The sequence below is a fragment of the Lynx canadensis genome, chromosome D1 (genome assembly GCF_007474595.2).
Source record: "Lynx canadensis isolate LIC74 chromosome D1, mLynCan4.pri.v2, whole genome shotgun sequence".
NCBI classification, from domain to species: domain Eukaryota; kingdom Metazoa; phylum Chordata; class Mammalia; order Carnivora; family Felidae; genus Lynx; species Lynx canadensis.
Genome location: NC_044312.2, coordinates 102,761,262 through 102,900,026, shown reverse-complemented (window position 1 = coordinate 102,900,026; position 138,765 = coordinate 102,761,262). Strand labels below are relative to the sequence as shown.

The 138,765-nt window shown below is 52.0% G+C and overlaps 5 protein-coding genes across 22 annotated transcripts; 3 read left to right on the top strand and 2 right to left on the bottom strand.

The window, feature by feature from the left end:
* The first annotated feature begins 27,338 nt into the window (after positions 1 to 27,338).
* On the top strand, positions 27,339 to 41,014 carry UBE2L6 (ubiquitin conjugating enzyme E2 L6). 2 transcript variants are annotated; one of them, XM_030331875.1, is made up of 5 exons: positions 27,339 to 27,460; positions 31,015 to 31,110; positions 38,307 to 38,493; positions 38,862 to 38,954; positions 40,293 to 41,014. In XM_030331875.1, the coding sequence occupies exons 1-5, from the start codon at positions 27,434 to 27,436 to the stop codon at positions 40,442 to 40,444; spliced, it is 555 nt and encodes a 184-aa protein (XP_030187735.1). In that variant the 5' UTR covers positions 27,339 to 27,433; the 3' UTR covers positions 40,445 to 41,014. The 2 variants fall into 2 exon arrangements, with proteins under 2 accessions (XP_030187735.1, XP_030187736.1); XM_030331876.1 differs by lacking the exon at positions 38,862 to 38,954 and having other exon boundaries at positions 27,341 to 27,460.
* A 1,798-nt stretch (positions 41,015 to 42,812) lies between these two features.
* On the bottom strand, positions 42,813 to 53,857 carry SMTNL1 (smoothelin like 1). The gene is made up of 8 exons (XM_030331874.1): positions 53,745 to 53,857; positions 49,902 to 50,581; positions 49,521 to 49,653; positions 49,318 to 49,372; positions 47,790 to 47,948; positions 47,512 to 47,626; positions 47,234 to 47,385; positions 42,813 to 42,959 (listed from the first exon to the last, which is right to left on the bottom strand). The coding sequence occupies exons 2-8, from the start codon at positions 50,577 to 50,579 to the stop codon at positions 42,815 to 42,817; spliced, it is 1,437 nt and encodes a 478-aa protein (XP_030187734.1). The 5' UTR covers positions 50,580 to 50,581; positions 53,745 to 53,857; the 3' UTR covers positions 42,813 to 42,814.
* Positions 53,858 to 58,681: 4,824 nt separating this feature from the next.
* On the top strand, positions 58,682 to 62,060 carry TIMM10 (translocase of inner mitochondrial membrane 10). Of its 2 annotated transcripts, none has more exons than XM_030331879.1 (3): positions 58,682 to 58,735; positions 59,236 to 59,351; positions 60,560 to 62,060. In XM_030331879.1, exons 2-3 carry the CDS (start codon positions 59,281 to 59,283, stop codon positions 60,759 to 60,761), a joined length of 273 nt encoding a protein of 90 aa, XP_030187739.1. In that variant the 5' UTR covers positions 58,682 to 58,735; positions 59,236 to 59,280; the 3' UTR covers positions 60,762 to 62,060. The 2 variants fall into 2 exon arrangements, with proteins under 2 accessions (XP_030187739.1, XP_030187737.1); XM_030331877.2 differs by having other exon boundaries at positions 58,698 to 58,800.
* An 8,184-nt stretch (positions 62,061 to 70,244) lies between these two features.
* SLC43A1 (solute carrier family 43 member 1) lies at positions 70,245 to 103,690 on the top strand. 16 transcript variants are annotated; one of them, XM_030330980.1, is made up of 16 exons: positions 71,973 to 72,056; positions 74,490 to 74,609; positions 75,748 to 75,898; positions 88,905 to 89,082; positions 89,181 to 89,236; positions 89,372 to 89,448; positions 91,723 to 91,815; positions 93,446 to 93,579; positions 95,170 to 95,348; positions 96,450 to 96,596; positions 96,692 to 96,727; positions 96,965 to 97,103; positions 99,285 to 99,426; positions 99,691 to 99,764; positions 102,216 to 102,339; positions 103,414 to 103,690. In XM_030330980.1, exons 3-16 carry the CDS (start codon positions 75,820 to 75,822, stop codon positions 103,558 to 103,560), a joined length of 1,605 nt encoding a protein of 534 aa, XP_030186840.1. In that variant the 5' UTR covers positions 71,973 to 72,056; positions 74,490 to 74,609; positions 75,748 to 75,819; the 3' UTR covers positions 103,561 to 103,690. The 16 variants fall into 16 exon arrangements, 15 of the variants coding, with proteins under 15 accessions (XP_030186836.1, XP_030186849.1, XP_030186848.1 ...); XM_030330979.1 differs by lacking the exon at positions 71,973 to 72,056 and adding an exon at positions 73,202 to 73,337; XM_030330978.1 differs by lacking the exon at positions 71,973 to 72,056 and adding an exon at positions 73,202 to 73,337 and having other exon boundaries at positions 74,412 to 74,609.
* Positions 103,691 to 112,403: 8,713 nt separating this feature from the next.
* On the bottom strand, positions 112,404 to 127,447 carry RTN4RL2 (reticulon 4 receptor like 2). The gene is made up of 4 exons (XM_032595089.1): positions 127,262 to 127,447; positions 122,594 to 122,642; positions 119,877 to 120,358; positions 112,404 to 113,226 (listed from the first exon to the last, which is right to left on the bottom strand). Exons 1-4 carry the CDS (start codon positions 127,445 to 127,447, stop codon positions 112,477 to 112,479), a joined length of 1,467 nt encoding a protein of 488 aa, XP_032450980.1. The 3' UTR covers positions 112,404 to 112,476.
* Positions 127,448 to 138,765: the final 11,318 nt, after the last annotated feature.

Below are 138,765 nucleotides of genomic sequence, written 5' to 3'. Positions count from 1 at the left end.
CTTCCCTGGCTGAGGACATTAGCATTTTTCCCCAAGACGAATGGCCTGCGGTTGACTTAATTAGGACATTTGCAGAATTTCTCACTAGTATGGGTGTTCAGATAGCCAATCAGCTCAGGGTTGTGAACTCAGACCAACCCTGGGGGGCAGGTCTAGGGTTTCTCTGCCTCGAGAACCTTCCCTTCTGGTGGGGACCTCTTCCCCCATATTGATATGCACATGGCTTCTCCCCACTTGGGTATCCTGGGTGAGGTTCAAGTTCTCATTAAAGCCCTTTCTCTAGAGAGAATTTTATCACGTTGGGCATTTTATCCGGTTTTGAATATTTTTCTTCCAGTTGGTCCTCAGATAGTAGAAGTACAAGTTACGTGGATGAACTCTTGCTCAAAATCTATGCACCTAGTTTCTCCTCTGAAGAAAAAAGAACCAAAATTTGGACCCGGGGCAGAGGAATCAGGGTCATCTTATTCTCAGAACACAGAGACTTGTTCAAGTGACTATTTTCTCCCATGGACAGTACACAACTGATACCACCTTAGATGCAGAGAGAAGTGTGTTGATTACATATGAAGAAGGCCTTGGGGGGCTCCTGGGTGGCTCAGTTGGTCGAGTGTCCGACTTCGGCTCAGGTCATGATCTCACCACTCCTGAGTTCAAGCCCCACGTCTGGCTCTGCGCTGACAGCTCAGAGCCTGGAGCCTGTTTCAGATTCCGTGTCTCCCTCTCTGTCTCTGCCCTTCCCCCTCTGTTTCTGCCCCTCCCCCACTTGTACACTGTCTCTCTGAAAAATAAATAAACATTAAAATAACTAAGGGGAAAAAGAAAAAGGAATGCCTTGGGCATTAGGGCACCAACCTCTCTTCAGAACCTGGCTGAGGAATACCATTCTAGGGGAAGAAAAATTTGCTTTGACTTCTTATTTACTATGGATCAGGGTCCAGAATCTTTCATGTGGGATATTGACCTGCCAAAATGGGTAAGATGCAAATGCTTTTCTCTGGTATTTTTTTTCAGTTAAAAAAAAATGTTTATTTTTGAGACAGAGCGCAAGTGGGGGAGGGGCAGAGAGAGAGGGCGACACAGAATCTGAAACAGGCTCTGAGCTGTCAGCACAGAGCCCGATGCGGGGCTCGAACCCACGAGCCGTGAGATCATGACCTGAGCCCAAGTCGGACGTTCAACCGACTGAGCCACCCAGGCGCCCCGCTTTTCTCTGGTATCGAAGAAGGTAAAATAGAAACATTTGGAAGAGACAGTAATGATAACCCCAAAGATTGTGGTCTTCTCGCATGGTAAGGCAGTAGCCACTTCCATCGTCGACTTAGACAGGTTCTTCGTCCAGAATTCTCTTTTTCATTGAGAGTGTGCGTGTGAGCTCGTGCATGTGCACACGCGCACAGACACGTAGTTTTTTGCATCCTTCTTTGAACCCGCTTTGTCATCCTGATGTTTGTCTCCTTAATATTCTCACTGTGTATCTGTGTGAGAACGATGGTGATGTTGCTACCATCTTGAAATGTGGGTGGTGGCTTCCCCTTTTGTGAAGCTATTGTTGCTCTGTAATTGAAGGTGGACCACTGATGGGCCCTTGTCTCGTATTTCCTGCAAACACAGTCCTCTCTGGGGGAAGGCACAGGTGTGGCAGCCATGAGTGAGGAGAGGTTCCTGCTGCCGGTGCTCCCCTGACATCTTCCCTCATTCCCTTTCTCAGTCAGCCCCACGCGGGCTCTTTCCTGCTCACCCTTCCAGAGACTGAGCCACCCTGGGAACCCCTCATTCACAGGACCTTTCTCCAAAAGACCCTCTTCTCAGATATTAGCACTCCTGTGATCACGGCAGCACTATTCGCAATAGCTAAGATGTGGGAACAACCTAAAATGTCCATCAACAGATGGCTGGATAAAGAAAATGGGATATGTACATGCAACCGATTACTATTCAGCCTTAAAAAAGAAGGGAATCTTGGGGCGCCTGGGTGGCTCAGTCAGTTAAGCGTCCGACTTGGGCTCAGGTCACGATCTCAAGGTTTGTGACTTTGAGCCCCGCATCGGGCTCTGTGCTGAGAGCTCGGAGCCTGGAGCCTGCTTTGGATTCTGTGTCTCCCTCTCTCTCTGCCCCTCCCCTGCTCATGCTCTGTCTCTCTCTGTCTCTCAAAAATAAATAAATGTTTTTTGTTTTTGTTTTTAAAAGAAGGGAATTCTGCTATTTGCCACAACACGGATGGGCCTTGGGGACATTATGCTGAGTGATAGAAGTCAAACAGAGAGGGACAAGTACCACATGATTCCACTTCTTTTTTTATTTTTTTTTAATTTTATTTAAATTCGTTAGTTAGCATACAGTGTAGTATTGGTTTCAGGAGTAGAATTTAGTGAATCATCATTTACATACAACACCCAGTGCTCTTAGTCACAAGTGCCCTCCTTAACGCCCATCACCCATTTAGCCCACCCCCCTCCCCTCCAGCAACCCTGTTTGTTCTCTGTATTTGAGAGTCTCTTATGGTTTGCTTCCCTCTCTGTCTTTTATTATTTTTTTTATGTTTATTTATTTTTGAGAGAGAGAGAGAGCGCGCAGGGGAGGGGCAGAGAGAGTGGGAGACACAGAATTCAAAGCAGGTTCCAGGTTCTGAGCTGTCAGCACAGAGCCTGACGCGGGGCTCAAACCCACGAACCGCGAGATCGTGAACTGTGTGAAAGTCAGACACCCAACTGACTGAGCCACGCAGGTGCCCCTGTTTTTATCTTATTTTAGTTTTCCTTCCCCTCCCCTATGTTCATGTGCTGTGTTTCTTAGTTTCCACATGTGAGTGAAATCATACGATATTTGTCTTTCTCTGATATATATATATATACATATATATATATATATATACACATATATATATATACATATATACACACACATATATATGTGTGTGTGTGTGTGTGTGTGTGTGTGTGTGTGTGTGTGTATATCCCACATCTTCTTTATCCATTCATCAGTTGATTGACATTTGGGCTCTTCCTAAAATTCGGCTATTGTTGATAGCGTTGCTATAAACATTGGGGTGCATGTGCCCCTTTGAATGAACATTTTTGCATCCTTTGGATAAATACCTAATACTACTTGGGGCACCTAGGTACTTCGGCTCAGGTCATGATCTTGTGGCCCATGGGTTTCAGCCCCGCATCAGGCTCTGTGCTGACAGCTGGGAGACTGAAGCCTGCCTCGGAATCTGTGACTCCTCTCTCTCTGCCCCTCCTTTGCTCATGCTCTGTCTCTCTCTGTCTCTCAAAAAATGAATAAACATTAAAATACATACATACATACATACATAGTACAATTGCTGTGTTATAGGGTAGTACTGTTTTTAATTTTTTGACGAACCTCCATACTGTTTTCCAGAGTGATCTTTCTTTAAAAGAATGGAATTTATTTATTTGTTTATTAAGTGTTTATTTATTTTTGAGAGAGAGAGAGAGAGCACGCGAGTGCACCCAAGTGGGGGAGGGGCAGAGAGAGAGGGGGACCAAGGATCCCAAGGCAGCTCGGTGCTGACAGCAGGAAGCCTGATGCAGGGCTCAAACCCCTGAACCCTGAGATCATGACCTGAGCTGAAGTCCAGTGCTCAACCACTGAACCCCGCAGGTGCCCCTAAGATTTTATTTTGAACGGGTCAGCCTGGGTGGCTCAGTAGGTTGAGAGTCTGGCTCTTGATTTAGACTCCGGTCATGATCTTGCAGTGCATGGGGTCAAGCCCCACATCAGGCTCTGTGCTGACACTGCGGAGCCTGCTTGGGATTCTGTCTTTCCCTCTGTCTCTGCCTCTCCCCTACTTGTGCTATAAACAAACAAACTAACAAACATTTTTTTTAATTAAAAAAAAAAGACTTTATTTTTAAGTAATCTCTACACCCAGTGTGGGGCTTGAACATACAATCCAGAGATCAAGAGTCACATGCTCCACCCACTGAGAGAGCCAGGCTCCCCTGGATGATTCCACTTTATGAGATATCTAAAAAAGATGAATTCAAAAAATCAGAATTTAAAATGGTAGTTACCAGGGTTTGGGGGATGGGGAATTGTTAGGAGGCATACAGGTTCAGTTAAGTAAGATAAGTTAGCTCTAGAGACCTACTGTACAATATTGTACTTATAGTCCAAAATAATGTGCACTCAACATTTATTAAGAGGATAGGTCTCATGTTAAGTGTTCTTACCACACACAAAAAATAATAAGTGAATAAAGAGCCTCTTTTCTTCACCTTCCCTTCAGACTTGTATAGGAGGCAGGTGGAAATGAGAAACAAAGACAGGAATTAGATCCAAACTGTTCAGACACAAATACCCCCAACCCCAGACCCCAGACCCACAACCTATTTGAAGCTCCTGGAAGGCCAAGGAATACAAAGCTTTTCCAGGTGGAACGGAAACATTTGAGGACTCCATGTGGGTGTTCTATATGGGCTAATTTCTTTCTTTCTAAGGACCTTTTATATTATTCTTTCAGTTATTACTGAATGTCATATATGTGCTTTGTAAAAATTTTCAAACAATCCAGACATGTATAAATGAAAAGTTGTTCCAGAAACCACTGCTGGTAATAGTTCCAAATGTGTAATTCCAGACTCTCCTCTCTAAAAAATACTATATATATTGGGGTGCCTGGGTGGCTCAGTCAGTTAAGTGTCTGACTTCACCTCAGGTCATAATCTCACAATTCACGAGTTTGAGCCCTGCACCAGGTTCTGTGTAGACCGCTCAGAGCCTGGAGGCTGCTTTGGATTCTGTGTCTCCCTCTCTCTCTGTCCCTCCTCTGCTTGTGCTCTGTCTCTCTCTCTCTCTCTCTCTCTCTCTCTCTCTCTCTCTCTCTCTCTAAAAGAAATACAACATAAAAATTTTTTAAAAAATACTATATCTAGTATATATATATATATAATTTTATATAGTATATAGTATATGTCTGATGCACATAATGATTACTTCTCCATGATTTCTTACTCAGTTAAATGTCATGGGCTTTGTTCCATACTTTATAGGCACCTCTAACGGCTGCGTGGTATTTCATTGTATGGATGTATCACACGCTATTTTTTGGATCTCACACTGAGACACAAATGGGTTGATTCCCATGTTGGTTCCAGAAAGCTCTCTCTTGCCTGCCCACATTTACACTTGTTACTCAGCAGCTTAACTAGTCTCTCTGCCAAATTTCTGTCTCTAACCTTTGACTCTAGCTCAAGGTTTGGACGATCTGCTCAGCTGTGATTCTGGTCCCCTTCCAATTGGGATTTCTCGTTTTGACCTGCTGCTTCTACTTTCACGCACTGCTCCCAAGTGTGCCCCCAGTCCCAGGGAAGCCAACCAGCCTTACCCAGCCCTCATGTGTTTATGTGTGGCAGAGGCTAGGAGCCGACACCCTAGCCCTGTCTAAGTTGAACACGGAGCCCATCACTTACCTAGGTAAAAACTGTTCTGGGGGGCGCCTGGGTGGCTCAGTCGGTTAAGCATCTGACTCTTGATTTCGGCTCAGGTCATGATCTCTCAATCTGTGAGATTGAGCCCCGTGTTGGGCTCAGCACAGAGTGCAGAGTCTGCTTGGGATTCTCTCTCTCTGCCTCTGACCCACTCACATTCTCTCTCTTTTTCAAAATAAATAAACATTAAAAAAAAAAACCGTTCTGGATGGGGTGCCTGGGTGGCTCAGTCAGTTGAGCATCTGACCCTTGATTTCCACTCAGGTCATGATCCCAGGGCCGTGGGATCGAGCCTTGCATCAGGCTCCACCCTGAGCATGGATCCTGTTTAAGATTCTCTCTCTCTCTCTCTCTCTCTCTCTCCCTCCCTCCCTCCCTCCTTCTGCACCTCCCTGTTTATGCTCTCTCTCTCTTAAAATAATAAAATAAAATAAAATAAAATAAAATAAAATAAAATAAAATAAAATAAAATAAAATAAACAAAAAAATGTTCTGGGGCGTCTGGCTGACTCAGTAGAGCATGCCAATCTTGATCTCAGGGTTGTGAGTGCAAGCCCCACGTTGGGTGTAAAGCTTACTTAAAAATAAACATACAAAGACACAAACAAATAAAAATTGTCCTTTGCTTCAGCCTCTACAATGCAATTACCATTGCCCTACCAGCCACGTAAATATCTCATCGTCCAAATTTGTATCTGCCACGAATGGTAACTTTTTTCAGATAGAAGAGTGTCATGTGTGACGAGATGCAGTGCAGAGAGGGGGAAGGGCCATGTGCTACTGAGTCACAAAGACTTGGATTTAAGTCCTGCTGCTCTAGTCACTAACTATCCAAGGGAACTTAATAGTTCCAAACCTTACATGGGAGTGGTACTATCTCTTCCACAGGGTCTTTTTTTTTTTTTTTAATGTTTATTCATTTTTGAGAGAGAGACCGTGGGAGAGAGGCAGAGAGAGAGAGAGGCAGAGAGAGAGGGGGACAGAGGATCTGAGGCAGGTTCCTCACTGACAGCAGAGAGCCTGATGCCGGGCCTGAACTCATGAACTTCGGAGCTGAAGTTGGATGCTTAACTGACTGAGCCACCCAGGTGCCCCCAGAGGGTCATTTGAGGATGAAGTAAGATAGGTTTGAAAAGCATCTCAAAGGTGTTTGAAATAGCCGTTGTGATTAGATCCTTACTAACAGCTTTTGAGTGGGGATGATTGATTTTCCATAATTCTCCAGAAAAAGCACTGTTTTTCTTTCCCATTAGAACGGTCATAAACTGGTTGGTCATGGATGGAATTTTACATGAAGGGTGGGTTTGTTTCTTGAACAGACGATGCCTGTGGATATCAAATTGTGAGTTTATAAGTTTTGTTATTTAGTAGACCACATCCCTCGACTTTTCTCTTTTTCAAAAATGTCTTTGTTCTTGATTCATGCCTTTTTTTAAAGAGTGTGTAAGTGGAGGAGAGAGGCAGGAAGAGAGAGAGTCCCAAGCAGGCTCCAGGCTCAGTGTGGAGCTCAACTCAGGGCTTGATCTCATGACCCTGGGATCATGACCTGAGCCAAAATCAAGAGTTGGACGCTCAAACGTCAAGTTGTATTACACAGCTGTAATCATCAAGACAGTATGGTACTGGCACAAGAACAGACACTCAGATCAATGGAACAGAATAGAGAATCCAGAAATGGACCTACAAACATATGGCCAACTAATCTTTGATAAAGCAGGAAGCCCATGATACTTAACTGAGTAAGAAATCATGGAGAAGTAATCATCATGTGTGTGGGATATATACTATATAATACATAAAATAATACATATATTATTATCCCTCTGGTTTTGTATATACATATATATGTATATATAATATAATATGTATAAAATGTATATATATATATATCCTTGAGGAGAAAGCAGGCAAAAACCTCTTTGATCTTGGCCGCAGCAACTTCTTACTAAACACGTCTCTGGAGGCAAGGGAAACAAAAGCACAAATGAACTACTGGGACCTCATCAAAATATAAACCTTCTGCACAGAGAAGGAAACAATCAGCAAAACTAAAAGGCAACCGACAGAATGGGAGAAGATATTTGCAAATGACATATCAGATAAAGGGTTAGTATCCAAAATCTATAAAGAACATATCAAACTCAACACCCAAAAAACAAAGAATCCAGTGAAGAAATGGCCAAAAGACATGAATAGACACTTCTCCAAAGAAGACATCCAGGTGGCCAACTGACACATGAAAAAGTGCTCCACATCACTCATCATCAGGGAAATACAAATCAAAACCACCATGAGATACCACCTTACACCTGTCAGAATGGCTAACATGAACAACTCAGTCAACAACAGATGTTGGTGAGGATTCAGAGAAAGAGGATCTCTTTTGCATTGTTGGAGGGAATGCAAGCTGGTGCAGCTACTCTGGAAAACAGGATGGAGGTTCCTCAAAAAACTAAAAATAGAACTACCCTACGACCCAGCAATTGCACTACTAGGTATTTATCCACGGGATACAGGTGTGCTGTTTCGAAGGGACACATGCACCCTAATGTTTATAGCAGCACTAACAACAATAGCCAAAGTATGGAAAGAGCCCAAATAGAAATTGATGGAAAGAGTCCATCGATGGATGAATGGATAAAGAAGATGTGGTATACACACACACACACACACACACACACACACACACACACACACAATGGAGTATTCCTCGGCAATCAAAAAGAATGAAATCTTGCCATTTGCAACTACGTGGATGCAACTAGAGGGTGTTATGCTAAGCGAAATCAGTCAGAGAAAGACAAATATATGACTTCACTCATATGAGGACCTTAAGACAGAGAACAGATGAACACAAGGGAGGGGAAGCAAAAATAATATAAAAACAGGGAGGGGGACAAAACATAAGAGACTCCTAAATATGGAGAACAAACAGAGGGTTACTGGAGGGGTTGTGGGAGGGGGGATGGGCTAAATGGGTAAAGGGGCATTAAGGAATCTACTCCTGAAATCACTGTTGCACTATATGCTAACTTGGATGTAAAGTAAAAAAATAAAATTAAAAAAAAAAAAAAAGAGTCGGACAGTCAACTGACTGAGCCACCCAGGTGCCCCTGATTCCTGCATTTCAATATATATTTTGGAATCAACTTGTCCGTTTCCACAAAATAAAACAAACCAAAAAACTTGTAGGGATTTTGACCAGTCATTACTTCTGTAGATTATTTGTGGGGCAGAATTGACAACTCTTCCAATTACTCAATATATTTCCAGTCATTTGTGTCTTTGTTTACATCTCTCAGTACAGTTTATAGTTTTCTCTGTAGATGTATCCCAGCTGTCTTTGCTCATTTTCTTCCTAACTACAGGATAAATTTTTTTTTAATGTTTTTATTTATTTCTGAGACAGAGAGAGACAGAGCATGAGCAGGGGAGGGGCGGAGAGGGGGAGACACAGAATCCAAAGCGGGCTCCAGGCTCTGAGCTGTCAGCACAGAGCCCGCCGCAGGGCTCGAACTCACAGACGCGAGATCATGACCTGAGCTTAACCGACTGAGCCACCCAGGCGCCCCAACTATTGGATACATTTTATGCTGTTAAAACACAGTTTATATTTTAGTTCAATCTGTTCCACTAAAAATAATTTTTGTGCCAGGGTGCCTGGTAGCTCAGTTGGTTAAGCACCTGACTTTGGCTCGGGTCATGATCTCACGAGTTGAGTTTGAGCCCCACGTGAGGCATAGAGTTTAATTAAAAATAAAATTAAAAAAAAAAGGCTTTCTTTCCACACTTTCAATAAAATCTAAACTCTTTAGTCTGCCTGACTTATGAGACTGGTCCAAGCAGACCCTGCCTTCTTTAACATTTTTTTAATGTTTATTTATTTTTGAGAGAGAGAGAGAGAGAGAGAGAGAGAGAGAGAGAGGCAGAGAGAGAGGGAGACACAGAATCACAAGCAGGCCCCAGGCTCTGAGCTGTCAGCACAGAGCCCGATGCGGGGCTCGAACCCACAGACCGCGAGTTCATGACCTGAGCCTAAGTTGGACGCTCAACCAACTGAGCCACCCAGGCGCCCCGAGAGAGGGCTTTCTGACCACACTATGGTCCCTCTGGTTTCTGTCTCTACCGCCGTGCCCCTCTCTCTGGTTTTCGTCATCACATTTACCACAACAGGGACAATAATTCTGTTTGCTCATTGCTCACTTGATGATTGGTCTTCCCCACCAGATTGTGAACCACATGAGGGCGGGAACCCTGCACATCTTGTTCATCATGTGTTCCCAGCCCATCATTCTGCGCTCACCATGGGGAGACACGTAATAAATGGTTGTTGAATAAATGGATCCATCTTGCCTAAGCTAAAGGTCAGTAGTTCCGAAGGCAGAGACTCCCCACAGGGGCTGGATGAACCACTGAGAGTCTCAAGTGATTGCGTGTAACATCTAATGACAAAATTGTGTGTGCCTGGGAGAGAAGATGGGTGAATCACGTGGAAATGAACTCAACGCAAGCTCTTCACCCAGTCAGAGGTAGTATGGGATTCCCATCTGTTGGTCCCTAACAATTGCTTCTTTCTGACCCCTCTCCATCCTTCGTCTGGGTAAGTGAAAAGAAAAGACGACCCACAGACAGGAAGAGCGGGTGTGGAGAGAAGCATACCAATTACACACCAGTGTCTCCTGCGGAGGCCGGGGGCTCATGCGGGGGGCGCTCATGGAGGTGTCCTTGTGGTTTGAAATCCTCGCCTGCCTTGTGAAAGGCTCAGATTCCATTTCTGGCCCACGCAGCTTCCTCTCAGCCCACCAGTTGCCACACAGCAGACACTCGATGGATAACCGTGGAATGACTGAATGACCAAGGTCCTTTGATATTGGCCATCAAGGACACAGATTAAATTGCCCCCCCTTGCCTTCTAGCAGCTATTTTCTCCTGCACACCCATCCCAACCATCACTTCTGGCAGCTGCGACCAGGAGACTGGTGGTGCCTGTTACCTCCTCTAAAGAACTGATAAGACTAAGAGAGGAGAGACACAGAGACAGCACATGGGGATGGGGAGGAGGGGAGAGCAAACCCTCCCCCAAATTCTAGAGAAACAGCTGCAGCCAGGAGTCCATTAACAATTCAAGGTCAAGGCATTTTCTTTATCTCCCCCCCCCCACCCCAATATATTCCAGTCCTGTTTTCCTTATGAATGCTAGCCCTGGGTTACTCTCATTTCCATACTAAAAACACCACTTGATTAAATAGATGGACATTTAAACATTAAAGTTAGTCGCGGACATTTACCTGTGGGATACACAAAAATGGTCTTTTGGTTAAAATTGCAAAATATCACAAATAGAGGGGGCACCTGGCTGGCTCAGTCAATAGCACATGTGACTCTTGGTCTCAGGGTTAAAAGTTCGAGCCCTATGTTAGGTGTAGAGATTACTTAAAAAAAATCTTGGGGCGCCTGGGTGGCTCAGTCGGTTGAACGTCCGACTTTGGCTCGGGTCATGATCTCAAGGTTTAAGAGTTCGAGCCCCGCATTGGGCTGTGTGCTGACAGGTCAGAGCCCTTCTGATTCTGAGTCTCCCTCTCTCTCTCCCCCTCCCCGACTCACGCTCTCTCTCTCTCTCTCTCTCTCTTTCAAAAATAACTAAAAATGTAAAACAAATTTTTTAAATAAAAATAAAAATAAAATCTTAAGGGGCGCCTGGGTGGCTCAGTCAGTTGGGCATCCAACTTCAGTTCAGGTCATGATCTCACGGTTCATGGGTTCAAGCCCCTGTCAGGCTCTGTGCTGACAGTGCAGAGTCTGCTTGGGATTTTCTCTCTCTCTCTCTCTCTCTCTGCCCCTCCCCTTCTCTCTTTCTCTCTCAAAATAAATAACTTAAAAATAAAAATAAAATAAAATCTTAAAAAAGAAAATTTCTTTAAAAATATAAAATGTTACAAATAGGGCCGTACGGTCGCTTTCTATCCAAACCAACCATATTCTACCATTGCTTAATTTCATCCCTGGGTCTACCTGCTCGATTTAGGATTCATTTGGTATTCAAACCCAGCCCAGGCTTTTCATTTACTCAGAAGCTCCCTAGGGGCCTTTCCGGGCCGAGCTTCCCGCTCACACAAGTAGCAAAAGCTCCCAGCTCCCAGATCTCTATCCCTGTCCGCATTTTCAAAAACTACACTTTCATCTCCCACGGCCGTCCAGAGAGCTGACCCAGAAAGCAGACCCATTGGTAGAGTTGGCTCTCCTGCTAGGCCTCCGGCCTTTCCCCTCAGCCTCTAGTCCAGGAGGCTAAAATGGACGTAAGAGGACAAGACCCTGGGGGAGGGGCGGCCAGGGTCCCTCCTCTCTGTCTCCGAGGCGTCCTCTGATGGGGATGTGGTTACCTGGGTGACAGGAGTCCGGTCCTCAGGCCTTGGCAGGAGCCTCCTAGTCAGAATGCTAATTTACTCTTCTTCAAAGCTCCTGCAATTCTTTATTATTATTATTTTTAACAAGGCGCTGCTGCCTGGATTTCAAGGGACTCTGTCTTTTGTTGGCCTTTCTGAATGGTTTTTAAACAGTGTTCTGATGGAGACGGAACCCTGATCTGAAGATCTGGAGTAGTTTCCTCACAGTCCTCTGGGAAGCCGACTCCCTAGGCCGTGGGCTTGGCCAGAGCAGGCTGTGGGGTTAGTCCTGCTGGAGAAGGCCTGCGGCCCGAAGGGTCTTCCCAATCTCGGGAGTGATCTGGAGGAACCCAGCTGCCTCATCATGAAGTGTCCTGAAGGATCCAGAAGGCTTAGGAATTCCAGTCCTGGCTCTGTGAGGCTTTGTTTTTCTAGACCCCCGTCTTCTTATCTCTAAAATGAAGACCTTTCGGGGTGCCTTGGTGGCTCAGTCACTTAAGCGTCAGACTTCGGCTCAGATCATTATCTCACGGTTTGTGAGTTCGAGCCCCGCGTCGGGCTCTGTGCTGACAGCTCAGAGCCTGGAGCCTGCTTCCAGATTCTGTGTCTCCCTCTCTCTCTGCCCCTCGCCTGCTTGTGCTGTCTCTCTTTCTCTCTCTCTCCCTCAAAAAATAAACATTAAAAAATTTTTGAAAATTAAAATGAAGAGCTTTTATTTTTGCCACATTCTTACACATCTGTGTACTTTCACATCAGCTCTGAACTGAACTGGGTCCCCCTGCCCCCCACAAGGTTCCTGTGTCGAAGTCCTTACCTCTAATGTGACCGTATCCATAGATGGAGTCTTTAGACTGGTAAAGTTAACGAGGTCACAAGGGTGGGACGTGAATCTAACATGACGGGAGCCTTCTAAGAAGGGGAAGAAAGACACACGTGCACCCCCTCGTCGTGAGGACAAGAAGTCTGTCCGCAGGCCAGGGGGAGGGCTCTCTCCAGAGGTCTACTCTGCCAGCATGAACTCAGACCTGCAGCCTCTAGAACTGACAGAAAATACATCCCAATTGTTTAAGCCACCCGGTCTGCGGTATTTTGTTACGGCCGCCAGAACCGACTAACACGATATTGTTTAAGACTCATTTGTTTACTTGAATACACTTAAATAAAAAGGAAACTTGACATCTCCTTTGTAATTAGAAAATTGGTAGCACTCACCATAAATAAAATCAATCAGGGCCAACCAGGCACAGAGCCTTGAGCCCAGGATACTTTTAGGGGTCTAGAAAATGCTTTAATGTAAATTTCTTTTAAAATCAGAAGGAAAAGGGGCTCCTGGGTGTCTCAGTCAGTTGAGGTCAGGTCATGATCTCACAGTTGGTGGGACTGAACCCTGAGTCATTCTCCAGGCAGATAGCACTGAGCCTGCTTGGGATTCTCTCTCTCCCTCTCTCTCTGCCCCTCTCCCCACTCTCTCCAAACAAACAAACAAACAAACAAACAAACTTTAAAATCAGAAGAGAAAAGACAATAATGAATCCAGCCTGGATTATATTCTTGTTTATACCAATGCAGTCATAAAATATAATTTTTAAACTCTACCTTCCCTCACTCCCTCCTTTCTTTTCTCTTCCTTCCTTCCTCCCTCACTCCCCCTTCTTTCCTTCTTTCTTCCTTTCTTTCTTTCCCTTCCTTCCTTCTTTTTCTTTCTCTTTCTTTCTTTCTTGCTTGCTTGCTTGCTTGCTTGCTTTCTTGCTTTCTTTCTCTCTCTCTCTCTCTCTCTCTCTCTCTCTCTCTTTTTCATTTAACATTAGAAGGTCCCACCAGGGCAAAAGTGCCTAGGGTCCATGAAAGTCAGAGTACAACCCTGGAATGAATGTACCTATAAAAGAAACACAATGAAAATAGAATCAAGTTACTAACTTCTAGCTGATTCTGCCTGCTGAAATTTTCTATACCTCCTTTATGTGCTTCCTTAGACCTTGTTTTGTTTTGTTTTTTTTTGTTTTTTGTTTTTAATTTTTTTAAATGTTTATTTATTTTGGGGACAGAGAGAGACAGAGCATGAACGGGGGAGGGGCAGAGAGAGAGGGAGACACAGAATCGGAAGCAGGCTCCAGGCTCTGAGCCATCAGCCCAGAGCCTGACGCGGGGCTCGAACTCACGGACCGCGAGATCGTGACCCGAGCTGAAGTCGGACGCTTAACCGACTGAGCCACCCAGGCGCCCCTGTTTTGTTTTGTTTTTAAGTTTATTTATTTTTCAGAGAGAGAGAGAGAGAGAGAGGGAGAGAGAGAGAGAATAAGCAGGGGAGGGCCAGAGAGAAAGAGAGGGAGACACAGAATCTGAAGCAGGCTCCTGGCTCTGAGCTGTCAGCACAGAGACTGACACAGGGCTTGAATCCATGAACCGTGAGATCATGACCTGAGCTGAAATTGGATGCTTAGCCAACTGAGCCACTTAGGTGCCCTGCTTTTCCACTTTTTTTTTTAAATTTCTTTATTTATTTTGTGTGTGTGTGTGTGTGTGTGAGAGAGAGAGAGAGAGAGAGAGAGAGAGAGAGAGAGAGAGAGAGAACGAACGAGTGGGGAAGGGGCAGAGAGAGAGGGAAAGACAGAAAATCCCAAGCAGGCTCTGTGCTGCCGGCACAGAGCCTGAAGTGGGGCTCGAACTCAGGACCCGCGCAATCATGACCTGAGCCCAAACCAAGAATCAGACCCTTAACTGACTCAGCCACCCAAGTGCCCCCCACCCAAGTCCTTCTTTAAAAAGGAGATTAACATGTGTTAGGTCTTTAAAGACCTACTGGCACCAAATTGATACTTTGTCCTGGAGAAATCAGGAAGGATCAGAAGAAATTGAAAAGGAAAAGCTTCCTCGGTCTGTGATTTTTTGTTAGCTTGTACGCCTAAAATTGCTTGACACCCCTCCCGTGGGTTCATCCCGTACTGGGGAGACACTGGATTTGATGATGACAATGATGAAGATGGTGATATTGGTTGTTAGATTCCTGTGGTCCAGGTTTGGTTTGAGTGCTTACTGTATTTCTGGCCCTGGGCTAGAAATTTTCATATTCAAATCTCACATAATCCTCACCAGGACATTGGGAACACGGTATTAATATTTCCATCTTATAGATAACTAAAGCTTAGGGAGGGTGAGTGACTTGCCCAGAATCACTTAGGAAATAGCAGAGCTTTAAATCCAGATCTGATTGGCTCTGAATTCCATGCTCTTAATCCCCAGGTTACACTTCCTATTTTTGTCTCCCCCTTTTCCATTGATTTTCTTTACAAACCACATTGTATGGGGTACCTGGGTGGCTCAGTAGGTTAAGCCTTTGACTCTTGATCTCAGCTCAGGTCGTGATCTCACGGTTTGAGTTCGAGCCCTGAGTCTGTCTCCATCTGTCAATGCCTGCTTGAGATTCTCTCTCCTCTCTGCTTCTCCCCCACTTGTGCTCTCCCCAAAATACATAAATAAAAATAATAAATTAATTAAAAATAAAATAAAAACCATATTATATTTATTTATTGTTTTGAATGGATAGTTATTCACATATGAAAAATTTTAAATACCAAACAGTGAAAAATAAGTCTCCTTCCCACTCCAAGATACCCAATTTCCCTCATGAAACTGATAACCCACTCATCAGTTTCTTTCTTTTCTATTTTTTTTTTTTTTTATTTGAGAGAAAGCATGAGCAGGGGAGGGGCAGAGGGAGAGAGAGAATCCCAAGTAGGTTCTGTGCTGTCAGTGTGGAGCCCAACATGGGGCTCAATCCCATGACCCTGGGATCGTGACCTGAGCAAAATCAAGAGTTGATGCTTAACCCATTAAGCCACCCATGCTCCCATCATCAGTTTCTTAAGCATCCTTCCAGCTTAATCTATGACTATTTATATATTTTTTAATTTTTTAAATGTTTTTATTTATTTTTGAGAGAAAGAGAGACAGAGCATGAGTGGGGGAGGGGCAGGGAGCGAGAGGGAGACACAGAATCCAAAGCAGGCTCCAGGCTCTGAGCTGTCAGCACAGAGTTCAACACGGGGTTTGAACTCATGAGCTGTGAGATCATGACCTGAGCCGAAGTCAGATGCTTAACCGACTGAGCCACCTAGGCGCCCCTGTTTACATTTTTTTAATGTTTATTTATTTTTGAGAGAGAGTGAGAGAGAGCAGGGGAGGGGCAGAGAGAGAGGGAGACACTGAATCCAAAGCAGACTCCAGGCTCTGAGCTGTCAGCACAGAGCCCAATGTCGGGCTCGAACTCAGGAACTGTGAGATCATGACCTGAGCTGAAGTCGGATGCTTAACCAACTGAGCCACCCAGGCGCCCCTATCTATAACTGTTTAAAGGTAGTTTCTAGAAAAAGGCAAAATCATGACTCATAGAGATATAAAATGGACACATGTTAAAGATTTCATTCTTCTCATTAATCAACGAGGGAACCAGGCAGATATTAGAATCACAGAATCTGAAAACAGACATGTTTATAGATCAAGAGTATTAAAATGAATATGTAAATAAAGACAAAACTGGTTTTTCCATGGGGTGGGGGAAAGGAAGTCAATTAAACCTCTATTGGACAGAAAGAATTTGCAGGTCTCTAAAAATATTTTGCATGCTATCAGCTACTACAACTTATAGAGTTGTATAATAACTCAAAGACTATGAAATGCGGATAGCTTGGAAAGGGTTTGCTGACTGTAGACACATTTTTTTTCCCCTCCCAAACTGGTAACTACTCTATTAGGTTCTTAAGTATCCTTTCTGGTTACTCTCTAACAAGCAACCATAAATGTATACTCCGTAGTCTTTAAACACAGGTTCGACCCCACACTGCCCACGGTGTCTGAAAAGTAATTTTTCCCAACTCCTTTTCAGGTGATCTCCTACACCCCCGTCAATGACGGAGCTGTCACAAAGGAAGATTCTGCTTATCGAAGGGTGGAAGGCGACAGTTCTCCACCCTGAAGACCCTGGAAGCATCCTGAGCCGGGCTGGGCACCATGCCATCTATGTACACATCTGGCTTTGCAAAGACCACAGCTATCAGGAAGCAAGAAAAACCCTGATGCTGGGGGAGAAAGAAGAGCTTGCAGATAGGAATATAGTACTGGGGAGGAGAAAATTTTATTTCACCTTTCAGGATTCTTCTGGTTGGTCATGAGACAGGGGCGCCCAGGTGGCTTAGTCTGCTAAGCATCTGACTCTTGATTTTGGCTCAGGTCATGATCTCTCAGTGTGTGGGATCGAGTCTCGTGTGGGGCAATGCACTGACAGCACAGAGCCTGCTTGGGATTCTCTGTCTCTGCCCCTCCCCTGCTCACTCTCTTTCTCTCTCAAAACAAATAAATATATTAAAAAAAAATCAATATGCCACATTTGGGTATCAAATGTGCTCCCGGCAGTAATAAGTACAAAGGGACTCCACAGTAGGGGTTCCAAGAAAGAATATTTTAAAGATTTTATTTTTAACTAATCTCTACACACAAGGAGAGGCTCAAACTCACAACCCCTGAGATCAAGAGTCACATGCTCCACTGACTGAGCCAGCCAGGTGCCCCTAAGGACAGAATATTTTAAAATCTAAATGTTATTCATTTTTGAAGAGGTTGGTGGGAGAAAAACTCTCTAAAGGCCTGATATACAAGGGAAACCATTTTAGATTTCTAAGTCCACGTGACTGTGTTTAAACTTTGTTCAAGCCAAAAGACTTATGGCCCATCACACATGCATTGTACATCTGCTTTGTGAATAAGCACCCTAAAGGAAAACCACCTTGTCCTTGAGATATCGCTCAGTGCTCCTGTCTCCTGCCTTCCTTTAGGACAAAACTCGCGATTCCTGCCTCTACGCTAATTCTATCATCTTTTGAGCCTTTACAAGATGTAAAACGTTTGTAACCCTGTAAAATCTATTTGTTCTCCAGAATGTTTTCTTCCCTGTGAAGAGCATGTTTCCCCAGGCAGCTGTCCTAACTTTGGCTCCACTAAAACTTTCTTTTCTGCTTTTAGAGATTCTAAAAGGTTGGTTCATTTGCATCGACAAGTAGTTCATTCGCGTTGTTCAAACATTTTAAAGGAAATGAGGTTTATGGCGAAAAGGTTTCCGCCTCCTCCACACCCAGTTACTTCGTGACCTTCGCTGGAGATAAGCACAGTATTTTGCATCCTTCCGGAGACGTTGTGCACGTATGGAGGCAAATATTATTTTTCCTTTACCTACACAGATTATAACATACTTTTCACGTTGTACCATATTCCGCTTTCTTCCCTTAAAATTTATCTTTAAGAGCCTTCTCTATCAATACACAAACAACTGCCTCATTCTTTTTCTTTGAATTATTTTTCTTTTCTTTGTGGGGGGTGCAAGTGGGGGAGAGGGGCAGAAGGAGGGAGAGAGTGGAAATCAAGAGTCAACAGACTGAGCCACCCAGGGGCCCTGCGATTTTATTTTTTAAAGTGATCTCCACATCCAATGTGGGGCTCAAACCCACATCCCTGAGACCCAGAGTTGCATGCTCACTGATTCAGCCAGCCAGCGCCCCTCACATGTTTAAGAACAATTTCTACATCCTTTTCATTGAATTATCTTTTCCCATCTCTTTCCATTTTCTACTAGAATCGTTGAATTTTTATTCATTCATAGGTACTCTTTATACAGGAGGGGAACTAACCCTTTGTCTGGAATAAATTGCAAATGAGTTTCCTAGTGTGGCACTTAGATCTTTCATTTCAAAAATGTTGCCTCATTAGAGGCGCCTGGATGGCTCACTCGGTTAAATGTCCGACTTTGGCTCAGGTCATGATCTGACACTTGGTGAGTTTGAGCCCCGCATCAGGCTCTGTGCTGACAGCTCAGACCCTGGAGCCTGCTTCAGATTCTATGCCTCCCTCTGTCTCTGCCCCTGCCCCCCCCCCCCCATCTCTCTCTCTCTCAAAAATAAACTAAAAAAATTTCTTAAAGAATAAAATAAAAAAAATAAAAATGTCGTATCATATTGAAAAAACAGGTACAAGCCACACAGAACACATCTGCCAAATTGATTGTTTCTGAGCCACCAGTCTGCCACTTCTATTTTTAGTCATAAGAAAATAGATGAGCAAACAAAGGGAGGGAGGCTGTAAATGGCACTGACCACAGTCCAGCAGCGATGAGCATGGAACCCGCCATACCCCAGTTCCGGACCAGGGGATGATTCCTGAATACCAGTTACCCCTGATGGCAAAACATCAGTGAAGGGTGATCCATTTGTTGCTATCAAATGGCCCAATTCAGAAAAAATCATGCATGAGGCTGAGGCAATCGGAGGAAGCCTGAAAGCCTAGACCAGGCATAGGAATATCTAGGTTCTAATACATGACCTGAACAAGCCATTTCCCTTGTCTGGGCCTGTTTTCTTATCCACACGGCGGGATGTGGCACAGAGTGAGGTGGTTAGACAACCCTAGATGACTGCAAGACTCCCTTCCAGCTCTGGTATCCGGGGGACCTGGGGCTAATTTGAATACCCTGGGACAGCTAAACTCTGGAAGCTGTTCCTTGTTAAGAATAAGAACTTATACGTGCACATCACTTTGTAAGAATCAAGGCCCTTTAAGTTAAACCACATGAAGCAGACAAGGCAAAATTTCTCTTCATCATCTTTAACAGGAGGAAATGGGGCCTAAGTAGATATACAGATAAGAAGCAGGAAATCAGCAGTCTGGGGTTAAGTTCCAGCTTGGGGACCACCTGGCTAGCTCAACTGGTGGAGCAGGTGACTCTTAGTCTCAGGGTCATGAGTTGGAGCCCCATGTTGGGTGTAGAGATTACTTAAAAAAAAAAAAAAAGAAAAGAAAAGAAAAGTTGCAACATAGAGACTGAATAGATGTGTGGCCTTTGGACAGTGACCTAGCTTCAGTTTCCTTACCTATAAAATGGAACAGATCAGGGGCACCTGGCTGGCTGAGTGTGTAGAGTATCCACTCTTGATCTTAAGGTCATGTGTTCAAGTCCCACACTGGGCATAGAGTCTACTTAAAAATAAACAGGGGAGGGGCGCCTGGGTGGCGCAGTCGGTTAAGTGTCCGACTTCAGCCAGGTCACGATCTCGCGGTCCGTGAGTTCGAGCCCCGCGTCAGGCTCTGGGCTGATGGCTCAGAGCCTGGAGCCTGTTTCCGATTCTGTGTCTCCCTCTCTCTCTGCCCCTCCCCCATTCATGCTCTGTCTCTCTCTGTCCCAAAAATAAATAAACGTTGAAAAAAAAAATTAAAAAAAATAAATAAATAAACAGGGGAGCCTGGGTGGCTCAGTTGGTTAAGCATCAGATTCTTGATTTTGGTTCAGGTCATGGTCTCATGGTTCTTGAGTTTGAGGCCCAGGTTGGGCACTGTGCTGATAGCACAGATTCTCTGTTTCCCCCCTGCCCCCCCACCCTCAAATAAATAAACATTTAAAAATAAATAAATAAAGGGAACAGATCAATTATGATAGTGCATGTCAAGCACTTAGCACAATGGCCGTGTTATAAAATGAATGATTATGTCTCCTTTGAATTCCTATGTTGAAGCCTTAACCCTTCTACGTGGCTGTATTTGGAGATGGGGCCTTCAAGGAAGTATTAAGATTTAATGAGATCATAAATGTGGGGCCCTGGTTGGATTAGGGTCCTTATAAAAAGAGACACCAGAGACCTAGAGCCCTCTGCTCTCCCTGAGCACACACACCAAGAAAAGGCCATATGAGGACTGAGAAGGCAGTTGTCTTGCAAGCCAGGAAGAGAGCTCTCACCAGAAATCAAATCCACTGGAACCTTGACCTTGGCCTTCTAGTCTCCAGAATTGTGAGAAAATAGGTTTTTTTTCTTTTTTTTTAAATGTTTATTTATTTTTGAGAGAGAGAGAGAGAGACAGAGACAGAGAGACAGAGAGACAGAGAGAGAGGGAGACACGGAATCTGAAGCAGGCTCCAGGCTCCGAGCTGTCAGCACAGAGCCTGATGCGGGGCTTGAACCCATGAACTGTGAGGCCATGACCTGAGCTGAAGTCAGACGCTTAACCGACTGAGTCACCCAGGCACCCCAGAAAATAAAAGTTTCTGTTGTTTAAACCACCCAGCCTGTGGTATTTGTTGTGGCAGCCCAAGCTGGCCAAGACAGCCTGGTACATTCAATATACTTCAGTTATTATCGTTGTCATTGTCATCACTATTACCTCTCTTGCTCAGAGTCCCCCTACCAGTGAGTGAGTGGGTGGCTGAGCCAGGCTGAGGAAGCAGGTTCCTTGGCTTGCAGACTGTCTCCTTGCTCTTGGGCAGGACCCCTCCAGCTCCTCTCCTGGGGCTCTTGCCTTCATGGCTGCCTCTACCCCGTGCCCTCCACCTCACCCACAAAGGCAGGATTCACTGGGGTGCAGCCTGGGAGAGAGGGGTGTGTGTGTGTGTGTGTGTGTGTGTGCACGTGTGCATGATTCACCCAGGAGAAGGAGGTGTGTGAGGTGATGGGAAGCGGGAATCTCCTCCTCCATCAAAACCGGGGCACCTGGGTGGCTCATTCGATTGAGTGTCCGACTCTGGATTTCAGCTCACATGCTTCCAGGGTTGTGGGATCGAGTCCCCCGAGTTGGGCTCTGTGCTGACAGCATGGAGCCTGCTTATGATTCTCTCTCTCTCTCTCTCTCTCTCTCTCTCCCTCCCTTCCCCCCACTTCCTCTGTCCCTCTCCCCCAGCTTGTGTGTTCTAGCATGTGCACATGCATGTACTCTCTCCCTCTCGCTCTCTCTCAAAAAAAAAAAAAAAAAGCAGGAAATTCTCTTCTGCCTTTGGTCCCCTGAGAACTCCTCTGGGCTGGAGGGAAGGCTAGGGGAGTTTCAGATTAACCCTCCCTGCCCCAGACCAGAACCAGCCCAGGCAGGGGGCCTAGAGGAAAACATCTGCTCCTTCCTAACCCACTCCTCCCCTCATAGATGCCCTGAAGGCTCGAAGAGGCTTCTGAACAACCTGAACCTTGCAATAGGAACAGATAAAGTGTGTTAGTACCTACAAGGTACCCGTCACCTAACAGTCTCACTTTGTTTCTCAACACACAGGCAAGTCTTACAGTTGGCAAAGTTTAGTCTTGAAAAGTCAGGCCTAGAGGCCCTTCTCCTGCAATCTTTTGCCATCCACACAGACGTGTGTCTCTTCTACTGATGGTAAGGACAGAGTCGGCCTCACCCTGCCCCCATCTCATAGTGCCCAACCCAGGGCCTTGCATGGTACATGCTCAATACATTTTGTAGAATGGAGGAATAAATGCCAATGATTAGATCAAAGAAAAGTAAAAAGGGTTCTCCTATTTGGGAAGATGGTGTGACCATTGCTCTAACAAACCCAAACATCTCTGTTCTTCCAACCCAGCACATTTGCTCCTGGGAAGGCACCCGACATCGTTTTAATATTTATTAGCATTATTTTTACTACTATTAACATTGGTTTATTTATTTATTTATTTATTTAATTTAGTTTAAGTAATCTCTACACCCCACGTGGGGCTCAAACTCATGACCCAGATCAAGAGTTGCATGCTCTTCTAGCTGAGCCAGCCAGGCGCCCCATACTATCAGCATTGTTATTTAATTATTACTTATTGTCCAAATATCAACTCATTACTTTTTAAAAACATTTTTTAATGTTTACTTTTGAGAGAGAGAGAGAGAGAGAGAGACACAAAGTGCGAGTGGGGGAAGGGCAGAGAGAGAGGGAGACATAGAATCCGAAACAGGCTCCAGGCTCTGAGTTGTCAGCACAGAGCCCAACGTGGGGCTCGAACTCATGAACCGCGAGATCATGACCTGAGCCGAAGGTGGTTGCTTAACTGACTAAGACACCCAGGTGCCCCTCATTACTCTCTTTTTAAGCTCATTTCTCTTCACATCCATTCTTATTAGCCCTATTTTATAGATGAGGAAATGGAGGCACAAACAGAGTCAGTAGTTAGCTGAAGCGGGGATTCAAACCTGATTGTTTATATCAGATTGTAATTGTCAAAGTTCTTCACTTCCGTGAACTCAGCCTCACAGTGATCCTGGGAAGCAGGTGCGGGTTTCTATGGCTCATCCAAAGCCATAGGGCACAACCCCAGGATCAAGATGTGGAACTAGAACCCAGGTCTCCTTGGGACTGGTTCTGACACACAAAGGCTTGCACTGTGTGAGGATGTGAAGCCCATGCACCATGTGGGTCTTTCTGCTGTTGGGGGTTTAGGCTCCATTCCTGAACAGGGAGCCTGGGCTAACTCATGACTGAATTCACCTGGGGGGTGCAGAAATTCTGTAACAGAGAGGAAGAACCAGTGGACAGAAACTTTCATTCCAGAATATGGGACTGTTTCCTATTGCCCAATGCACTGCCTCTGCCCCTTTGCTCATGCTGGTCCCTCTCCTTGGTACACCCTCATCCCACGTTCTCGCTCTAGCTAATGCCTCATACTTTGCAATTTACCTGGATATTTATATCTTCCAGGAAACCCCTGCCCCTCTCTGAAGCTGGATCAAAGGACAGTCCTCCAGGCTCCCACAGCACCTGATGATTCCTTACATCTTTATGCTTTCCACTGTGTATTAAAAGGGGCTGCATTCTTCCATGCTCCTGGAGAGGAAGAAAAAATATTGTTAAAATGTCGATACTACCCAAAGCAATCTACATATTCAATGCAATCCCTATCAAAATAACACCAGCATTCTTCACAGAGCTAGAACAAATAATCCTAAAATTTGTATGGAACCAGAAAAGACCCCAAATAGCCAAAGCAAGCTTGAAAAAGAAAACCAAAGCAGGAGGCATCACAATCCCAGACTTCAAGCTATACTACAAAGCTGTAATCATCAAGACAGTATGGTACTGGCACAAGAACAGACACTCAGATCAATGGAACAGAATAGAGAACCCAGAAATGGATCCACAAATGTATGGCCAACTAATAATCTTTGACAAAGCAGAACAGAATATCCAATGGAATAAAGACAGTCTCTTCAGCAAGGGGTGCTGGGAAAACTGGATAGCGACATGCAGAAGAATGAACCTGGACCAGTTTCTTACACCATATACAAAAATAAACTCAAAATGGATAAAAGACCTAAATGTAAGGTAGGAAGCTATCAAAATCCTCGAGGAGAAAGCAGGCAAAAACCTCTTTGATTTTGGCCGCAGCAACTTCTTACTAAACACGTCTCTGGAGGCAAGGGAAACAAAAGCACAAATGAACTACTGGGACCTCATCAAAATATAAACCTTCTGCACAGAGAAGGAAACAATCAGCAAAACTAAAAGGCAACCGACAGAATGGGAGAAGATATTTGCAAATGACATATCAGATAAAGGGTTAGTATCCAAAATCTATAAAGAACGTATCAAACTCAACACCCAAAAAACAAAGAATCCAGTGAAGAAATGGCCAAAAGACATGAATAGACACTTCTCCAAGGAAGACATCCAGGTGGCCAACTGACATATGAAAAAATGCTCAACTTCGCTCATCATCAGGGAAAGACAAGTCAAAACCACCATGAGATACCACCTCACACCTTTCAGAATGGCTAACATGAACAACTCAGTCAACAACAGATGTTGGTGAGGATGTGGAGAAAGAGGATCTCTTTTGCATTGTTGGAGGGAATGCAAGCTGGTGCAGCTACTCTGGAAAACAGGATGGAGGTTCCTCAAAAAACTAAAAATAGAACTACCCTATGACCCAGCAATTGCACTACTAGGTATTTATCCAAAGGATACAGGTGTGCTGTTTCGAAGGGACACATGCACCCCCATGTTTATAGCAGCACTATCAACAACAGCCAAAGTATGGAAAGAGCCCAAGTGTCCATCGATGGATGAATGGATAAAGAAGATGTGGTATACACACACACACACACACACACACACACACACACACACACACACACAATGGAGTATTCCTCGGCAATCAAAAAGAATGAAATCTTGCCATTTGCAACTACATGGATGGAACTGGAGGGTATTATGCTAAGTGAAATTAGAGAAAGACAAAAATCATATGACTTCACCCATATGAGGACTTTAAGAGACAAAACAGATGAACAGAAGGGAAGGGAAACAAAAATAATATAAAAATAGGGGCGCCTGGGTGGCTCAGTTGGTTGAGCATCCGACTTCAGCTCAGGTCACGATCTCGCGGTCCGTGAGTTCGAGCCCCGCGTCGGGCTCTGGGCTGATGGCTCAGAGCCTGGAGCCTGCTTCCGATTCTGTGTCTCCCTCTCTCTCTGCCCCTCCCCCATTCATGCTCTATCTCTCTCTGTCTCAAAAACAAATGTTAAAAAAAATTTTAATTAAAAAATAATATAAAAACAGGGAGGGGGACAAAACAGAAGAGACTCTTAAATATGAAGAACAAACAGAAGGTTACTAGAGGGATTTTGGGAGGGGGGATGGACTAAATGGGTAAGGGGCACTAAGGAATCTACTCCTGAAATCATTGTTGCACTATATACTAATTTGGATGTAAATTTTTTTTTTAATTTTTTATTTGACGCTTATTTATTTTTGAGACATAGAGAGACAGAGCATGAATGGGGGAGGGTCAGAGAGAGAGGGAGACACAGAATCTGAAACAGGCTCCAAGCTGTCAGCACAGAGCCCGATGCGGGGCTCGAACTCACGGAGTGTGAGATCATGACCTGAGCCGAAGTCGGTCGCCCAACCGACTGAGCCACCCAGGCGCCCCGGATGTAAATTTTAAAAAATAAAAAACAAAATTAGAATAAATAAAAATAAATAAATAAATAAAAGGGGCTGCATTCTTTCTCTCTAAATAGCCTGAGAGCTCCTCAAGGGCAGGAACCCCACTTTTTGAAGATTTTATTTATATTTATTTTATTTTAGAGGGAGAGCAGGGGAGAGGGGCAGAGGGAGAGAATCTTAAGCATGCTCCACGCTCAACATGGAGAACGATACGGGGCAGGATCCCATGACCCTGGGATCCTCACTTGAGCTGAAATCAAGAGTGGGAGCTCAACTGTCTGAGCCACCCAGGCGCCCCTTAAGATTTTGTTTCTAAGTAATCTCTATACCCAACATGGGGCTTGAACTCACAACTCCAGGATCAAGAGTCACATGCTTCATGGGAAGAGCCAGCCAGGCGGCCCAAGGACCTCACTTTCTCATCAGGGTATCTCCTGAAGGCTGTGCCTGGCACTCAGTAGTAAATGCTTATTAACAAAGATGAATGACCAGGGGTGGGTTCAAATACTTTTGTATTTGGAGGAAACTGAAACATCTTCCAGTTTCCTATTCATTTCTGGCACATAGAAGATGCCCGGTTAGTTTCTTGAATTGAATTAAACAGAATTAATCATTCTGCAAATACATCCCGCGTCTGAGCGGAGAAGTTACTTGGTGCTAACAGATTTGGATAAAAACCATGTGGGATACAGACCTCAGAACTCGAAATATGTGCTCAAAATACGCCGATTTCCTTCCTCATTTGGACTTTTGAAAAAAGTCGGTGGGCGTGAGGAATAGGTCCTCCTCCCAAGCAGTCCAAATTTACTAGGTGATTCTTCCCCAGATGCTGCTCCGTGCTTGAAGGCTGCTATTTCACGGTGGCCTCAGCCTCCGGCTAAGGGAAGGGTGTCTGCCCTGGCACCGAGGGGTGGAGACCCCAGGAGGAAGTGGGGGGAGGGCCTGTTTGTCACGGACCGGTGGTAGTATAGGGAGGCCGAGCGGCCTCCTACTGGAGGCTCGCTCTTGAAGTCCATCTTAGGGCTCCCTCCACCGAACTGTTCCCCAAATCAGCACAGAGTAGGCCCTCACTAAACATTAAACCTAATCAAGGGCCAAACGAATTGTGAACGGAACCCCAACAGCGCGAGGACTGGGTCCGCCAGCGCCCCCTTGCGGTGCTCTGCACCAAGCCGCCACCTGGGAGAAGCGTCCCCGCGGTCCCATCGGCGAACGCTGGACACCACAAAGGACCCGAGCTGCCAGGGAAGGGGGCCCCTGGAGGGGATGTCGTCCGCGCCACCCCCCACCCATTTTTAGAGACGGACACTGGGCCCAGGGCGGGGAAGTAGCTCGTCCAGAAGGCCCCGGGAATGCGCTCCAGCGGTTCAGGGCGGCGGTCTGACGGCGGAGGCCTCGGGCGACCCGCGACCGGGCTGCGGTGGCACCTCAAGCAGTCCGTGCTGACTCACGGAAAGGGTGTCCCGGCGGCGGCATGGAAGCGCCGGTGGGGATGCCGGGCCACGCGCGACCTCCGGCGGCGGAGCTGCATCTAGAACCCGGATGGACGCACCGGCGCCGCGCCCCCGGGGGCTCGCCGCCCGGTACATGGCGCCCCCCAGCGGGCGTGAGGGACAAGCAACGCCGCGCGCTCCCGGGCCCGCCGCGCCCCCGGCCGCGCGCGCGCGCGGGTCCCGGGAGCCCAGCCCTCCGCGCGGGCAGGCGGGAACCCCAGTCCTCTGCGCCGCGGGGGCGTGGCTGGGGGCGTGGCACTGGGGGCGTGGCTGGGGGAGGTGCGCTCCGAGTCGGCTAGCCGGCCGAGGTCTTATTGCTGCGCTCGGAAGCCCCCGCGCCCGGAAGCCCCCACGCTCGGTCCCGAGATGTCTGCCAGCAAGCGGGTGGCGAAGGTAAGGAGGTCGGGCGACCCCTCTCTCACGGCTCCTCTCGCCTCCCGTGACCTGCTCCTTGCATCCCTCCCCCGGCTTTCCGAGCGCGGTTATTTGTCCCTATTACCGCCGCTTGGCCCGGAGGAAGAGCAGGTCTTCGAGAGGGGCAGGAGATGGAGTCTGAGGAAGCGGGGGCGTATGGAGCGGAGCTGTCCCTGGCGCCCTGGGCTGCGCTGGGGATGCGGATGGTTCCTCCCGAATTGGTTTCGGTTTCTTTTCTCCTACAAGAAACTTGTGATAATAATTGCTTGCTTGTCACTGAGGTGCTGGAAAGGTTCCAGGAGCCAGGCGCTCTGCTGGAGTGGAGGGGTTTAGGGACAGAGATAACCAGAACAAGGTCTTTGCCTTGGTGTAGCTCATGCCCCGCCCTTAATTGGGTACCTGTGTTTCTAGAGTCCCGACCAGTATGGGGTGTTGAGTAGGAATCGGGAACAAAGTTCCCTGGGTATTCTCGGGGGGAAAAGATGCCAAGGCGCAGCTGGCAGGTGTCCCGGAGTAGGTGGTGCGCACTCATTCCTTCTACAAATGTTGTCGAATGCCTGTTATGTGCTGGCTCGTGTTCTAGGAAGTAGGGAAGCAGAGATGAGCAAAAATCCCCCCTCCCTTTGAGCTTTCTTTCCAGTTAGGGACACAATTTGAAATGAGGTCTGGAAGGATGGGAAGGGTCAAATTCCCTAGGATATGGGAAAACCCAGGGTGTTTGAAGGGGTGTAGCCGGGAGGTGGGCACAGGTGGGGAAGGAAGAGAGGTCAGGTGTAATGGGTCTGACATGCCCCAGACTTTGACTCTCTTGGAAGTGCCCTTCCAGTATGCAGAGTGGGAGCAGGGTTAAGGGGGTGAAGAGGGCTGCCTTCTCCTCTCCGCCTTTGAGAGTTAGAGAGTCTCAGGTTGGAACACAGAGCAGGCTCAATCCAGAAGAACTGAAATCCGGAGGTTGGCAACAAAGTGGGGCAAAGGGTCTTTCTAGCCAAGTGGGAAAGAACTAGGAGCCGGTATTTATCACACTGGCACCACTAAGTGCCTGGCCATTTACATTAGCTCGTCAGATTCTCACAGCAACCCTGTGAGAGAAGCCGTATACCCCCATTTTACAGATGAGGAAGTGGAGGCTCAGAGAGAATAACTCGATTGTCCAGGGTCACCCAGTAAGGAGTGATGGGACTGGGATAGGAGTCCAGGTTGGTAGGGCTCCAACCTGCACACCCTTCCAGTGGCCTCTTTACTTTTATTTTCTATTTCTCTGAGTCAGGTGATTTCCTAATAGGCCTCAAGAAAGAGCTGAGTGTCCTAGGTTGGGTTTCACATCCTCAGGCTTGCAGAATCTTTTGGCAGAACTCATTTATAACAGAAAAGTCCCAAGGGGCACCTGGGTGGCTCAATTGGTCGAGCATCCAACTTTGGCTCAGGTCATGATCTCGCGGTTCGTGAGTTTGAGCCTGATATCAAGCTCTGTGCTGACAGCTCAGAGCCTGGAGCCTGCTTCAGAGTCTGTATCTCCCTCTCTCTCTGCCCCTTCCCCTGCTTGCACTCTGTCTCACTCTCAAAAATAAGTAAACATTAAAAAAATTTTTTTAATATAATAAATGAGGGGTCAGAGCCTGTGCAGAAGGCACAAGAAGCAGTTTTTTGTTATGAATAGAGAGTATGGGCTAGCTAAGAGATAGGAGATGGGGCCAGGGTTGTGTTTCTATGTTGGGGGTTCAGAGAAAGTTCACGTGGTCCACAGTATGAAAAGCCCCTCCCAAACTGTGAACTGGTTTTGAGCCACCTTTGTTTATACCACAGTTTCCCAGCCTCATTACTGTTGACATCTGGGGCTGGCTAATTCTTTGTAAGATGTTTGTCGGCATCCCTGGCCTCAACCCACTAGATGCTGGCATCACTCCCCCAATGTGTGACAACCAGAAATGTTCTACGGGTGCCTGGTGGCTCAGTCGGTTAAGCATTCCAACTCTTGATCTCAGCTCAGGTCTTTTTTTTTTTTTTTATTTTTTTATTTTTAAGAGAGAGAGAGCACAAGTGCACATGTGCATGAGCGGGGGAGGGGCAGGAGAGGGGGAGAGAGAATCCCAAGCAGGCTCCGCGATGCCAACACAGAGCCTGACCAGGGGCTCCATCCCATGAACCATCAGATCATGGCCCCAACCAAAATCAAGAGTCAGGTGCTTAACTGACTGAGCCACCCAGGTGCCCCATCAGCTCAGGTCTTGAGCTCAGAGTCATGAGTTCAAGCCCTGCATTGGGCTCTGCACTGGCTGTGAAGCCTCCTTAAAAAAAAAAAAAAAAAGGCCTAGGCATTGCCTAGTGTCCGCTGGGGGTGTGGGGTCAAACTGCCCCCAGTTGACAACCAATGGTTTATACCCATTTGCTGTTCCAGAGGCATATGACCTTGCCCTTGAATGTCTTCTTATCTGTTATTGTTATTGTTATTGTTTTGTTTTCAAAGAAAAAAAAAAAGTCTGTTGACCCCCGAAGAGGAGACGGGTTCCTTGGTCGATGTGTTTGAGAAGTTCTGCATGCTGTGGGTGCACAGCTTGGAGATTTGTGATGCACAATAGCACATTGAAGGCTCTGGGAAGTCCTGCAGTAAAGGAATCTGTTTAGCTTTGTGCTTTCCGATGTACTTGACCGTGGATCCCTTTTCCATCAATAACTATTGAGCTTGCATGGAACACACTGTATCTTTGCTCTGACCCGGCCTCTGCCTTGGTGCCTGTCCCCTTCCCTGCATGGCCTGGCACAGTGGCGCCCTCTGCGAAACCTTCCCGCTCCCCTGTCCTCTTCCCTATTATGTGTCCGTACCCGTTATTCACATAGTCACATTCACCTTTCTGCCATCACTCCAGCAAAGTTCTTGAGGGCTGGGCCCTTCTTACTCAAGTGTCGCTAGAGGATGCTCCATAAAGGGCTGTAGGGAGAATCCGCTGATGTCCGGGTATCTGGGCTACCTCTCTAGGGGACGGGGTGAGTCACTCCTTGTCCCCTTGTTTCTCTGCATGATGTGTTTCTCTGCTGCAGTCTGTCTGAACCGTCTTCCTTCCCCAGGCCTGGTCTGGAGGACTTTGTCTTTGCTGTCCACTCTGAGCACTGTAAGGGCCTGTCGTCATGCTAGACACGCAGTGCATGCTGTAAGGAGGGAGGGAGGGAGGGAGAGAGTTAGGACCTTTCAGGAAGACAGCAAGATGACAGAGGTCAGGTGGTATCTTGGTTTCAGGAGGAAAGGCTCTGAAGAGAGTTTACTCCCAAGTGGTAACATCTGGAAGCAGCGATCTGCACCTTCCTCCCACCCAGTACCTCCAGAGCTTGGTGAGCCTGAAGTTGGATAAGTCACTTAAAGCACATAGCGCTGTGCCTGACACATTCTGAGAACTCAGTAGTTGAGGGCTCTGACTTCGCCGGCTTCTGCCCCTGAAGGTGTCCTTTTTGAAACTTGGGACAGCTCGCTGCTGGGACAGGGAGGTGGGGGGCTGAAGTAGGGGAGACCGGCAAGCTGCTCACTGATGCATCCCCTGCAGGAGCTGGAGAGTCTCCAGGCAAAGCTTCCCCGGTACCTACGGAACCTGTTCAGCCATGATGCCGATGTCCTGGTGTGGCACGCCCTCCTGCTACCTGTGAGTGTCGCCGGGGATCATGGCCTTTGATTAGGGTGACAGGCCAAAGCCGTGAGCAGGGAGGCTGAGGGCTGGGTGAGAACTTCCCCTGTCGTGGAGTCCTTTTTGTAACTGGAGGTTAGTCGTTGGTAGAGGAGGTCTCTGGACTGATTGCTTCTGAGGTCAGAGCAGACCGATGAAGAGGTTAACAGATTTTTGGATCTGGTAGGAGAGCCTGTCCTCAAACCCGTAGGACAAGCCCACCTGGTGACAACCCGTCACCGAGCCCACCAAGAAGCTACAACAGACAAACAGCATCAAAAGAAGAAAGAAAAGATCTCTTGGACCTTTGTCGGAGGCTGGGGATAAAGTTCCTGTTCGTAGTTGGTAGAATTTGCTCCTTCAAACCCAAAATGTATTTTGTTTTCTTTTAAAGGTCATATTCCTGGGGTGCCGGGGTGGCTCAGTTGGTTGTGTCCGACTCTTGATTTCGGCTCAGGACATGATCTCACAGTTTGTGGGTTTGAGCCTCACACAGGACTCTCTGCTGACAGTGCGGAGCCTGCTTGGGCTTCTCTATCTCTCCCTCTCTCTCTGCCCTTCCTCTACGCACACTCTCTACCTCCAAATAAATAAGTAAATTAAAAAAAAAATTAATGTTTTTTTTTAAATTGATAGTCTTTTTAAAAAATTTTGTTTAATGTGTATTTATTTTTGAGAGAGGGAGAGAGAGCATGAGTGGGGGAGGAGGAGAGAGAGACGGAGACACAGAATCCGAAGCAGCCTCCAGGCTCTGAGCTTCAGCACGGAGCCCGACGCGGGGCTCGAACTCACAAACCACGAGATCATGACCTGAGCCAAAGTTGGATGCTTAACCAACTGAGCCACCCAGGCGTCCCCCAGAAATAAATTTAAAGATCATATTTCAGACAACTATTTCTTTTTTATTCTAGCATAGTTAACCTACAGTGGTATATTAGTTCCAGGTGTACAATAATATAATGATAGGACAACTGTTGTTACATATGGCGACGTAGATAACTTATCTTTACCATTCTGATTTGTCTCCATTTATTAGATCTCTCTCAGTAAAATCTCCCCCTGAAAATAATATTCTAGTGGACCAATCTGAGTGCAGGATTTCTCTTTTATTATTAATAGACTGAAGATCTTTTCTATGGGAGAGTCATCTATACACGTTTAATTACATGGACATAAACATTAAAACAGTGAAACTTGTCATTAGCTCTTTGGAAGATAAAAAGAACCATTCATTTGATTATTTAGGATTTGGTCTTTTTACTGACAATGCAATGGCCTGGATTGTGCCCTCTTCTCTTTCAGCCGGCCTGGTAGTCCTGAAAAATAGGGAAAGGCTTGACTCGGGGCAACATAGGAACCTCGGTCGTGTCCAGTGGGCTGCTAGGTTGAAGCAATCCGTTTACCTGGCTTGGAGTGAGGACAGCTGCTCTGGGCCTCAGGGGCCAGAGGAAGAAGGTGCTAGAAGGTGCTCCAGGGACTGATTAGATGCCCCAGGGAGGCTAGCTCTGAGGTGGATGAGAGTAAAGGTGGAGGAGCGGGTGAGAAGGCAGAAGGTGGGCGACAGGGACACCTGGGGGACGTCACATTTCAGAGAATACTGTGAAATCACAGTCGGCAAGACCAAGGTGGGGCGTCTTCTGGTCTGAGCACAATTCCAGCGTGTGGAGGGGTGTCTCTGCCCCACCTCCAAGCAATTCTTAGGACACCAGCTGGGTGTCCTACTATTAAAAACAATATTTTTAGAATTTTTAAAATGTTTTATTTATTTTTGAGAGAGAGAGAGACAGATTATGAGCAGGGGAGGGGCAGAGAGAGAGGGAGACAGAAGCACGGAGCCCGATATGGGGCTTGAACCTGTGAACCACGAGATCATGACCTGAGCCGAAGTTGGACGCTTCACCAACTGAGCCACCCAGGCGCCCTCCCAAAATCATGTTTTAATGCTTATTTATTTAGAGAGAGGCAGAGAGTGCGAACAGGGGAGGAGCAGAGAGAGAAGGAGAGAGAGAATCCCAAGCAAGTCCCGCACTGCAAGCACAGAGCCCAACTTGGAGCTTGAACCCACCAACCATGAGATCATGACCTGAGCTGAAATCAAGAGTCGGACGCTTAACCAGCTGAGCCACCCAGGCGCCCCTGGATGTCCTGTGTCCTACTATTTAACTCACTTCTGACTCCATCTACCCTGGAGGTAGCATCGGATCCCACAGATTAAAGGCTGGGTTCCACATGACTGTCCCTTTTACACACCCTGCCCCTCCTCCCCTCAGATGTCAGTCCCAAGTCCCGGTTGCTTCTGACTGAATGGTTATAGATCAGAGGCTCCCATGACCCCTTCTTCAGGTTCACTTAATTTGCTAGGGCGGCTCACAGAACTCAGAAGCATTTTACTTGCTAGATTGCCAGTGCAAGATGGGGGAAGGGCGCGGGGCTTCCGTGCCCTCTCTGGACACGCCATCTCCCCAAGCCAACATGCGTTCACCAGCCCAGAAGCTCTCTGAACCCTGCCCTTCTGGGTTTTCACAGAGGCTTTATTACTTAAGCATGATTGATTAAATCTTTGGCCTTTGGTGACTGAACTCTAGCCCTTCTCCCCTTCAGCCCTCTAACCCCCTGGTTGGTTCCCCCTGACTATAGCCCCCCTCCTTAGGTGCTTCCAAAGCTACCTCATTAACATAACAAAAGACATTTTCGTCACTCTCAACACTTGGGATTGGGGGACCAGAGGTTGATGCAGAACAGCCAGCTAAGGGGGCCCAGAAGTGCCTGATGAAGCCGTAAAGGAGGAATGGTTGGAGGGCAGGGGAAGGAGAACCCAGACAGGTCTGTGGGATGAGCTGACAGATTGTCCCTTAAAAGCTCAGTCTCCGCATACATGCTCACCAAGGTGGCCCCACCTGTCACCTCTTATCACGGAAGCTGACAGCGGGATGAGCTTTTGAAAGCTAATAGTAAGAGTTGCCATTCATTACCCACTGTGGACCGAGCCCTGTTTCCAGGGCATTGCCTGAGCAGTCGTACTGAGCCCTGTCAACCGCTCCGTGAGGAAGACTGACATCTTTTTAGGGTTGGGGAAATGGAGGCTGAGGCAGTTGAGTAACTTGTCACACAGAAGGTCACACAGAATAAGGTGGCAGGATACTGACTTTCCTACGATTTACTAATGGCTAAAATAGGATCACTTTTGAGGTTGGAAAAAAAAATTCTAGGGCTCTTAGGATATTGACGCAGAACAAAATATGATTAGCTTCCAATTATCAGTGCTGCCAAAATGACATAATAATAGTATAATATAATAGTATTAATATAATATATAATATAATAATATAATTATAATATAATATAATACAATATAGTATAGTATAATATAATATAATATAATATAATATAATATAATATAATAGTAGATGCTGATAGTGGTGAGCTTTCATAATACTTTTATCCAATGGCAGTTTTGTTGGGACTAAAGTTCAATTCTCCACAGCTTCAGCAAAGAAGCCCCCTTCCAGTGAGGCAGTTGGCCAACACCTATAAAACACCAACTCTTCGGGGCGCCTGGGTAGCGCAGTCGGTTAAGCGTCCGACTTCAGCCAGGTCACGATCTCGCAGTCCGGGAGTTCGAGCCCCACGTCGGGCTCTGGGCTGATGGCTCAGAGCCTGGAGCCTGTTTCCGATTCTGTGTCTCCCTCTCTCTCTGCCCCTCCCCCGTTTATGCTCTGTCTCTCTCTGTCCCAAAAATAAATAAACGTTGAAAAGAAAAAATTTAAAACACCAACTCTTCTCTAAGCACTTAGCAATGAATTTTTTTTGTAAAAAAAAAAAAGATAAAAAAAATAAGGTGGCAGAGCTGGAAGAATAGCCAAGTGCTTTTTTTAAGCCCCAAACTCAGGGGCACCTGGGTGGCTCAGTTGGCTAAGCACCTGACTCTTGATCTCGGCTTGGGTCATGATCCCACAGTTGGTGAGATTGAGCCTCACATGGGGGTCTGCGCTGACAGTGAGGAGCCTGCTTGGGATTCTCTCTCTCCTCTCTCTCTGACTTTCACTCTCTCTTTCTCTCTCAAATAAAGTAAACTTAAAAAAAAAATAATGAAAAATAAACCGAAAGCTTAGAAGGAAAGCAGACTTTCTCAGCTGACCCTAAGGTAGAGTATGAAAGCCCTCGGGGTGGCCCAGCTTCTTCATTTTACAGATGAGGGTCCCGATTCCTGGAGGAGCTCAAAGCCACATGGTGGGCTTGAGGCAGAGCTGGGGTGGGCTCCCAGGGCCTTCAAGTCCAAGGCTCCTCTGTTAAGACCCAGGAAGCCCAGCATGCAACCCTGCAGACAGGACACATGGACATTCTCCCGTCCTTTTCTGAGGCCTCATGCTCGGCTCTGTCTCCACTGCACAGGCCTTGGTCTCTTATCATCAAGAATGAAAAGCTGAGCCATTTTCCTTACCTGCCCTATACAGTTGCCCCATCTCTTATCTCAGACACACCCAAGACCCCTATGGCTCCCCTTTGCCCTCTGCTAACTAAGAGGAGTTCTCTTAAGACTTTGACTGTGGGCTTACATCCATATGTCCTTGTCCTGTCTTCTCAGTAACAAAGGCTCTGAAAGGATCTGGAGCTTTGGAAGCAGCCAGAAGCCCCTGGAGTCTGTGCTGGGGTCACCCGAGTTCTGGGGCTCCCCCCTTCTAGGGGTGTAGACTAGTGCTCACATGTGGAGACATAGAGTTGGCAATTCTGGGTTCCCCTCCAGCACTCCACTGGGGCCCTGGGCAAGTTACAAGACATTGAACTTGAGCTTCCTCATCTGAAAATGTAGATGCTAATAGTGGTGAGTTTTCATAATACCTACTGTATTACCTACTGACACACAGATAGTGCTTTCCATGTGCTGTTCTAAGCCCTTAACATAAATTAACTCATTTAGTTCTCACATAAGCTGTATGAAGAAGCCTATTATTGTCATAGGGAAGCACAGAGGTTAAGTTACTTGCCTAAGGTCACACAGCTAGAGTGGCAGAGCCAATATTCATACCGTGGCTCCAAAGTCCATGGAACCCCTGCCCTCTGCTGCCTGGACTAATGTTTGTCAAGCTCTTAACACAAGGTGGCACAGAATAGGCACCCAGGAAAGTTTTTCAGTTTGCTCGAAGTCTGGAGGGTCTTCTACTGGCCCCTGGCTACCCCTAACCCCCAGTCACTCCAGCCCCCGAGTTCTTTCTCTCTGTTAAATTTTTTTATTATGGTAAAGTACACAATAACAATATTTACCCTTTTTATGTTTACAGTTCAGGGGCACTAACCCCATTGCATTGTTGTGCAACTGTCCCCATCACCCACCTCCAGAACGTTTTCATCTTCCCCTTCCGAAACTCTGTACCCATGAAACACTGACTCCCCATTCCCTCTCCCCCTGCCCCGCCCCATCACCTGGCATCTCATTTTCTATTTTATGGCTGTGAATCTGACTATTCTGGGTACCTCACGTAAGTGGAGTCATACAGTATTTGTTCTTTTTTCTCTAGCTTGTTTCACTTAGCATAATGTCTTCAAAGTTCATCCATGTTGGGGCACACGTCAGAATTTCATTCCTTTTTAAGGGTGAATAATATTCCATTGTACATGTATGCCACATTTTGTTTCTGCATTCATCCATCAGTGAGTATTTGGGTTGTTAGCATGGATCCTGTGCTAATTCTGTGTTCGGATTTTTTTTTAAATTTTTTAATCCATTTGAGAGAGAAAGACAGAGCATGAGGAGGGGAGGGACGGAGAGAGAGGGAGACACAGGATCCGAAGCAGACTGCAGGCTCTGAGCTGTCAACAGAGCCCGACTCGGGGCTCGAACCCACGAACCATGAGATCATGACCTGAGCCAAAGTCGGATGTTTAACCGACTGAGCCACCCAGGCGCCCCCTCTATGTTTAGATTTTTGAGGAATTGCCATACGTTTTTCCACAGTGGCTGCACCATTTTACATTCCCAAGCCCCTGACTTCTTATGATCCCCTCATTTTCTCCATTCCGCCCCCCCCAGTAATGATTTCTCCCATGCTTCATTCTTCTATTGCATTCTTCTTTTGCAACATGAAGACGTTGAAGCCGAGATGGCCATTTGTGGCGTCATGGACGGACCTTGAAGGCATTATGCTAAGTGAAATGAGTCAGGCAGAGAAAGACAAATTCTCTATGAACTCATCTATAGATGGAATTTTTAAAAGTTTATTTATTTGTTTATTTTTTTTAACGTTTATTAATTTTTGAGACGGAGAGAGGCAGAGCATGAACAGGGGAGGGGCAGAGAGAGAGGGAGACACAGAATCCGAAACAGGCTCCAGGTTCCGAGCTGTCAGCACAGAGCCCGACGTGGGGCTCGAACTCACGGACCGTGAGATCATGACCTGAGCCGAAGTCGGACGCTTAACCAACTGAGCCACCCAGGCGCCCCTGTTTGTTTGTTTAGAGAGCAGGGGAAGGGCAGAGAGAGAGGGAGAGAGGGAGAGAGGGAGAGAGAGAGAGAGAGAGAGAGAGAGAGAGAGAGAGAGAGAGAATCCCAAGCAGGCTCTGCACTGTCAGCACAGAGCAGGATGCGGGGCTCAAACTCATGAACCATGCAGTCATGACCTGAGGCGAAACCAAGAGTTGGATGCTTAACTGACTGAGCCACCCGGGCGCCCCATCTTTTCTTTTTAATTGTATCTGTGTGAGAAGACGGACGTTCGCTGAGCCCATGGTGGTAGTCATTTTACCATCCACTTACACCATCGTGTTTGTCGATTCTTTTTCAATAGAAATGGACAGAAATTAATTATCCAGTGAAAAAAAAAAAAAAGAGCTGAGATAGTCCTACTCAAATGTGACCCCGTTTTCGAACGAGGAAGCTGAGGCCCAAAGGTGGGAGGTGGCTGGCCCACAGTTGTTGCACAGAAAGAGCCAGGGTGGGACTTTTGTGACTCCCAGGCCAGTGTTCTTTTGTGACTCCACTAATCCACGGCTCAGTTGCCCAGTGAGTACAGGAACCACCCGTGTCCGTTCATGGTCCCACCTGGGCGTGCCACAGAGGACTCCTCGGAGTCCAGGGGCGAGGCCGGGAGAGGGGCCGCCAGACCAAGGCCCCGGGAGGAAAACAGGCTTTTCAGAGCAGACGTGTGCTGGAATAGAGCTTCACCCCTTCTCTTGCGCAGGAGAAGCCACCCTACAACCTCAAGGCTTTCCACCTGCGCATCAACTTCCCTGAGGACTATCCGTTCAAGCCTCCTACAGTGACATTCACCACCAGGATCTACCACCCCAACGTGGGCCACAATGGAGAGGTTTGCCTGCCCATCACCAGCAAGGAGAACTGGAGTCCTTACACCAAGACCTGCCAAGGTGGGGCTGGGCCTCGCCTAACGGGAGGGTCTGATCCTGGAGGAGAGGTGATGGGACTGATTTTGAATCAGAAAACGCCCCAAAGAGGGGAGATAAAAATGGCGGGTCTCAGCTGAGCCTGTCTTCAGATAGAAGGGATGCGTCCTGAGATCCTGGGCCTGCTGACCTGGTCCTGCCTCGGCTTTCTACCTGGGCAGGTGGGACAGAGCAGCGTGGCCACGGGTCTGGGAGGGACCTGCTCTGTTGCTCTGTCTGCGGACCTTGCCGAGGTCTGCTCCTTTGCAGGCTCAGAGCCCTAAATGACAGTTGAGGGGATTGGCCCAGTAATGGCAGTACGTGTGGATTAAATGCTTTCTGCCCTGTGCTAGGAGCTTCACACACCACCTTCATCCAGTCCCCCAGCAGCCCCATACGGAGTGCTCGCATTGCCCGTTGCATAGATGAGCACAGTGAGGCCTGTGGTAAGTGAAGCACTGGCCTGTGGTCGTCCCGCTGTCAGGTGGCAGAGCTGGGACTCACAGCCGGGCTTGGCTGACTCTAGACCAGCACTACCCTGCAGAACTTTCTATAGTGATGGAAATGATCCATGGCTGCCCTGTCCACTTCCCTAGCCTCTGTGACAGGTGGCGATGGAGCACCTGAAGTGTGGTCCTGCGACTGACCTGAATTCCTGATTGCAGTTCATTTTAATTCCTTTCAGTTTAGAGATCTGCATGTGGCTAGTGGCTACCATATTGGACAGTGCATTTCTATAGAGTCCGTGAACGTCATCGGTGTGTGAACCAACTCAGGATTTTGGTTTTTTTTTAGTGTTTATTTAATTTTTTTTTTAACATTTATTCATTTTTGAGAGACAGAAACAGAACATGAGTGGGGGAGGGGCAGAGAGAGAGGGAGACACAGAATCTGAAGCAGGCTCCAGGCTCTGAGCTGTCAGCACAGAGCCCGACGTGGGGCTCGAACCCACGAACCGTGAGATCACAACCAGAGCCGAAGTTGGACCGTTAACCAACTGAGCCACTCAGGTGCCCCTGGACCAGCTCAGGAGTTCTTAGCCTTAGAAACAAGGTCGCGGGGTGCGGGGGGTGGGGGAAGGGGAGGAGGAGTGGTCCTTGGGTGAGCTTCAGGGGGTCTGTGCAGCACTTTTAACTTAGAACTTCATGTTGGCGTGTATTCACACGTGCATGTGCCTCGAGAGATGGCCCACCGCCTTCTGGTTCCCAGAGCCATCCGTGAAAGGTTAGGAGCCACGGGGCAATAGCACTTTATAGTCTGGAGCCTCAGAACCCCTTTTCCCAAATAAAAGTTGATTTATTTGGAATCCTTTTTAAAAATTTTTTTTTTAATTTCATTTATTTTGAGAGAGAAAGAGAGCAAGCAGAGGAGAGGCAGAGAGAGAGGGAGAGAGAGAATCCCAAGCGGGCGACATACTGTCAGCGTGGAGCCCGACTTAGGGCTATTTGGACTCTTAATATCAAACAGAAAAACAGGGCGGCTCTTGTTGGAAACAGAAACCCCATTTATCTCATTGACCCCCCACGATGAGACGTTTCTGTGAAGCCATGGAACATGGTTTGAAAAGCACTGACATAGCCAGACAGACGGCTTTGGGCACCGTCAGTGAGGAATGAGGGGCTTTTAACTTGGTTGTAATGTCATCATCCTAAGAAATCGACCTCCTTGGGGTCCCCCACGGACTGAGCGTGCAGGTGCCGGGGGATCTGGGAGGGGGCTGCCATCGCCTCCTTCCCTGGATTTTTCTCTCCGTCCTGATGTCCTGACCTGGCTTCTCTCCCCAGTCTTGGAGGCCCTCAACGTGCTGGTGAACAGACCAGACCTGGGGCAGCCGGTCCGGTTGGAGCTCGCAGACCTACTGAAGCAAGATCCGGAGCTGTTCCACAGGGAGGCCAGGGAGTTCACCCTCAAGTATGGAGTCGACCGGCCCTCCTAACTGGTTCTGACCCCTGTCTTTGCCGGATCCTCTCTGTGTGACGGGCGGACATTTCGTGGAAGCTGTGGGGGGCCGGGGGGGGGTGCGGCTGGAGCCTCCTCTCATTTGTTCCATGTTTTCCTTCTTAAGTAGCTAGTCATTAGCCTGTGTGTGTGTGGGGGGGGGGGGGCATGGACCCATTCCCACGTTCACCTGGCCACAGTGTGCTTTTCCTGCTCTTTCTCTGCCCCAGAGGCAGACGAGTTCACGTTTGTGCAATTACAGGCCAGCTCTCCAGGGCTCCGTGGTCTCACAGACACAGGTCGCCTTCAGGCCAGCTGGCAGGAAATGAGCCCAGGAGCCGCCTCGCATCCCCCTAGGGCCCAGGCAGAGGGGCAGAGGGGACGTGAGGAGTATGGAGGGGGGGCCGGGCACTTGGAGAGAATCGTATTTACACTTGAGTGATTTGTTTATTGAGTATTTGAAGTCAGCCAGACTGCTAATAGGTACTTCATGTCTAGATTTATGCGCGAAACCTTTCCTTTTCCCCTGATGAATCATGAAGTGAAGAATCTAATCTCTATCCAGAAATCTGACTATGTGGTTTTTTTTATAGTGTGATATTTTTTAATGTTTACTTTTGAGAGGCGGGGAGGGGCAGAGGGAGAAGGTGACAGAGATCTGAGGCTCTGTGCTGACAGCAGAGAGCCCGAAGTGGGGCTTTGAACTCACAAACTGTGACATCGTGAGCTGGCCCGAAGTCAGGCGCTTAACTGACTGAGCCGCCCAGGCGTCCCTCAGGCGTCCCTGACTATGTGGTTTGTGTTTTTAAAATTTCTTTAATTTGAGACAGAGAGAGGGTGAGAGAGAGAATGGAGGAGGTGCAGAGAGAGAGAGAGGGTGAGAGAGAGAATGGAGGAGGTGCAGAGAGAGAGAGAGGGACAGAGGATCTGAAGCGGGCTCTGCACGGACAGCAGAGAGCCCGATGCAGAGCTTGAACTCACGAACTGCAAGATCACGACCTGAACCAAAGTCGGATGCTCAACCGACTGAGCCACTCAGGCGCCCCACATGCAATCCCATTAGGTTAGCAGTTTCTGGGGGCCAGGCTTGAGCCTGGGAGGAAGCCCTCCAGCTTCCAGTCCGGGATGACCACAGAGACCATCTGCTTGTCCAGCCATTAAAGTCACAGATGAATTTGGAGACCGGCTGAGTGTTTATTGAGAGGGTGGTGTGGTTTCCTCAGGAGAAGGTGAGGCGGAGGGTTAGCTCCATCTACACAAAGGTGTGGCCCTGTTCCCCAGAACTGGTGGCTCTCTGGGCTTCGAGCTTCACGTAACCCCAAACACTGTGGGCAAAGCTGGCCATGAGGGACTAGGCTGTCAACATGCCCCCACTTTACAGATGAGGCAACTGAGGCCCAGAGTGCTTCAGTGGGTTCCCGGGTCCGCTCTGCCAATCAGGGCAGAGTCCACACCTCCTGCCGCAGTGCCAAACCGGCTGGATTTCGTTTGTGTTTTTCACGAGCTGTTCTCATCCACACACAAAGCTCCAAAAGACTGATAGAGCCAGACAGGATTGTCAGCAGGAAATTATAAGCAGCTCAGGGGGTGCATCTCTAATGAGCAACAGAAAAAACAAAGCCAAGCCAAAACTTCAGCCCAAGCCGAAGGGATTAACTTAACCCGGAGGAAGGACTTTCAGGGGCCAGTGGTTCTAGGCTGCGGGAAAACCACCACTTTAGACACAAATGTAGGGTATCTTTGAGTTGAGGGAATCACCCCAGGCCCCACTAACCTAGTTTGAGATTTCTAGAGAATCTACTAGCACCTGTTCTGGAATTCCCTAATTTGGGAGAAGTGTGGAAAGAGGGAAGAGAATCGGGAAAAACACCACCGATGGCTCAAAACATACGAATGCATTCACTTTCGGCCTCACTTATCGAACACTTGATGTGACAGGCACCGGGCAAAGCTTTCCGTTCATTTCATCGTCTCGTTTAACCCTCCCAACAGGTCCACGAGGTGTGACTGTTCAGATGGTAAACTGAGGCTCAGAGAGGTTAACTCACTGGTCCGAGGTCACACAGCTGCTTAGTGGTGGGACCCAGGCCCTCGTACTTTCCCGAACGGTGTCGTGGTTGTTGAGAAGATCGTGTCCGGTGAGGAAGCCCGGCGGCCGGGCTTCATTACCCCAGAGTGAGCGAGGTTCCTGGGCGGGGGGTGTAGGGTGCACCGAAGGGCCAGACAGGATTTTACAAAAGTACCTTTAATGCGTTTAAGACTGGTGCCACCTGCCCTCGCTTGAGCCCCAGCTCTGGCGGCCTCGGGGGGGCCGTGGCCGGTCAGCCGGGCGTCCCGCCCCCCTCCGCCTGCAGCGCCGGTCACCTCCTCATTTCTTCTTGGTCTTCACCAGTCCCTTCTGCACCAGGCTGCGGTACAGCTCCTGGATGTAGGTGTAGACGCACTTGGAGTCGGGCACCGCCAGCCGCACCATGTCGTCCACCTCCAGCAGCTGGGCACAGTCGGCCAGTTTCCTGAGGGGCAGGGGTGGGGGGTGTTGAGGAGCAGAGCCAAAGCCGAAGGATGTGGGGGGCAGGGGAAAAGGGGGGCAGCCCAGCAAGGATGAAACCCACAGAACTGTGTGTGTTGGAGCGGGGAGGTCATCTCGGCCAGCCGTCCTATTGTACAGACGAGCTCACCGAGGCCCTCGTGGTCCACACTCAAACGCAGCTTGGCCTGATTCCAAAGCCCCTGTTTTCAGTGCACCGTGCATGCTCGTGTGGGAGGACCCCCGGTTTCCAGTTCTGCCTTAACCCGCCCCTTCCACGTGCTGGCACACCTGTCGTCTGGGAGGCCAGGCCCCTCGGTAAGAGTTTAGAGCATGGAACCCCAGTCCTAGCCAGAGCGCGGCTCGCATCATCTGCACCATCGCAGTCTCCATATTCATGCAGTCTCTACGTGTTTCCTGAGGACCTACTATGTGCCGGGCACTCGCGTGGGGAATTCAGCACCGTGCAAAACCCAGACTCCCTCACTCGTGTCACTCACTGACAGTCTTGTGGCAGAAGACAGGCAGTAATCAAACATGCCACAGACAGCGCGTCAGGTGGTGAGAGGTGCTACGGAGAAATAAGGCAGGGAAGGGAGATAGGGTATATCCCTATGTTAGGGGGTGTTTTTTTTAATAGGGTGCTCAGGGAAGGCTTCTTAGAGTAAATCATGGGCATGTCTGAGGGAAGAGGATTCCAGGCAGAGGAAACAGCATGTGCAAAGGCCCTGAGGCAGGAGTGCTTCGAGTGTTTGAGGGACTGCGTGGAGTTTAGCAGCAAGTCCTCTTTTTCTAACTTCCCAGCTGCTCTTCGGGGCCACGTGCTGCTGGCTTTGCTGAAGCCGATAATCGGAGCAAACCACTGTTGGAGCCTTGGTACCACATGCCACGTACTTTATCGGGGCTTCCCCGGGAGTGGTCTCATGTACTCCCCGCCTCCATCTCCAACCAGCAGAAGAGGAGCTGGAGGCTCAGAGCATTTGGGGGATTTCCTCAAGGTCACAGTGATGCAGCTGGAATTCAACCCTAAGCCTGTCCCTGGGACCCTTGCCCTGCAGCTGGGTGCGGGTCCCAGCCTGCCAACCTGCCATGGGTGCCGACCGTAGGCGAATCTGGGGGCCCGGCAGAAATCCTCTCTTGGGGCTCACAATGGCTGGTCTGAAACCCAAGCTGGACTGGCCTGAGAGTCAGGAGGGAGGCACAGACTGGAAGATTTCCTGGAATGGGCTGTGCTCCCTGCCGCCCAATGCGGTCGTGTCAGCTCTGGGGTGGGGGTCAGGGTGCTGGTCCCCTACACGGGAGAAGCTTCATTCCCGCAGGGCCTGGGGGGTGGGGCCGGGCTCCTCGGGCAGCACAGCTGATGGAGCCCTCTGAGGCCCGGGGCACTGCTGTTCCCCCTCATCCCAGGATTCCGTGGTGATCAGGTGAGTTCTCGAACGGGGCAGTGGGAGGCGATGGCTGTGGCAGGGGCCCCCTTACTTTGCACGCCTCATCACACCAAACCCAAAGAAAATCGAAGTCAGCCGCCCAGAGTCACAGCGCTGAGAAGGAGGGGGCAGGATTCGAGCTCGGCAGGTCGCCTCTGCATCCTCCAGCCCCGCGCATCCCCACCAACATCCTTCCCTTTTTGCTCCTGCCCGATGCTTCTTGGCAGCTCGGCATCATCACCTGATGGTTCAGTTTGCCTGCCTGCAGCTCTGGCTTGGAACCGTGGCCAGGCAGCGGCAGGAGGAGGACAATGACCTGTGTCCTGCAGGCCGGGGACACGTGGCTCCTGATGTTCACTCAGAGCTCTCAGTCTCTACTGGGGGGGTTCACTCCCATGTCACGGCCCTGCCACTGCCCTCCTGTGTGAACTAGGATGTCGAGTGACCCCACTACTGCTACCCACGCTGTAAGACTGCTGACAGGATAGAATGAGAGGGGACCCAAGGAAAGCGCTCAGCATGACACCCAGCACCTAGCCACCCTCAAGTCATGGGGCTTCTCGTCATCATGACAGGTGCATCTGAGCCCAGAGCAGGACGGGGTGCTCCTGACCTCCTCGGCTTCCCACCCCAGGGCACTCACTCCATCCCTTGGCAGGAAAACGTGAACCTGAAAGGGATCTTCTGGAATATCGAGGCTGATGGTTTTCCAATTGCATCCTTGGTGCCCGAGGGCCCCATACATATGCCTCAGGGAGCATCCTGGGAAGGGTGTTGGGTGCTGAGCTGGTGTGCTCCAGGAGCCCCTCCCGACCTAGAAAGGTCCCCCCTTGAGTGACGACATTGATAGGCCATGAAATCGAAGACATAAGCAAGCTGATAGAGAGTGGAAAATGGTGAGGTTAATGGATTAGAAGTCCCCACGGGGCAAAAAATGTCTTGCAGTGATGGTGTTAAACCAAGTGAGTTAGAAGGGCGAGGGGTGGGGGCAGGTAGAGAGCGGAATGTCTGAGAGCAAGATTTTGCACGTGGTATAGTTATTGGCAGAAACTCATAACCATGAGCAGGTGGCTGAGGAGAAGAGGGACGAGCTCAAATAACCAAGAAGCCAGAGGGTTCTAATGATTCATGTTAACGGGTCACGTGGTCCAATGTCATCCAGGCTGTGGACAACTATCGTTTGGGTTAGGACATGTCTTGGGCCTTCTGTGCCCATTTGATTACATACGCGTTACAGCCGTGAGCGTCAAGCTCTATGAATGAGATTGTGTTTGAAGCAATATCTAAATTTCATAAGGAAAGTGTTATTTAGTTAAAGGAAAGTTTAAAAAAATAAAAAGTCCCCATTTAATCCGTTTTATATGTTGGGCATTCACTTAATATTTTGTGTGAGGAACCTACTGGAAAAGAAAGACCCCATTTGAAAAGCACAGCTCAGGGGCGCCCGGATGGCTCAGTTGTTTAAGTGTCCAACTCTTGATCTCGGCTCTGGCCATGAACTCACGGCTCATGAGATAGAGCCCCACGTAGGGCTCTGTGCTGACAGCGCAGAGCCTGCTTGGGATTCTCTCTCTCCCCCTCTCTCTGTCCCTCCCCTGCTTGCGTTCTTTCTCTCTCTCTCAAAATAAATAGGGGCGCCTGGGTGGCTCAGTCGGTTAAGCGTCCGACTTCGGCTCAGGTCACGATCTCATGGTTCGTGGGGTTCGAGCCCCGTGTCGGGCTCTGTGCTGACAGCTCAGAGCCTGGAGCCTGCTTCAGATTCTGTGTCTCCCTCTCTCTGACCCTCCCCTGTTCACTCTCTGTCTCTGTCTCAAAAATAAATAAATGTTAAAAAAAATTAAAAATAAAAATAAACAAATAAATAAACTTTAAAAATATATTGAAAGAATGAAAGAAAGAAAGAAAGAAAGAAAGAAAGAAAGAAAGAAAGAAAGAAAAAAGTATGGTTCAGCCTTACTCTTCCCGTTTTGCCCACAGGGGACACACAGGCCCAGAGTTGGGAACGTTGCTGCCTTAGGGCTTCCCGGCAGGTTGGTGGCCAGGTCTGGACTCGATGAGAGGGCTCAGCGTTCCAGACCAAGGTGTTTGCTAATGTCCCTTGTGACCTATTTCCTGTCCCAGGGCTTTGGGGGTGCCCTCGTGTGTACTCCGGGGCCTCAGAGTTGCCCTCACTGGCGACATCCTCTGCAGAGTCTATTGCCACCAGGTGGCTCCGAATCATAATCATCATAAAAAGTGTGATGTCATTCATCACAATAGAGGAACGACAGCTAAGATTTTTTTTCGCAGGGTTTGCCGTGGGTGAGGCACGGTTATACTTTACTTATTTACCCAGTTCTCACCGTAATCCTGCAATGGAGGAAATGCCGTGCCCATTTTAAAGATCAGAATGTGAAGGCTCAGAGAGGTACAGGAGCCTGTCCAAGGTCACACAGCTAACAAATGGCAGAGTCAGACCGTGGCCCCAAATCTCAGCCACCAACCTGTCGAAAACAGCAGGCCGGCTTCTCCTCTCTTTCTTACCCTGCCTGCATTTTCTTTCGGGCACCTACCCCCGCCCCCCGGCATTACATTTCACACGGGGTGTGTGTTTATGATCCATCCCTCCCTTTAGGATGTAGGCCCTGGCAAACAGGGATTTTGCCGAGTTCATCTACTGCTACGCCCTGAAACAGTTCCTGGCCGTCACGAAGTGTCTGCTGGGTTCACGAGCGTGTGGCCATGGCCTCCCTCTGACCACCCCACTCCCCAACCCGGGTGAATGCAGCACGCGCCTCAGCGGCTCCCGGGCTCCCCCGCCCCCCCGGCACTGCCACGCGTGGCCGCGGCTTACTCAGCGGTAGAGAAGGCCAGGGTGAGGTTGTGTCGGCGCTGTGAGGGCTCCAGGGCAGCGTAGTCGAAGGCATCGGGGAAGAACTTGTGGATGAGGGCGCAGAAGGCCATGCCGCTACTCCAGCTGGAGGAGAAGTTCTGGATGTCCACGTGCTGCAGGGGAGGGAGCCCAGAGCAGGCCTCGGTGAGCCTGGACGTTGCCTTGGGGCTTGGCCCCGCTCAGACCTGCCGCCCCGGGGAAGGGTCCCCTGCCCCACATCGCCCCTGCTCCGTGCCCACCTCGTAGTTTCTGGTCATGGCCCGGCACCACTCCAAGAGCATGTTCTTGACACTGCCAATGGCTGCCCCCGCTGCCTTCGTGTTTCGAAACAGGGCCGTGGGGCCCGAGGCTGCCCTGCAGGGAGGGGGTAGGATGGAGAAGGCCAGGCCAAAGACGTGAGACCCCACAGGAGGTCCCATCAGGGAGGAGCCCCGGACCCAGACATCAGTGCCCCCACCTCGGCCAGGCCTCCCCTCCGCGGTTCCCCGGGGAAAGCCCAGTGCAGCCCGCACCCTACCCTCCGAACTTGTCCACGATGGCTTTGCGGTTCTGTGCGCGGGGCCCCCGGGGCCGGGCAGGGGCTGACACCCTGCGCTCCGGTGCCTTCTCTTTCTTCTTCTCCTGTGAGGGAGGGGGCTCCGTGGGAGTCTGGGGCGCATCGCTGGGTGAAGACTCACTGTGGGGAAGGTTCAGAGAAGTGTGAGAGGGGCTGGGAGCCGCCACTATAGGGTACAGGGTGGGGGGGGGCAGGGTGGGAGCTCCCTGCAGTCACAAGAGGCCTAGGAAGCTGAGGTCCCCACTCCCTGAACACATTTTCTCTGTGCCCAGCACTGGGAGGCGGGTCAAGACGGGATGATGAAGTTCGGTGTAACTTTGGGAGCATGTGGTCTGGTGAGATGTGTGGGCAGAACTAAGATAAGTGTGACGTCTGACGGGAGTTTGAATCCTGGCTTTGCCTCTTATTTGATCTTGAGACTATCCTGTCATTTCTCTGAGTCTCAGCATCCTCGTCTGTAAACTGGGGACGAGAAGAACTACCTACCAAGGGGGCTCTACGGCTTGAGAGCGAGGGGGAGTGGAGAACACCCAGCTCTGCCCGTCGCGTAACTGTCCGAGTGGTCAGAGAACACTGACCCATTACCTTTCCCTACAAAAGCGACGCGGAGGTGAATTTCAGGTCAAAATAAAGGAAGCTTCTTCTAATGGGTTAAGTTACGCGATGGCAAGAAAGCTCTCACTTTATCCAGCACCTGCTGTGTGCCAGGCACTGTGCTAAGGGCTTTATACGTTTTATTTTTATTTTTTGAAGTTGATTTATTTATTTTGAGAGAGATGGAGACAGGGCCAGAGGGGGAGCGCAGAGCCTGACGCGGGGCTCGAATTCACGAAACTGCGAGACCATGACCTGAGCCGAAACCACAAGTCGGTGCCCCACCAACTGAGCCACCCAGGCGCCCCTATACATTTTTTTTCAAGTAATCTCTCAGCCCAGCATGGGGCTCGAGCTCATGACCCCGAGATCAAGAGTTGTATGCTCTACCGACAGAGCCAGCTGGGCGCCCCAAGTGCTCTGTACATTTTATGTCACTTAAGCCCCACAGTAATCCTCCGAGGTGGGCACGGTCACGGTGCCCACTTGGCAGAGGAGGAGAAAAGTGACAAAACCAAGGTCACACAGTTGGTAAGTGGCAGAGTCATGGTCTGAACTCAGGCTTTCTGCTCGTGCTCTGTGGGTCGTGCTGACATTAGGGGATGTGCCGAGCCACACGACGAGGAGCCCCGTGAAGATCTGTCAAGGACGCCGAGAACGAGGAGGCTTTAGCAGGGGAGTGGGAGCGAGTGGACGAGGCACGCTCCCCTCTCCTTTGCTCCCATTCTCCGGCTCCTTTGGTTTCGTGGGCTCTGCCCTGGGACAGGGGACCGAAAGCCAGGAATCCTGGAGCATCTCAAGTTCAGGCACCAGAGAGACCCAGGCTCGGGGGTAGACTTTGAAAGGAGCGTGTGGTAGAGGGAGTTGGAGCTGGGGCCCCAGACCTTGACATTACCTGGCCGAAGGACTGGTCTCTCCCGAAGCTGCTGCGGTGTCTGGACCCAACCCACCTGGAGGGAGGGAAAGGGAGGGAGAGAAGCTGGAGGGAGGGAAAGGTGGGGAGAGAAGCTGGAGGGAGGGAAAGGTGGGGAGAGAAGCTGGAGCTCCTCTGTCGTGTTGTCTGCGCCCCCCTCAGGGGAGCTCCCTGGACTCACTCACCTGGGCCGAGGCCACTGCCCTCCTCCGTGGGGCTCTCGAGCCACTCCTCGGGGGAGCTGGGAATCACTCCTGCTCCTTCCTCCGACTCTCTCTCCACACCCTGGTCCTGCTCTTCCTGGGGACCACCTGACTCCTGGAACGAACACGATCTGTGCGGGCTCATGGGCACACAAGCGCCTGCCCAAGGCTTCGTGAGGACTGCAGAAAGATCTAGAAGGCAGCCTGGGGCCACGGGCCCCACCCCAGGCTCTGGATGTCAGTGGGAAGACTGGACTTTCTCAAAGGAACAACGTGGGGCGGGGCGGGGGCTTGCTTCCTGGGCTGCCGGGGACTCCAGAACACTGTGGGGGCCTCCTGCTTCCCCTCCTTTGCCTGACTCACCGCCTCCTTCACATCAGCCTCCTGAGGTTCAGCCTCGGCCTCCTCCTCTGCCACGGCAGCCTTCGTCTCCGAGTCCGACCCGGCCTCTGGGACACCCGCTTTCCCTTGAGCTTCCGCTGCAGGTCCCTCCGGCTTGTCGCTCTCCTCCTGAGAGGCCGCTGTGTCCCCCTCCTTCCCATCAGCCTCCTCGGCCCCAGTCTCGGCCTCCCGCTCCCCAGTGGCCTGCCTGGGCTCAGCCTTGACCTCCTCACTCACGTGGGCTTCCTCCCTAGATTCAGGCTCGGCCTGCTTCTCGTCAGCCTGCTGCTTCTCGGAGGCCGGCGTGGTCTCCTGCCCTTCCTTGGCCTCCTTGGGGTCAAGCTGGGTCTCTTCCTTCCCATCAGCGGTCTCCTGAGGAGCCGCCGTGATCTCTTCCTTCCCGCCGCCCTCCTTGTGAAGTTCTGCCTCCCCTTTGGCTTCCACCTTGACCTCATCCCACCCGTTTGCTTCCCCTTGAAATTCAGCTGACGTGCTGGCCTCGGCCAGTGCTCTTTCCGGAGGCCCCTCTTTGAGGATCTTCTTCTCTGTGGCTTTGGCCTCCTTTTCTGCAGAGGCTCCACCTCCCTGCGTCACCGGGGCCTCTGTGGCTGGGGAGACAGTGGTCCCGTCCTTGGAGGGCTCCCCTTCCTTCTGCTCCATCTCTGGAAAGTGGAGACAAGCAGACCTGGTCGTGCCCCATTGCCGTGTGAGGTGAAGGCCCCACGCGCGGAAAGCGCTGGCCCCAGAGTCTGGAGGCCTGCCGGGTCCCCCAATGCCTGGGCTTGTGACTTGAGCAAGACATGAAGTTTTCTCACTGTGATAAAGTGAAGGGGTACAGCGCTGTACCCCAAAGGGGTACAGGGCCACGGCGACTTGACATTGGATGGCGCCCCCCAACAGCCCTCTGCGGGCTGTGGCTTAGGCTCTAGAGAACATTAGATCCTATGATGCCTCTTCAATGAGTTTGCCTCTTTCTGAAGAAGCCAACGAGATGGTTACAATGTGTACAATGTGGTGCCGGCGTCGGGGAACGCCTGTGGGACAGCGGCTACTCTCCCGTTTTAATGGAGCCCAAAGCAGGTGGGAGTATATAGATAGAATGTGATAGGGCTGTTCTGTTTCCACTGTACTTATGTTTACAGTTCCTTTCTCTTCCTGGCCGGTGATATTGAGTGTCCATTTCCACTAGGGAGATAAGGTTTCTTTTGAAAATACATTTATTGAATTTAAAAATAAGTTAATGCAAAGGAAGGCATTCAGGAAAGGATACAGGTGGTACAGATGTGGCTTAATTCTGGGGGTGGTGTAAAAATGCCCGAAATCTGGGAAAACCTGGGCCAGCTGGTGTCTGGGTCTCTCCCAGCTGCCCCAGCTTTGGCACAGTCCACCTGTGGTTCTCAGAAAAGCCAGGCCTGGACACGGAAGAGTTTGTTTTGGTGAAGAATAGAAACGTACTCTCCCTAACCTCTGCCAGAGACATCTGAGCCTCCGACTGCCAGGGACGAGCCGGGGGAGAGGGACATTATGATACCTCAACGTGAGGTTCCCTATCCAAGTACTGTACCTACTGTAGGATGTACAAAAACAGGTGGGTGGGGGGGACAGGGCCACCTCCTTCATCCCCCTGCCCTTCTTGGGTGTCTGTTTACAAAGAAAACAATCCTCAAATAGTGTTCAGGGCATGACTCAGACAGTAAGAGAAGTAGGCACTCCTGTCACTGGCTAAAAATACCTCCTGCCCTCTGCGATGCCACCATTCTGGGCAACGGTACCCAGGGCACCCGGGCAGTTGGGACAGGGGCAGGAAGACAGGCGGACTGGTGACAAGGCTCTGTTCCTGCCACCCACTCGGGTCTTACTGCCTCCAGTCCGGATCCCTGGGGTCCCTGGATTTGGTGCCCCCACCGCTTCTGAGGAAGCCGGCTAGAATTTGCAAAGATGCTCACACCCCTCCCGCTAGAGCCCCTTCATGGTTGAGCGGCTCCAGCAATGGATTAACTGGAAACTAACCAGCAGGATGGAATGCACATCAGCAGGGAGCCAGGAGGCCGAGAGCTGGCTTGGCCCCCCATCTCCTGGTCGCTCCCTCTGAGACCTGAACAGACCCTTTCCTTCTCAAGTGCTCAGTTTTCACTGACAAACATAGGATTCATCTAGATCAGGTTTTCCAAACTGTTCTGCGGAAAACGAGGGCCTCCTGAGACATTAATAGGGGCTGGGATTGGGGGGATGTAGTCTCTGGCTGAGGTTATTCCAGAAATGGCCTACTCTTTACCCTTTTAGAGATACACAACTTCTTTAGCGCATAAGTGGATTCTAGATACCCCATAGTAAGGGAAATCTTAACTTTGGCGTGCCTGGGTGACTCAGTCCGTTACGCATCCGATTTTCTTTTCTTTTTTTTTAAGTAGGCTCCACGCCCAAGGTGGGCCTTGAACTCACAACCCTGAGATCAAGGGTCACGTGCTCTACCGACTGAGCCAGCCGGGTAGGTGCCCAGAAGGGAGCGCTCGGCCCACATCAGCTCGTGATGTCCTGACCCAGCCATGAGGGCATTTAGTTGGTGAGACAAGGCAGAGAGAACGGAAGGCCAGTAAGATGTCCACAAGCCCCTTTTACACCTCGAAGCGCGGTGGTGCTTGGCGGAGACATAGGGGAGGGCTGCAGCCATCTTTCCCTTTGTCTACATGCCTCACACTGTGGGGGAGGTGGCGGTGGGGAAGGACGGGCAGGTGCACGCGCGCACACACACACACACACACACACACACACACACCTCCGCCGTCCTGCGTGTTCATCACCTCAGCTTTCCGCCCCGCAGGCTCATCATAAATAGATAAGGAGTGAAGAGACTCAGGAGGTGAGAAGCCAGGATAGCACCATCCCACCCCAACACTAACGATTCTACAGGAGGTTGACAGCTTACGGTGTGGTGCCCTGTTCCACCTCACTCATTCCTCGCTCTCGCCCTTTGGAAGTAGGCGTTACTGGCCCCATTTTACAGATCGGGCACTTGAGGCTCGCGGAGTTGGAGTCCCTTGAGTAAAGTCACAGGACAATTGAATGGTTCAGCCATATCTAGAATCCAGGTCTCCTGACAACCAGCCTGGCGCTTCCGCCCACAGGGATGCGGCTCCCACCAGCTCCCCAGCCAGGGGCCCAGAGTGAGGGCCACCCCGCTGGCAGGCGAGGGCTGTTGGCTGTGGCTGACGACTGCAGCTCTCTCTCTACCATGCATGGCGGGCGCCGTCCTCCCTCCCTTCCTCCCTCTCCTCTTCCCTTCCTCCTTCCTCCCCAGGAAGCCTACATTTTGTATCCCTTTCCCTCTCTGGGTTTCTCTCGGCTGACTGGGAGAAAAAGAACCCAGGAGCTTGGAGTCCCAAGCTCCAAATGCTGTAGACGACGCTTTATGGTTCTGTTCATGAGACCCCGAACCCCTGCCTCCCACCCCGTCTTCTGGTGGTCCTGAGGCTGCCACCATCCCCCACGCCAGCCAGTGACCCTCCCTTGGAGAAACCAGTCTCAACTGCTTAGAGAGTCTGCCTCCCAGCCCAGCTGGCCTGGACTCCCAAGACCCTCTCTGCCCCTGTCTGGTCCTCCCTGTGAATGGCCACCTGTGGGCTGATCTCTAGTTGCCCAACACCTTAGGGCTGGGTCCCTGACCTCTGGCATCTAAAGAGAGCTGACAAAGAGGTGGAGAGGGTTAGCGAAGAGCCTGGATTTCTCCGACTCTGGGGCTCTGCGTAGAGGCTCCAGGCCTTGGAAGGTGGGAGAGGGGTTGGGCAGCTGGAGGGGCCACTTAGAAACGGCTGGGGCTTCTCCTACCTGCGTGGCCTCTGCCTGGGGGCTTGGAGCTGTCTCCTTCCTCCAGCTGAGCGGCCTCACTCCCCGGCTGCCTTTAGCCCCAGCCAGTGGCCTCCAGCCCCCAGCTCCTGGGTCTGCCCGCCTCCCCCTCCTCCTCCCCCCTCGCACCCCACCCCCACCTCAAGAGCCTTGGGTCCAAGGAGAGCATTGTTTACTGCCCTGTTGGTACAACACTTTCCCTTGGCCTAGGAGGCTCAGATTTCCCGTGAAGATTTGACAGGTGGCACCTTTCAATCACAGCGTGTCTTTCCTGCCCTGACCCCGGGGGCATCCATCCTGTGGCCACCTTTCTTCCCACTGTACTTGCCTGGCCCTGGTCACCCCGCAGACCATCCGCGGGCCCATGTGGAATATGGTCACCAGCCCTCTGGCCTCGCTGGCCCGTCCACAGCCCAGGCTGGGACTCCCCTGTTCCCTCTGCCCCCGCACCCCTACCCCATGTTCCTTTAAATAGTCTTTTACTCTTCTACAGATGGAAACAGCTGCTGAGGGGTGGGCTGCAAGGGGCCTAACGGGACAGCTGCCCACAGTGGGGGTGTCTCAGGGGCTCACACTGCACAGAGGGATGTGGGGGTGGGGGGGAGGGGCGAACAGGTGAGGAGGGATGGCCCAAGCTGATGGATCGCTGGGCTTAGAGTCTAGAAAATACAGGACTGAATTCTGTTTTAAGCTGAAGGGACGGGTACACAGGAGGCTCTGAACACATTTTTGTACTGAGTTGGGATTTTTGCTCAGAAGAACAGATCGTGCCTTCTCTAACGTGTCCTGTGATGTAAGAGAAGTATACTCTGGGAGAATGTGTGCAGGGCACGCCCCTGTCGCTGCTGAAGCCTGGGATCCCCGCCACCGCCTCCCCCAGCCCCTTCCACTCTGGCCTCTTTTCTGTCCCTCAAATAGGTTCATTCCTTTCCACACTCACGGCTGTCACCTTTTGGCTTCTGCCCTTTGCGAGACTGTTCATCCTTCTCAGGCTGCTCTCACCTCAAATTCTGTTCCCTCGGAGACCCTCCATGGCTTCAGTTCCTCTCCATCACTTCAGCCTGTTTTATTTTCTTCATAATATTTATTGATATCCCAAACTGGGTTATTTGTTTCCTTATTATCTGACTCTCACTGGACTGTAGGCTCCATGAAGGCAGGGACTTTATCTCCCATGCTCATGACTGTGTGCCCAGGGTCTAGCAAACTGCCTGGTTCGTATGAGGTGCTCAATAAACATATATTGAATAAATAAATAGGTTAATAGAAGGTCATGGGAGGGAGAGGGGGCAATCCCGTGGGGCTTAGAGGCCACTGTAAGGATGTTGGCTTCTGCTCTGTGGTTGGGAGCCAGTGGACCCTTTCAGGTGGCGAAGGACATGATCTAACTTTAGTTGTTGACAAGATGACTCTGGTTGCTGTTTTGAGAATAGACGGAGTTGGGGGGGGCGGCGGGGGGCATGAGCGGAGATGGGGAAAGCAGTCAGGACATTACTGCAGTAACCCAGGTGCAAGATGGTGGTGGCTTGGACAGGATGGTCAGCGCTGAAGTTGAGGGGAAGTGATGAGGAATGGTGACAGAGGATAACAGTGATCAAGACTGTGCCCGCTTTGTCTCCAAGCTCATAGAACGGCCATTCTGTTCAAGCCATGGACGGTCTAACTCTCTCGTCTCCTGCTCATCTCAAAGGAGTCCACCTGGGCTGTCTTTGTATTCTGTACACCTCTCATGAGTGGTCAGGGCCCATGTAAGATTCCGGGTGACAAGCCAGCATCCCTTCCTTTGGGGTTGAGGTCTCAACCAAGAGGACAATACTGTTCCACGGTGAGTCACAAATACACAAGTCCCTTCTGGGAGGCTGGGGGGCTCGGAAGGGGTGGAACACGGTAGAGCGAGAGGCCAGAGGTTCAGCGTGGTGCTGACAGAGGTCAGCAACTGTAGATGATGTGTCTGGATTCCAAAGATGGTGTATCTGGATTCTGGAAGGTTAGGGCTGTGTAAACTATTTGTTTACGTTTATTTATTTTGAGAGGGGAGCATGTGTTGGGGAGGGGGGCGACAGAGAGAGAGGGAGACACAAAATCTCAAGCAGGCTCCACAATGTCAGCATAGAGCCTGATGTGGGGCTTGAACTCACAAAACATGAGATCATGATTTGAGCTGAAATCGAGAGTCGGATGCTTAACCAACAGAGCTACCCAAGTGCCCCAATAATACGGAGGGAGTACTCAAGGTTAAGTCTTACATAACCATCTGCAATATCAAAGCCAGGAAATGGACACTGGAACAATGGCTTATATAGTTATATGACATCTTATATGCTTAGATTTGTATAAACACCTCCACAGTCAGGATGCATAGCCACTCCATCAACACAAAGCTCTCCCTGTGCTACCCCTTTATAGGCACCCCTCCCACACACATACCAACTCTACCCTGTAACCATTTATCTCTTTGTCTCTATAATTTTGTCACTTTGAGAATATTATTTAAATGGAATCATACAGTATGTAACCTTTTGTAACACCTAATAAAAATCCCATCAATGAAGCAGATAACTCTTGTAAGAACCCATTCCTTTTCCCATGCACTTTCTTAATATTCCATAATATGTTGGCTATAATATCAAAAGCAAAAACCAGCACAACGTGTGTCCACTAAAATATGTGTGCAATATTCACGGAAGCATTGTCATAATAGCCCCAAACTGGAAACAACCCCAAAGTCTATCAACAGGTGAATGGATAGATGAATTGTAGCTTATTCATACAAGCACTAGACAGCATTAAAAAAAAGAATAAAAGATAGACACAACATTGAGCTAAAGAAGCCGGGCACGAAGCAGAAAATAATGTATAACTCCATTCACATGAAGTTCAAGAGTGGGCAACAGAAGTCAGAATAGGGCATCCGGGTGACTCAGTTGGTTAAGCGTCCGACTCTTGGTTTCAGCTTGGGTCACACTGTCACGATTTGTGGGATCGTGCCCCATGTCTGTCTATGCTGACAGTGCGGAGCCTGCTTGGGATTCCCTCTCTCACTCTCTCTCTCTGCCCCTCCCTCCCTCTCTCTGTCTTTCAAAATAAATAAATAAAACATTTAAAAAAAAAGAAGTTGGAATAGTGGTTAACTTTGGGAGAGGGGTTATTGACTGGGAAGGAACATAAGATACTTTTTTTTTTTTTTAAGAGAGAGAGCAAAAGCGATAGTGAGAGAGAGAGAGAGAGAGAGAGAGAGAGAACACATTTGGGAGAGGGGCAGAGGGAGAGAGAGAAAGAATCCCAGGCAGGTTCCATGCCCAGCCCAGAGCCCCACATGGGGCTCTTTCATGACCATAAGATCATGACCTGAGCTGAAATTAGAAGTGGAATGCTTAATTGACTAAGCCACCCAGGTGCCCCCATAAGATAACTTTTGAAGGTGTTGGAAATATACTGTATTTTGATTTGAGTGGTGGTCTTAAGAATGACTATGTACGAGGTGCCTGAGTGGCTCAGTGGGTTGAGCAGCCGGCACTTGGTCTCGCCTCAGGTCACGATCTCACAGTTTGAGTTTGTGCCTGGCGCTGGGCTCTGTACTGACTCATAGAGCTTCCTTGGGATTCTCTCTCTCCCTCTCTCTGCCCCTGCCCTGCTCACATGCTCGTTCTCTCTCTCTCTCTCTCTCTCAAAATAAAGAAACAAAATAAATTTTTAAAAAGTTAAAAAATCAAGTTTGTTTCATATATTTGTCATTTTACTGTATAAATGTTATACTTTAGTTTTATTAAAAAATTTTTTTTAAGTAAGAGCTACACCCAACATGGAGCTCGAATTCACCACGGGGTGGAGATGTAAGGAGTTGCATGCTCTACTAACTGAACCAGCCCAGAGCCCCTGTCATACCTTAATTTTAAAGTATGGGGGCACAGGGTTTGAGAAAGATGAGTCTTTACAGCAGAAAGGAGGGCCAGTGTTTAAAAATTTTGACTCTCCCGGGGAACCAGGGAAGCAAACAGTGACCAATCCTATAGTGTCTAGCCCATCTTCTCCAACGGGCAGTGTATGCTTGCACCATTCATTTGCATCTTCTAAATTTCGTTTACTGGGAAATCCCTTGAAAAATCAAAGGATTGGGGTGGGTTTTTGTTGTGCCGGGGTGCAGATCTAGGAACACATGGAACCTGGAAAGATGCGTTCACAAGTACCTTCCTCCTCCCTCGTTCAAATACACTAGGTTAGCTCTGGTGGCAGCCAAAATTGCTCCTATTCACCTCTTCATGGCCCAGGGCGTCTAACAGAAGTTGCATAAAACAGACCGTACACATGTCTCATCTTTCTGTGAGCAGGAACCGCGCCTCGCTTCTCTGTGCAATCCCAGAGAAATCTTAGGATCTACATGCAGCGGTATTCCCACAGTGTCTTGGAGCGTTGGTTCTCAACTTTGGCTGCACAAAGAGAGCACTGGAGGATATGAAACATTTACCGATGCCTACAGCCTATTCCCGGGAGTTCTGATTTAATTGGTATGAAGTGAGGTATGGGCTTCGGGGTCTTTTAAAGCGTTCCAGGTGACCTTAATGTGCAGCACAAACAGAACTGCTTTTGTGGGGCGGCTTTCCTTCCCCGCGCCTACTTTGCTGCCGTGGCGTCAACTCTCCGGGGGGTGCGGGCGAGGCTCACCGGGCTCGGCCCCGCGACCCTTCCTCCGGAACAGTTAAATTCAGACCTCCCCGCGATCACCCAAGGGACTTGACAGCCAGGCTGCAGGCGCTCTGCACTCCGCCCAAGCCTCTATGGTGTTTTGGGGTCCTCTCTAGCATTTGCAAGGCGTCTTCGCCTCCAGCCGTGGCCGGCGGCTCCCTCTCTATGGTAGCGGATTTCCCAGCGCACCTCGTTGGTACTTCATTCCGGAAGCGGGTCCGACCAAAGAGGCGGGACTTCCCTCCCGGAAGTGACCCACGTGCTTCCGCCTTAGCCTACCTGGTTTTACGGTGAGTTCCTGGTATCTGCTGTAAGTTGGGGTCACTGCGGGCGTTGAGACTGGCTCCAGGCCGTGGTAAGTGAACTCTCGACTCAAGGTGACCCTGATAATGGCGCCGCCATTTCAGAGGTGCAGCCTCTGGACCGGGACCTGGGCGCCCTCGCTCCGCGTGTGATCGAATTCCCAGCGCCCTAGAGGTTCAGGCCCGCGGTTTAGTGTTTCTTTCCGGGCTCCCCATCTTCTCCTGGATAGAAGTGGCCACGAGGGACTGAGCGTCAGGGCTCCCGGGCTCGATTTCTAGGCCCTCCATTGATGCGCTGTGTGACCTTGGGCTAGGCAGTGTTCCTTTTCTGAGCCTCAGTTTCCCCATCTGTGAGATGGGGTCGTTAAACTCATTGAGGTCAGTGGCTCCTGCCCGCCCGGTGTCCTATGATTCCTCCACATCCCCCATCCCCTGGGATGGGAAACTGAACGGGAGGGGTGGACGCTGACGGTGATGTCTGCTCCCAGGTCGAGGAGGCCAGAAGGAGATCCCTTCCACGGTGCAGGGCTGAGATGGATCCGCTCAGGGCCCAGCAGCTGGCCGCAGAGCTGGAGGTGGAGATGATGGCTGATATGTACAACAGGTAAGAGCCAACCGCACGTTACCTTGTCTTCGAGAATGAGCCTAGGTCACCCTTTCTCAGAGTACCTTTCTGAGGGTACCCACCCCCACCTGCGACCCTCATGGTGGAGGGCTAATGCAAAGGCAGTATGGGGTCACTAGAATGAGATCGGGATGCTGATGGCGAGGAAGGAGCTGAGCAGGAAGGGCAGTTAAAGCTCTGATTAGGTTCCAGGAGCAGTTGAGCATCTGCCTTTTGACAAACAGTACGTAGCCCACTTAGCAGTGGACGTTTCTTAAACTCGTACTCCACCTCAGGCACGTGCTGAGCATTTTACACACCTTAATCTTTTAAAAAAATCTTCAAAGTGACCCACTGGGCTAACTTTAGTTGTCCCATTGTACGGTGAAGACATGGAGGCTTCTGGAGGTTCAAGAACTTTCTCGGGGTTCACAGTTGGTGAATAGCAATGTCAGGACCAGTACATCAGTCTGACTCCAGACTAGTGGCCACAGCCATATGGCAAATTTGGGAACAAATTGACTCCATCAATCACCGCTCTTATGGCCTTGGGCAAGTCACTTGGATTGTTGGACTGGTGGTTCTCCCGTAAAATGGAGATAATAACAGTACCTACCTCCTGGAGACATTGTTAATGTTAAACGAAGAAATGTATGAGAAGCTCTAAGTATCGAGCCCAAAACGTAGAAGGCAATCCACACGTGTTTGCTGTTTTTATCGGCTTAAGCTTCCTGGTATTTTCTCTTGGTGGTTTATCTGGGAAGCTGTATGTTCGAATACTTTTCAAATATTTTAAATAATTTTAAGATGTAGGCTGTGAGGTCAGGGTCCATGGGTTCATAGCTAAGCTTTATGGGATCCTGAGGCTCTCCATGCTTTAATTTCCTTATCTGTAAAATGGGGATAGTGATAGCGCCTCTACCTCAGAGGATTATCGTGGGGACTGCATAACAGTCTGTGTCAAGCACTTAGCATGATGCCTGGAACCTAGCCATTGCTCAACTAACGGTTCCTATATAATCAGTCATAAACGTGGGCTCCGATGACGTGAGGACTGTTAAGGACATTCCAAGATGGTTGAGATGCAAACTGAGGATTTAGACCGCCTTCTTGGGAGGTGAAATCAGTGTAACAGGGCAGGAATGATGGTGAGTTCCTGGTATGCCTCAGGATGCTGCCGACCTGACCTTGCCCTTGCTTCCCCCCAGAATGACCAGTGCCTGCCACCGGAAGTGTGTGCCTCCCCACTACAAGGAAGCAGAACTGTCCAAGGGCGAGTCTGTGTGCCTGGACCGCTGTGTCTCCAAGTACCTGGACATCCATGAGCGGATGGGCAAAAAGTTGACAGAGTTGTCTATGCAGGATGAAGAGGTGATAAAGAGGGTGCAGCAGAGCTCTGGGCCCGTGTGAGGCCCCAGCCGGTATACATCCCGAGGTGCGCCCTGTCTCTTCCCACTTGTCTAACAAAAGTGCCCCCATTGGGTGTCATCTGTGAAGACGGCCAGGCCTAGGCTCCTTGTGGAGAGGCTCCAGGAGCCCAGAGTATGATAGAGCTGTCTCCCGGTTGAAGAAGGGGTGTTTGTCCCCCTGGGATGTGACTGTGCATGTATGTGTATGTGTGTGTGTATATATACATATATATTAAAACGGATTTGTTGACACTTACCACATGCAGAGCAGTGTGGCCGGCACTTGGGGTAGAGGCAGCAGACACAGGCTCTACCAGCAGAGGGGGTCCAGTGTGGTGTTTGAAAGCACAGACTGGTCTGAAGGTTTAGGTTCCTGCCACAGGTCGGCCACTTGTCCTGTGACCCTGAACTTGTCCCTTCCCTGTGCTGTAGCTTCCTCATCTGTCAAATGGGGACAGTCATAGGGCTGTTGGGAAGATTAAATGATGTACCATGTGCACAGCTTTTAGAATAATGACTAGGGCACAGGCAGCGCCCAGTAAGTATTAACCATATACATGTGTTGAAATAACAGCTTAAAATTTAAGTGGAGTCAGGCAGGCATTTTTCCAGATCTCAAGGAAATACTTAGAGGAGCGAGTGAACAGGAGATGGGATTTGAGAAGGAAGCAGCCAACCCCTTGGTTCCAAATGGCAATATCGAAACATGTGAAGGGCCCAGCCTCGGGTGTGACGTGAGTGATCAGGGAGGGGACTGAGTGAAACCCACTGCCATTAGCTGCTCACCTGAATCAGAAACTGCACTCCTCACTCTTCACATGATGTCCGAGGTAGCTCTTTCCACCATCTTTCTGTGCTGCCATAATGGTGCACGTGAATGTCGTGGCCGACACCCTCGAGAGCATTAACAACGCTGAAAGAGGCAGGCGCCAGGTTCTTACTAGGTCATGCTCCAGGGTCATCGTCCGGTTCCTCATTGTGATGAAGCATAGTCACGTTGGCAAAGTTGAAATCGTTGATGATCCCAGAGCTGGGAAAATTGCTTGTGAGCCTCGCGGGCAGGTTAAACACGTGTGGAGTGATCGGCCCCAGATCTGAGATACAACTCAGAGATCCGGAAAAGTGGCAGAATAATCTGCTCCTGTCCCACCAGTTTGGTGCCGTTGCACTGACCGCCTCGGCCGGCGTCACGGGGACCATGAAGAAGCAAGACAAAAACACACAGAAGGGAAAATCCTGGGATTCTCTTTCTAGGGATGGAATACGTGCATGCAAATAAAATGTCTCGATGGTAACAAAACATCTGACCTAATCCACTCACCTGGGCTAAGGGGTCCTATAGGGGAGTGGGGACCCAGAGAGGTGGTTGCTGGCCGGAGGCCTCATGAGAGGAGCGGTCACATGGAGGCCAGGACTGACTGCTACACTTTGCCGCCTCACTGAGGAGACCAGTGCCTCGACTTCCTGTCCTTCCTGTCCTGAGTGCCTCAGAGAACTGCAGCTTGCAGAACGTGTGGGTCACTCCAGGTGGGGTTTTGGTTGACACCAATGCCACTGGAAGGAGTGCCTTCACGGTAGAAGGTGCGTACCTGGGATGGAACCTCACCGGATCTCTAGGCACCGAGCAAAGGAAGCGATAGAAGCAGTGAGTTTGGGGCTTAAAAGTGCAGGCCGTCTGGGGTGAAATTTTCTAGCTGCGTGATCATGGGTGAGGCATTTACCTGCTGTGTGCCTCAATTATTCCCTCCATAAAATGCTAATGGTACCTACCTCACTGAGTGTTATGAAAATGAATCGTGTTAATAACTAAAACACTTAGGAAAGTGTCTGCCTCTGTCACATTAAGGACTCGATGTTAGCTTTTTTGTTTGTCTGTTGCGGATAGACCCCGGGAAAACCTCAAAACCATGTCCCTTGACCTTAGTGGCGAACGGAAGGTGAAGGCTTCTCCCTAGGTACTGAAGTGCAAGCTTGGGCCAACAGGTGGCGCTGTCTGCCCGCAGGATCAGCACGGCTGTGGACAATTCCACAAATGCCTATTCTTAGCCTCCTCTGTGCTCGCGTTGTGCTAGGGAGAGGGGAGCCCGGAGAAAGATCTTGTGCTTGCCCTCAGGTTTAGCAAGGAACATCGCAAATTCCGATAGTGCATAGCGGGAACATCACAGAGGTGGTAGGAGTGGAGAGAAGAGGTTCCAGCTGGAGGGAATGGTACTTACAAAGGCTTTGCAGTGGCAGAAAGTGTGGAGCGTTCCAGAGACCGCTTCAGCAGGCCTGGGACGCTGAGTGTGAAGGGAGGTAGTGGTGAGAGATGAGACGGGGGGAGGGGGCGCAGCGCTGGACAGGCACAGCGCTGTAAGAGCCTGAGAAGCTGTGTTAAGGACTTTGGATTTTCTCCTACTAAGGGCATAAGCAAACTGTTGAAAGATGTAAACCCTGGCAGTGAAAGTGACAGATTGGCATTTCAGAGGCTCTCTCCAGCTGCCAGCTGGGTGGGAAATGCAAGATGATGGTAGATAATGGATTAAGGGGAGAGGTACCAGGGAGCCAGTAAGGATAGCTCGTGAGTGGCAGTGGTGTATTAATAAGTCTACTGTTTCAGTTAATCCTTATAACAACTCAGAAGCAGGTACAGTTCTCACTTTATTGCTTTTCTTTTTTAGAATGTTTGTTTTTGAGAGAGAGAGCATGAGCAGGAGAGGGGCAGATTGAGAGAGAAAATCAGAAGTAGGCTCCAGGCTCTGAGCTGTCAGCACAGAGCCTGAGACGGGGCTTGAACCCATGAGCTGTGAGCATGACCTGAGCTGAAGTCCAACGCTCAGCTGACTGAGCCACCCAGGTGCCCCCGTTATTCTCACTTTCTAGATGAAGAAGTTGAAGTCTGAAGAGTTAGTAACTTGCTGAAGGTCATAAAACAAGCAAGTGACAGAGCCAGGATCCCAGCTTATTCAGATAACAGAGCCCACTTTTAACCACCCCTCTAGGATTGGGGTGGCGGGGGGGACACTCCTTAAAGAGATACAGGTCAGCAATTTCTAATTTCATTCAACAATATTGACTGTTGCTGCGACATGCAAAGAGCTATAGGAAGGGTCCAAAGTGAATTTGCTTGGACCCTGCCCTCGCAAATGGTGGGGGAGGCGGGATGGGGGCAGGAGGGTGGGGACAAGAGAGAGGTAACAAACATACAAAGGGTGGGGGGATGGGTTAGGCTCTTTCTGCCATAGAGAAAAGTCAGGAACTCCTAATCCTCATGTATTTTTGCTAGATTATCACAGTTTTACAATCAGGAAACGTCTCATGAAAGTCTGGGCTTTGCCTTCTTTTGAAAGTTCAGAAGCTCTCACAAGTCAGCCTACATCCATGCTTGGTGGCAATCTGCTGGAAGATGGGCAGCAAAATTCCCACTAATTTTCTTCCCTTCTCATCATCTGCTTGACCCATAGGCGTTGGTCTGTGCCTTCTTCTGGGTTTTCAGATGAGCCGGCTGCTAAAACACGGAAATGTCCTGGAATAGGCAGGCCGGCCGATGGTCTTGCCTGTTGCTACTCATTCCTGGTACAGTCTGCTTCCCTTGAGTGTGCACCAGACCTACATACTTGCTTCTAACAAACAGAGCACAGCACAGGTGCCATTTCAGAGGTCAAGGTACAAAAGATTGTAGTGGCCTTCTTATTCTCTCTCTCTCTCTCTTCTTGCTTACTATGGTGAAGCAAGCTTCATCTTGTAACTGCCCCCATGGAGACCCATGTGGTAAGGAACAGAGGGCACCCTCCGGCTGGAGAGGAACTGAATCCTGCTGACAACCACACAAGTGAGCTCAGAAGCAGACGTTCCTCCAGTCGAGCTTTCAGATGACCACAGCCCTGGCTGATCCTTCACAGCTTTGTGAGAGACTCTGAAGCAGAGGACCCCTCTAAGCTGCACCCTGACTCCTACCTGGAGAAACCAAGATACTAAATGTTTTAAGCCATTAAGTTTTGGGGTAATTTGTTATGTAGCAATAGCTAACCAATACATGTACAGTTCTCACAACTATTACAATTTGTCTGAGACTATGGTCTTTCTACACCTATACCTGGCATGGGCCAGGCAACATTCCAGGCATTTGGGACACATCAGTGAACCAAACAGATAAAGATCCTTGCCCTCTTGGAACCTGTATCCGAGTGGGGATGGCTTTGCATACTAGAAGTCTCCTTCAAACCAGTGCTGTTTTGAAGGAAAGAGTCTTCAGCTCCTGGGGACAGTTCTTTTTTTCTTTTTTTATGTTTATGTTTTGATAGAGCCAAGGAGGGACAGAGAGAGAGGGAGAGAGAATCCCAAGCAGGCTTCACACTGTCAATGCAGAGCCCAATGTAGGGCATGATCTCTCAAACCCTGAGCTCATGACCTGAGCTGAAATCAAGAATTGGACACTTAACCAAGTGAGCCACATAAGCACCCCTCCCACGGGAAGGTTCTTAACTTCTTTCAGGTTTTGGACCCCCATGAAACTCCAACACATTATTGGAGCCATTATTCTTTAGAAAAATGTACATGCACATAGAATTTTGCATACAATTTTAGGGATCATCATAAAAATTTTTGTGGGCTGACCTGAAGGGAATGTTGTGACGAGTACTGTTTTAACTGCTGGGGCAAAGAGAAAGACAAAAAATTTAACGGGAAGGTGTGGTAAAACCAGTTGCTTTTGCAGTTGTGATAAGTGCGAGGCTGTGGGCCTATGTAAAGGAATGTGCCCCCAAGTCTGGGTGCTCAGAGAAGGCTGTCTCCCAGAACATGGTGGGTAAGTGAGATCTGAAGGATGAGTAGGAAATTGCCAGGCAGGGAGCGTGTACGCAGTGGGTTCCGTGCTAAGTGGCAGGAGGGTGGTGGTGAGGAAGGTGGGCACGGATCCCTGCCCTCTGGCACATACAGTCCATCAGACAAAATAGACACAACTTGATGAGTTTCATCAAAAGGAAGCTCAGTTATCACATTGATCACATAGCAAGGGAATTTATCGTTGGAATCACGCAAAGGGTGCCATCCCCAAGGAAGTGACCGTGAAATCATAATCTGAAGAATTAGATAGCCAGAGCTGGGGAATGTTCCAGGCCCAGGAGGAACTGGAGGTGGGAGAACATGGGGGTACTCGTGGGCATGAAGAGGTCACCATGGTGAAAGCATAAGAAGAGAGAGGCCAGAGGGAGGTTGGGGCCCAGATGGACTTGAGGGTGTTGATGGGAGTTTGTGTATTTGTCCAGGGGTCATGGGAAACTTGGCAAGGGGAGAGGTCTGCTCAAATGTTTTTGTTTTTTTTTTAATGTTTATTTACTTTTGATGGGGCGGGGGGGGTGCGGGGGGGACAAAGAGACAGAGACACAGAATCCAAAGGAGGTTCCAGGCTCCGGAGCTGTCAGCACAGAGCCCAACGCGGGACTTGAACTCAGGAGCCGTGAGTTCCTGACACAAAGTTGGACACTTAACTGACTGAGCCACCCAGTGCTCCCAAATCTGCGTTTCCAGTAGATCGTTCTGATTGGATGGTGGGGTCACGTGCACAGGTGGACTCAGAAAGGCCAGGTTGAGAGGGACGCCTGGCTGGCTCAGTCAGTGGGGCCTGCAACTCTCCATCTGGACGCTGTTTGAGCCCCACCTTGGGTGTAGAGATTACTTAAAATCTTAAAGAAGAGAGAGAAAGAAAGCCCAGGTTGAAAGGGCTGCTGGTGGCAGCTGCTGATGACCTGGGCTTTGGGATGGCAGTGGATGGAGACCAGAGGTCTTTAGAGGTAGGACCCACAGGCTCTCTAGACGGGTTGGATGCGGAAGGTGAGGCTGGGAGCAAAGTCGGGTAACTCCAGTTCTGTGGCTTAAGCAACCAGGTGGAGGGTAGCGCTTTTACCCACACAGGCAGCAACGGAGCAGGAGCAAGTTAGGGAAGAGGAAGGTCATTTATGGTCATTATCGAGCACTTATTATTTTATTCTTTAAGTAATCTCTACACCCAATGGGGCTCGAACTTAAAATCTCAAGATCAAGAGTCCCATGCTCCACCAACTGAGCCAGCCAGGCGCCCTTTTTATTTTAAGATTAAAAAAATTTTGTTTCCATTTTTTTTTTTTTAACGTTCATTCATTTTTGAGAGACAGAGAGCACGAGTGGGGGAGGAGCAGAGAGAGAGGGAGACAAAGAATCCGAAGCAGGCTCCAGGCTCCGGGCTGTCAACACAGAGCCCGATGCGGGGCTCGAACTCACGAACCGCGAGCTCATGACTTGAACCGAAGTCGGATGCTTAACCGACTGAGCCACCCAGGCGCCTCCCAAAAGTTTTTAAAGTAATCTTAAAAATAAGTTATTTTAAAGCGTAACATTCGGTGGAGCCCAGTACACTGACAAAGTTGTACAACCGTCTCTACTATCTAATTGCACATTTTCATTGCCCCAAGAAGACTCATACTCGTTAGCAATCACTTCCCACCTTTCTCTCCCCCAGCTCCTGGCAACCACACGAATCTACTTCTGTCTCAGTGGTTCTGCCTAATCTGGGCATTTCATATAAGTGCAGTCATACAGTATGTGGCCTTCTCTCACCCAGCATGCTTACAAGGTTCTTCCCTGTGGTAGCAGCACCAACTGGTACTTCATTCCTTGTGACCGAATACGACCACATTGCATATTAGTATACACACATTTTGTTTTATCCTTCAATTGACGGGCCACTGAGTTGTTTGCACTTTCTGGCGATCCTGAATGATGCTGTTATGAACATTTGTGTCCAGATTTCTGTGTCTGTGGATGTTCTCGGTTCTCTCGGGTATATTCCTAAAAGTGGAGTTGCTGGTCACGTGGTAACTCCATGTTAACGATGCCAGAAGCTGCCAAACTGTTTTTCCAAAGCAGCTGCACCATTTTATTTACATTCCTCGTGCAAAAGTTTATAATAACTACTTATTAGAAGAAATCATGTCTTACATACTGAACTGGATACTGTCATTTCCAGCACTTACCGGACTAGGAGAGGGGGGCTCAGGAGCATGCGTGCCTTGGGCAAAATTGCTCAGCTCGTCTGCTGCAAAGCCAGGATCAGGACCCCAGCCTGTGTGCCTCCGAAGCTGGTACTCTGGTCCGCTCAGCTGTGAAGCAGGCTGCAGCTGGCAGCCAGCAGGAGAGCCCATGTGACATGGGTAGTGTCAGGGAAACGGAGTCTAGGAAGGGATTCCTTTTGGGGGACAGGAAGGGGGCTGATAAATCCTATCAATTCTGATATGGAAGTGTGTCTTAGATCTGTTCCCTTCTATTTAAAAAAAAAAAATCTAAACTATTAGAGTCGCTTTAAGACCTCTCAACTGTTCTAGGTTCTCTCTCCTTTCCAGTATATCCTCCATTCATTAGGCACACAAACTCGACCACATCTAATCGCCATCCTTAAAGAAAAGAAAAGAAAAGAAGACAAGAAAATGCAATCCCGGAGTTCCTGTCGCCCATCTCACGACACTGAAAGTCCTTGGCCTCACAGAGGTCATTCCAGACTGACCCCAGCTTACTTTTTCAGCTTCATTTCCCACCCACCCCCCTTTCGTTTATCCAGCACATTTAACCAGGGGCTCGTTTACCTGCCGGGTGCTGGGATAGGTGGCAGGCACATACCTACCACGTGGCACCTGCCCTCAAGAAATTTATAGCTTGTGGGGGGAGGAGGCAGACAGCTACACCAATGAGTCTAGGTCAGTGTGAGGGCTTCAGCGGAGGTTAGACTAGTGTTTTGGGGGGATACATGGGCAGGGCCCCCTGCGCCGCCCCCCCCCCCCCCGGCTGAGCAGACCAGACGGCTTCCAGAAAAGGGTAAAACGTGAGGTGAGTTGTGAAGGATGAGTACGTTGGAAATGAAGAAGGGAATCTGTCATGCCCACAAGAAGGAGAAGCAGGTGCAAAGGCAAGGAGGTATGAAACCAGCTGGCCTCACACTTCCCTCCACAGGTGCTTGCTGAGTTCCTCTTAGGTGCAGGTGCTGTTCTAGGTGCTGGGGATACAGCAGTGAGCACAGCCGGCCAGGCCCTCCCCCTCTCGGAGCTGAGAGTCCATGAGGGGAAAACATGGACCGGTGTCAGGGATCAAGAAGGGCAAGCTTTAAAGTCGTGGGGGCCCATGGACCCCTAACGCCCACAGAAGAGGTCCATAAAGCCCTGAAATTTGAATGTGTGTATGTGTCCCTGGTCACACATGCATTTTCACAGGGAGTGCGCTCAAAACATTGCATATTGCATTCTCAAAGGGATCTGTGACTGTCTCAGGTTAGAACCCTTATTCTAGGCTAAGCTAAGGTGTTTGACCTTGATCGGGAAGTTCTGCAAGTCACTAATGAATTTTAAAAGGTGAAACCATCAGAGCCTGCCACCCCGCTCCTGCCAGAGAGAACTCCTTGTGCCCTTTTCACTGCTAAGCCTTTGCTCTTGCTGTTGCTGTTGCTTCTGGCCTAGAGGGATGGAAAGGGCCACACTTAAAAGCCCGAAGATCTGACTTCACATCTTGCCTCCACCTACCTTGTTCCAGCCGCCAGCCTTCTCCCAACCCCTGTGGGGTTGAAATGAGACCATGATGTTTTGAGGGTTTAATGGTTTTTGTTTGGAAAGCGCCCAGAGTTTAGTAGCCACTCAGCAGATGTGAGTTCCCTCTCTTGGCTTGGTGGCTTGGCCATTAAGGGATCCCCTGGTCTTGAGGTCTTCGTGGCCAGTCGCTCACATGGCTCCGGAGCTTTGTGGATATCACCACTACCACTCTCAACACGCTGTACTAAGTTCACATCAGTATTGACTGGCCTTTGCTTCACCTCATTAACCCACACCTCCCCTCTATTTCACAGATGAGGAAACTGAGGCCCAGGGAGGTGGAGAGATTTTCCAGGAATCAGTAAGTGTCTGGAAGCATCCTATTCCCAGGTCTTCTGAAATAATAATAGCGATAGCAGTAACAACAATCAACACTTGTTGCACGTACCCCACGCTGAGCGCCGGGCTCAGCATTTGACTTGCATCATAACCCTTAACTCTGTCGTCCTTCACCGCCCCCCCCGCCCCCCTTATCCTAATTTACAAAGAAGGAAACCGAGGCTCAGGGAGTTTAAACAACTTGCCCAAGTTAAGCCAGGCCAGTCACTTTCAAAGTCCAGATGCAGACCTCCAGCTGACTAACTCTAAGGAAACCCATGTCATTCTGCTTCTCAGAAAACACTACTCCCAACTGCACAGTTCAAAACCCCACCCAAGCCGGCCCTGCATCGGGGCCAGTCGGCTCCAGCTGAGTCGTTCTCTGTTTTGACCAAGGATACAGAGGGCGCTGCCCAATTCGTCTGGGGGGCCCGAGGGAGAGGGAGGGGGTGGGGGTGGGAATTCTTTGTGCTGGGGCGTGTGCTGCGGGGGAGTATCTGGGGACCAGAGGGCGAGTCACGTGCGCGTGAAACTAGACCTAGGGGGAGGGGAAGGGAAGGGAGCCCCCGCCCCCACCTCGGGGCGCAGCCCGGGACGGGTGTAAATACAAGTATTAACTCCGTGGATCCGCTCCGCCTATGCCCCGTCTCGCGGATCGGGGGTGCCCGGCGGGTTCCCCGCTCCCCGACTTCTTCCGAGGGGGCAGAGGAGGCAAGAACACCAGACTGCGGCGCTGAGTCCCCGAGGCGGCCCGGCCCCGGCGCGCAGAGAAGTCCGATAGCCCGTGCGGTTCGCAGCTGGGCCCGCGCGACCACGGCCGCAGAGCGTGGACGCGCCGCGAAGGCGCTGCGCTCCCGGAGGCGTCCGCGGCCGCGGGAGGCGCGCTCCCCCCCACCAGAGGTGAGCGGCGGGTGTGGTTAGGGGGTCCCCGGCTGCGGGTCCGCCGAGAGCCCCACGGGCCGGCTCCCACCGACACTCCCAGGCTCCCCAAGAAAAAACCCGCTCCCTCCCCCGAGCCCGTGGGGTCTCCCGCGGCTCGCTGTCGCGTCTCTCCAAGCGCGTCCCTCCCTCCCTTTCCTCCGGCCCCTCGGGTACTCCTCTTCCTCTCGGCCCCCTCGGCTGCACTTCCTCAGTTTGGAGCAACACTCTTGTCGGAGTTTGAACCGACCTGCGGGCGCGCCGGAACCCAGAGCCCCATTTCACAGATGAGGGTACTGAGGCCCCGGGAGCCGCGGCTGGTGCCTTCCGCCCCTCCCTCGCGCCCTTCCCCCCTTTGCCCTTCCCCGTCCCTCTGCTCTCCGCGGCATCCGTCTCCCCCCTGCCGCTCCCCACCCCCGCGCCGCCCGTGTCCCGTCTCCTCCCACGGTGGTGGCGGCGGCCGCGGCCGCGGCGGGGGGAGCTCGGGCTCCTTCCCTCCCTCTGGTAAACACACCCGCCCGCCGCCCGCCCTCGGGGAGCTCGGCCCTTATAAAGTCTGCGGCCGCGGGACTTCCTGCCGGAGCGCGAGCACCCTTCCCCGACCCGAGAGCGCGGGCTGGCTCGGATGCGCGCCGCGTGGTGGCCCGCGCCCTGCCGAGTGAGTGAGGGGCGCCGGGCCCGCCGGAGGGCCCGCCCCGGGTCTCCTTCCACGTGGCAGCTGTCTGCCTGGATCGAGGGACGCTGGGGACACCGGGCGCCTGGTGCGGAGAGGCGGAGGGCGGAGGGCCAGCGGGGGCCGGGCCCCAGAGGAGAGGAGTGGTCTTACTGGGGCAGCAGGAATGGGGGGGGGGTGTCTCAGGCTAGTCCCAGACTTCCCCTTCCTCCTCCTGCTTGCTTCTGGGGGTCCTTCCTGGCGCGGGCGGCCGGATGCTGGCCAGCAGTGGCTTCAGAGCGCGCCCTGCCCCTTGCTGACCTTTGGGGACTTGGGGAAGTGCGGGTTTGGGCCCGGGGAGCCGCGCTCTGAGCGTTCTGGCCTGGCTGGAAGAGCCCGGCAGCGCGCCAGGAATCTGTTGCGCTCAGACAGGACCTTCCTTGTTTCCGATAGTGGCCCGGCGGGAGCGCAGCGCCGCGTGAGCCCCTGGCACTGCCAGTGCGCCCAGAGCCAGGTCGGAGGCACCCGCCGGGAAGCCCAGGGCCCTGGGACCTTCGCGGGCAGGCTCGAGGGGTCTCAGGAGCCACCGGGATGCGAGACCCTTCCCCGGGGCCGCCGGGGGTCCGTTTGCTCAGCGCGGTGTTCCTGTGCAGGCTCGCGGCCAGCATGGCCCCCACGCTGCAGCAGGCGTACCGGAGGCGCTGGTGGATGGCGTGCACCGCGATGCTGGAGAACCTCTTCTTCTCTGCCGTGCTCCTCGGTTGGGGCTCCCTGCTGATCATGCTCCAGAAGGAGGGCTTCTACTCCATCCTGTGCTCAGGTACGCCCGAGGAAGGGCACGTCGGGCTGGGGCAGGGCAGCAGAAGGGGAAGGTGGAAGCTGGAAAAGAACGCGAGGCTGAGCGGTCGGGACGCGGGGCTGCCTAAGACAAGCACTGCGCAGGCGTTGGGACAGCCCCACTTCTTGACCAATTCAAACTTCTTCTAGAGAGTGGGTGGGTTTGCCCCCTCCACCTCGTGTATCTAATCTAGGCTTCGCTGAATGCCAGGCATCGTGCTGGGTAGTCAGACCCTTTGGCAGCTTCAGGTCTAGATCAAGATGGAGACCCCTAGAAGGAGAACAGGCACCCAGCTGGGTGAGGCATGTTTTACCAGGACTCCTATAAGGCTAAGTAAGACAAAGGAGAGCCTACAAAGTGCACTTGAATGTTAACAGGCCGGTGCCCCTCCTTTTCCAAGACTTTGAGCCCGGGGTCTTCACATCACCATCTGCACAAAGTCTAGAAGCCTCATTTCCTCCAGGCCAGGCACTGTGGAGGGACCCTGCTTTCCATTTCAATTCCTTTGGCTTCCCTTGTGGTGTCTAATGAGGAGGTAGGAATTCTAATGCTCCTGAGGGGAGGGGAGGAGTCCAGGTCCCCTCTGAATTGTTTTCCCTGGCAACTGGAGAGGACCTGCCCTTTGTCATGTAATGGTCTTGATTCCTGCACTGCTCCTTCCGGCCTTCTCCACCCGTTTGTTTGTTTTTTAAATCAACTTTATTGAAAATTAATTTACAACACATTAAAACAATTTTTTTCTAAAAAAATTTTTTTTCTAACGTTTTATTTTATCTTTTTTTTTTTTTTTCAACGTTTATTTATTTTTGGGACAGAGAGAGACAGAGCATGAACGGGGGAGGGGCAGAGAGAGAGGGAGACACAGAATCGGAAACAGGCTCCAGGCTCTGAGCCATCAGCCCAGAGCCCGACTCGGGGCTCGAACTCACGGACCGCGAGATCGTGACCTGGCTGAAGTCGGACGCTTAACCGACTGCGCCACCCAGGCGCCCCAAACGTTTTATTTTATCTTTTGAGAGAGAGAGAGACAGAGCAAGAGCAGGGGAGGGGCAGAGAGAGAGGGAGACACAGAATCTGAAGCAGGCTCCAGGCTGTGAGCTGTCAGCACAGAGCCCGATGTGGAACTTGAACCCATGAACTCGAGATCATGACCTGAGCCGAAGTCGGCCGCTCAACCGACTGAACCGCCCAGGCGCCCCTACGTCACACATTTTGATCAGGCTTGACAAATGTGTACCCCGGGAACCATCACCACCATAATCGGTATTTAGAATATTTCCATCACCCCCAGACTCCTGCTTCCCTTTTGTTTCCTACCCCTCTACCCGTGCTTTTTAAAAATACATGTGAGAGCTTTATTAAGATATAAGTCACATACCTTATGATTCACCCATTTAAAGTATACAATTCAATAAGTTGTGCAACCGTCAACATAATCAATTTTAGAACATTTCCTTTACCCCAAAAAGTAACCCTGTACCCATTAGCAGAATCCTAGGTTTATGTGGGACAAAAATAGATTTTTTTTTTTTTTTTTTTTTTTTTGGAAAAGCACTTGTTACCTTTTAGTAGACCTCCCTCCGTGGGGCTTCAAGCTGCCAGGACACAGCCATTCCTACCCCTTGATCTTCTCTTCAGCTCTTCTGTTGAAGAATTTGGCCTTCACAATGACAGGCTGCTTGGGGGAGCCCTCTCCTGTCCAATACTTTGTAATAGCCTGATGGTACCACATCACTGATAGGAGCTGTTCTGTATATTTTAAATAAATGGTGTCTTCTAATATGTGGGCTTTCGTTATAGGCTTTTTTCACTTAGCATGATGTTTTCAGGGTTGTAGTGTAATAGGTCGACTTATAAGATATCAGAAAGCTTACTGTATATAAGTCTGGCTTAAACTCACCTTTCATGAATAATTGAGATAAAAGCTTATGCAGTTCCCTATTAGGGTTATCGGAAATTACTAACCACCCTATCTCGCTTCCGTAACTTCGCCTGCTTGCTAAGTAGATAACTTAGGTTGCAAAACGCTCCCCACCCCTTCTACCAAGATCTGGCCTAGGCAAGACCAACATGTAGAAAGTCATGAACTCACTGTCCCACGGTATCTTAGGTGTCTAACTATGATTGGTGATTTTAAACCCTCTTAGAACAAAGAACTTTAAATTGATAGGTTCCCGCCAAAACTAACGGTCTGTGTGTCACAATGTAATTGGCTACCGTGAAATGCTGTAAATTGTAATTGGTTAACTAAATAATGACGTACTCTGACTTGCTAAAATCCATGTAAGCTCACTGCTACCTTTGTGTGGGGCCATTCTCTGCACTTTTCTCCTTAAGATCAGGAGATCAGGTTTGGCCCAGCCGTGAATAAAATCTTGCCTCGCTTCTATTCGGCGTCTGGTGTTTCATTTGGAGGTCCCACCGAGATTCTATGACCGCCCGAAATTCGGAGGCTGAAGCGGAACAGCTAGGGGAGAGCTCCCGAGAGACGTTCCTCGGCCCCGGCCTTCCGTTCTCAGACCTGGCTTAAGCAAGGTACGCGAGGCGGCACCTATTTTCTATTTTCTGTTCTCTGTTTTCTGTTACTGGACAGATCTGATTCTAGGAGGGAAGGCTGGACGCAGCTTAACTTCCCCCTAGCTGGTATCTGGTGGAGACGTCCCCAGCACCATCTGGGTCTCCGGACCGTCTGGGTCTCCGGACCCTCTGGGTCTTCGGACCCTCTGGGTCGGGCTTGATCACCCCAACCATTTGTTCTACGTTCAGTGCTCTGTGTGCCCTGTTAAACGTTTCCTGTTAACCTATCATTATCTCTGGTGTGACCCACTGTTTAACCTCCGCCATGGGTCAGTCTTCGTCCACACCTTGCCCCCCCCCCCCCCCCCCCTTAAATGGATCCTAAATAACTTCTCTGGTTTCAGAAAAAGAGGAAAGAACTATGGCTTTAACCTAAAGCCATCGTGGCTGCGGACATATTGCCAACTGGACTGGCCAACATTCTCTGGGGTTGACTGGCCCCCTGCAGAGGGCTCCTATAATCTTAACCTTGCTTATGCTGTCCGCATGATTTGTCATGATGTTCATCCCAACCAGGAGCCATATGTTGTGACTTGGGTCGACCTAGAAGACCCACCTTCCTGGCTGAGAGAGTGCCAGAAACAGGGCCAAAAGCTGTCATCTGGCATCTCCCTTTCCCACTCCCCTTCCTCTTCTCCTCCAAACTCCAAACCCTTGCTTCCCATCACTCAGCCTTCAAAGAGGCTTTACCCAGTGCTTCAGGAGATAACCTGAAGGAAGGGACTTGTTATCCGATCCTCAGAGACCACTTCCTTCTCCCCAGACTCCACTAGCTCCCCAGGAACCCAAAGCCGCAGGAGACCCTTTGACTAGTCCCCCACATACCAGATCAGGAGCCCTCTACAGAGGAGAACACCAGTCCTCTGATGCCCCAGTTCCCATCCTTCCTCTTAGGCAAATGGCTCTGGCTCCCGGTACAGACAGGCGGCCAACACGCCTGATGGTTGTCTACACTCCTTTCTCCACCACGGACCTCTACAACTGGAAAACTCAGAACCCGCCTTTCTCTGAAAACCCCCAGGGCCTAATTGACTTATTGAGCTCTATTTTCACCACCCACTTACCTACTTGGGAAGATTGTCACCAACTCTTGCAGGTCTTAACTGACTTCAAGGAAAGGGCCGGAGTGCCCCGGGAAGCCACGAGAGCAGTCCTCGGCCCAGATGGAATGCCTACCACAGACCTTCACAGAATCGAGCACATTTTCCATTCCGCGCCGCCCCAGTGGGACCCTAACGCAGATAACGGTAGGGAGCGTCTACTCCAGTATCGCCAGATTCTGTTACAGGGGCTTCGTGCAGCGGCACGAAAGCCCACCGATCTGACAAAAATTCATGACACGGTCCAGGGACCGAATGAATGTCCTAGAAAGGCTTTACCAGGCTTACCGCTTATACTCTCCTATTGACCCCGAGGCAATAGAGAACCAAAAAAACCATTAATATGGCTTTCGTTTCTCAGTCGGCCCCAGACCTCCACAAAAAGCTCCAAAAATTAGAAGGATTCGAAGGAAAGCTAATTTCAGAGTTGGTAGAAATAGCCCAGCAAGTTTTTCAGAGCAGGGACAGCTCTGCCGTTACGCAAGGGAAGGAAATAGGGAAAGTCCTCGTAGAGCCTGGGAAAAACCCCCGGGCAACAGCAAAGGACAGGGAAGGCCTCAACCCCGAGGCCAGAAAAGACCCTGAGCAACATTGGAAAAAAAAATCAATGTGCTTATTGTAAGAAAGAAGGACATTGGAAAGATAAATGCCCCAACAAAAAGCCTCCCATCCTGGTCGCTCAGCAACAATGACGCCACCACAGCTCCCCTCTTTCCCTGAATCTCCAGGAGCCTGTGGTTACCCTCAACGTAGAAGGGAAAGAAACCAGATTCCTGGTTGACACTGGGTCTTAAAGAACCCTTAGGACCTGTGATTAAAGAAAAGGTATACATTCCGGGAGCCACAGGACAAACGCAAGGCTACCTGCAGACTCGTGCCCGAATCACTGACCTAGCTGAAGGGACTGTTACTCATTCCTTTGTGCTCATACCTGATTGCCCATATTCCCTTCTGGGGAGAGATCTGTTGCACAAGCTTAAAGCCCAAATTTCCTTTACCGGAAATTCTATAGACTTGAACCTACCGCCACCCGCCATTCTAGTTACCTGCCCTATATCAGAGGAATATCTACTCTTAGAAAAACCAGAGCGGAAAGCGTCTCCATTAATAGAAAAGTGGAAAGAGACAATTCCTACAGTTTGGGCTGAAACCAACCCCCCTGGACTAGCCATTCAACAAGCGCCGCTAGTGATGCAGCTAGCTGCCACCGCCACCCCAGTCCGGGTGAGGCAATATCCCATCAGCCGGCAAGCGAGGGAGGGACTTGCCAAACACATCAACCGCTTGCGAGAAGCTGGGATCTTAATGCCATGCCATTCCGCCACGCCATACTCCCTTGCTTCCTGTCCCAAAACCTGGGACTTCAGAATATAGGCCGGTACAAGACCTCAGAGAAGTTAACAAAAGGGTGGAGACAATTCATCCTACAGTCCCCAACCCCTGCACTCTCCTGAGTGAACTCTCACCAAATTACTGCCTTTACTCCGTCCTGGACTGAAAGGATGCATTCTTTGCTTTGCCGATTGCAAAGGTCAGTCAGCCTATTTTTGCCTTTGAATGGACAGACCCAGATGGAACTTACAATGGACAGTTAACCTGGACTCGACTGCCCCAAGGGTTTAAAAACTCCCCCCACTCTTTGATGAGGCTCTCCGAAGGGATTTGGTCCCCTACCGGGAGAGCCACCCAGATGTTGCACTGTTGCAATATGTAGATGACTTGCTCCTAGCTGCTGACTCCTTAGAGAACTGCACAAAGGCTACAGAGGACCTGCTAAGGGAATTAGATGTCCTGGGATATAAAGTTTCCGCAAAGAAGGCGCAAATTTGCTTGCACTCTGTCATATACTTGGGCTACCAACTGCATGCAGGCAAGCGATCACTGGGGCCAGAAAGATTCCAAGCTATCCTCAACATTCCTAAACCCACAACTAAAAGGCAGATCAGGGAGTTCCTAGGAGCTGCTGGGTATTGCCGCCTCTGGATACCGGGTTTCGCTGAAATGGCAAAACCCCTGTACTCCGCCACTGGGGGTGAAGGAACTGAGATGGTCTGGGGAGAACAAGAAGACAGCGCTTTTGAGCAGATCAAGAGCGCCCTCACCCAAGCCCCAGTGCTAGCTTTACGTGGTATTACCAAACCCTTCCAACTATTTGTGCATGAGATCCGGGGAATTGCTAAAGGGGTCCTTACTCAAACTTTGGGCCCCTGGAAACGACCTGTAGCCTACTTGTCCAAGCGGCTGGACTCTGTTGCCACCGGGTGGCCCAGTTGCCTCAGAGCTGTTGCCGCCACTGGTTAAAGAAGCTTCCAAACTAACGCTTGGGCAAGACCTTCAGATCATAGGACCTCACGCAGTAGCATCCCTGCTGCACTCCCCACGAGACCAATGGATCAATGCACGAATCATCCAAGATCAGATATTGCTACTAGACCCTCCATGCATCACTTTCCTGAAGGCAGAGGCTTTAAATCCAGCCACGTTGCTGCCTGATGACGACTCAGAGGCCCCACACCACGATTGCTTGGAAACTGTGAGTACTCTTACGGGACTGAGGGGGGGACTTAAGAGATCAACCTCTGTCAAAGGTGGATTTCGAGCTGTTCTCTGATGGCAGCAGTTTTGTCAAAGATGGGATCAGATACGCAGGTGCAGCTGTAGTGACTCAGAACCAGGTTATCTGGGCCCAAGCCCTTGAGCACGACACTTCTGCCCAAAGAGCAGAGCTGATGGCTCTAGCCCAGGCCCTCAGATGGGCAAAGGGAAAAACGGTGAACATTTTCACGGATAGCAGGTATGCATTCGCCACCGCCCATGTTAATGGAGCTCTGTATAAGGAAAGAGGACCGTTAACATTAGGAGGGAAGGAAATTAAAAAAGAAATCCTGGCCCTACTGGAAGGAAGCCTTATGGCTTCCTAAAAAGGTGGCCATTATACACTGCAAGAGCCACCAAAAGGCAGACTTGCCCCGAGCGAAAGGAAACGCCTTTGCTGACGCAACGGCAAAGGCCACAGCAGAAAGAGATGTTCTCCCGATTAAAATTTTGCCTCTGCTGCCTCCACGCTTTCTCCCCACGGAACCGTTTTAGACCAAAGAGGAGCTACGCCTGATAAAAACCTTGAGGGCAGAAAGAGATGACCAGCATTGGTATCACCTCGAGGATGGACGCATCTTCATACCAGAAGCTATAGGACGGACCTGGCTCCACGCATCTAGGGGCAACCAAGTTGTCTGAACTGGCCCAAAGAGACTATTTTATTCCAAACCTTAATAAAATCGTACAAAGCCTAGGAGACTGATGCAAAGCCTGTGCTGAGACTAACCCATCTCCCAAGTTTAATTTTTCAGGACAGTGACTACGCATACAGATACCCAGAGAAATATGGGAACTTGACTTCACTGAGATGAAACATGGACCCTGTGGCTATCATTATCTCCTCGTACTAGTGGACACCTTCTCTGGATGGTTAGAGGCTTTCTCCACTAGAACAGAGTCAGCTCAGATAGTGGCTAAGAAATTACTTCAATGAATTGGTTCCCTGATTTGGCATTATTGTTGGTTTGGGGTCAGATAATGGCCCGGCTTTCATAGCCCAGATATCTAAAATGTTGGCCAAAAGCTGACAAATAAATTGGAAATTACATTGTGCCTACCGCCCCCAAAGTCCAGGGCAGGTAGAAAGAATGAATAGAACTCTAAAAGAAACCTTGACTAAATTAATTCCAGAAACTGGCGAAAACTGGGTAGGCCTCCTTCCTTTTGCCCTCCTCAGAGTACGCCGTATACCTTACGTAAGAGGCATTCCCCCCTTTGAAATCCTATTTGGAAGACCACCTCCCTTGCCTCCAAAACTGGGAGATGAACAATGGGCGGAAATCTCAAACCAACATCTCCTTAAGTCCTTGCAGGCTCTACAAAGTACATTTCCAGCCATCCGTAACCTAGTAAAAGAAAGCCGGAAGGAACCGCCCTCTGCAGTCGAACCATCAGACCAAGGACTCGGACCTGGAGATTGGATCTGGATGCAACATCACACCTCCCCAAATTGAGAGGCACGCTGGGTTGGGCCCTATCCGATCATCCTGTCCACCCCGCCCGCTGTGAAAGTTGCCGGCCGGAGCCACTGGATCCATCGCTCTCAAATTAAAGCGGCACACCCCGACCACATTCCTCTACAGTGGACTGTCAAACGGACCGAAAATCCTTTGAAGGTCCGGCTGGTAAAAGAATCCGCTGGGTAATTTTGTTCTTAATAATTTCCTTGGTCGGAGAAACATGTTCTGACCACGCCCCTGTCCAGTACCGTGGGATAGTTAGCAAAACCACTACGGGACAGGTTTTAGCAAATTCTACCTCTTACGCTTCCCCTGCCTTGACCTTTAATCTGTGTCTTCTGTTCCCCATTGAGTGGAAACAACAACCATGATATCAAGGTGCTACCGGAGTTTTGCCTTACCAGAGAACCCCAGACTGCCCAAGTTTCAAAGGAGTACAGCTTTATGCTTGTCCCTCTGATGGGCCCCCCGGCTGTCAAGGACGAGGCCAGTTTCACTGTGCCTCATGGGGTTGTGGAACCATAGCTGACTGGGTTACTGAAAAGGATCAGTTTATACGGTCTATAAGAGCAATGTCTACGACCGAGAGTCAACACCTAGTCACTATCATCATCAAAAATGGTTTAGATCCCTGGGGCGCCTGGGTGGCACAGTCGGTTAAGCGTCCAACTTCAGCCAGGTCACGATCTCGCGGTCTGTGAGTTCGAGCCCCGTGTCAGGCTCTGGGCTGATGGCTCGGAGCCTGGAGCCTGTTTCCAATTCTGTGTCTCCCTCTCTCTCTGCCCCTCCCCCGTTCATGCTCTGTCTCTCTCTGTCCCCAAAATAAATAAAAAACGTCGAAAAAAAAATTAAAAAAAAAAATGGTTTAGATCCCTGATGGAATACAGGGAAAACATGGGGATTGAGATGATACCTTTCTGGTCTTGATCCCGGCACTGAGTTCACCATTCAGAAATTTAAAGTTAGAATCACCCCTAGAGCGCCCATTGGGCCCAATCCTGTAATTAACCCTCTCCCTGACCCTGAAAAACTGCCCCCCAGGCCTCTAGCCCAGTCATCAGCTAAGTTTACGGCCCATTCGCCCACCACTGCTGCCCTTGTGTTGACTCCTCCCCCCGCTAGGAACAAACCTGAAGTAAGAGAGACCGATACCTTTAAAGTCTTGTACTATACCTTTAAGTTTTTAAATGCCACCAACCCTAACATCACTTGGGATTGTTGGCTGTGTTTGGATCCTAGGTCCCCTACTACATAGGAATAGGTGCTCCGGTCCCTTTGGGAGCGAGAGAAGACCAAGTCAGGAATTTGAGCCATGGCCAGATAGAGGGTCATTGTACCCGGGGGCAGAACCCAAGTCTCACCTTAGGAGATCTAGAAGGAACGGGGACTTGTTTCTATGCTGGAAATTAACAGATGAAACAGTCCGGGTATTTGACTTATTGTAACAGCACCATCTACTTGCCAAATAATACTCATGTGGGGGGTACCCTTTACTTCCTTGTACCGCCCTCTGGGACTTGGTTCGCTTGCTCCTTGGGTTTAACCCCTTGTTTAAACCTCCACCTTATAATCAAGAGGTCTGATTTCTGCATTCTGGTCCACCTCCTACCCCAGGTCTTCTACTTTTCAGGTGAAGGAGGAAGAGAACACCTAGGTTTCATTCCCCAGTCTCGATTTCCGAGGGAACCCATCTCTACTATTCTAGTGCCCCTCTTTGTAGGACTGGGGGTTGCAGGATCCTTTGGCGTAAGTACTGCCGCTTTCATCACAGGGAATCAGAACTTCAAATTACTAAGCAAACACAATGATCAGGATATATCAGAATTAGAAAGGAATATCGGTAAACCATCTGAATCTGTGAACTCTTTAGCTGGGGTGGTACTTCAGAGTCGGAGGGGCTTAGACCTGTTATTTTTATAACAAGGAGGGCTTTTATGGCCCTTGGGGAACAGTGCTGTTTTTATGTCAATAATTCAATAATTCAATAATTTTTATGTCAATAATTCTGACCCAGCAGAGCTTGAGTCAGGTCAGACAACGACTAGAGGAAAGAGAAAGTCAAAGACAAATTAATCAAAATTGATATGAGTCTATATTTTCCTGGTCCCCTTGGCTAACAACTCTCCTAAGTGCCCTTGCGGGACCCCCTATCTTTCTCTTTCTAGCTATAACTATAGGACCCTGTTTGATAAAACTACTACTCCAGTTCATAAATCAAAAAATAGGATCTATAAAGCTTATGGTATTATGTAGCCCATATGTCCCACTAGCCCAAATGCCAGAATAAGGTTATTCAAAGGTTTGAATAACTGACGAACAGGAGTGGGGAATGTAATAGGTCGACTTATAAGATATCAGAAAGCTTACTGTATATAAGTTCGGCTTAAACTCACCTTCCATGAATAATTGAGATAAAAGCTTATGCAGTTCCCTATTAGGGTTATCAGAAATTACTAACCACCCTATCTCGCTTCTGTAACTTCGCCTGCTTGCTAAGTAGGGAATTTAGGTTGCAAAACGCTCCCCACCCCTTCTACCAAGATCTGGCCTAGGCAAGACCAACATGTAAAAAGTCACGAACTCACTGCCCCACAGTATCTTAGGTATCTATGATTGGTGATTTTAAACCCTCTTAGAACAAAGAACTTTAAATTGATAGGTTCCCGCCAAAACTAACGGTCTGTGTGTCACAATATAATTGGCTACCGTGAAATGCTGTAAATTGTAATTGGTTAACTAAATAATGACGTACTCTGACTTGCTAAAATCCATGTAAGCTCACTGCTACCTTTGTGCGGGGCCATTCTCTGCACTTTTCTCCTTAAGATCGGGAGATCAGGTTTGGCCTGGCCGTGAATAAAATCTTGCCTCTCTTCTATTCCGCGTCTGGTGTTTCAGTAGCAGGTGTCAGGACTTGGTGTCTTCCCATTGCTGAGTAAGACTCCACGGTATGGATCTACCACATTGTATTTATGCGTACATCAGTTGATAGGCATTTGTTTCCACTCTTTGGCTATTATGAATACTCCTGTGAATACTTAGGTATAAGTGTTTGTGTGGACATATCCTTTTCTTCCTCTTAGGTATTTATCGAGGAATGGAATTGCTAGGTCATATAGTAACTATGGTTAACACTTTGAGAAAATGCCAGACTGTTTTCCACGGTGGCTGCACCTTTTTTTTTTTTAATATCTATTTATTTTTGAGAGAGAGAGAGATGGAGAGCAAGTGGGGAAGGGGCAGAGAGAGAGGGAGACACAGAAGCTGAAGCAGACTCTAGGCTCCGAGCTGTCAGCACAGAGCCCGACGCGGGGCTTGAACTCATGAACTGTGAGATCATGACCTGAGCGGAATTCAGATGCTTAGCGGACTGAGCCACCCAGGTGCACTGTGGTTGCCCCATTTTACATTCCCACCAGCGGTGTATGGAGTTCCAGTTTCTCCATATCCTCACCAACACTAATGATTGCTATAGCCATTCTAGTGGACACAATATTCTCTTTTTATGGTTTTGATTTGCAATTCCCTAATGGCTGATGATGATTAGCATCTTTCCATGTGCTTCTTGGCCCTTGGTATTTCTTGTTTGGAAAAATGTCTTTTCAGATGCTTTGGCCATTTTTAAGGTGGGTTATTTGCTTTTTTATTATTGAGTTGTAAGAGTTCTTTATATTCTGGGGCGCCTGGATGGCTCAGTCGGTTAAGCGGCCGACGTCGGCTCAGGTCATGATCTCGCGGTCGTTGAGTTTGAGCCCCGAATCAGGCTCTGTGCCGACAGCTCAAAGCCTGGAGCCTGCTTCAGATTCTGTGTCTCCCTCTCTCTCTCACCCTCCCCCGTTCATGCTCTGTCTCTGTCTCAAAAAGAAAGAAACGTTAAAAAACAATTAAAAAAAAAAGAGTTCTTTATATTCTAAGTGCAAGTCCCTTATGAGAGACATGATTTGCAAGATTTTTCTCCTCCCTGTGGGTTGTCTTTTCACTTTCTTCATGGTGTCCTTTGGAGCATGAAAGGTTTTTTAATATTGAGGAAGTCCAGTCTATCTTTTCCTTTGCCATTTGTGTCTTGCTTCATGTTCAAGAAATCATTGCTTAATCTAGGATCACAAAGATTTATGCCTAGGTTTTCTTCTAAGAGTTTTTATACTTACAGCTCTTACATTTAGATCTAGGGTCCCTTTGGGGCGCCTTGGTGGCTCAGTCGGTTAGGCGTCCGACTTTGGCTCAGGTCATGATCTCGCGGTTTGTGAGTTCGAGCCCCACGTGGGGCTCTGCGCTGACGGCTCAGAGCCTGGAGCCTGCTTCGGATTCTGTGTCTTTGTCTCCCTCTGCCCCTCCCCTTCTCACACTCTGTCTTTTTCTCAAAAATAAATCAACATGAGATCTTGGGGCCCTTTGTGGGTAATTTCTGTCTGTGGTATGAAGTTTCCACTTGGTGTTTTGAGTTGACCAGAGGCTGAATATGTGTCTGACCCCAGTTGTCTGGGATACCTAGAGGTGACCAAAGCGAACCTCCTACTTTCTCTGAACTTATTTGTCTGTTGTTGGAAAGCAAGACACAAGGTGTCCCTCCTCCCCCTCAGGTGACTCCAGCCTAAATCTAAATCGTCAGCCATTGGGCTGATGGGGGGAGGGTGCTGTATCCTCTTTGCCTCAGTCACGCTGCCCTATCGAAAGTGCTTACTTTCCGCTTCTTGAAGCCTCATTGTGGACCCAGCCTCCCTCCTCAGGGTTGCAAGAACAATCAAACCAGGAATGTGTGTCCTCACGGTGTGTGGAAAGAACCAGGCAGCATGGCTTCCAGTTCTGTGTGTTGCTAGACCTATTTCAGATATTTACTTCACTTTCTTAATGTCTCAGTTATCCCATCTGTAAAATGGGACCAATACTCCTTACCCCCTGGGACCGCTGTGAAAATGAAATGAGAGCAAACACGTGGACTACAGGTGGAGGTCATAATTATGTGCCGGACCCAGCTTTGCTGTCATTTGCTGTGTGACCTTAAGCCAGTCACCCATCCTCTCTGGATCTCCACTTCTAAGTCTGTAAAACGGAGCGGATCCCCCTCATCCTCCTTGCCACAGAGCAGCGATGTGAGCACCAAATGCTGTCATTTAACAAATGTGGAGTTCATGGTCAAGGTGTTCACTAGGGTCGGCTTTGGGCTCCCTGGCTACACCCTCTGTCTTCTCAGTGTTTTTTGTTCTCTCTGGAGGGACACCCTGGGGTGAGTGGTTGAACCACCTGTAGGGGTGTCACGGTTGAAGAGGGCTCTGTTGTTCAGAATTTAGACAGAGGCAAATAAACTTGACACATAACTTCTCTTTATCCAGCAAAAGTGCCCAAACAATAAAACAATGGCTAAAGCTCATCAAGCCTTTGCTGTTTGCTAGATAGATCTTCAGTCCTCCTAGCAGGTCTGTGATATAGGTATGACTATTAACCATGTTTTGTAGAAGAGACAGCTGACGCTCAGAGAAATTAAGCCACTTGCCTGAGGTCACACAGCTAATGAGCAGAGCAAGGATTCAACCCCAGATCTGACTCCAGGACCTGTCTCCTAGTCCTCGTAGGAACAGTGTAGCCACTTCCAACCTCCTTCAGCTTAGAGTTCTCCTGGAGCAGTCCTGCCATAGGCAGGACAACCAGTTAGAGCCCAATCCCACAGATGTTTTGGTGAACCTGACTGTCAGCTGCAGGAAAGTGAAACCTCAGGCCTTGAGGAGGGGCTCCCCATCCCTAGAGACTCAGAGAATGAGATCATTTTGTGAGTGTGTGTGTGTGTGCACATGCGCGGCAATCCGCGGAGCCAGCCAGCCTCTCGGGGTTGCAGCTGACCACCATCCCATTTCACAGATGGGATAACAGAGTCTCGGAGTTTCAGCAGCACGGCTAGTGAAGCCGGGGTTTGAATGTGCTCTGTGTGGCTCCAGGGGTGAATGTTTGCCCGTGGTCCTGCTTTCCAGGGCTTCACAGATCTTGTCACTTGTAGTTCACCCTCATGATTTTACCTTTCCTCTGTCCTAGGAACTATTGACTTAATGCTTCCTTTTACATCAACCCACTTAAAAAAATTGGCCTGAGGGGTGCCTGGGTGGCTCAGTCGGTTGAGCATCCGACTTCAGCTCAGGTCACGATCTTGCGGTCCGTGAGTTTGAGCCCCGCGTCGGGCTCTGGGCTGATGGCCCAGAGCCTGGAGCCTGCTTCCTATTCTGTGTCTCCCTCTCTCTCTGCCCCTCCCCCGTTCATGCTCTGTCTCTCTCTGTCTCAAAAATAAATAAATGTTAAAAAAAAAAAATTAAAAAAAAAATTGGCCTGAGTTTAAAGCGTAATATCCTCGGAATGTTGGGTTTGATTGTACTTACACATACATCATACATATGTGTCTAATACACACACACACACACATACATGTCTCCAACATACATACATATATATGCGTGTTTTTCCAATACATTCGCATATGTATTTATATGTGTATGTGTTTCAGATACACATTGAAATGACTAATAACTGTGAAACATCAAACTCCATTCCCTGCATCTCCTAACTCATCCGGAGTGCCCCAGTTATGCATACCACAATTAGGGAAACATGGTTTTTTTCTAAGGCTTCAGCTCTATCAGTAACCCAGCACATTTTCCCTGTCCCACCCTGTCACGTTACTTGCCTATAAAAGCGGGGCAGTTGGATTTCAAAGACCTCTTCTGTTGTAATTGGCATGGATAGAGTTCTAAGTGCATGTTGGGCTGGCTTTATCCGAGGAGTCCGGCTTTATCCAACCACGCAGAGTGGTGGGGCCTCAGGAGCCAGCTCGTGTTGGTCAAACTCACAAGAGGCTGATGGATAAACCAGACCAACGGATGCGTTGACTGACTTTGAGCTGCTAGCAGGCCCCTGGGCTGTCCCGCTCCATGAGTGGAGGAACACGTCTCCTCGCCAGCACCAGCACATGCACGGGAAACGTCCTGAGCCGCCATGTTCAGGACAGAGGGGCCCTGGGGTGGACGGAATCGGGCTGGCCCTTGGAGACGGTCTTGAGTTTGAGTGTAAGCCCTCCTGTAAGAATCTGTGTGGCTGTGAATTGCTGTGCTTCTCAGAGCCTCGCCATCTATACGATGGGGGTCATTGGACTCACTTGGTAGGGAGGCTGTGAGGATGGAAACAGATACCGTATGAAAAAGCCTGGCACAGAGTAGGTGTTAATTAATCGAGAGCTAGTAGGACTTGTGTGAGGGAAGGTGCCATTTGATGATGAAAGACTGAGGGGTAGAATCAGTGTCTAATTCAGGGGCTGCAAACCCAGATGCCAACTGGGCCAGGCAGTTCATAATAATCAATTAATAATAATAATAATAATAATAAAGTACGGCAGGTGTAAGGTGGCAAATGTCTGGGGGGTAAAAGAGAGGTGACGACTTGGGTGGCTTAAAGGGGGCAAGACCTGGCAGAAAGGGGTGACCTCCACTCAGCTCCAGCAATGGCCAGATTTTCCGACTTCTTAAAGAGAAGCCAGATTTTTACGGGATAACTCCTTTTTTTAATGTTTATTTCTTTTGAGAGAGAGAGAGAAAGCATGAGAGCACATGAGTGGGGAGGGGCAGAGAGAGCGGGAGAGAGAATCCCCAAGCAGGCTCTGCACTGTCAGCACAGAGCCCAACGTGGGGCTTGAACTCACGAACCACGAGATCATGACCTGAGCCGAAATCAGGAGTCTGATTGATCAGTTGGTTAACTGAGCCACCCAGGTGCCGCGTTTATGGGATAACTTCCGATTTTGAACCGCACCCAATTAAAATTCGCACGCCAAGCAAAACACAGGTGCGGGCCACTGCCAGTCGCCTGTTTGCAGCCTGTGGCCTAAATGATCTTTGCATTCCTTCCCGCTTGGCCCACTGTCCCAACACAGTGCCTGGCACACAGCAGATATCCGGTGCAGGCAGACCTGGTGGAGAACTGAACCGTGCTGGTGACAATCACTGAATGATGGGGCTAGCCTGAACCCTACAGGCTTCTTCCACGGGCCTGGACACTCTCCCCAGCTTCCCTGGCAGCTCCCCATCGCCCAAGGTGTTTCCTGCCCTGGTTGGCCAGCACTCAGGATCTGAGACTTCTTCCTCGTGTTCTTCCTTATGTTAACACACAGGTCACGTCACCCCTCTGCTGCCTGCGTGTGCTCCTGATATCTGAAGTCAGGAGTCATTGTCACCATGGAGGGTGGGTGCTTCCTCTCCTAGCACTCAGGCACCGTCACATCCTCCTGTTTTGTTCTCTTCATCGCACCTGTCACTTTTCACTTTTTTTTTTTAACGGAAGCACTGCCCAATGTGGGGTTTGAACTCATGAGCCTGAGATCAAGAGTCTTGACTCTTTTTTTTTTTTTAACATTTATTTATTTTTGAGAGAGAACGAGAGTGCAGGGGAGTTGCAGAAAGAGAGAGAGAGAGAGAGAGAGAGAGAGAGAGAGAGAGAGAGGCAGACACAGACTCTGCATGGACATCAGAGAGCCCGATTTGGGGCTTGAACTCATGAACCATGAGATCATGACCTGAGCTGAAGTTGGAAGCTTAACCGGCTGAGCCATCTCGGCGCCTCCCCCCCCCCCCCCCCCCCGAGGAATCTTCTAAGGAACTTATGGCTTAGGCATCTTCTGCTCCCTTTTACAGACTAAGGGCCTGTGGCTCAGAGAGAGGGAGTTACTTGTCCAAGGTTGCCCAGTTGGTACGGATGGTGGCAATTTCGACCCTGGTCTGTCTGCCTCTGGTGCGCCCTGAGTGTGCCCTTGGCAGTGATGCTTAGGTAACAGAGAGGGGGCAGGGGAGCAACCACCTCGTGATTCAGTGAGCACTAAGTGAATCACCCTCCTTCCCTCACCGTTAACCATTTTTATTAACTTGTCACGACTCCAAGTGGGCAGTTTACCTTGAGGACGAGTCCTCACCGGAGTAGATGTGACTCCAGGCCATCCTCAAAGTCGCCTGGTTGGCAGTGAGCCCTAAGCGTGGGACTTGAGCTCAGGCCCCCGGACCCCAGGCCCTTGTCTCCTGTGCCCAGCTGCTCCCGACTGTCACGTGCTGAGCCCTCCCTTGCCTCCCCAGCTGAGAACGCCACCAACACCACCCAGGATGAGCAGCGGGAGTGGCTGAGCTGTGACCGCCAGGAAGAGATGCTCAACCTGGGCTTCACCATCGGCTCCTTCGTGCTCAGCGCCACGACCCTGCCGCTGGGGATCCTCATGGATCGCTTTGGCCCCCGGCCCACGCGGCTGGTTGGCAGGTGAGGGGGGGGCAGGAAGGCAAGGCTGGTGCTGCAGGGGGGAGGGGAGACTCAGGGTGTTCGCGGGCAACCCCTTCTCCTTCCCTGGGTCTCCACAGTGCCAGCTTCGCCGCGTCCTGCGCCCTCATGGCCCTGGCCTCTCGGGACACCAGAGGTGAGTCGTTTGACCTCTCGCCGCCCACAGGAAAAGAATGGGTGGGATGAAGGCAGATCGCCTGCCATCCCGGCTCCTGCCCTTGGCCTCCCACAGCCCCCCAAATGCCCTGACCCATCGCTCTCCCCTTCCCAGTTCTGTCTCCGTTGATATTCCTGGCGCTGTCCCTGAATGGCTTTGGTGGCATCTGCTTAACGTTCTCTTCACTCACGGTGAGTGTGACAGGCCCCGCTTGGCAGGAGGGCACCCTGGCGTGGGGGTGGGAGTAGAGCAGAATGAGGGGGACAGCGGGTGAGGGAGGAGCCAGTGGACCCAGAGCAGAGGCGTGTGCAGGCTGCCGCTGAGGGTGGATGTGAGGCTGTGTCCGTGGGGATGTGACGCCGTGTGGGAGTGTGGGTGTTGGGGCGTGCGTGTGTCCCCAGCACACAATGTCTGCTGACCTCGGTTCTAGGCGCTGGGGGGACAGCACAAACAGAACTGCCGACTTCCTCACCTTTCTGGAACTTCCGTTCCGGGGTTGGGCGAAGAGGCAGCCTTCTCCAAACAAGTAAACTAATAAATTCTGTTAATAGTCGGAAGTGCTGGAAAGAAAAGAAAGCTGGGCAGTGTGGCAGATAGTGACACGGTAGGAGCCCCGTGTGCGTGTGTGTGTGATGCTCTAGATGGGCAAGGGCGTGCGCAGGTGAATGTGTTCGTGGGGGTATTAGGTTAAGCCACGTCAAATTGCCGACACTTGACCGTGCTGGACCTACAGAAACAGCTTTTTCCACATGACTCAGCCTCCTGCAAATGTGTGTGGCTTTGTGTGTGTGTTGCTCTAAGTGTGTGTGTCTCTGTATGTGAGTGTAAGGGTTAAAGGCCGATGAGTGTGTGGTGGGGGAGGGGTTCCTGGCTGGGCCAGCCTCGGGGCTGTTTATCTCGGATGAGGGCCGCCCTGACCCGTCCTGACCACCAAACTGGGTGTTTTTGGCTGAATTTCACCTCACCCAGCAGCCGCCTTTAATTCCAGCCCGGGACGTTTCACAACTCTCCAAGGAAGCGGATCCCTTCCTCCCCGCCCCCGCCCCCGCCCCCCGCGAAGCCCCTTCTCCACGCTGTGCAGCTTGGCTGGGGCCCTATATCCCTTCTCTCCTTTGTGCCCTGCCCCGTACTGCGCGGTGCGCAACCTCGGACCCTGCCCCTGCCCCTGCCGGCCTAGGCTCTGCGCCCGCCCGCCGCTCCTCCCCCTGCCCCGCAGCCAATAATCTCCAGCCAATGGCAGGGCCCGGCGCCTGCCCCGCCCCCGCCCCGGGCCTCTGCCCTCGCCCGCCAAGACAGACCCGAGCCAGGACCTCCAGTGCTGCCCAGCCCCTCGCCCCCGTTAGCCCGGCCGGCCTCGCGCCCTCCCCCCCACCCCGGCGCCGCCCTGCTGGGCCGAGACAAGCGCCCCGAGACCCTGGGGCGGGGGCGCCAGGGGTCCAGGCAACTCTCCCTGGCACTTTCCCTGGTGTCCTCGGCAGCGTGCCTTGCAGATACCAGGTGCCTGGGAAACCTCTACCCCAGCGGGGGTCAGCCTGGTCCCACCCCCTTTTCACAACCGCTTGGAAGTTGGTGGAGGACTCAGCTCTCTGCGGGTTTTCTCCTCTGTGGAGAGGGTTGAAGTGTTGCGTGGCATCTAAGGCCTTTCCCAGCTATGGGCTCTGTTGACCTGGGGGGGGGGGGACGGTGGGGCCAGAGGGGGATGTACACAAAGGGCAGCATGACTTTGCTTTCTCCTCCCCGGAGGGCCTGGCTCAGGTCAGAGAGCAGAACATATGATCAGTTCTCTACTGGTGGCGATTCTTGGCCTGCTGTGCGCGTCAGAGCCACTTCTCCTGGTCACCCGGCCTGCCCCTGCCCCCTCCTTTACATCCACGCTTCCCTCCCTGGCACCTCCCGTGACTTGTGCCTTTGGGGCCTTTGGGGCCACCCAGGAGGGCTCATTACAGAGCCAGCCATGGTCACAGCCTTGGGGTCCGGGATAGAGCCGGGGTTGCCAGAACAGGGGAGAAAGTCATTAAGGAGCTCTGTGAACTTGAGTACATTTCTTTCCCTCACTGGGCCTCAGTTTTCTTATCTGTCAAATGAGTTGCACTAGATCAGTTTTTCTTAAACACCCATTCCGTGGGTTATTAAGAGGCGTCACAAAATAGAAGGGCTCCACGAACAACTAACTTGGGGAACCCTGGGCTCGAGCGGAATTGACAAAAGTGTTCTTTGAGGGCACTTCTGGGAACCGTTGAGATGCTCAAGTGCATTGGGAGTCTGTGGGAAGGAGGGTGTTAGCCAGTTTCCTGTGATTTTGCCTTTGAGCTTTTCTGTTGCCTCTCCTGAGGCTGGTGTTCCTGGAGCTCACTTTGAGGGCTGCGGGGTGGGGTGCATCGAGGCTTAGTCCCACTGACTGGGCCAGGGCTACCCTGGGCAGTGTCAGGGTCCTTCAGCTTACCGGTACTGCTTCCTGCCCTCAGCTGCCCAACATGTTTGGGAACCTGCGATCTACGTTCATGGCCCTCATGATCGGCTCCTACGCCTCTTCTGCCATCACGTTCCCGGGAATCAAGGTATTGGACCTGTTTGGGGCGGGGGACCAGTGAGGTCACCTGGGCTTTCTTTTTGCCTAGAGAAACTAGGTGGGGCTGGGTGAGTGGCTGGCATGCCTGGGAACCGTTGTTCCTGCCAGGCAGAGGTCAGTCCCCACCACCGTGGGGCAAGCACTGAAGTGTCATGGGAGGGGCCCAGGCATTGCCGCTGGCCGATGGGTCTCCCTGCTTGCCTCCTTTCCTTTCCTGCCATCCTAGGCCAGGCCTTCGTCCTCTCTTCTGGGCTAGCTCAAGCCTTCCCAGCTGGTCTCCCTGCCTCGGACCTTTCCCCTCTCTGGTCTGTCCTTCACGTGACTTCCAGAATGATTTTAGTTGGAGGCCTGGCTCACACACCTGCCCTGCTTCACTGACAGAATCAAGTCCCTCCATCCTCTTTACAGACATTCAGTGCCCTTGATCTCTCTGGGCTCAACCACTTTTCCAGTCACATTTCCTTCACCTGCCCTGGAGAGGCTTGTTGCCTTGGTCCAAGGTCATGAAGTTAGTCCATATCAGGCTACAGCCTGAACAAATCAGCCTGGCAGAATTAGAACCGGAAGGCCTGAGTTCTAGCTTGGGGGCAAGCTTGGGGCCTCATGCCTTCCTCTGATATCAAATGATAACAAAGCGTGCTTTCAACTGGGCCATAGGATGCCCTTCAGATTCCACAATGGGCAGTGAAGTTTGTTTAGGAGGCACTTGCTGGGTGCCCCCAAAGGAGTTTGAGAGTGCATGGGTGGGAGTGGCCATCAGTTGTTCAGGTAGCAGCAGGCATGGAGGGTGGGAGGGGTTTGAGGAGGCAGATCTTAACACCCACTCACTTGGAGATGTGGTTCTTTGAAGCTCTGTCCTGTCCCCCAGAGAAGAAGAGAGCCTCAAGGCCCAAGGCTGAGGAGGAGCAGAAATTTTCCCAGGCAGCACTGGAGCTCTGGGAAGGAGCCTGAGGAGGGGGCAGATGTCAGTCGTCCCAGGCAGGGAGGACAAGAGCAGGGACACCATCTCTAGGTACCTGGCTTCCCCAGTAGAGGGCTGACGCACTGGCACAGAATCCCAATCAGTTCCCAGCCCACTTGGGTTGGAAGGCCTTGGGCAGCGCTCTTTGCACACATGCGCACACGCCCACGCTCCCAGTTATCCTCCCTGGGAACACCTGTGAAAGGTGAGATAAGGCTTCTGGGTCGGGTTTGTCTTTCCCTCAGGGAACGTGCCAGGAAGAGGCAAGATACACAAAGGCCTGGTAAACCTAGAGCATTACTTTTTCTCTTTTGTACATAAAATGCAATGGCATTTTTGTGTGGAAGCCAACATGTGCGTGGAGTCACAGGCAGGCTTGTGTGTCCTTTTCCGATAATAATTGACATTCCAAAGACCTTCAGCACCCGGGGGTGGGTGGGTGGGATTACTTCACATCTCGTTAGGGGGCTGGGGTGAAAAGGGGAGAGGATGGTGGTCTCCTGGGTCTCTTAACTTCCGGCCTCCACTTCCCATCTGCAAATCAGGTGCAAGGAATGGGGTAGAAGAGACCTTGTCTAGGGTCTCTGAGGCCTGGGCTCTGCCTTGGGCTGGGAGAGGTGAGGCCAGGTGGCCCATGGGCCTGCCCCTCCTTCCACAGCTGATCTATGACGCTGGCGTGTCCTTCATGGTCATCATGTTCACGTGGTCGGGCCTGGCCTGCCTCATCTTTCTGAACTGTGCCCTCAACTGGCCCAGCGAAGCCTTTCCTGCTCCCGAGGAAGTCAACTATACGTGAGTGGCTGTGGAGGGCTGTGTGACGAGGGGGACTCCCCTCCCTGTGGAGGGAGGGGTGGGTGGGGAGTGGGGGGCGGTAATACAATGGACAGAATCAGCTTTGGCCTCTGCTTTCTCATCTGTACAATGGGCATGATCCTCCCCACCGACAAGCATTTGAGTAGAAGTGGCACATAACGGGCGGTCAAAACACCGCCACTGTTATTCTTTCTGAGTTTGGAGGTTGGGAACAGAGTAGGAGGGACCCCAGCAACAGTGCCATGTGTCATATGGTCCCAAGAGGGGGATACAAAGACTCAAATACCCCACCCTTTGTAGGACAGCCTGAATGCTGACTTTTCTCCACCCCCTATCAGTTCAGAGGGGTCAGGGGAGATGTTCCACAAGGAAGCCTGTCAAAAAGCTGATATTTGAGTGTCTGCTGCGGGCCAGGCCCTGTGCTTAGCAGTCCTACCACCCTCCACAGTCCTGTTAGTGGGTTCTTTTATTAACTCCATTCATAACAAAAGTTCAGGGAACAAAGTGACTTTCCTCAAGTCCAACCACTGAAGGGGGCAAATTAAAGATTGGAACCAGGCTCTCTGACTCCAGAGTCTGAATTCTTTGGTTTTTTGTTTGTTTGTTTGTTTGTTTGTTTGTTTGTTTTTATTAAAAAAGTTTTTTGGGGGCGCCTGGGTGGCTCAGTCAGTTGAGCGTCCGACTTCAGCTCAGGTCATGATCTCACGGCTTGAGTTCGAGCCCCGAGTCGGGCTCTGTGCTGACGGCTCAGAGCCTGGAGCCTCTTCAGATTCTGTGTCTTTCTCTCTCTCTCTGCCCCTCCCCCGCTCACACTCTGTCTCTCTCTGTCTCTCAAAAATAAATAAGCATTAATAAAAAAAAGTTTTTTTAATGCTTATTTATTTTTGAGAGAGAGAGGGAGGGACGGAGTGGGGGAGGGGCAGGGAGAGAGGGAGACACAGAATCTGAGCTGTCAGCACACAGCTCAACGTGGGGCTCAAACTCAAAAACCGTGAGATCATGACCTGAGCCGAAGTTGAACGCTTAACCAACAGAGCCATCCAGGCGCCCCTCCAGAGTCTGAATTCTTTTTTTTTTTTTAATTTTTTAACATTTATTCAATTTTGAGAGACCCAGACAGAGTGCAGGCAGGGGTGGGGCAGAGAGAGGGAGACAGAGAATCCAAAGCAGGCTCCAGGCTCCGAGCTGTCAGCACAAAGCCCGACATGGGGCTCGAACTCACCAACGGTGAGATCGTGACCTCAGCCAAAGTGGAATGCTTAACCAACTGAGCCACCCAGGCTCCCCTCCAGAGTCTGAATTCTTAATGCTGCCTCCATGGCAACAGCCCAAGTGAAAAAGGACTCGCCCACCCTTCACTTACTGGGTGCTAAAGCTGGCCCTTGGCCCAGGCTCCGAGTGACAGATGCGAGCCTGCACCAGGCAGCTTGTCAGTGGGCATGTCAGCCAGCGCCAGGTAAAGGGTTGCGCAGCACCCCTAGGGCAGACTGGGGTGGACCCCTTGGGCAGGCTGTCGAGGGTGAGCTCTGCGTGGCTGGTTCCCACATTCCCTGGCCCGGCTGCTGGCAGGAAGAAGATCAAGCTCAGCGGACTGGCCCTTGATCACAAGGTGACAGGTGACCGCTTCTACACCCATGTGACCATTGTGGGCCAGCGACTGAGCCAGAAGGCCCCCAGCCTGGAGGACGGGGCTGAAGTCTTCATCTCATCCCAGGATGTTCGTGGCATCTCAGAAAGCCCTCCTGAGAGTGAGTGTCTGGTCAAGGGGCCAGCCTTGGGTGACAGGTGGGGTGGGTCCTCATGCTTATTAGTGAGCACTCGTTCTCTCCCCTTCTGCTCTATACCCAACACCCCATGATGTAAATAGGTGAGGTTTGATCCCCATTTACAGAATGAGGGGAAATCAGAGCTCAGAGAACTCTACAAGTTCAGACTCGGGGGTACTCTGTTGGATTCCTGCGTGAAGGGGGGGGGAGGAGCTTCCAGAATGGGGCAGGATCTCCAGGCCTGTGGGACGGTTGGTTTCATCAGGGCTCCCTACAGCCTCTGAGCCCCTTGCATCAGGTGCCGCCAGGTTGAGCCAGCTGCGAGGCCCTCCAGCGCCCGGCTGGCTGGCTCCCCCTGCTGGCTGGAAGAGGATCTGCAGCCACCTGCCTGAGCCGCTTCCCAAGGTGTCAGCTCCCAGATGATCGGCAGGTGCACCTGCCCTGGAGTCAGGAGATGGGGAGTCCGGCTCCCCAGTTGCAGGCCGTGTGACTTGGGCAGATCACTTAAGCCTGTTCTGGCTTTCCTTATCTCTGAAACTAGCAGTCATCATGCGCACTGGAGGGGGAAGTTAGCTGTGAGGCTTAAACGGAGCCGTGGATACGGCAGCTCTGTAAATGGCACAAGGCTGTGCAGTCTTGAGGGTATGACCCCCCCCACCCCCACCCCCGCGGAGCCTCCCGTGGCAGAGTGGTGGCAGCCATGAGCTGAGTCCAGCCGACCTGCAGCTTCCAGCCCTGTGAGCTTGAGCAAGTCACTGGGTCAATTTCCTCATCTGCAGAACGTGCTGAGGACAGGGTTGTTGTTCACTTTTGGTAAATGGGAAGGTGCTTAATAAATAGTAGCTAGAGTTATTACCACACCAAGGTATACACCCAGCGGGCAGCTGAAAATGTTCTGTTGAGATCAGTATTAAACTGGGCAGAACTTGGAGGCCAGTGAATCTGAGCCCTCGTTTCTGAAGGACCCAATCCCCTGAGAGTCACACAGTGAGTGGCTGAGCCCCTCTAGAACTGCATCAGCTGGGACCGTTGGAGGGAAATGGAAGATCTGGGGCTCAGGGGCGCCCTCTGCTGTCTCGCCAGAGTCTGTCCCCTTCCGCCAGAGCCTCTGTTCCCCCATTTTCCTGTGGAGCCTTCTCACCATGGGCATGACCCAGCTGAGGGTCATCTTCTACATGGCCGCCATGAACAAGATGCTGGAGTACCTCGTGACTGGTGGTCAGGAGCATGGTGAGGTGCTGCTGAGCCCACTGGGGGCTGGGGGCACAGGAGGGTCACCCTGGCGGGCTCCTCTCACTCTGGCTTCTCTCCCCACCCCCCAACAGAGACGGACATCCTGAGAAAACGGGCGGCAGAGACAGGTAGGGGGGTAGAAGTTGGGGGCCTGGCCCACACCCGCCCCACTGGTGCCCACTCCACAGGGAGCCTGGGCCCAGCCTTGTAACTCTGGGCATTTGGGGCATCTGAGAATCTGGGGGTCAGAGGGGGGCTATTCTGACACTGCTTCTCCTACACCGGAAGTGGGTGACAGTGCCCACCGGGCTGCTGGCATTGCTCGTGCCAGCTCCTGACTCCACTTCTCTTCCCGTCCTGCCCAGTTGGGTTCTACTCCTCCATCTTTGGGGCCATGCAGCTGTTGTGCCTTCTCACCTGCCCCCTCATTGGCTACATCATGGACTGGCGGATCAAGGACTGTGTGGACGTCCCCACTGAGGGCAGTGCCCTCGGAAACGCCAGGTGACCTGTATAGGGATGGTGACAGCTTTTTGTTTTTTATGTGCTTTCACACCCGGCTTCTCATTTCCTTCTCCCGAGAGCCCTGGGAGAGCAGGAATATCTCCCCATTTTACAGATGAGGAAACTAAGGCTAAGGTGGGCATAGCTCACTTGATCATAAGGATAGCTGAGGTCAAGTGCTGACCGTGCACTAGGCACCTTGCATTGTCTTACGGAGTCCTCCAACAGCTCTCTGAGGGAGGTATGTTATCCTCACTTCACAAAGCTGACACGCAGAAAGGTTAAGCAACTTACCCAAGATCGCACAGCTCGTAGTAGCATGTTCCGGAACCTATGTTGTAAAGGGTATACTCAAAAGCCTTCTTATGGCTAGAAAGAGAGAGAGTTGGAATATCAGACATCTATTGCTGTATCACAGATTAGCCCCAAAGCTGGGCATCTTTAAACAGCTAACGTTTCTTGTCTCGTATAGTTTCTGAGTCAGGAATCTGGGAATGACTTAGCTGGGCGTTCTGGCTCAGGGTCTGTCTGTCTGAGTCTGTTTGGGCTGGTGTAACAAAATACCACACACTGGGTGGCTTAAAAACAATAGACACTTACTTGTTACCGTTCTGGAGCCTGGAAGCCTCAGATCAGGGAGCCAGTGGTTGAGCGAGGACCTTCTTCTGGGCGGCTATCTTCTTGCTGTGTCCTCACATGGCCTAAGGAATAGGGAGCTCCGTGGGGCCTCCTTTATAAAGGCACGAATCCCGTGATGAGGGCTTTCCCCTCGTGATTTAATCACCCGCCAAGACCCCCACTGCCCAATACTGCCATGTTGGGCGTGAGGATTTTAGCATGTGAATTTCGGGGGGACACAGTCATTCAGACCACCGCAGGCTCTCTAGCTGTCGGCCAGGCCTACAGATATCTGAGATATTGACCGAGGTCAGAGAATCTGTTCCTGAGCTCACTCAGGTGGCTCTTGGCAGGAGGTTTGGCCCCTCTCCACCTGGGTCTGTCCCGAGGGCTGCTCACCACAGAACAGCTTCCCCCAGCAAGGGGTCTAAGGGAGGGAGACAAAGACAGAAACTTCTGTGTCCTTCACAGCGAAATCTCACCAGTGACATTCCATTGTTTCTGTCGTATTCTGTGGGTCGTCCAGAGTAACTGGTACAGTGTAGGACGGGACTACACAGGACATGGGTAGCAGGAGGTGGGGCCAATGAGGCCCATCTTGTTGGGGGGAGACCACAATTGGGTCTTGAACCCGGGTCTTCTGGGTTCTTTCTGTGTTAATCCAAATAGTTCCTGTTTGTCCTGAGAGGACAGGAGAGAAGGCAGCTAAGGAACAATCTCGTGGCTCCCCTCCCCAGCATCGGTACTCCAGCCCGGGCACCCTGCCCATGGCCCCTGATGGCAGGGTCATCTGTCTAGGATAGATGAGCATCTCGGCCTGCTGGCCTCTCCCCTGGAGTGTGCCAGAGAGGGGCCTGCTGGGTAGTCCGGGGCCAATCTGCTGTCCCCAGAGTGGCATCTACTTTTGTCCAGGCTGATGGGCAGAGATGCTTCCGTAGAGGCGTCCGATTGGAGACGGCGTGAGAGCTTCCGGTTCGCCACCTTGCTTCCTATCCTTGATTCTCAGGCTTCAGTGTGCACGAGATGTGCCTGGGCTGTTTGTCAGAATGCAGCTTCCTGGGCCCAGCCTCTGAGATTCTGGGGTGGGAGCCTGGAATCTGCATTTTATTTATTTATTTATTTTTTATTTTTTTTTTTTAATTTTTTTTTTCAACGTTTATTTATTTTTGGGACAGAGAGAGACAGAGCATGAACGGGGGAGGGGCAGAAAGAGAGGGAGACACAGAATCGGAAACAGGCTCCAGGCTCTGAGCCATCAGCCCAGAGCCTGACGCGGGGCTCGAACTCACGGACCGCGAGATCGTGACCTGGCTGAAGTCGGACGCTTAACCGACTGCGCCACCCAGGTGCCCCTGGAATCTGCATTTTAAAGAAAGCCCCGAGGTGATGCTGGGGTAAAAGGTGGGGGAGCCACGCTTTGAGGAACACGGGGCTGGGGAAGTGGTTTGCTGCCTTTGTCACCCCTGCGGTAGAGGCCCGGGAGAAGAGGGGAAGGCCAGGCGGGGAACCAGGCAGCTGCTGGGGACGTGGAGGCAGCAGCCGGTGACATCCTGTTCTCCTCAGGGATGGGGTCGCCACCAAGTCGGCCAGACCGCGCTACCGCAAGATCCAGAAGATCACCAATGCCATCAACGCCTTCACCCTGACCAACTTCCTGCTGGTGGGGTTTGGCGTCACCTGCCTCATCAATAGCTTACACCTCCAGGTACCCACCTCTGTCCTCCCCCGTCTCCCCGCCTCCCAGGACCCCTCCGAAGGGCCATTTCGCCCCATGCCTGCCTTCCAGGAAGCCAGGTTCTTGTCCTCTGGGTCTGTCTTCTGGGTCTCTGGGTCCCCCCGGGGGGGGGGGTATTCCGGGGATCGGGTGGGCAAGGGCTCTGCGCGGCTTCGTGTCGCCCGCCATCCTCCCCATCCTGCCTCCGGCCTCCACACCTGCTCTCACCTCTTCCCTCTCTCTTCTTGGTTTCAGTACGTGACCTTTATCCTGCACACCGTGGTTCGAGGTTTCTTCCACTCAGCCTGTGGGAGCCTCTACGCTGCAGTGTGAGTCAGCCGCTTCCTCCCCCAAACCCGAAGAATCCCCGAGCAGAGTCGAAATGGCCCTGCCCACCCCATCATGCCCCTCTTCCCAGGAGTGCTGCCTCCCAGGAGTGCTGACCTCTTGGAGTTGGTGGGGAGCTGGGAGGCCGCCTGGTGGGCTGGTGGTGGGGCTGCCCTCTCCCGGCATCGGCATCTCATCTCGGGGGGTGGGGTCCCTGCCTCTTCAAAGGTAGCCTGCTGCCCGGGGGTCCTCCCTTAGAGGAAGCCAGGATTCTTCTTCTTCTTCTTCTTCTTCTTCTTCTTCTTCTTCTTCTTCTCCTTCTCCTTCTCCTTCTCCTTCTCCTTCTCCTCCTTCTCCTCCTTCTCCTCCTTCTCCTCCTTCTCCTCTTTCTCCTTCTTCTTCTCTTTTTTTTTTTTTTAAGTTTATTTATTTTGAGAAAGAGAGAAAGAGAGAACAAGCTGGGGAGGGGCAGAAAGAGAAGGAGACAGAGGATCCGAAACCGGCTCCGTGCTGACAGCAGAGAGCCCAACGCAGCGCTCGATCTCAGGAACCGTGACATCATGACCCGAGCCGAAGTCGGACGCTTAACCAACTGAGCCCGCCCCCCCACGTGTGCCTTGGTCCTATGTCTGCTCTCCTCTCTCCCCCGTCAGCCCTGTAGAAATTTCCAGATTGCAGCCTGCCTTATGACTCTCCTGCTCCATCTGGAGTAGCCCCCGGTTCCCTCTCCCCTCACCCTTCTGGTTTCCACTGCCAGTGCTGCTGAGGGACTCCCCGGGGTGTGTAATGAGCAACGGCAGTGACACTTGTCACTGTTACCAGGGACTTCTTCAATGGCAGGCGTGGTGCAGGACACCTGGCCAGGGTCAGCAGAGGGCAGCCCGTCTCCTTCACCTGCTCAAGCCGGAGCCTTGGAGTGAGCCTTGGCTCTTCCCTTCCTCACACTCCATGTCTAGTCCTCCGCGGTCCCGCTGTCCACAGACCCCGAATGCGACCCTCTCCTTGTCTCCACCGCCACCCCCCTGCCCTGGTTGGGCGCAGCAGCTCCTGGCCGGGTCCCTGCATCTGCTCTCGCCTCCCTCAGTCTATTTAAGTTTATTCATTTATTTTGAGAGAGACAGAGCCGGCAGGGGAGGGGCAGAGAGAGTGGGAGAGAGAATCCCAAGCAGGCTCTGTGCTGTGAGCACGGGGCCTGATGCGGGGCTCAAACTCACAAACCATGAAATCATGACCTGAGCTGAAACCAAGAGTCTGATGCTTAACCGACAGAGCCACCCAGGTGCCCCCTCCCTTGGTCTATTTTTAACACAGGGGCTGGAGACACCTGCTGGGACATAAGTCTTTTTCTGTCACTCCATGGCTTCCTGCCTTGTTTCTGAGAAAAAGCCAGAGGCTTTGTTATGGCTTAACAGGCCCTACACGGTCTAGCTGCCCCCTCCCCCACCCCGGGCCCTGTCTGCTCTCTTCACCCCCCTTCCCCCTTCTCTCACTCTGCTGCGGCCTCTTCATTTCTCAGAAACCCCAAGTGTGTCCCCTACTTAGGCCATTTGCACTTCCTGTTCCCTCTTTCTAGAACAGTCTCCCTCCAGATAGCTGCAGGGCCCACAGTTACCTCACCTTCTCCAGGTCCGTACCCAGGGTCCCCTTGTCAGTGAGGCCTCTGCTGGCCATCCTGTCCGCGGTGGCAGCCCCCTGGACGCCCCCACCTGCTTTCTCCACCCTACGTCTCTCCTTGGCTCTCGTCACCAGCCAACAATCTATGTGTGTATCTTGCTCGTTGTCCGACTGACACCGGCCCCACCAGAAAGCCACCTCTACGAGGGTTCGGTTCAGTGCTGAATGTGCATGCGCCTTAGAATGGCACCTGGCACGTGGGAACTCAGTGAATCCTTGTCAAAAGAATAAATGAACCGCCCATCGAGGTCAGTGCTATCTCGGTTATTAGTGGAGGAAGTGGGTCTCCGAGAGATTGCATAACTTGCTGTTATCACACAGATAGTAGTTGGCAGAAGCCAGCTTAGTGGCCCCGAAGCCGCAGCACACAGCTTTGAGGCCAGAGTCCAGAAAGCACAGGCAAAGAGGCTTTTATTTTTAATTAATTAAAGTTTATTTATTTATTTTTTTGAAGACAGGGAGGGAGAGAGAGTGGGCGTGTGTGCGCACAAGTGGGGGAGGGGCAGAGAGCAAGTGAGAGAGAGAGAGAATCCCAAGTAGGTTCCACACTGTCTGCACAGAGCCCGATGTGGGGCTCGAACTCACAAACTGTGAGATCGCAACCTGAGCCGAAATCAGGAGTCGGATGCTTAATTGACTGAGCCACCCAGGTGCCCTGCAAAGAGGCTCTTAAGTTCCACCCTGCCCGCCTAACCTGGGGGCGGGGGGGAGTCTGGCACAGGGGGCTGGACTGGAGAGGGCCACGTGCCCGACCTAACTGGCCTACCTCTTCTTGACAGGTTCCCGTCCAACCACTTTGGGACGCTGACGGGTCTGCAGTCCCTCATCAGTGCTGTGTTTGCCCTGCTCCAGCAGCCGCTTTTCATGGCCATGGTGGGACCCTTGAAAGGAGAGCCCTTCTGGGTGAGAACTGCGGGTGGCGTGGGGGTGGAGAGCAGGAGCCCCTTTCCAGGGGGCTGAGGGGGAGGGGCTTCGAGGTGACAGAATCCCTCACTCATCTCTCAGACTGAAGGTCTCTGATCTGGGGGCTCCCCAGCTGGCTGTCCATCACAACCCGTCACAGCGCGTTAAAAATACAGAGTCCCCAGCCAGCTGCATCAGCATCCCTCACCCTGGGCCCAGGAGTATCTTTGTGCTAAGCCTCCGGGTGCCTTGTGAAGTGGCCTAGCTCTGATGCAGTCCAGTTTCACCCAGTGCATGGATCCTTTCTCTAGCACCTCTGGAAAGGGGTTCCAACAAACCCTCTCAACACCCTCAGTGACGGGGCAGCAGCCATTGGTATGGTCAGAAGGGCTTTTCCTTACCCAGAACCGACATCTGCCTCCCTAAAGCTGACCTTCTGTCTGCCCTGTGGGGCCACCTGTCCCGTAACCTTTCTCCCACAAGAATGATGGAGAAAGCGTAGCCACCCTTTAGTGAATGCTCACCAGGTACTGACAGCCCTGAGGAGGGACTTAGAGTCATGGCGATTTGCCCAAAGTCACACAGCGAGAAAGGCAGAGCCGGGTGTGGACCGAGGCCCAGTGCACGTGAGGGCCACTGCCCTGGGCCTCCTGTCCTCCGGCTGCGTGCCTTGGCTCCTTTAACTGCCTTCGAGTCTCTTCTCAGCACCCGCAATGGGATCCCCTTGTCAGCATCCTCAGAGGTCGTGGTTCCCAGCCCAGAAGCTTCCATGTCAGAAAGTAGCCCAGACTGCCTCAGTAGCTCCCCAGAGGGCGCCAGCTGGTGTGGGCACCAGCCTCAGCCAGGGTTCCAACTAGGCTAAGAAACTTTACGAGCTCGTTGAACATTAAATGAGATATTGGTGGAACAGTGACTGAACACTGGAAGCACTGGCTATATTTATCATTGTGGCCCAGGACCTGAGTACAAATGGGTGCCTTCTCCTCTCTGCTGAAGGTTAAACGGGAGGGCCCTTGAGGGTGATGGGGGGAAGCCAGTACCTGTTTGACTCTTGTCTTTCTCCTTGCCCTAAAGGTGAATCTGGGCCTCCTGTTATTCTCACTCCTCGGATTCCTGCTGCCTTCTTACCTCTTCTACTACCGTGCCCAGCTCCAGAGGGAGTACGCCACCGACTGGGAGGGCCCAAAGAAGGTGCTTGGAAGCTCCGAGGTGACTGCCTAGACCCCTGCAGCCAAGGGACCCGGATGACAGGCCAAGGCCTGAGCTACCAAAGGGAATGCCTTGCCGGAGTCCGGCTCCAGCAGGCCCAGGGGTTCCCGAAGGATGAACGGCGTCGGCGAAAAAGTGAAAATAAAACAAAACTAGAATAAAAAACTAAAATAAAAACGGACACAGACAACAGCAGTGGGTTGAACTGGCCGATTTATTGTAGCAAACGTGGCATGATATGTGCTAGTGATTTCCTTGGAGCATACATCATCTATGTGTTTCTAACATCGCCTAATTTTAAAAATGTTCCTACGTGTAGTCAACCTTTAAGAAATAACATGGCGATTTTCTCGTAAAGTTCCCGCATACCCTTTGATTGTTGATTAATTTCTTACCTTATTCCATTATGCATCTGCGTTTATCTATAATCTACAAAGCATTTGCTTTGCTGTTCTTGTGAAAGGCCCTCCATTTCTCGACGCCTCAAATGGAACAGTTACAGGGACATGACCTCCTAACCACAAGAGGCCAGAAGAACAATGTGTTTGCCTCGGTCCGAGGTGCCGGGAAGGGGCCGATAGGGCCTTAGAAACCCATGCCTCACACATTCTCAGAGAGACAATGCACCTAGGAACTAAGGAACCATTCTGTACCTGAACCGACTAGGTTCAGTCACCATCTGGAATGCCTCCGGGGGCCAGGTGGGCCTAGGGGTTGAAATCACCTGTGCCCAGAGATACACTCCTTAGTTGCCCGAGTGGGGCAAATCCATATCCATATGTCTCAAATCCATATGTCTCTCCTTCACAGGCCCTCTTTGCTGGCAAATGCATGAGGCCATCCTTCCTGCAAGTGGAGGAGTCTCCACAGGGGACGGCAAGGGCTAAATGTAAAGCCGCTCAATTTCTTGCAGAACCTTATTTTCTTCCCTAATGGTTCTTTTCCCAGAGGGCCTGTCGAGGGCAATTCCCCAACAGACAACACCCCAGGTACTTTTAAGGCCAAATTACCTAAAAGCGGGAGGACAAGAAGCTTCACTGTCGGCGGACCGCCCTGCAGTCACCAGTCCGTCCACAGCCCGGGCCCCGCCACTCAGGCTGGGATAACTCGGCTTCCAGCAATGCCTCATATGGCTTTTCTACCTGTAACATACGCACAGAGCTGGGCCGTGGATTTATAAATACCAAGAGAAGTTCTATTTTTGTAGGGACTTGCTAAAAGGAAAAAAAAAAAAAAGAACTAAAAAAAATTTTCCCCAAAGCAATAATGCTCCATTGACTGAAGACAGCCCTGTGCTAGAAGGATTGGGCCTTCTTTCTCCTCAGGTTGGAGGAGACCAGGATGCGGGCTGTCTTGCCTCTGGGCCTTCATCCTAGGGGCCCACCTCCTGGTGCTTCCTGGCGGCTTGTGGGATCAACAAACAGGTTACCCCTAGGGTTCTAGCTATGCGATGCCCAGAGATCGGGCATGCGTACACATGCACGTGTACGTGTTTGTGTGCACGTGAGTGTGAATGTGTGTGTGTGTGGACGAAACAACCTTCCCCTCGAGGAAAGGGGCCTGAGGTGGTGGCTGTGTCCTGGATGGGGTATTGGGGGGATGGGTAAGCCCCTTCAGGGCCGGAGGGCAGGTTCACTCTCTGGTACTGCCTTTTGTAGGTCTTAGAGGAAATAAAAAGGGAAGTGAGAGACTGGCTGATGTGTGCCTGTATCTTTGTTGGGGGGGGGGGTGTTTTCCCACACTCCCATCCCTCTCCCCCACCCAAGCTTGGCTGGGCATTAAGTAGGACACCTGAAGTGCCAGCCTGTCCACTTCTGGCTGTCTGCCTCACCTCCCTCTGCTTAACCATCCCTGCCCTTAGTGTCTGGAGGGAGCCCACATCCTGCCCTCTGCTCCTGCTCCCCCATTTCCCATGGTTTGAGGTACAGCCAGGAGGTTGCTTTTGTCTGTACAGGGGGATCGGGGCAGGATGCTTTAGAAATAATCCCTTAGAATGCTGGAGGTTTGTTGAAATTTACACTTTTTTATAGTCTCCTGTTTTATCTTAAAACTTATGCAAATTTTGAGCTCCACTTTCTACTATATTTATACTTATTTTTAACATCGAAATGAGGCTTTAAAATCACAAAGGTAAAGACACCATCTTTGAGAATGAGGGACCCTCCAGGAACTTCCACCTTTTTTATTCCAGGCCGACACCTCTTTATGTCCCTGGGACAGCAGCCTTAGAGGCTAGAGCAAGTCACAGAATGGAGCGGGGGTGGAGGGGGGGGGTGCAGGGAGGGGCGCTGACATTTGTTGAGAATCTGCCTGTACTTCACAGGTTATCTCATTTCGTCCTAACTATAGCCCAAGAGGTTAGTGTCTTCACACTGTTTTTGTAGGTTGAGGAAAGCCCAGACAGGTTAAAGCACAAGACCAAGGGCACACGGTTGGTAGGTGTGGAACTGAGCTTGAAACTTGGACACTCTGACTGCTGAGTCCTAACCACAGGCCTGCCAGGGCGGTTAGGGACAGAAAGGAGGTCCCAAGCTTCTCAGCCCAGCCCAGCTGTCCTCACAGGGCTGAGAGTGACCTCAAAAGCCTTGCTCATCTCCCCCACCCCAATCCACCCGCGGGTGTGTGTGTGTGTGTGTGTGTGTGTGTGTGTGTGTGTAACTTTGGAGAACCCTCAAATGTTAGTGCTGAAGACAGTATCACAGATGAACTGCCTCTTTGTCCCAAATTATCTTTAGAAGTTAATGGAACAGACTAATCCACCCATTTCATAGATGAGAAAACACGTCCAGAGGGGTCTGGAGACTTGACAAAGTCACATAGCAGATCCCTGGCTGCTGTAGCCCAGACTCCTGGCTTCTAACACAGTTCCCTTTTTGCAACATTCTAAACCAGAATTGGACAGCACCCACCAACGGGTTGGGCGGGTTCCCGGAGGGCCTACCTGGGTCTCACTGCTCACCATCCCGCGCCTTGACTTTCCAAGTAATCTGGTGGAGGGCGATCGCGCGCGATCGCGAGCGATGGATCCCACCCGCCCCGGGTGCTGGCTGGAAGAGGAAGCAAGGTATGTGGGCCGGGGGATGGGTGTGCCCAGCAGGCGGCGCTGCGGGGCTGTGTCCGGGATGCGATGGAAGGGGTGGGAGGGGGCGGCAAGCCTGGAAGGGAGCCCCCCACACCCCTCCCCACACACAGCCTCCCCACGGGTGGGTCCTTCCCGGGCCTCGACCCCCAGACTCCTACCCTGGCTTGCACTGCCCTCCTTTGAGATCTCATGCCTTCCCGACCCCCACCCTTGCAAGCGTTATCTGCACCCCCACAGATGCCCAGACGGAAGGAGTGGGTCCAGACGTCGGCCGAAGCCCAGCTGGGGCTTCGGACGGGGTGGGCGTTGCCGGCAGAAATCCCGGCCTCCCGGGGGAGGGGTGGAGAGCTTGGGGAGGGGGCTGGGCAGGGGCGGAAGCGAGCTGGAGCCGTGTTTGTCGCGGCGCTGCCGAGTGGAACAGATGGCTGGGGAGGGGAGAGGGTACGTGGCGGGGGGTGGGGGGGGGAAGGAGGGGTGCGGGGGCCGGAGGATGAGGAACGAGGAATTTCGACGCCCTGAGTCTCCCAGGAGAAGCCCCCCTCCCCATCTCTTCCCAGGAAGAGGGGGGTAGCGCCGGCCTTTTCCCGGAGAGCCTGGCCTCTGGCCTGCGGCGGCCCCCGGCTGCGCCGCCCGCCGCCCCAGGGCGCGCCCCTTATCCCTGGCCCCCCTCTGGCGCGGGCCCGGCCGGCGGGGTCAAGGCCCCCTCGAGCCGCCCGGGGCGCTAGGGTTACGGGGGCCGCACTCCGAGGGGCGAGGGGGCGGCGGGAAGCCAGCTCCAGAGCTGGGAGCGAGTTCTGGGATCGTAAATAGCTGAGGGAAAACGTGTTAATTGGAACTTTATGCAGATGAGCTGGGACCCGGGGCTGGGGGGGGTGGAGGGAGGGAGAAGGTCAGGCGGGTGCGGGACCCGAGCCCAGTTCCGAGGGGAGGGGAGGGGAGGGGAGGGCTCTGGCTCGGGACTGATGGGTGAGTATCCTCACGTCTGTGTGGTGGCTTCCCGGGAGGGCCGCGCGTCCCTGCAGGCGAGGCTTCCTGCCTGAGCCCCCACCCCAGAAACCGAGAAGACTCTTCCGGCGTGTCCACATCCCACGTCCAGAGGTCCGGGGTCTCAAATCGCCACGAGGGTGGGGAACACCTTGCAAGTGTCTGTTTCCGCTTGTGGCTGCTTACCTTGGGTCTCACTGCTGCAGTGTCCCCACCCCTGTGGGTCTCCGCGACCTCCCTCTGACTCCTCCATCCTTTATTCCCCATCCCTGGCAACAGCCTCTTCCCCTCTGGAGTGTTGTCTGTTATTTCCACCAAGTGTGTCTGGGGTGGGGGGCGGGGTATCTAACTTTTATCCCTTTGCTTCCTTTCCCCTGTCTGCGGCCTCTCCCCTGCCCCTCCCCCCACCTTTCAGGTGTTTCTCAACCCTTAGGATGCTTGGTGCCCCCCCCCCCCCATACACACACACAGTTCTAGGGTCCCCCCCCCCCCAGTAATCCGATTCAGCAGGTCTGGGGGGCTCCGGAATCTGCATTTTAGCAACTTCCCACCTAGATCAGATGGAAAAGACCCTCGTTTTTAGAAACACTGGCAGGGAGTTGGTGTGCTGGAAAAGACTGGGCCAGCTTCCTTCAACAGCCCCCCACTTCCAACCCTGTCTCCATGCTCCTGACCTCACCTCTGCTCAGAATGGCCATTCTGACTTCTGGCGTGACCCTACCAGCCGTGGAGAAGGTGCCAGAAGGAGGGAAGGAAGGAAGGAAGGAGAAAGGGAGAGAAAGAAAGAAAGGAGCCTGCACCTGGCTCTTCTCTCTCTGAGTAGGGTCTTCTGCTTCCTATCTGCCCCTTCCCCTCAGCTGGACCATCTTCCTCTCTTACTCCACCAGCCTGGCCTCTCCTTCTCACTTCCTTTCCTTTTTGCCACTTCATCTGAAGTTTCTAGGAAGGCCAAAGGGTCACTGGGGGAGAGTGGCAGGCCCAGCCAGAGTCCCCACCTCCAAAAGAAAGGGGCAAGAGGCACCTCTGGTGTTGGAAGGAAACGGAGGAGGGAAGCCGGACTTGAGGAAAGGGGACAACAGCAACCATGTAGGTCACCTTTCCAGGGGGGTATTGTACTTATTCCCCACAACAGCTCAATTTAAGCAGGCGGTACTGCCCCCAGATCACAAACGAAAGACAAAAAACACAACGGACATTCAGAGAGGTTAAGTAAGTTGTTGCAGGTCACACAGTAAGTGGGAGAATAACTAGGTCATTCGCCTTCCACTTCCCCTGAATCATTTCTCCAGACACCACTGGTACACGTCCCTGGCCTGTCCTCCCTGCCCCCCACCCCAGGGGCAACGGGGATGGGGAAGGGCATCATGTACAGGAACGAAAAGAGATGCTCAGGTTTCGGAACATCTGACAGGTCTGGCTGGACGTATTAAAAATTCATGTAGAAACCTGACCCCAGCCGGACCTTGGGTCTGCCACCTGGACTGTACCCGGCCTTGTGGCCTCTCAGAGGCTGGTGGGCAAACTTCCCTTCAGCAGTGTCCTGCAAATCTTTGTATTTCAGAGGAGAGGGGTTCTCTCGTGGATCAGGGATCTAAAGTCAGGAGCCAGCAGCTCAGAGAGCAGGGCTGAGAACCCTTCCCCCTACTGAGCGTAAGAACCTTAGAGGCTTAAGGGCTTATAAAGGCTGTCATCTGGCGTCCTTCTCCTGTTCCTCTCCCCAGGCGGCTGGCTGCTCACGTTCAGTTCACGTTGACAGAAGCCTGTTTGTGATTCCCAAGGTGGCCAGTGGGGGGCAGCCGTCTGCTTCGAGGTAGCCTGAGCCCGAGCCTCTCTGCTGCAGCTTTGAAGGACAGTCAAAGAACTCCCACTGAGAAGGTCAGAGAGGTGCAGACTGGGCCTTGGAGAAGGGGTCTGGAGTCTGGAATCTGAGGAGCGGGGGAGAAGCGTCCTACTTTGGGGGAGATTGAGGAACTTTGAGCTTTGTGGGTTTCAAGTGCATGATCCAATCATTCTAGCTTTTTTAGAGTGAGGATTTGGGGTGAGGCCATGAGAGAAAAGGCTAGAAAGGCAGTTGGCACCAGACTCTGAAGGGTCTTTGATGCTCTGCTAAGGCATTTTATCTGTAACCTGTAGGCAGTAACGACGCATTGTAGGTTTCTGAGTGACATAAGGACATAATGCAAATTTTGGTCAGATGAATCTGGCCACCATGGGCAGGCTGGGTGGGAGGGAGAGACTGGATGTAGGAAAACCAGAGAGGAGGTTATGGCTATTTTCTTCTGTATTCTAGGCATGAGGTAATGAGGAGATGAAGCAGGGAGGTGGTGGGGGGATGGAAAGGAAGGGGTGGGTTGAGACAGAACTGGGTAAGTGAGCAGACACAGGACATTAGAGAGAGGAGTTAAGCACAGCCAGCCGGGGGGCCTGGCAGACAATGCAGAATGTGGGTAGAGGTGAACGATGCTTTGTTTCCTTCCAGGGTGGGGAGTCTTGGACAAATCCCTTCCCCTCTCTGGGCCTCAGTTTCCCCATCAGAGCACCGGCGGTTGGACTCGACGGTCTTAACAGCCCCTCCTGTTTCAGGGTGTGGGGTTCAAGGCTGTGACTCTGAGTTGTTTGGAGACGCTGGGGGTCTGTGCCAGTGAGATCTCTGGAGGTGGTCGGTGCACGGAGTCCTGTTTCGGTAGCCGTGCGGCTATGCGTGCACGCCGGTATTTGGGGTACATCTGCCTGTCTGTGGGACCCGTGGGTGTCAGCCTGCCTGCACGTGCTCCGTAGCTCTGCGTTGTGTGAGTGTGTGTGAGAGAGCGTGTGAGCGTGGGTGTGCACGTGATGGGCGTCCGTGGGTCTGTCTGGGCTGGTGGGGGTGGGGTGGTGGAAAGAGGCTTTGCTGTAGGTTTCTTCCTGAGGCTCACACACTCCTCTTGCTTTCACTGTTCTGAAATAGAATCTGGACCGAAGGCCCATGAATATTTCACAACGATAATTCTGTGACCTGGACGGCCTGCATCTGATTTCCCAGCACCCTCCCTTGCCCTGCCCAGCCCCCAGCAGCTCGTCCTCCATCAGAGCTCTTGGCCCCCTGGTCCCAGTAGCTAGCCTCCTCAAAGTCAGCCTGACACAGGCACCTGGGAGACCCCCGACCCAGAGCTCCCCAGGTTCCTGACTAGCTAGCCGCCTTCGCTATCTCCCCACCCACCCCACACACTATCCAAAGTCGGCCTGCCTCAGGCCTTCAGTGTCCACTCCTTCCTGTTTCTGCCTCTTCTCCTGGCCAGCCTTCTGACTTGCCCGGCCAGAGTCACAGAACCTCAGCACCCCTCCCGTCTGAGCGCTGGCATCTGGGTCCCCTCTCTTGCCACTCCCACCCCCCAAGGTAGCTTCTTAATCCTAAATGTAAACCATCCACCTTCTCCCCAGGTTGCTCTGGTGAGACTCACTCCTAGGCTCCATCCCAAGTCCTTCTTAGTCGAGCTTTTTCCTTCCCCTCAGTCTCCCCTTCACACACTGGAAAGATGAAGCTTCTGGTCATACCTCAAGCCAGCAGGACACCCCAACTTGGGACTCTTGTCCCTCTGGTCACCCTAGGACCTCAGTCTCTCTTCTAACCTGCTTGCAGAACTGCTTCTCCGACCTGGTCCATCCCACCTTGCAGGAGCCAAGGGAAAGAGAACATTGACCTGTAGGGTTAGGCTGCACACTGCACAAAGGCACTCAGCCAACGGGGCCAGTGTGAGCTGAAATTCAGCCTTAGGCTCCGCTTGCTAAGGTGTTTGCTGTGCTGTGGGGCTGGGTTCCCCCGAGGAAGCCATGTTTGGGCTGGCTGTGACCGTGGATGTCTGTTATTTCTCCTTGCAGGGTGAGGTGAGAAATGCTCTTCCCTCCTGAAGGAACAGGGCCTGCGAGGGAGCTGTTAACCAGGCTGCAGGCCTTCCCCAGGGTTAGCTCCTCAGGGGCCAGACAACCCAGGGTGGGCTGTAGCTGCCTCTCTGGGACAAATGGGGAGGTGAGGTGATGTCAGCCCCTACTCCTGGCTGTCAGATTTCACCTGGCCTTCCTGGGGCTCCGCAAACACCCCTCTTCCTCAGTCTTGAGCTTCTCATCGTCGGGGAGCAGCATACACACGGGCTCCAGCCAGCAAGAAGCGCTTTGATGGCATGGGATGGATCCCCTCTCTCTAACCCTCCTGGCCCTGAAATCCCGATGGTGCTAAGCCCTCTTCCCTCTTTTGAGGTCCTGAGCCAACAAATCTTACAGAAGAAGGTAAAATAATAGAATTTTTTAATAAATTTTTTTTTTCCCCAAACAACTTATGTTGATCTTCACCACACGGGGGCCACGGTGGAGAGGAAAGTTCTCTCCGGGCACCCTAAAAAATGTCCCGGGTAGACTTAGGAGAAAAGTATTCCTCCGGTGTCGGGAGGTTGAGGGGGGCTAGGATAAGCAGGGGCCTCGGGTTAGCCTGGCCCCAAGTGAGGCATCCCTCCAAAGGGCTCCTGGGTGGGGCTCCCTTCCCGGGAGCTTCCGAAGGCTCTGCTGGTGGAAGATGCTCTGCGGACGAAAGCCCCTCTCGTCCACGGTGGGCACTGGGAGAAGGGGACAGCGGCTGCCTGGGGTGTCCCACCCCAGCCTTGGGGTGGGAAAGAGTTAATGGCCGGAGTTGGGGAGAACAGGGCTGAGCCACCAGACGCTAATGACTTCCGGGGGCTGCCCTGAGCCAACAGCCCAGGAGGCAGGGAGAGGCCTGGCCAGGCCGGGTCCCCTGGGAAGAGAGGAGAGGGGAGGGGACAGGAAGGCAGCAAGGCCGGGGGCGGGGCTGGGCGGGGAGGGTGACGATGGCCTCTTCAGTCTCAGCACCGCAGTCAGAGGTGGTGGGGCGCCAGGAGCAGGAGGCAAAGCAGAGGGGTGGGCAGCCCGGCCGAGAGCGCGGGGCCGCGGGAGTCCGGGGGCGCCTGGCAGGCAGCGCCCGGGCACGTCTGCTCCCCCCGCTGGTCCTCGCCCCCGTAGCCCCCCCAGTAGTCGTCCTCTGTGGGCGCGTCCCCACCCTGGCGCCCCCGCGGGTCTTCGGCGGGCAGGTCTCGGTAGAGGGTGGAGGGGTCGGCGGGGGGCGCCCCGGCCTCGGCCACCCCGTACAGGTGGTTGGACGAGCTGTTGCCGCGGGCGCGGCTGCCGGGCCGCGTGGGCGCGGCGGGCGGGCAGGCCTGGAAGTCGGCGTCGCGGAGGGCGCGCAGGTCGCGGCCCTGGCGCTCCGGGGGGGTGGCGCAGGTCACGTCGGAGCTGGACACGCGCGCGCGCTGGAACCAGGCCCAGAGCGGCCGCGCGCGGCAGTCGCACGCCCAGGGGTTGGCGTTGAGCCGCAGGAACTCGAGCGCGGGCAGGTCGGCGAGCGCCTCGCCGGGCAGCGAGGCCAGGCTGTTGTTGAACAGGTAGAGGATGGTGAGGCGGCTGAGGCCGCGGAAGGCCGCGCGGTGCACGCCCTGCAGCCGGTTCCCGTGCAGCAGCAGCCGGTCCAGGCTGCCCAGGCCGCGGAACACGTGCTCCGTGAGCAGCCGCAGGCGGTTCCCGTGCAGGAAGAGGTGGCTCAGGTTGGCCAGGTCCGCGAACAGGTCATCCTGGGGGGGGGGGGGGGACGGGGAGGAGGGAGAGAAGAGAGCGGTCCTTAGAGGCGGGTGGAGAGGAGGGAGGGGAGGGGGAGCGCTGCGGAAGACCGGAAAGGGTTTGACCTTTTGATTCGGAGTCCTGGGTTTGAATCCTGCCTCCCCTCACCCGCGGAGAGGGTAAGGTGGGGAACGCGATACGGTTGAGGGCAGTGGTTCTTAGACCGCTAGTGCTTTGAATCTCCTGCAGGGGCCTGCGTGCTGCCCCCTGGGTTCCTGATTCAGCAGGTCTGGGGTGCGGCCTGAGGCTCTGTTCCCGGGTGGTGCTGATGCTGCTGGTCCGAGGACCACACTTGGAGGAGGAGAACCCCGGGTTTGCTTAAGTATGCAGACGGGGCAGCCGGACTGCCTGACTTCAAGCCCTGGATCCAGCAGTCCTGACTGTGCCACTTGGGGCGAGTCTCAGGATCTCTGACTCAGTTTCTTCACCTGTGAGATGTGGAGATTAGATAAGCAACATACACTCAGTTCCTTAGAACAGGATTTCCACAGGGGTAGGCATTCTGTGGGTTGGCCATGATTGCTGATTTGGCCGTGCCAGTAATCTCTCTAAGCCTGTTTCCGCATCTATAAAATGGGGATGAGTGTACCTCCTCCCGGGTTTGTTCTGAGGATTAAAGAAGACGATCCACACAAAGAGCAGATGGGTGAAGTGCTGGGCACAGTGCCTGGCACATTGGGATTCGGTCCAGTGAAGCCCACAGGCTCTGGAGTGACAGCCCAGGGCTTCGGATCCAGCTTGCCCTCTTTCCAGCTGCGTTACATCGGGCACGTTCTTTAGCCTCATCTAGCCTCAGTTTCCTCAGCATGTATAACCCAGAGAACAACCTGAGGGTTAGGTGAGATCATGCTGGAAGGATACGGTACCCGCTGGGCACACAGACCACCACCAATAAAGGGTGGTTATTACGACAGTAGGGTCTCAGTTACAATTAGGTCCATCCCTTTTCCTCTAACAGAGAGGAGCTTCGTGGGGCCCAAAAATTCTGCTATTCTACTTGGCTGGGAAATTAATGGCACCAAGCATCAGCCCCCCTCCCCCCACCCCCAGAGGCAGCAGGGAAGGGGAAGGAAACCTGCTGTCTGATGCCCTGCATCACTGGTCCCCTTCGAGGGGCTGCCCCGCCTGCCTGCCTGCCTGCCTGGGGCTGTGGGGGGGGGGGGTCCCAGAATCAGGCCAAGTTAGTGCTGGGAGGATCTTGAGCTCTGATTCAGAATTAATGGGGGTGAGGGAATAGGTCTAGGTATGCTGCACAGGGGAGGGTGGGTAGGGGGCAGGGGGGTGGATTCTGCATTTTATCCAGCTCACCAGCTTGGTGATGGCCAGCCAGACTTGGGAGTCAGTGCTTTGGGGTCCACCGGCCCAGCCACTCTTTATGGAGGAAAGCACAAAGACCCAGAGAGATGAAGGGCCCAGGACCCCAGCACTGAGATCCACCCCTCTGTGCGGGACATCGCTGTGGTCAGCAGGCCCAGGAAGTCTAGTTCCCAGCGATAAGAGCATACGCTGTGCTCAAGGCAGCTCACCCCTGGGTCCTGTTTCCAGGCTGTGGTTCCCACCGGTTCCTGCCGGGGGGGGGGGGGGGGGGATGATCCCGCCCATCCCACTCAGGAGCCCGGTCGCTGGCTCTCAGGTGGGGGGAGGGCGTTGACTCCTAGCCCACACCCACAGCCTCCACCTTCCTGAGCTCCCGCATTTGCTCGCCCCCTCCCATCTGCCTTCCGCCCTCTCTGCTACAGGAACTGAGCCTGCCAAGAACCCTCTTCTTGGCCACATCGAGATCCGTCCCCTCAACCTTCTTGGCTGTCTCTGACACCAGCGTTCTCTGCCCCCTGCTGCCACCACCCCGTGTGTCCAGCTCAGGTCTCCAGTGGGCTCTCTGCACAGCCGTGGCCTCAGCCTGTCCCTGTCTGGCCTTCCTTGTCCTCGTCTTCCTGGCCGCCCCCCCCCCCCCAAGGAGTGGGCTCTGAAACCCTTCCACTGAGACACCTAGTTAGGGTTTCTGTTTTTTTTATGGAGTGTTAGCAATAGTGGGCCCCACCCAGAGATCCCTGGTCAGGATCAGTATGGGGCGGGAGTAGAAGCAGAGGTAATCGGCACTTTGGGGACTTCCAGAGGTCAGGAAGGGAGCACCAGAGGTTCAGACAACCCAGAAATTCAGGCGCCTTTGACCCACAGTCCCAACTTGGGGGCTACAGAATGCCTTAATTCCCGCCTCTTCTCCTTGCCCCCTTTTCCCTCTTGCAAAAGTCCTGGCCTTCCCCTTGCTGAGCCTCCGTCTGGGGGTCCGCACCCCTCCCCTCATCCAAGCTGTTGCCAAATCCCACAGCCACTTCCTGGGCTGCAGCTCTCAAATCCGGGCCTTCCTCTCTCCCTGTTCAGACGTTCTCTGTGCATTAATAAGCTCTTGACTTTCACAGCCCTCACCCTCACCACCACCCCACCCCCCCACATCACCCCCTCCCTCAGGGCTGAGAGCGGTTGCTAAAGTCATCCACATCCATCTCGGAAAACCACATTTCCCTCACCTCCCCCCAGGTCAGTTCACAGCTCCCTGCATCCATTTGGAATCGCAAGGCAGCATCCCTGCCCTGCCTCCCCCCCCCCCCCCCCGGCATTCTGCTCTTCACTTTGCCTTCCACCCTCCCAGCTCCAGTCTCTGGCGTGCTAGCCGCTGGACTGTGTGACCTTGGGCAGCTCCACGAACCTCTCTGGGCCTCAGGTGTTTTCATCTGTGAAACAAGGGACTGGAGATGGTTGATCATTAAGATCCAACCTCATCTGATATTTATGAGTAAGTGAGTCCTGGAATGTACCTCATTCATTCAACAAAACTGTATTGAGTGTCTACTCTGTGCCAGGCACCCCCACTCACAATGCTCACCAGTCTGTGCCAGGTGTCACCGTCATCGTCTGCGTCAGCATCGTCAAGCAGCTGACTTGCTGAGCTCTCACTGTGTGCCAAGCTCTGTGCTGCCCGGTCCCATGTAGCAATCCATCATCGCGACCCCACGAGGCCGATAACATTATTATGTCCCTTCCAGAGAACAGGAGAGTGGGGCTCCCCGAAGGCAAGCCACTTGGCTAGGGTCCACCAGCCGTGTATGGTGGAATGTGGATGTGGACTCTGGGGTCAGGCGGACGGGGGCCAATGCTAGGCTACGCTCCTCAGCAGTTGGGTGACCTTGGACTGGTGCCTGAGCTTTGCTGAGGGTCAGCATCCTCAGCTGCTAAATAGGGGGAATGACGCCTACCCTGAGCCGCCCATCGTGCGGAGCCTTTTGCAAGCAGCGTGTGCTTTCGCCCCCACAACAAACCTCTGAGGCGCAGGTCATGTTCTCCACCTTACAGATGGGCCCGGTGAGGCTCAGAGTGGTCAAGTAACTTGCCCAGAGCCACACAGCAAATCAGAAGTGGACCTGGGATTCCAATTCGGATCTGCCAGAGTGCAGAGACTGCCCTTGCGTACCGTGCAGGCTGTAACGATTAGAGGAGAGACCTGGTGTCTCTATCATCTGGTTCTCCTCAAGTAGGACATCGGCTCCAGGAGAGCAGGGACACTGTTTCTGCTCGCCGCCAGAATCCCTCGCATATAGCAGGTGCTCTGTAAATATCCACTGATGAGCGAACCCCCCTGGTGCAGTGCCTGGCCTACAACAGACGGTCCATGAGAAACTCTACCCCATCCCACCTCCACCTTCCTCTTCCTGAAAAGCTGTGGCCCTCTCACCGCCTCCGAAGCTCCCCTCTCTGGGCAGGCGCCATCTTGGGTCACACCTGCACTCTGTGGATCTCACCCCCGCCCGCGTGTCTCCTCACCTGCCTATGGCATCTCCCAGGCAGAGGCTGGCTCTTTCTCCTCTATGAAGGGCCAGGTGCGAAGACACTTCCTTCCCATGATCCCCAGCACCGTTCACACCAAGGGGTGCCTGACACACATGTCCTGTTTCAGGGGACCCCCCGCCCTCACCGTGTCCACTCAAGGCCCCCTTTGCCTAGGCCTTTCCTGACCTCAGGCTCTGGCTGCCATTCATGGCCTGAGGGTCGATGGAGGGTCATGTCATCATGACATGATTTATTCTGCACTGAACTATGTGCTTTATATATACAAATGCATTTGCTTTTTACAGCCATTCTTTGTGGCAGGTATTACTTTTATCCCCCCCCCCCTTTTAAAGATGAGGAAACTGAGGTTCGGGGGGGGCACCTTGCCTAAAGTTCAGTAAGTCGGAAAATAGAGCAGGGGGATTCAAACTCGGGCCCTCGGGCTCCAAAGTCGTCATTCTGAACCAACTGACTATATTGCTAAGGAGGTCAGGGGCTCCGTAGGAGTAGTTGTTGAACTACTGGCTGTAATAGGATAATGATGATAGCACCCGCATTGAGTGTGGCTCGGGGCTAAGTGTTCCACCTTACAAAATGTCCCAGATAAATGTTAAGTACCATCACGATTGCCATTTTAGAGACGAGGAAATGGAAGGCCGGGAGGTTGAGTAATTTGTCCTAAGTCCTACGGGAGCCAGGATTTGAACCTTGGTTTAGCAGACTCCAAGGCGCGTGCTCTCAAAGGGGAGCCCACACTGCTGTACTTCCTGTGCCCGGACAGAGCCCGGTGGAGAAGTCTGAGTGGACGCAGGCTCGAATGCCACCCGCCCTTCCTGGTTGAGTGGCCTCAGGAGCTTCTATCCCGTGTCCCTATTGCCGGGTTCCCGTGAGGCTCAGCGAGATGGTGGGACACGCTAGCCCCCTGTCACGTGGACTCTGTGCAGTGGTTTAAGAGACTTCGCGGGAAGAGGCCTTATATCTACAAAGTCTTTGGGACTCTCGGCCTCCACTTCCTCATCTATGGAGGAAGCAGCCTCCAACGGGGCTACGGAAATGAGGTGAGGTGGCCGAATAGACTTCATACACCCTGAGATCCGAGGCGAATTTAGGCAGGCAGGAAAAGGGAGGGAGTATTCTGGGACCCACTCATGGCCTCAGGATAATCCATGAGGTTGACCCAAATCTCCAGGATTGGGTCCAAGATGGGCCATTTCACCAAGACCAATGTTAAATGAGGTTTGTTTCTCTTTTTAAAATAGTGTTTTAACAAGCATTTATATAGTGCTTACCGTATGCCAAGCACTATTCTAAGTGCCTTACAAATTATTCATGCACTGAATGCTTATAAAATCCCTGGGAGATGGGGGCTGTTGCTGCCCCCGTTTTACAGATGGGCAAACTGGGGTTCAGGACGGTCAAAATTTGTCACACGCCTGTAAACGACACCAGAGTCGATGCCTGTCGATGCCTGTGCCAGACGCACAGTGTGCCCACTGAGCAGTAGTGGATGCTACTGTTATCATTATTTTTGCAGTGATAACAGCCATGACAAGATTTCCAGCATCCTCTGCATTTTTCTTCTTGTCTGTCTCCCCCCACTAGAATGCTATCTCCGAAGGCAGGGAGCTTGGTCTGTTTTGTTCCCTGCTGAGTTCTCGGCACCCAGCCCATAATGGGTGCTGGACGCAGGTTTGTTAGGGTATTGTCATTAACTCTGTCCACGTCAACACTGACCTGATGTTCAAATTGGCACACTGGTGAGACCAGGCAGGCACCGACCTGGGGAGGAGCAAGAGCCTTCCAGGCTTATGTGGGGAGAGGGGAGAATTTGGATGTCCTTGCCCCCTTTCCAGCCAGAGGCTATGTAGCCAAGGGAGGAATTTCTTCCAGAGTGGTTTGGAGGGTGTGTGATTGCTTCCTGGGGAAATAGAACGGGAGGATCTGGCTGTCAAACAGTCAGCATAACAACAACAATAAACAATATTTAGATCAATGACAATAACAATAAATAGCAATTACTGTTATTCCTTCCGTTTCCAGAGCATCCATTTTCCAGCTACTTAACAGCCCTTTACCCTTTTGTTCTCCTTCTTTCCTTGCGCTGGGATGCCAGGTCTGGGGGACAGGAATCCAGAAAGGGGAGGACTTGCCCTCGTCCCATTACCCAGTGAGCTGGAGAGAGGCAGAGCCTCCCATGGGGCATAATGGTAGGGGCATTGCCCTCTTGCTGTTCCTCCCCGGGACGTGGGAGGGTGTGGGGGCAGGTGAGAAAATCAGCCACAAAGGCCTTCGGGCTGGGTGCCCGGTGAAAGGCAGAGCCCCCCGAAGGCAGCCAAGGGGGAAAGGAGGGATCACAGAAAGAGACACACACATACACCCAGACAGACATGGGGGAGTGTGTGGGGTGGGCGTGTGAAGGGAGACAGACAGAAGAGGCAGAAGAAGACAGATGGGGGAGGCAAGTTGGTGAGAGAGGCAGAGAGGGACAGAAAAGGATAGACAGACAGACAGCTGGGCAGAGGGAGACAGATGGGGGGTTGGAGAGTTAGTGAGAGAGGCAGCAAGGGACCCAAACAGGCACAGACAGGAAGACAGAGGAGAGAAAACAAAAGAGAACCCCGCCTGGAGAGAGTGAGAGGGACACGGAAACTTAGAGAAGGGGCAGGGAAATAGAGATGCTTTGGCAGGAAGGGTGTCCCCATGGGCACCTGGACGGAGCAGCCCGGGGTCCTGGGAGAGCTCTGCGCATGCGCGCGCGCCCCGGGCGGGGCCGGCTCACCTGTAGGTGGAGCAGGCTGTTCTCCTGGAGGTAGAGGTACTGCAGGCTGACCAGGCCGCGGAAGATGTTGCCGGGCAGGCTGCTGAGCTGGCAGCGGTACAGATGCAGCGACTGCAGCCGCTCCAGGCCCTGGAAGGTGTCGGGCTCCAGAGAGCGCAGGTGCCGGTTGTCGCCGAGGTCCAGCTCCTCCAGGGCCTGCAGGTGGCGGAAGGTGCCCGGGTAGATGGTGGAGAGGTTGTTGGAGAAGAGCCACAGGGTGAGCAGGCTGGGCCCGAAGGTGCCGGGCCGCAGCGTGCGGATGAGGTTGTTCTGCAGGAAGAGTCGCTGCGTGCTGGGCGGCAGGGACAGCGGCACCGAGGAGAAGTTGTTGGCCTGGCAGCTCACGGTGGGCGGGGACGAGTAGCAGGTGCAGAGCATGGGGCAGCTGGGGGCCGCTGGGGGCAGGGCCAGGAGCATCAGCAGGAGGCCGGCCGAGGCGGGACCTGCGGGGAGAGGGAGGCGGGTCTGGGTGGGCTGCGGGCCAGCGCGGGGTGCGGGGGACACCTCACCGCAGGGCTTCTTGGGGAGGGGTTCTGGGTGCATCCCTAGAGTCGCGAGAAGCCCCAGCCACTTCTGATTTTTGAGGCTCCTGGTGTGTTAAAAAATAAAGAGATGCCAAGAGGGCACCGTAGACAGCGAGGTTTAACGTCGTTTGACGAGTGGTGGTCTTTTCTCAACTGGTTCCACCGTGGTAGGTCTGGCCATGTGGACTGCCAGGGCTCCCTCCTCCCGCCCCGCCTCGGTGTGGTGCGCCTGATGGTTCTTTGCTGCCGGGGGCAGTCCTATATGATGTCCTATTTCGGGTATTCCTCTACCCGCTAGATGCCAGTCACACCTGCCCCCTGGTTATGATAACCAAAATGTCTCCAGACATTGCCAGATGTCCCTTGGGGAGTGAGTCGCCCCCATTTGAGATCGGCTGGAACTAAATTGAGAGCCTTGGTGAATCTAAGGCCCGTGCATGGTGGCCCTCTCTGGCTGACCTGGGGTCTGGCCCTGCAGCCCCCTCCCTCACCTGCCGGCAGCTTTCACCTTTCACCTTGGAAGAACCAGGGCCTCTCCAAGCTGGAAGGGCCCTTAGGGACCAGGGGCAAGTGCGTTTCTATCTGGGGCCAGCGGCCGCCTGCAACAGAATCAGCCGGGTGGTCCTGGAAAGATTGCAGCATCGGAATTCCTGGGGGGCAGCCTGGGAATCTGCATGTTTATACCACACGCTGTTCTCATTCGAAGTCACTTAAAGATGCATATACGTATATTTATTTTCAAGCAACTTGAATACTGGAAATAGCTCAGCCTTCTTATGATACGGATGGAGAAGCAGGCCTAAGGGCCTGGGGCTAAAGAGCCGAGTCTAGGCCCCCTGTATCCCTGTGCAGGACCCCCTCATCCATCCCTGTCCCCTGGTCTTCTTGCCCTCCCTGCAGCTCGTAAGCTTGTGGACTGGACCTAGCTTGACCTCTGCCCTTTACCATGACTTCCAGATGACTCCTGGGATTTTCTGCTGGCACGTTGGCCTGGGGTGAAGGGGAGCCTTCACCCCACAACCCGGACACTGATTCCCTGGGCACACATAGACTGAGAGCCTTCTGCTTCAAGCAATGTACTAGGCCCATGAAGGCCGAGGGGAGGAAGATGGGTGCTTGGACCCAGGACCCCAGGTTTTCTGGGCTTTCTGGGCCTCAGAGACTCCAGGGAAGAGACCGAGGGTCTGTGAGTTTAAGTGGTGCCTTGTGCTCTAGAGCTTGCCGTGTGGCGTGTGTGTGTGTGTGTGTGTGTGTGTGTGTGTGTGATGGTAGGCAAGGGGTGTGGCGTGGGTATCTGGACCCTCTGCCACGCCTCCTCACCTGGGGGGGACACACAGGTGCGGGGGCGGGAGACCCCATGCCTGATGTGTGCGGTGTTCCTGTTCCCTCACCTCTGGGCGCCACCCCAACTCTGACCGGGCCCCTCCTGGCGCTGTGCGGTGCGAGCGTGCGAGCGTGTGCCGGCTGCACTCCGCGTGTGTGTGAGTGCGGCCCCGTGCGTGTGTAGGCTGGGTGTGATGTAATACTCAGTGACACAGCGGCTGCTGTTCCGTTCCTTCACACCACCTCCGCGTTTCTCGGCCCTTCTCACCCCTCCCCCGTGCGGCGTTTCACGATTACTTTCTCCTCCTGAGTTTTTCAGAGCCACGTGGGGTGGAGGGGCGTGTCTCTCACCCCTCATCTGAACCAGGCGGGGGGCAGGGAGCGCAGCAGGGAACCCTGGGTGGGTTTCACGAGGACTGAGGTTTGGGGCTTAGAACAGGAGATCTCAGAGCTGGAAAGGTCCTCCAGGCTCATCGGGTTCAAGTTCTTATTCTATGGAGGGCACATTGGGGCTCAGAGAGGGCAAGGAACTTGCCCAAGGTCACACAGTAAAGTGGTTGACGGGGCAAGGACCAAAAAGGAGTCTCCTGATGCCTGGCCAGGACACTTCTCTTCTTAGCAGTCCCCCTCTGAGCTTGCTTCCCCAAGGACTTGACACCAGGGGAAGTCAAATCCTTTTTCTGATCCTTAATCCCACCCCTTATCCACAAGCTCACAAGAGAGTGTGAGCTCTGAAGGCCACAGCACTCCAGAGAATTAGGGAGCTCTTCCCTCAGCCTCCAGGGCTGCCCGGTACCCCAGGAGAGACAGGGGAAGGATGTGCAATCCCACCGCTCTCCAGAGTCAGGGGCCACTCACTGGCCCCAGGGTCTCCTCCAGCCTAGAGGCCAAGGGTGCAGGGGCTGACTCACAACTCCCTGGCCCCCTGCTTACCCACATCAGGGGCCTCCTCTCTTCTTTCCCCACGCCCCCTCCACCTGCCCCTGTATCCGCCCCTCCATCACGGCCCACTGCCCCAAGTTGGAGCTGGTGTCCCCTGCAGGGTCTTTGAGGAGGGGCCCTGAGCAGGGGGCCCCTCTGTGACAGCTGCTGCGTAACAGTGACTCTGTTACCATTTCTGGCCCTCTCTGCCGTGCAAAGCAGCTGTAACCCAAGGAGCCTCATCCATAATTCAGGCTGCGGCTCTCACTGGAGGCAAGGAGGAGGGGAAGGTGGGGGGCGCTGGGTTTCTCTGCCCCCCACCCCTGGCCCTTGCTGGAGCGCTCCTGGGCAGAGGCGGTGGGGGCTGGCGGGCCGCACCTCTCTCCCTCCTCCGCCCTCGGTCTGTGCCCGTGGTGTGAGCCCTTTTTCTTCTCGCCACACGGTCCCTTCCCCACCCCCTGCTTCCCACGGCTCCTCACCATTACTCCTTCCCTCCAGGCCTTGTCTCCTTTCCCTCCCTGAGGACCACATGTCTGCTCCCAGCTCCCATTTTGTGACTCCCTAGCAAAGGCCAGGGCAAGATACAGAGCGTCGGAGCTGGAAGGGGGAGTGGGTACGTCAGTGGGCAAAACCCTTATTTCACAGGCAGTGCCACTGAGGGCCGGAAAGGGGAAGGGTCAGTTTCTGAGTGAGCAGCTCAGGCCTCCTGACATGAATGTCTGATAGTCTGCCTTCGATATCTTTCTTGAAGCCTTCAGTTCACTGAAGCCCTCACTACTTATAAGGGACGGAGGAAAGCTGGTGGTGACAGCCTCCCCCACCTCTTGGCTCACCCCGTCCTCTCTCTTTCCTCCTCTTCCTTTTTTCTAAAGTCAGCAGGTGATGGCTAGAGCCGCAGGGGAGCGCAGAGCAGGGGTGGGCAGAAGCCATCTGTCATTAAGCACCTACTGTGCTCCAGGCACAGTATTTCTACGTAGAGAAATGGTGTCTTTATGCATACAGTATAATGTAACATAACCCCGTGAGGTCAATATTATTGCCCCCAATTTTCAGGCGAGGGGAGGGAGGCTCAGGCACAGAAAATGAGTTGCCCCAGGTCCTGCAGCTGGAGACCCCATATCATCCACAGAACCCACACCTGAGTGTGACAGTCACTGCCCTTAAGGTAAAGGGAGACAGAAACTGCACCCAGGTGCACGGGGCTGGGCCAGCCATGATGCCGTTCCGGGTGAGAGCAAAGAAGGGACCCAGGCTCTCTGCAGATTTCCTCTTCTGGGCTCCAGCTTGTGGCTACTTTAAGGGACGGCCCATTTTGGAGTCAAAAAGGAATGACTAGTGTCCAGGAGATAGGGCGAGGATTGACCTGCCGGGGGAGCGGAGAGAGGCCAGTACATGGTATCGATCCCGGAAGGCTGAGGGGCCCGGAGCCAAAAAGTATCCATTCACCGAGAGACCATTGTCAAGGACTCTGGGCTATCACCCTGGAGTACCAAGGCTCAGGAACAAGGTTCTCACCCCAAGAGCCACCTTTTAGTCCCGAGGCTCTGGTGAGAGAAGGAGCTTGAGGAGGAGGAGGTGGATGGACTCTGGGTTGGGGGGCAGATGCCAGGGTGCTAACCCAGCGGGCAGAGTGGCCCCGGGAAAAGATGCCCCCTGGAAGGGGCATCCAGGGCTCTGGCTCTGCGGGAAGGGCACAGGGTCCCAGATGAACAACAAACGGTTCCAGACCCAGAAGGCTGGGAAAGGGCTGCGGCCTGGCAGGCAGATGCTGAGGGGGGTAGGGGCTGAGGAGGTGGGGGCGCAGAGAAGGATGGAGGTGGCAGTGATGCCTGTGACGCAGGGGCCTGGGGAAGCACTGATGCGGGTGACGGAGGGTTAGAGCTGCTGCAAACAGCTTCTCACTCTGCCAGAATGTGACACCCCAAAATAAGCAGCCGCCAGGGTGGCGGTGGCAGGATCCGACGGCGGGGCCCAGAGATATAAATGGCAGCACGCAGCCAGCCAAGGTGCCCACCTTTGGAGGCTGCCACCCCACTCGAATGTCCTCACCCTTGCCCCCTCACAGCCACCCCCAAGGCCCCGAGCTCAGAGCTCCCCAGGCTGGCCCACCGACCACTGCCTGGGAGAAGGGACGTGCCAGGCAGGTGCTTTGGGAATGGAGGGCTTCCCACGTGGAAGTGGTTACCAGAAGCCTCTTTGTCTCATCCCTAGGCAGCCCCCTCTGGTACCTCTCTCCCTGCTAGTCCCCTTCCTCCTCTTCCTTCCCTCCTTCCTTCCCAGCCCCAGCCCCAGCCCCAGCCCCTCTCCCATCTATGGTTCCCTATCCGTGATCCTGGTGTTCATCCTGGACCCTCTTCCTGGCTCCTGACACCCCATCTCCATCCACCACCCCTTTCTGGTTTCTAGGTTCCCCGTCTTCCCACTCCCCTTTCCTTCCTGGTCCCTAGGGTCCCAGCCTACCTCCCTCTTTCCCATTACGCATCCTCCTTTCCCGATTCTGGGTCCCATTCCCTCGTTTTCTCTCCATCTCTCTCCGAACGTGGTCTCCCCTTTCCTTCTCTCTTCCTGGGCCTCACCTGGGTCCCACTTCCCTCCAGGTTTTTCCCGTCTAACCTTTATTCCTCCTCCTCCTTCTCCGTCTCTCCCCTAAACCACTTTCTCCATCACCGACTGCCTCTTGCTCTCCCCCTCTCTCTGACCCCTTCCCCACCCCACCCCCAATCTCCGGTCCACACCCTAGTTTGTCACTCAGTCCGTGAAACTCCCCCCCCCCTTTCTAGCGCCCTCCATCTGTCTTACCAGGCAGGGCCTTTTGGGTTTCCCTCCGAGCCTCCCATCCTCCCAGACAGCCCCCCTACCCACACCCCCAGTCTTCCCAGGTGACTGGAAAGTGCTGAGGCACGGGGCACGAGGAGTTGCTGAGTCGGCGCTTCCCCAGCCGGCCAGAGTCCTCAGCGTCCCCCGGAGCAGGTGGAGCCCGGGCCGGGTCCGCCTGCCCCTGCGTCCCCCCTCGGTCACGAGCTACCCGCACCTCCCAGCAGGCTCGAGCCGGGTGCGCTCCTCCAGCCGGCCACCCTGGGCGCGGGGGCGGGGCCCCCAGCTAAGCTCTCCCCCCATCCCCAGGCTCCTTCCCACCCCCACGACTGCCCCACCCTCACGCCCGGGGGGGGGGGGGAGGGGGCACCCGGCTCCCCTCCCCGGGTTGCCCTCGGCCGGCCGGCGGGCTGAGGTCCCTACCTTGCAGCAGGCGCCCGAGCCCGGGCAGCATCTTGTCTCGACGCTCGGGGGAGGGGGCGGCGGGGGGAGGGCGCTCCCACTCGCTCCCTGAGCCCGCCGGACGGACGGCGGGGACTCCGCGGGGCTCCGGGAGGGCCCGGGAGTCCCCGGGCTGTGTGGCCGGGCCGCGAGGCTCTACCCTGCGCCCCCCGGGTTGCGGGCCTCGGGAGGAGCCATCGGCCCCGACGGGACGGGGCGGGGCGCGACGGGGCTGGGAGGGCTGGAGCTGGCCGTCGACGCCCGGTGCCAGCGCCCCCCAGCAGCGCGAGCGGCGCGCGAGTCCGTCAGTCCGTCGGTCCGTGCGCCCCGGCTGCTCGCCGAGGGAGAGTGGGGACAGCGAGGATGCACTTCCCAACCACCCCCACTCCTTCCCGCACTCGCTGGCTCCTCCCTCGCTTCCTAGCCAGCCGACTTAACCCTCTCCTGGCCATTAGGAGGCGGGCGCGGCTCTCCAGCCCCCTCCATCCCGACCCCCTCCCCCCCTGGGGGAACCCGGAGGACGGTGTTCGATCGCCTTCGCGAAGCCTTGCTTCGAGAGAAATCCTTTCCTGGGGGAGGGGGGCGGCGGCGGTGCAGTAGTGTGAGGGAACCCTGTGGACTTGTCCAGTCCCCCCTCCCAACTTTCCCGGAGGAGATGGGCTCCTGGGTCACCTCTCCTTCCTGCCGCGTCCCCAGCGCCAAAGTCCAGGCCTCCACATTTCTCTTTCCTGGGAGAGCTCCTAGATTCCACTTTCCCTTCCGTTCGCAGACCCCAGGCCCGGAGTGTGTGCGACTAGAAGAATAGCATATGCAAGAGTTTGCGTGTGCAAGATGGAGAGTATATGAGCGTGCACGCGCGCACAAGGACACTTGTGAAGGTGTGACTCTGGAGTGTTTGCGCGCGACCTTCTAAACAGGCCCGGGGAAGAGGGGGGCACGTGAGTGTGCGGATGGGTGAGCCGCAGAGTGCCCACCAGCGTGCGGGGCTGCACTGGTGGGAAACGTGAGGAGTGCTAGAGTTTGGCGCGAGTGAACTTGGGATGGCTGGCAGGGGGATAGGGCCTGGGTGTGTGTGCCCTTAATGCGTTTGCGAGCGGGTGCAAGTTTGGGTGCGCGTGCGAGTGTGTGCATTTTTATGTGTGAGTGTGATGTGACCTAAAGGGAATATCTCATCTCCTGCGTGGGGAAGAGACCACTGATTTTACACGAGCTGCTTCTTCCTCTAAAAGAGGATTGCGTTCTGATCCCGACGGAGCCCCTCGCGCCTCGTGTGGCCGCGTTCGAGGCTATACCATCCGATCCGTGACCTAAGCGTCTCCTTACAAAGACAACGAGGACAATGACCCCGGCCGCGACCCCGCCCCGGGCGCCCAGCATCCGGCCCTCGGAGCCGCCCCGGCTCCGGACAGGCGCGCGGCCATGGGGGAAGGCGCTTCGGGGACGGTGGCCTTGCGGAACCCGAGGGGTAGGCGCTGCGGGAGCGGCGCGTGCCGCCCGGGCCAGGGCCATCTGCGCGCAGCCCCACCCGAGGAAGCGCGAGAGCCCCGGGCGGCCGCTCCCGGGAGCACAGAAAAAGAACCCCTCGCCCCCGCTGCCTCCTCTCTGGCTCCTCCTCTCCTGTCGGTGCCAGAGTCCAACGCAGCCCCTGGCATACAGTCGGCGCTTTATAAATGCCGGTTTCTTTTCCCCATTCATTCCCCGCTCCACCCATAGTCTCTCATTCTTCCCTGGCTCTCATTCGACTTCTCTCACTTTCTTCCCCCACCCTTATTCATATTTTGTAGTCTCTGTCTCTCTGTTCCACCCCCCCCCATTCCTTCCTCTCTCCCTCCTGCTTCTCTCCCTGTCATTTCCTATCTTTATGCATCTGTCTCTATCACTAACTTCTCTGTCTCTCTCACCGTCTCTCCGTGTCTCTGTAGCCTCCCTTCTGTCCCATGGCCCTCTGCCTCTCTGCCTCTACATCTCTGTGTCTCTTGTCGGTTTCTCGGTGTCTGCCTCCGTCTCCCCACCCCCATTTCATTGGCAGGCTCTCGGCAGTCTTGCACCTGGACGCTCGGGCGCCCCCTGCCGGTTTGTCGCCTGCCCTTCCTGGGCTCTCTCCTCACCTAATGTCCTCTGCCGCGCCTCTCTGGTTCAGGAGAGGCAGGAGCGGAAAGGAGCGTCTCTGGGGCTCCAACCCCCCTCCCATCTCTAGAAGGCAGGAATAGGCCCCGGCGTTTCCTGGGACCCACCCTGCCGAGGCCCCGCGCCTGGGAGGAGGGCCTGGAGGGGGCGGCGGGGAGGGAGTGTTGGGGGTAGCAGGGTGGGATTTGGCGTCCTTCCCCGGAATGAGCCGCGGCACAATCTGTCGCTGGGTTTGTTTGCCGAGCTGCCTCCGGAGCGCAGTGGGGCTGGCTCCCGGGGAGCGAAATATCACAAGATGCGGAGACAGACGCTGAGGGGCGGGTGGGCGGCGGGCTGACTCAGGTGTGCTGTCATCGGCTCCCTGGGCCCGCGCTCTTCTGAGAGGGGTGGGAGGACCCCTGGCCCCCAACACAGGCCAGCACGCGAAGCTGGGAGGGGAGCCCCCATCCCGGGGTGAGATGCAGTTGGAAAGGGGTGCTCCCGCCCATAATCCTTGGCTCCGTGCCTCTCCTTCAGGGCTTGGGAGCCCCAGAGACACCTTCCACTTGGCTGCCCCTCCGAGGGTCGCAGACCCTCTGCTCACATCCCATTGTACAGCTGTGCAGTTTCTTATAATTATCTGCTGACTCACCACTTTCCCGCATTAGACTGCCAGCTTTTTGAGGGCAGGAAACTCCTCTCATCCGTCTTTGTGTCCCCAGCAAATGCTCAATGAACCCTTCTGGATGGATGGATGGATGGATGGATGGAGGGTGGGTGGGTGGGTAGATGGTTGCTTTACAGGAAGTACCACAATGCATGTGGCCTTCCCTGTAGAGCGTTCTGACCCTTTGTTCCTCTCCCTGTCCACACCTGCATCCCCCTGCCCCCCCCCCCGCTCCCACCCCCCCAATCCCACCTCCAGATGGTCAGGGAATTGGAAACCACTCTCCCTCCAGTCTGAAGACCAGCGTTCTCTAGGTGACCCTAAGTAAGTTACTCCTTTTTCTGGTCCTTCAGTTTCCTCATCTGTACAGTGGGAACATACTCATAAGGCTTCAGTACATCTCTAACCACTCAAGATATGAGCAAGTGCTTAGTAAAATGAAGTTCTGACCCGTGTCTGTGGTGATAACCAATTGTCCTTAGTGTTTTGGTGGTGGTTCTTAAGATCTTTGTCCCAGTGGAATCAGGCACCACGTGTGAACATGAGTTGGCTTCTACAGTTAGATGTTTTGACATCCGAGGGACTAAGCTGATGGCAAGATACAAAGGATGGTTGTGTCATAGGGCATCTGGGTCCATCCCTTTCTGGCTGGACACTTACTTGGCCAGTCTCTGGGGGTACTGGGTCCTCAGGACTCGCCACAGAGCTGGCCTGCCCTCTGGTGGCTGTATGTGGATCTGCAGCCCCAAGGGAAACCCAAGGAGCTTCAGGAATGGACTGATGGGATGGATGGATTTTCCCGGAGAAGGGGGAGGGTCCCTTGTGTGGAAAACGGTGGGCTTGGGAAAGGAGGTCAGGTACAGGAAACAAGACACTGGCACACATTAGGCGAGTCTCGACTTCCTCTACGAGTGCCCACTCACTAACAGCACTCCTACTCTCGCTGTGACCCCCAGGGCTCCTGTTTCCTCTGGGGGAACCCATCTCGTGAGTCCACAGCACGTCCCTGGCTTTTTCTGACACCTGATTTGGCAACTTCATTGTGTAGGACACTTGGCGGGCGGCGGCCGAAGTGGGGGTGGCTCAGGGGTCCAGGGCAGGTTCCTGCCGCGGCTCCGCTGCTGACTTAGCTCCAGGACGCTGGGCAGCGTATTTACCTGTTCTAAGCCCCAGTTTTCTCAGCCAGAAAATGGAAGGGGGGCAGTACTAGTTCCCAGGGCACGCGGTTGTCTGAGGATTAAATGAGATAAAACATGAAAGAACCTAACAGAGTACCTGACCCTGTGCTCAACAAACTCTAATAAAATTACTATTAATTGTCTTTTTCAGCCTCACAACAGCCTGCAGAAATAGATATTGCCGTCTAGTGGCAGAGGGTAGGGTGGGGACCCGAGGTCACAGCTGATTCTGGGAGTCGGTGTTGAGTTACAACCTGTTTTTTTGTTTTTTTTTTTTTTAAGTTTATTTATTTTTGAGAAGGGGGAAGGGGCAGAGAGAGGGAGACAGAGAAACCCAGGCAGGCTCCATGCCAGCTGCCATCAGCGCAGAGCCCAACACGGGGCTCAAACCCACAAACTGTGAGATCATGACCTGAGCCGAAATCAAGAGTCGGACACTTAACCAACTGAGCCACCCAGGCGCCGCTGAGTTAGAACCTCCTACCCCGTGTGTGTGTCTGGCCTCCACATCTCTCCCTCCCTCTGGCACGGACCAGCACTGCCTGGTGTGATGAACACAATCCAGGCCCGAGCTCCAAGTCCGGTTCTAGCCTGGAGCCAACCTCCAAATGGCTGTGTATCCTGGGACAGACCTCTCTCCTCTCTGGGCGTCAGGCTCCCCATCATTGAAAGGAGCGGTGTGGACACTGGAAGGGTCCCCAGAGCCATGCCTTTGTGACAACCTCATTTCTCCCTCCGGAATCAGAAGCTACTGGAAGGCAGCCTCCCAGCTAGATCCTTTTCCATGCTGCCCTACCCTCTACCCTACCCACACCCTTCCCAGCTCTGGGGGTGTGATGAGGGACCCACGGGCAGGTCAGAACTTCTAGGGACTCTCTGAGGCCCCTGAGCCTTTCAGTGACTGCGTGCTGGGGCGGGGGCAGGGCCTGCACTTTTCACCCAGAACCCTCCCCCCTCCCACCCAAAGTCCTACTCTGCCCGCCTAATGGGGACAGGGCTGCTTTCCAAAATCAGGAAAAAAACATAAAGCGAAGTAGTTTAAAGGGCAAGGGTGTTACAACATGTTTTCTCCTTCCCTGTTTGGTTTCTAGGGTCTCTGTCCGTTTATATTATTTATAACAGTTACTGGCATTTATTCACCACTTCATGTCATGAACTATGTGCACTGGCTCATTTAACATTCAGAGCAGCTCTATGGGGCAGGGTCTATTAACATCCCCTGTTTACCGATAGAGATTCCTCAGAGAGGTATTATTACTCTTAGATCCGTCTTGCCCAGGGGGCGCCTGGGTGGCTCAGTCGGTTAAGTGTCTGACTCTTGATCTCAGCTCAGGTCACGATGTCACGGTTCATCAGTTCAAGCCCCATGTGGGGCTCTGCACTGACAGCTGGAGCCTGCTTGAGATTCTGTCTCTCCTTCTTTTCTGCCCCTCCCCTGCGCATGCTTGTGCTTGCTCTCAAAGTAAATAAATAAACTTAAAAAAACGAAAGATCCTTCTTGCCCTGGGTCCCATGCTTTAAAGGGTTTTGTTCGGGTCCTCCTCTAGCCAGCATCCCTTCATGGGGCGTGAAGTCCCTGCAACCAAGGGGATATGCCCTCTGGGAGCCTGTATTCCCCTTCTAGACCATACTGTGGGTATCCAGAATTCTGGAATCTTTTGCTCAAATGGCCCAAATCTACTTCCAGGGCTTATGGGAGTGTCTTTTCCCGTTGGGGAGCTGTTTGTGGGGAGTAGCTGGAGCTTGGACATGTGGGTAGGATATTCCTACATAGGATGTATGTAAGGCCCTGTTTGGGATGGAGCTATGTTTGGGAAGACAAGAGGAGGTGGCTGAGTTTGTGTGTAGAACTCCATGGAGTTAGATCATTCTATGTTTGAACCTAGTTTTCCAATGTCAGATTCCCTTGAAGAATGCAAAGGAACAAGGCTGGTGTGGGTAAGAGGCTAGGGGTACTTGTGGGCAGGGGTTGCCTGGCATGGACTGGTGGGGTGAGGAGAAACCTCCCAGCCTATGGTACCTACCTTCCATCTGCAGTGTTAAGCCTGCAAATGTTAGGGGCAGCCATGCTGAGATGTCATGTGACTTCATCAGAGCTGACATGACTAGGAATTTGTGGACCAAGCTCTGAATCCAGGTCTGTGTGAATCTTTCCTTGTTTCATGAAGCTCCATGCCAGTCTTGACCAAAAGTCAGAATTTTGGCTCGCTGAAGGTCTGTTGGTTAGAAATTTGGGTCCCATTGTGTCTACTGGAGTTCCCTTCCTGCTGAAGAGAGCCTCCCTTTCTTACTAGAGTGTGAACTTGCCAAGCACAGGGTCCATGTTTTCTTTGACTTTATTTCATGCGCTGGGCACAGCCTTGGCACAGAGTAGGCACTCGGCAAACAGCGCTGACCTCCTGGATGCATGGTCTAGTAAATAATCATGGTGCAAGGTGCTGCTGGTTGCATTGACGTCCAGCAGAGGGGGCAAGTCTGGGATGGAAAGTGGGCTTTGGGAAGTATTGGGAAGGCCTGCCTGGGGGGCCGGGGGGCTATTAGATGAGCTGCTTTAGATTCTGTTAGACTGGGAACCCACATTATGTGTTGAAAGACTCTGATGATGCCCCCTTCCTGTTGCACCAATTCTCCAACCCCTCCCCTACCTCCAGGAGACCCCGGAGAAGGAAGGTGCTTATGGAACCCCTTTCCTGTGTGATTCCCTGTGGGCAGTGCTTTTTCTCATTTCTGTAGTGAATGGACGGGACAGGATAATTCCTTTCCCCTTAAATTCTGTGGGCTGAAGCCACTGAATTTGCGAGAGAGTGCATATGTGTGAAGGGCATTGTGAGAGACAGGGCAGAGAGCCACAAGCTCTCGTATGGGGGACACGGACCCGCCTACCCATTCCCACCACCCCTGCGCAGTTCACGCTCCTGCTATGGCATCAAGCACAGTAGCCACTGGCAGATTTCTCTGTCTCTCAACCCACTTACCTCAGTTAATCTCAAGGTTAATCCCCCAAAATGTAGTTGTAATCTGATGACCTCCTGCTCAGAAGCCTCCCATGGCCAAATCTGGCCAGCAAATGATTAATATCTATGAACTCTAAAGCGCTCAAATTAATAAGGAAAACCTTAAGACTTCAACAGACAAACAGGTGAAGGATATGGGCAACGATTTCACCCAAGAGGATAAGCAGAGAGTAAACAAATACTTGGAAAATAGTTCAACCTGTTTGTGATCAAAGAGATGGAAATGAAGGCAGTCTCAGGATAGCGTTTCCTACTTATTAAATTAGCAGAATTCATAAACACCATCACCCAGCGCTGGCAACGTTGGATGAAGTCTGTGTTCCTACATCTCTGGAAGCAGCATGCAAAACTCTGCAAAACAATCTAGTAAAATGTAACAGGAGCCTCAAAAACATTATTACCCTTTGACCCATTAATCTCACTTCGGGGAATTGATCTTAAGAACATAATTCAGTAGATGAAAAAAGGTCATGGAATGCCACTGGCATTATCCTTCTACATTTTTCCAGGCAGCGAGATGGTTAAGAAAACCAAGGCTCATCCAGTCAATGCAATATTAGGCAGCCACAAACAGATAATTATAAAGAATATGCAGAAGCATGGAAAATGTTTATAACATCATGTTTGTTGAGAAAAGGCAGGATATGAAATTTGCATGAACACTGTGATTGCAGTTATGAACAGTAAGTATTCATGTTGACAAAGTCTGGAAGAGAATATGCAAAATTGAAAATTATTTAAGGTTGGGAGAATGAGTGCTTTTCCTTTTTGTTTAAGAATCTTCTTTGTCGGGGCGCCTGGGTGGACTAGTGGGCTAAGTATCTGATTCTTGGTTTAGATTCAGGTCGTGATCTCAGCGGTTCCTGGGTTCAAGCTCTGAGTCGGGCTCTGAGCTGGTGGTGTGGAGCCTGCTTGGGATTCTCTCTCTCTGCCCCTCCCCCTCTCCCCTGCCTCAACACACTCTCAAAAGTGAATAAATAAACACTAAAAAAAGAATCTTCTATGTTAATGTTGCAGTATTATTTTCAGGGGGGCCTGAGTGGCTCAGTCGGTTGAGGGTCTGACTTGGGCTCAGGTCATGATCTCACAGTTTGTGAGTTTGAGCCCCACGTCCAGCTTTTCACTGACAGCCGAGCCTGGAGCTTCAGAGTCTCTGTCTCCCTCTCTCTCTGCCCCACCCCCACTCATGCTCTCTCTCTCTCTCTCTCTCTCTCTCTCTCTCTCTCTCTCAAAAATAAATGTGAAAAATAGAAATATTATTTTCACAACAGAATTAATGCTATACGAACAAAACCACAATTATTGGTAATAAAAGCAAAACTCTTTAGCCTAGACTCACTCTAATAATTATAGTGATCGTGTTTGTTAGGGGCTTACTCCATTCCAGACAGGGACGTGAGTCACGTATGTGATTTCATTGAATCTGCATGACAACCCTGTGAACAAAAACTAATATTATGCCCATTCTACAGATCAGGAATCTGAGATCCATGTGCCCACAGGGTAAATTGCAGAGCTGGGCTTGATCTTCATGCTGTCTGCTTCCAGAACTTGCACTAAATTCCATCGCTGGCTTTGTGCATCAGTGTTTAAAGAACTTCAGTCATTAATGTATTGCCATCATGCTTTGGGGGATAACTGTGGCTCACACATCATGTACTATGATTTACTGAATCTTTAAATTTAAATCAACTCACTTTTTAAACATTCAAATGCCTACTCTAGCATTATCCTAAGTAAGAGCCCCTTGGAATCATCTGTTAAATGTGTTGGTTATATTTTTCAGTGTACAATAAAAAATTTTAGAAAAATTAATAGTATAAAAAAATCACTAAAGATCATCTTGTACACACAACCCCCTTTAGGAAAAACTGAACTATCTTATGCCACAGTCTAACTCGACTTCCCGTTCCATTTTACTTCCTCCACACCATCTGCCCTATCGGCTACCATCATTCCCACGGCCTGAACCGGTCCCAGCCAGATCACCTCTCTGGAGTCCACCAGCCCCTCCCAGCCTGGGGCCCTGAGACCCACCCTGTGCCCCCTCCCTGCTCCTGTGCTCAGTGCTTCTCCAGGGCTTGCTTGAGCCAAATCCAGATCAAAGCCATTAACGGACAAAGAGGACACTCAGATTCAGAAGGCTGCTGACTACAAAAATTAATTCTCAGATATTAAGCTCCCACTGTGTGCCAGGCACTATACTAGAAGCTTTATGTATACATAATCTCTGTTGGCTCTTTTTTTCCCCATCTTGGGGTCAAAGTATATCCATTAATGAATTCTTTTTTTTTTTTTTAAATATATTTTTGAAGTCTTTATTTTTGAGGGAGAGAGAGAGAGAGAAAAAAAACCACAAATGGGGGAGGGACAGAGAGGGGAACAGAGGATCCAAAGCAGGCTCTGTGCTGACAGCAGAGAGCCCAATGTGGGGCTTGAACTCACGAACCATGAGATCATGACCTGAGCTGAAATGCTCAAGTGACTGAGCCCGGGAGGCGCCCCAACCAGTTCTTTTTCTTTTATTGTGGTAAGGGCATTTCACATGAGATTTACCTTCTTAACGGATTTTTAAGGGTGCAGCTAAGTATTATTATCTCTAGGCCCTGTGTTGTACAGATCTCCAGAACTAATTTACCTTGCGTAACTACCACTTTATTACTGGCTCTTTATAATGACCCTGTGAAATGCATATGATTTTGAATTTCTACTTTACACGTTGGGAAGCTGTGGTCCACAGGTTAAGACATTTACTTGAGGCACATAGCAGGTAAGTAACAGGGCCCAGACTCAAGTCTTGTACTGTTTGACCCCAAAGTCCTTCCTCTTACTATTCTGGTCCTTGATCTTATTAATGACGAGGGGAATGTGACAGGCCGACGCTCCCTCCTCCATGCCCTGCATAGTGGGCCCATGAATTTCTTGTCTTTCCATGGTAGGAGCAAGAGGTATTCATTCGTTATGGGAGGGAGTATTATTTGTCTGACCACTTTGCAAGACAGTTTGACAGCAGCTATTATGTTGAAAACGAATATAATATCCTTGTTGACTCCAAAATGGACTCTTTAAGACATTATCCTCCGGTAATTCTTAAAATGTACACAAAAGCATCTGTAGATTGATAGTCAATGCTGCCTTGTTTGTGGTAGCATCTGATGTAACACACATAACCTAAATTCATCAAAAGGGATTGGCTACATACATTTTAGTACATCCATATACAGTCATCAAAAAGGATGAAGGGCCACCTGGCCAGCTCAGTCGGTAGAGCATGGGACTCTTGATCTCAGGGTTGAGAGTTCAAGCCCTACTTTGGGCATGGAGCCTACTTTAAAAAAAAAAAGAAAAAGAAAAAGAAAGGAAGAAACGAATGAAGGAAGTTTCTATGTTCTTATATGGAACAAAAGCAGAGATTCGAAGTTACAGCAAGGTGCAGAACAATGCGGTGGTGTATTATCACCTGTTTCAAACCCTGCGGGATGGAATATATGTAATTACACACACACACACTGATGCATGCACCGGCTACCTCTGGAAGGACATAGACAAAGCAAGTAACAGAAGCTTCCCAGAATTTTGTCTTGGAAGGACTCTGCTTGAGAGTCCTTGCGAGGGAAGTGCTGAGTTTGCAGTGGTGTCTGTCCAGCCAGGAGCCCATGCTCGCCTCTCAGGGTCATTGGAGGGGTCTGTGGATGTGAGTAATAGACGTGTCCCCCCGCTACGTGCCCACCACCGCCACCCTGCCCTGGATCATGGCAGACTTACTTTTTACTACGTAACCTTTTGTGCTGTTTGTTTCTTAAAACCCGGGGCATATATTATCTCTTTAATAATTTAAAATTTAAAATTAAAAAAAGAGGAATTTCTTGCCTGAGGCAAGACCCACCTAAGGAATGAGAGATAGCCAGGCTGCAAGTGGAGGGGACCAGCATTGGTGGGTCCAGGCGGGAGACCCTGAGACGGCTGGACCCCTGGCCTCTTCCACAGCACGTGCAGGACCTCGGGAGCCTCTGTCCTCTCCCTTCTGTGACCGGCAGCTGGTCATGGCTTCAGAGGCAGCTTTTTGGTCAAGGTATATTTCAGTAGCTTCACCGAACTCAAGTTTCTTCACTTCTGTAGGACTGTATCTCCTTGCTTCTAAGATGGGGATAATACGTGTTTCACAGGGTAGTGGTGAGAATCAAGGAGCCGATGCTGGGTGGTACACAGAGAGAGGACAGGACAGTGTGGAGACCCCTCCACGACCTTGGCAAATTGGGAAAAGCTTCCTGGTGAGGGATCAAGGCAGCACACGTGGAAGTGGAAGGAAGGCCCGTATTTGTTCAGTTTTTGGAAAACTCAACCCAAATTTGCTAGCACATAACTCCTTATCCATGTCCAGGAGAAAGCAGGCCTCCGCCAGTCATGGGCTAAAAGTCTTTCCCTTCTCCCTGGGGTATCTTAGGTCAATCCCCTCTAATCATCATCCGGAGGGTAATATACACTGATTGACTGAAGTCAGGATCCCCAATCAGTCTCCTGGGTGAGGAACGTGATACCACCTTAACGACCTTGGACTCATCAGGGCAGCCCAGCAGGTGAGCTGAGTCACGTGACTGCTGAGCAGTGGGAGGAGGAAAGAGATGTTTGGGGGAGAGGCCAACCATAATGACCATGCTGGTCCCCTAGGTCCAGGTAACAGTGACTTGGCTGGACATTAAACATAGCTACACAGAGACCGTCCATCCAGTCACACGTCTATTCTTCTGTTTAGTAACTTCTCAAATAACTACTGGGTGCCAAGTACGGGGCCTCAGGCTGGAGATGTGACAGTGACCAGCGGCCCTCTGCCAAGTCCTTGCTTCCTTCAAGGTTTCGCCTGTGCCCCCCTTTTCAATGAGCTCTCCCCACCTAGTCTGGCACCTCATGCTTCCACCCGCACCCCCACATCTGCTCTACTTTTCCTCTTTCCCAAAGCACTCATAACCTGCCAACGTGCTATGTAAGTTATCTATTTATTAGGTTTCTTGCTTATTGGCTGTCTCTTTTTACTAGAACGTAAGCTCCACCAGAGCAGGGTGGTTGACTTTGTACCCACTTGACTTTGTACCCACCGATACCTCTGTAGCCCCTGGCCCCCAGCAATCGCTCAATGAATAGTTGTTGAATGACAGAAACTGGCCACCCCCGTTGTGTGCTGGTGAGTGTTTATGCACCTGAAGGGCAGGGGGAGGACTCAGGAATCAGGTCACCCCAAACCCAAATGTGTAATTACCAGCAAAGATCGATTCTATGAAAGAGTACTGGCCACAGTGCGTCCGCCCTGGGACTCCGTGACCGTGCTCTTCAGGAAGTTGTATTTGAGCAAAGCTCTGAAGGATGAGTAGGAGTTGGTTGGGGGTGAGGCAGTAAAGGATAAAGCAGGGGGCTTCCTGCGGGAGCCAGGTGGCACAGAGGGCTCCGTGAGGCGGAGCCAGGCCCGGGAGCTGTGTGGCCTGTTCAAAGTTTCAGATCACTTTAGTAAATGGAGAGTGGCGGGTCCTCCCGGTGAGGGACAGACAGCCATGAGGTGTCAGAGCCCAGGCAGCCTGCCTGAGGGGTGACACATGGCTCTCTCCCTGACTGGGCCGCCTTTTGGCCCTCCACACACCCCAGCATCTCAGCACCAAAGCCATTCCCAGCCAGAGGCCCTCACTCAGTGCCAGCGTTCTTGGGCCCGCTGCCCACCATGTTGATGATGGAGGGCACGGGGGTGGGGGACGGTGCCATGCAGATTCAGAGCAAGGGCTTCCAGATCTGCTGTTCTGGGAGAAAGCTCCGTACAATTTCCTTCCTCTTTTCTGGTTAAGGAGGGGGCTCAGAGGAGAAGGCGCTCATTCATAG

Coding starts and splice junctions, on each gene's coding strand:
- UBE2L6 (XM_030331875.1), top strand. CDS start 27,434: ATGTCTGCCAGCAAGCGGGTGGCGAAG. Junction 27,461..31,014: donor CCAGCAAGCGGGTGGCGAAG/GTAAGGAGGTCG, acceptor CATCCCCTGCAG/GAGCTGGAGAGTCTCCAGGC. Junction 31,111..38,306: donor GGCACGCCCTCCTGCTACCT/GTGAGTGTCGCC, acceptor TCTCTTGCGCAG/GAGAAGCCACCCTACAACCT.
- SMTNL1 (XM_030331874.1), bottom strand. CDS start 50,579: ATGGAGCAGAAGGAAGGGGAGCCCTCCAAGGACGGGACCACTGTCTCC. Junction 49,654..49,901: donor AGGCTGATGTGAAGGAGGCG/GTGAGTCAGGCA, acceptor TGTTCGTTCCAG/GAGTCAGGTGGTCCCCAGGA. Junction 49,373..49,520: donor GGGCAGTGGCCTCGGCCCAG/GTGAGTGAGTCC, acceptor CCCTCCCTCCAG/GTGGGTTGGGTCCAGACACC.
- TIMM10 (XM_030331879.1), top strand. CDS start 59,281: ATGGATCCGCTCAGGGCCCAGCAGCTGGCCGCAGAGCTGGAGGTGGAG. Junction 59,352..60,559: donor ATGGCTGATATGTACAACAG/GTAAGAGCCAAC, acceptor GCTTCCCCCCAG/AATGACCAGTGCCTGCCACC.
- SLC43A1 (XM_030330976.1), top strand. CDS start 71,903: ATGGCCCCCACGCTGCAGCAGGCGTACCGGAGGCGCTGGTGGATGGCG. Junction 72,057..88,904: donor CTACTCCATCCTGTGCTCAG/GTACGCCCGAGG, acceptor TTGCCTCCCCAG/CTGAGAACGCCACCAACACC. Junction 96,728..96,964: donor AAAACGGGCGGCAGAGACAG/GTAGGGGGGTAG, acceptor CGTCCTGCCCAG/TTGGGTTCTACTCCTCCATC.
- RTN4RL2 (XM_032595089.1), bottom strand. CDS start 127,447: ATGGCCCTGGCCCGGGCGGCACGCGCCGCTCCCGCAGCGCCTACCCCT. Junction 120,359..122,593: donor GCCCCTGACTCTGGAGAGCG/GTGGGATTGCAC, acceptor CTCTCCCCGCAG/GTCCCGCCTCGGCCGGCCTC. Junction 113,227..119,876: donor ACAGCCTGCTCCACCTACAG/GTGAGCCGGCCC, acceptor CCCCCCCCCCAG/GATGACCTGTTCGCGGACCT.